Consider the following 144179-nt stretch of genomic DNA (forward strand, 5'->3'; position numbering starts at 1 on the left):
CCATAGGATGTAAATGGATTTTTAAAGTAAAATACCAAACAGATGGCACACCTGAAAGATACCGAGCAAGACTCGTAGCTAAAGGGTATTCTCAAAAATATGGAGAAGACTATGATGAGACATTTGCTCCAGTTGTCAAACATACTACAATAAGAACTTTACTTACAGTTGCAGCAATGAAACTGATGGAACTGATACATCTGGATGTAAAGACAGCATTTTTGAATGGAGATTTAACAGAAGACATTTACATGGAACAACCTCCAGGATTCAAAGATGAAAGAAACCCAAACAAAGTTTGCAAATTACAGAAAAGCATATATGGTTTAAAGCAAGCAGCTAAAGCATGGAATGACAAAATCACGGAAGTGCTTACAAATGAAAATTTTCAAAGAAGCAAAGCTGATCCATGCTTGTACACAAAAAGGCTGATGAATAGATGATTTATGTACTCGTATATGTAGACGACATTTTGATTTGTTATGAACAAGAAAGGGATAAAGAAAACATTCTAAAAGTCTTGAAGCGACATTTTGAAATCAAAGACTTGGGAAATGTGAAGTATAATTTCTTGAAGGATTATCCTACTTAAGAAATGACAGCAGACATCTTCACGAAGGCGTTGAATGCTGATAAACACCAGAGTCTAATAAAAAAAGATGGGTTTGACTGAATAAGTCCTTACTGTTGAGAAAGGGTGTTGGCATATGCAACAGAAATGGACTTATTGTTTATGTAAAAGAGGACTTTACACTAGCCTGACAGCAGATGGCGATAGTGTGAAGTTAAAAGTTTGCTGTATTGTGGGGAGGGAAGCGCTCTTGTTGATGTTAGTTTTACTTTTGCCTGTATTATACCAGCAGCACGGCTGTGTGCTTCTGAATTCTTATCTCTTGTTTACCCATAAGAAATAAATGCTGTTTACTCAAGATAACTTGCTCAGTGAAGTTCTCCTGTGTACCAGTGAATTCTCAAAAGATACACTCTGCTACAAAGTTGTCATCAAGAGAAGATAAGAATGTCCTGGACCCATTACTTTTGCCTGAGATTCACAACAAATATCTGGATAGTTAAAATCTCCTGTAATCACTATGTGTAGTTTTTTTTTTAGAACAGAATCATTTGATCTTTAAAGAGTGCTTCCATATCTTCAGTTTGTCCAGGTGGCCTTTAGTAAACATCTACAATAGTGTCCTTTCTGTTCTTCTCTCCTTGTATTCTTACTAAAACAGTTTCTGCAGAGCTACCATTCTCTAAAGCTTGGATCTCTGTGGAAATACGTTTCCCCTCATGTTAATCCTATCTAATAAGTTATAGCATTCAAGATTTGTATTCCAATCATGTGTATCATGCCACCAAGTTTCAGGGATGCCTGTGATGATTTTTGAATCCTCATAGCGTGTGTGCGTCAGTTCTCCAGCGGCAAGAGCAAGCGATCATGTCAGCACAAGAATATGGTTTGCCAGCTAGGCTTGCTCGACCTCGCTCACTTCACTTGTATTGAGAAAAGCCGCATGCGATTAGTTGCAATGTTGCCAGATATATGCAAATAACGTACTTGCGGTCACGTGACTGCTTGCTCTCGCTATCGGCATCCGAGAATCTTGACAGTGTTTGGTGCGCACGCTGTGAGGATTCATAAAGTGACGTCAGACTTTCTTCACAAGCCTGGACAACCACTTTAAGCAATGCCAAATGTGTTTTTTATTATTGGCAGGTGAGTGATTTGAATTTTTATATAAGAGTTCTAGTCCTCTTCCTCTCTGAAGAGGCAATTTGCATATTTCCCAGAGGAGCATTGCAGCTTTAAGTCTCATCTCGGTATGCTTAGCATGTCAATATCCACATGGAGAAACAATACTTCTTAGATATCGATCAGACGCCTCTCAACCAGCCAAACCAGATCTCACACTTTACACTGATGAGGGGCAGTACCCCAAAACACAGTGCCTGCAAATTGAGACTCTGGTTTGGCTTTTATCCTAAGTCATGTGACAAGTCTCATTAAAGGGTCGACTTTGACTTTTAGGATTGCTACTTCCAATAGGTGGCAGTAGAGTTCTAGTCCTCTTCCTCTCTGAAGAGACAACTTGCATATATAGTCTTTTTAAGCTATTTTTTAAATCATTTTCCTTTATTTTTTTGTCCCCTTAGGGGATTTGAATCTGCAGTGAGTTGATCACTTGTATGCTCGTCAATACTACTGAATTGTAGAATAAAATTGATATTCACATTAGCCACAAGATCTACTTTTTGGTTACTAAATTTTAGACTTAAAGTGTACATGTGATCACCAGAGTAAAATCATGGCCTTCATCCCCTGAAGGTAAAATTGCTTTTGGTGCACATTCGATCTAATATGTCCTAGAATTGTCTCCAGCACTATATGTGCAGGAACTTTCTTTCCCTGCAATTCTCAGAATGCATTGCATCTGCCTTTGTTCAGTAGGCTGGCTTCCCCAAAACTGAAAGCCTCCTCTTTGTTAAAGGGAATCTGTCACCTATTTTTTTCGAGTATCAGCTGCTGGCACCGCCATCAGGGGCTTATCTACAGCATTCTGTAGAAGAAATGAGTTATATTATAGTCACCCAGGGCCGGTCCACATCCAGTTTTGGTCTGCTGGGTGTCACGGTCCGGCGCCTCCCATCTTCTATCGGTGACGTCCTCTTTGCTTTCTGTCGTAGCTCCTGCGCAGGCGCACTGCTCTGCCCTGTTGAGCTTTTTCGTTCAAAGTGGAAAACAACTTTAAGTATTTCATAGTCAAGAAATCTTCAGAAGGGGTTTGCCACCAGCAGGTTCACAATACAGAACGGTAGGGGCTCTGGTGATGTAGGGGGCATGTGCATCGCTCTTGGCTGTTTGTATGAGACTTTTTTCTAGTAGGGCCATGAAATAATCAAGCACAGAGGGATTCTGGTAATGGTAAGAGCTTCTTTTATTGACAATACAAAAAGATTACAGAAATGTAATGTACACTTATATAAAATGAGCCAACAAGTAATGAGGATTAATAACTGCTCATAGGTATTTACACGGGTGAGTTTATATTACACCACCCCAGTATACATACCCCGGGGTTCAGTCCATAGTATGGCCTGATCTCACAATAGAGGCCAAGAATAAGTGATATCACAACACATTATTGCTACGTACCTTTTGGAAGTGGAGTAAAATTGGTCCACAAATATTCTACTGTACAACACGACAGCGGCGTGAATGTGTCCCCCGCCGTAACCCTATTGTAATGCGGCCTAAACTGCGAGCACTTGTCACCTGCTCCCCCAAATTACAACCCAAATTTGCTTGTAGAGTAGAGTTCTGATTGATTTGTTATTTAGGTAGTTTCCATGCCAGACTTTGGTTTTTAAGAAAAAAGCTTGAAATCAGTGTTGGTCTGACAGTCTTGCGTGTTTCGGCATGTGCGATACATTATCTCGGTTGTGGTACCATTATATGCAAAATTGCATCACACACAGCTGAAAATGGGTTAATAATGGTCTAATACTGATTAAAGGGGTTATCTGGGATTGGAAAGACATGGCTGCCATCTACCAAACACAGCACCACCCCTGTGGACAGGCCGTGTGTGGCATAGCAGCTCTGCAACCATCACTTCAATGGAGCTGAGTTGCAATATCGGGCATGAGCTGTAGACAGGGGTGGTGCTGTTTTTGGACAAAGAGAGACTTTTTTTTTTCTAATCTTGCATTATTGTATTGTATCATTTGTTTTGTGGTTTTTTTTGTGCCCCTCTTTAATTGTATTGCATTTTTTTCCTTAATAATTTTAGGGTAAATTCTCCAGAATTTTTTTACGCATCACAGGGAAAAAACAATATAGATTTACATAGAAAGTGCTTATTATTATTATTATTATTAATAAGATACTAAATAGTGATGAGTGAACGCCTCCGATAAGGTGTTATCCATGCTCTGGTGCTGACCCGAGTGTGTTCGACGTGCTCGATTAATATGTTCGAGTCCCCGCGGCTGTTCGACAGACACAACACATGCAAGGACTGCACTACAGACAATCCTTGCATGTGTTGTGGTTGTCGAACAGCCGTGAGACATGCAGCCGCGGCGACTTGAACATATTTTTCGAGCACGTCGGAGACACTCAGTTAGCACCCAAGCATACTCCGATAATGCCTTATCCCAGCACTCTCACTCGCTCATCACTAATACTAAGCATAAAGCCCCATGCACATTAGATAACTATCCAGCAAACAGTCAGTGGCTGACAGCGATCTCTCCTGATTCCAACATACAGAGGAATATTTGGCGGAGCGCCCCTGTGTTCTCTATGAGACAACCCACTGCCAGACTTCTATAGAGGCGGCTTATCTCCCAGAAAACAACAGGATCAGTGATTGGAAATCCAACAGCTCAAATCGTTCTCTACATCGCACACATTAAACTTCTGGCCAAGCCAGCCATTATCGGCAGGTTCAGACGACTTTAGTCTAATGTGTATGGGGCCTATAAAGCCTGTTATATGTAAGCAGGCTGTAATAATTGCTGGATGAGGGCTTCTAATCACTAAATATCTGCTGCTTGGCTTCAGATTGTGCTGGGATTTCCTGCTGTGAGAGTTGCATGCCTCAGTGTGTGGACACAGAGTTGTAGCTTCAGTGATTAGTTAAAATGGTTTTTCAGGACTATTTAATTTTGGGCCTAAGAACTAACAGGCACTACCTACCTGCCTGTTGTGCTCAGCTTCGATCTCTGCTGACACAGACCGCTCCTGCTGGTGATTCTGCGGACAACACATCGACAGGGCAGCTGACATAATGGAGATTGACAGCCGGCTCCCCACTGCCTAACTGCAGAGAGCCTGCTGTCAATTAGTGTGACATAGGTAGTCACACCGGGTCGACAGAGCAACCCAGAAGGAGAGACGTGGAGCAGCTGAATCTCCAGCAGGAGCGGTCGGTGGCTGCTCTGAGCACATGTCGGGTAGAACAGGCCAGGTTAGCAACTACCTGCCTGTTAGTTTTTAGGCCCAAAGTAAAAATAAAATAGTCCTGGACAGTCCCTTTTTGTGGAGACATTATCAGGGGTTCACCTGCCTAGGATTCCCTTCTATGACAGACTTAAGGGATTTGTTTGAGGTTCCTCCAGCAAAATCAGCTAATAATGTCTCTAATGAGTGTACTTTCACTAGATTCTAATTTCCAGACACTAAGGGGAACATTTAGGAAGACTGGTGTTTTATCCATTAGTCTTACACTGGAGTGTGCTGGGGTATATTACGCCATATATATTGAGACGCACGCTGTCCCCCCCATCTCATGCTGAGCATCACTCACTTTTGTTTCTGCCTCCTAACACTGGCTAGAAGTGTAAAAAAAATTCATCTTTACTTCTTCATCTTGTGCTGATCCCAAGTCACAACCTATATTATATAATCCAGAGCTGCATTCATAGTTCTGCTGTCTACATTATATTGCTGTACAGAGTCAGCTAGGGATGCTGGGAGATGTCAGCCTTGTAGAATTGCGACTACAGCTCTGGAATATAACAAAGATTTAGAGTTTTTCATTCTAAACTAAAATGATTGTCCCAAATAAATAACTTCTCTCCAAAAATTCTATTACAGCATTTGGACCAGCGGTACTTGCAAGTATTAACGCCATGGACTAAATGGCGCTATAATAATAAATAATAATAAAAATATTAGCCAGAGTGGACAGCCACTGACTCTTAAGGATAAGTGATAAATGTACAGTTGAGGGGCTGATTGCAGGTCCCCTGTGTGGTGAGGATGTCAGTGAGCATGTGCGACTACTGCTATCTAGAGTTCTAGTTGCACATGCTCGCTGCCCCGCCATTCAAATATGGTACTTTGGCACCCAACTCCTGTTTTTGGGGACTAGTGGACGATCTCAGCAGCCGAACCCCCAGCGATCACACATATAAAGTTTTAAAGTGAACTGTTCCCAGGACAAAGCATAATCACATTCTTAAGCCAAGTCTAACTAGCACACACATACCTTACATTGTATCTCCCAGGTTTCTACATTCTCTAAACTTGCCACCAACTTTAAAAAAAAAATCTTAAAGGGGTTTTCCACTTTGTGCGTATGTATTGGGTCTAGATCTACTGCTAGGACCCCTAGAGATCAGTTGTAAACTGTGGGGGGGAATATAGTTTTACCACCTGCAAAACGAAGCATTAGACAAGATAGAACGTGAGACACATTTGACCACTTTTGTCCTTGTCATAACAATGCACGAACATGTAGTCATTGGTTTCCCTTTGCCAATTTTTTTTTTTTTTTTGTTGCAATTTTTAAATGTAAGCACCGCTACTTATTGGAGGTATTGGTTAAAAAAGAGTTGACTTGAGATTCTCCCGAGGGCGAGGACATGTGAATGCTGGGTTGTGTTTTTTTAAGAGTTTGAATTAAGCTGGTACTGTGGTAGAGACAATACTTCCCTATGTGAAGCGCTAAAATGAGTGTATGAATTAAAAAAATTATTAGGTAAAAACCATCTGTGACATAAGTGCTCAGAATATGGCGGATGCTACATCTGGCCCAGATTTTACTGTACGGTAAATTATCGGTCTGGTTGGTGAAAAATGGTGGAGGAAAAGATGACGGACATTTTTTAATAGTTGTCGTGCAAATGCTTTTTTATTCGACAGCTATATATCCCGACTCTCATTGACCAAGCACGTATCTCGTATCAATGCAGAGAAGGTAAAAAGTCAATCTCCCATGAGAATATAAGATGGGGCCTGTTGAAATCCATCATGTCCAATTGTTATTTCCATTAATGTTTATTGTCTGGGAAGACATGTGGCGCCCCTGAGGGTTCAGTCGCCACAGAGGTACTGCACCTCCTCCTGAGGTGTGGTACCCCACCATCCAGGTAAGGTGGAGACACCTGACCACGCTCCAACACCTGCATCCCACACAACATAGTAGTTTAGCAAAGCACCCTTTGGTGGCTCCCTGCTTGGAACGCGGGTGTTTAGTTTGCACTAAAAGAGTGGGAAGAGTGTAGGATTTAGTCAGTCTGTCACAGAAGTCTGTGAGAGAAGATCCCCGGAGTGGGATGGATGAAGGAAGTGCTGCAGCCGACCTCAGTGACCTGGGTCCGCTGGCACAGGAAAGGAACATTGATAGAAAGCCTGACTCTCCATAAGAAGGAAAGGATTAGTACGGAACGTGAGGAGAAGAGAACTAAGGACTAGGGTCAGAGGAGAACCCTTCCCATGTTCTAAGCGCAAGGCCGGGGTCCGGTCCCCGAGGTTGTATGGATACTAATGGTCCTGCAGCAGACACCGGAGGAATAGAAGTTGTCACCACTTTATTCCCACACAAGACTTGAGGGCACAACAGCATCGTGAGTGAGCCGGGACTAGGTAGTAAGGAGTCCCCGAAGCAGGCTACAGCTGTCTGCCGTACAAGTAGAGTTCATAGGAACATCTGACAGGAGGAACTCCAGTGTAACTCACTACTGTGAGTACTTCACTAAAGGCGCAATAAGGGAGACGTTCAGAAAAGGCACATGTTGGCGGAGTGTTGGAAAGGAGCATTCCATCTTGCCTGGAAGTTGGCTGAGCTCCTGACCCGGAGAACATGGTACAGATACAGATACACATGGCAGCACGGTGGCTCAGTGGTTATCCCACCAAGGACAACATCTGAAAGGAGTTTGTATGTTCTCCCCTTGTTTGCGTGGGTTTCCTCCGGGCACTCCGGTTTCCTCCCACACTCCAAAGACATACTGATAGGGAATTTAGATTGTGAGCCCCATCGGGGACAGTGATGAAAATATGTGCAAACTGTAAAGCGCTGCGGAATATGTTAGCGCTATATAAAAAAATAAAGATTATTATTATTAGATGCTTTCCTTGTACCACAACAGACTGTGAGTAAAGCTTTGGAACTACATGCCCTGGTGTCCTCCACTTAATCCTGCGTCAACCTGCCTGGCACTGCTACATCCCCTGCGCCTGACACTACACCATCTACGTGTCACTTCACCTACTCTGCCCTGGGACTACAGCCCTACCTGTGGAGGGCTATAACATCATTGCTGCACCAGACCATCTGTCCCAGAGGATCTGTCTGCAGCGTCGGCTTAACATCTTCATTGTCGAACACCACAGGTGGCGTCACGGACTCATTCATTCATAAACCCTAATCATCATACGCACACTGATCATCCCCCCTTTTACAATGGGCGCCCAGGGCCATGGGCCGGGTCCCAGCTGCCGTGACATCTCCCATTGAAGCTCATTGGCCGAGTACCCCGCCAGCCCTGGGAGGGCGACCCAGACGCACACCTGCAGACTTATAAGACAGTTGGCTAGTGCAGCCAAAATCAGTGTATTGGGCCGACCTTGTTTGTTGGACATCTTAAGTTTGGCCGGACATGTCAGAAAAAAAGCGTAATTTGGCTGATATCTCCTCCGTCCTCTCTATAAATATGCATGCTTCACCAAGCCTGCCTGATTATTCAGTAGAGTATAGGTTTCTCATTTGACAGTAGGACAAAAGTTTTTTTTAGAAAATTTGCAACAATGTTGTTCCCGTCATTACTTGTAGAAGACAGTTGAGTATGTGCTTGCTTTAAGACCAACAATTTTACAGACCTTTCAGTAAGTAGCAAGTATTTCTTCACGGAGAAAACCTTGAGTCTTTCCTGTACGCCAAAATCATTGCTTTATATACTTGTATGACCTGTATCAGTTGAAGTTTGCCGATGTCTCACGTAAACCCAGTTATGCCATAAACGATGGAAGACACAAAACTGATGTTTTCAAATGAAAATACCATTTGTTTGGAAGTCTCGGACCAGCCCACCAGAAGTGGTCACCCTGGATGTCCCAAGCTCAGACATTTCTACACCAGCACCTAGAAGGTCCAGCAGAACCAATTTTCAATCAAACGTTGGCTGAATTTACCCTTAAATCATTATATTTTGATGGACAAGAGAAGTCTAACATTGATCTGGTGAAGAAAGAACATTCACCAGGAATCAAAGCTCAATCCCAACAAAACTTTCTTCCAATTATGAACATTTTGGCTTTTCTAGATGGTACACTTACGTGTATAATCAGTGATTCTGCAGTGTGTATCCCATAAGGTTATCCATTATACCCTGTACTATGAGACAGAACACAACGCGATAAAATGACCGTCGTAAAAGATCGTCTCGCGTCCATATTGATAGGATGGATGTAGGGTATGTACAGAGGGTTTATATGTTTTCTTTAGTGTATGTTTGGCAATACAAAGATCTTCAGACAGATCCTTAAGTGCAATATCAAGGAAACTACTAATATTAAGTCCTTCTGTTCGACAGACTTGTGGTCCGCCATATTGGCACATGATAACAATGCTCTACATAGAAAGTGCAGACTGGTAAAATATTGTGACTTATCTTTGGCATGTATCATTGTTCTTCTTTGTTCCTCTAGAGAACATGAGTCTTATACTAAAGACCCCCCTCCCTCCTCATTTTTTCCTGTAATTCACATTTTTATGCTCTAAGGTGCTTCCATTAATGTTTATCTTCCTTGAAGAGAGTGTCTCTGGAGCTTGCAGCAGGGGGTGCGTTAGACTCACCTGAGCATTACTAAAAGATGCGATTCTGCCACTACCACCAATTTGTATGTTAACAGTGGTAGAATAACTTGCTTTTAAGGTGAATTTTTCTTTTGGGTCAGAAGAGTCCAACTTCTCCGTACTTTCATAAAGCTCCATGATTTCGCCAGGCTCTATTGTCGGGGAATGTGAAGCTGCAAAATTCAAAGAACTCATGTTGTTGAAGAATTGGTTTGTTCCTTCATCCAGAGACTTGCATTGCCTGAATGAGGATGGAGACCTCAAATCATACTTCTTCTCTAGACTCGATGATTTCAGGGTTTTGAAGGGCCCGTACTTTGTACGTAGTTCTCGGACATCAGGCCAGTGGATGCTGGTTAACTCGTGAGCACTGATTCCAGTGGTATGGGAATTTGAATCAGAAGCCAAACATGGAGGTGATCTGCTCGAACACCAAAAATTATTTTCTTCGTTCGATGACCCAACAGGTGAATATGGTGCCCTTGGGCTAATTGAATTGTCTCCAGCGCTGCCACAGGATTTCCTGGAATGGGTAGGGAATCCAGGAGACCATGGTCGAGATGGGGGGCTTGTGCACGTCGGAGTAGAATTTCCAGATGATGAAGATGAACGCTCTAATTTACTAAAGGAAAGTGGAGTAAATGAACATGCTCTTGTCTTAGAGAAGGAAGGTACACGAGGAGATTTTGGACATACTGCGTTTTGACTTGGAGGAGGAGAAAACATTCTAGAGCGTAATGTCAGAGGGGACTGGACCCGTGAATTTGGTTCAGAAACTGTGGACGCCGGAGTTTTCCTAATGGCTGCAGGACAAGGAATTGCTATGAGGACTGGTGAACCTGGAGAAAGACAAAACAGCCTGTCTGTATTATTTCCCTTTTGGTAAACTGACGATAAAGGCTTGTGTGATCCTTCATTTGATAAAATACTTTGTGTTATTTTGGAATTTAATTGATGCGGCTCACCAACTTTTTGGTTCTCTGTCAACACCGTATTCTTAAGGGCTCTGGGTTTTAGATCACTTAGTAAAAGTCCAGAGTAAAGGGAATTTCTGTATGGTGATGGGCCAGCATTGGAGGGTTGGGACTTTATGACCGGAGTATGTGTGTCGCTGTCTGAACTTCTAGACTTTGTCATGAGGGGTCTTCTTGGAAGGGCCTGCTGAGGCTCACTGTTATTTTTAGACATTGCTACTGCTCTAGACAATTTCCTATGCAAAATGGAAGGAGATAAAAGGCCAGGGGTTGCTACAACTGTCTGCTGCTGTTTTATATTTTGGGACTTTGGCTTGGCTATGGTTTGAAATTCTTTGGCCGTCGATGCGTTTCCTTTGAATGATGATGAACGAGTAGCCATATTTAGCTTCTTTGAAGTGTTTATGTTCTTTGGGGATGGAGTAGAAAGCGAGGAGTCGAGCTGCAGACGCTGCATCACATCCATAACTGCTGAGGACACTCCCTTGGTTTTCTGGACTTTTTGTGATTCAGAGATGTTACTTTCAGGGGTGCTGGACGATGCAATGCAGTTATTTTCTGCACTTGAATGGTTGTTAGTCTCTGCACTGTTTATGGGATCATGGGAGTTTGTATCATTCAAATTACTAGATGGTTGACCTGTTTGTGGGTCACCACTTTTGGCTTCAGTTTTTTTCGCTATCTCTATATGCTCCGTCATATTTATGACAACCATTGTCTCTGGGCCTTCGTCAGAAGTTTCTACTGCCTTATTTGTAACATCAAGAGCATTTAAGTGGTTGCTGGATCCCTCAGATGTCAATAATTCTATCTGCTTTTCTTCATGGATTTCTGAAATGACTGGTGTTGATTCATCATGAAGTATATTTGGTGCCAATAAGTAGTTGACTGTTTCAGGCACATTGATCTCTAATACACTTGTTTCCCTTTCCTCACAACCATCACAGGTCACAGATGTCTCCTTATCGTCTGCTAAGCATGTCTTGGATGCACAGAAGTTGTCCGAACAGCTCTCGGATGCTGATGTTGATTGAGGAGCAGAGTCATAATTTGTGAGCAGTTCTTCTTCATGTTTACACACAGCAAAAGAAAGCTCTTGACATTCCTTTATTTCTGTAGAAGACCTTTCCTGTGTTGGTAGAACTACTTGATCAATTTCAGGTGGTTGTGGTAATGAGACTTGTTCCTTTGCAGGGTATGTAGTCATTAAAGACTCTTTCTTGAGAAGATCCAAAGCACTATCACGTATTGCAGGATGGATGACACCATTTTCTTGAACGCAATTAATATGAAGCAAAGTTTCATGAATCATCAAATGTCCGTACAGCTTGGGCTCTATATGAAGGGGAAAAAAACACGTGTGAAAACAAATATATTGACATGTAGTACAGTTGAGCAAAAAGATTTGCAGGACCCTACGTTGGTAGTCTGCTAGATCAAGGCCATGTGAATCTTCTCCTACCTACCTACATCCCTGGTGTCTGTTCTGATTAGTAGGCTTGGCATCTGGTCATGCTTGCATAATGCCGCAATGATGATGTCCTACTAATCAAAAGAGGCCCAGTGGCTGCCAGTAGGTAGAAAAAGGTTCAGTGGGCTCTGGTCTAGCGGGCACGTGTGTTTTAGAAAACGTCTAGTTTTAATAATGGAAAAGCTCAGGAGAAACATCCAATGGTGTCCCCCTTTTTGGCTTTTCCTTGGGAGAGACCTGTCAATCATGTTAAGCCAGGCAAGGATAAATCATTGGGAGCCCTCTAGTTGACATTTATTCCCGAGCCTAATACAACCCATGCCCTATATAGGATAAAGATGGGGGAAAAGGGTTCCCAACTTAAATGTGCCAGAATGGAGATCTACTCTGGTATACCAGGTGCAACCACTCTTTACAGGAAAGGCCATTTATATGGATTACTTTCCCTGAACAGGAAATGTGTAGTTGAGCACCAGTGGTGCAGAGTTAACCTCTTTTTCAAGCAAGCCCTTTTAAACTGTGATTAGTGGAAAACACAACGTTATTTCATGTAATCAAGGCACCTATCACTATTTCATGCTGCCCGTGGATATTATACTTTTGACATCCTTGCATGTGACACTCTGTATAAGTCACATCACAACCCTCTTGTTATCCCTACCTGTCACTCTTCTATCACCAGTGTTTTCCTCCATGACCTGAGGTTGGGTCTTTACTGTGGCTTTCTTCTGAACCTCCGGTATCTTGGTGCCCCCGTTCTTCTTCTGAGTCTTCATCCTGCCAATCTTCTCGCTGTACATCTTTGCGAGCAGTTGCACTTTGTTAATTATTTTCTCTGAGTTTTCAATGAGACATATATCATCCGCGTCATAGAGGATAATACTGGAAGAACAGAAAGTGGGTTTGTTCGTGTCAGTAGGCAAATTCTTTGCCTGAAAGTCCTGCTTGTTGAGATTTTCTTCCAAAGTGACGTTCTGTAGCTCCTTCACCGATTCTCTCTTCTGAGGATTTTCTCTTAGTGACTGATTTCCAGTTTCTAAATCAGATTCTTCGACAATGACCAGCTCACCACCGGGTTCCTCCATATCTTTCTTCCTCAGTTTCCCTCTTTTCAGCACTCGTTCCATTTCCTCATTGCTTGGCTTTTCCTTTTCTTTCCAGGCCTTCCGTATCTCGGCACAGGATTTGTACTCTGATTCCTGCTCCGATCCTTCTTTGATCGATTCTGCTTTGATTTTGGCTACTTCGGCAGCTTGGGATGGTGGTTTCCTTTGGCAGTTTGCTGGCTTTGACTCTGTAGCACACCCGTTTGTCTTGCATTTGCTCTTTTCTCGATCTTTTTTGACCTCTTGCTGCAGAATGTAATTGAATCTCAGGATGGAATCTTTAACCACACCCGTGGGAATGTAGGAAATGCTTTCCTCTTTGCTGAGATACGATGCTCCAGCATCTGCAGTCTCATAGTAATTTTTGATCCTTTCAATTAATAGCCGATCATCCGGGGTCAGGGTAGAATCTCTTTTCACCTTCATGTTTTTTTCTTTCTTTTCCAGAGCAATCTTCCCTGTATCTTGTAATTCAGAAACTTCCCTTCCTTCATCATTCTCTTTAGTTTTGGAAGACTCTTCCTCATCTTCACCGGGCAATACCGAGAGCTGAACCTTCTCAAGTTTAGCGTCATCCTTTCTGCAGATGACGGTGTCACCAGCTGCTTGCTTAGGCACTTCCAACTGAGTATTCTCCACAGCAGATTCTCCATTTTCTTTGTTCTGCAAGTCTTTGTTTGAAAGAACCTCATAACCATCTTGACTGGGCTCCAAATCCGCAGATTCTGAGGAAGCCAAATCCCCACTCGAGCATACTTCTGGTGTCTCACCAAGTGAGGCAGGACTTGTTCTTTCAGTCTCAACAAGATCTTCTGTGGATCTGGATTGTCTCAGTTCTCTGGTCTCAGATTCCTAGAAGAAGGAAGAATATATTATTTTTGTTTATTTGAGACAAATTGTCATTTAGATGGTTAGGTGAAGTCAATGACTGTTTAAGGCAGAGGTGTACAGCATTTTCTGATGTTGAGGGCCTCATAGACAAATTGTAGGCTGCAATAAACTTTAAAGGGGATGTGAGAACAGAAAATAGACTATTGTTTAAATCTAATTTTATGGTGAATATATTTTTAATTTTTGATAATGTTTTTGTTTTTCAGTTTTCAAAAGGATTAAACTACAAAATACCATAAATCTTGCAATTTACACACTGGTCACTAGAGTCACACTTCCTGTTCTGTACAAAAGACTTTTCAGCGGTCTCATTATCAGACAATTAAAATTATAAATTAGAAAACAATGAAAGATAACTCAGGACCCACTATTCACAACAGGTGACATCACAGCTCACCTTCTCTTTCTGTACTTTGACTGATAACACCTCTATGTACAGTAAATAACACAGGATCACCATGCACAATAGGTGATGTCACAGATCACCTCCTCCTGTACAATGACTGATAACCCTTCTATATACAGTAGATAACACAGGATCCATCATACACAACAGATGATGTCACAGCTCACCTCCTCCTTTACAATGACTGATGACCCCTCTATATACAGTAGATAACACAGGATCCATCATACACAACAGATGATGTCACAGCTCACCTCCTCCTGTACAATGACTGATAACACCTCTATATACAGTAGATAACACAGGATCCACCATTCACAATAGGTGATGTTACAGCTCACCTCCTCCTCCTGTACAATGACTGATAACCCTTCTATATACAGTAGATAACACAGGATCCATCATACACAACAGATGATGTCACAGCTCACCTCCTCATCATGTACAATGACTGATAACCCCTCTATATACAGTAGATAACACAGGATCCATCATACACAACAGATGATGTCACAGATCACCTCCTCCTGTACAATGACTGATAACCCTTCTATATACAGTAGATAACACAGGATCCATCATACACAACAGATGATGTCACAGCTCACCTCCTTCTCCTGTACATTGACTGATAACCCCTCTATATACAGTAGATAACACAGGATCCACCATTCACAATAGGTGATGTCACAGCTCACCTCCTCCTCCTGTACAATGATTGATAACACCTCTATATACAGTAGATAACACAGGATCCACCATTCACAATAGGTGATGTTACAGCTCACCTCCTCCTCCTGTACAATGACTGATAACACCTCTATATACAGTAGATAACACAGGAACCACCATTCACAATAGGTGATGTCACAGCTCACCTCCTCATCATGTACAATGACTGATAACCCTTCTATATACAGTAGATAACACAGGATCCATCATACACAACAGATGATGTCACAGCTCACCTCCTCCTGTACAATGACTGATAACACCTCCATATACAGTAGATAACACAGGATCCACCATTCACAATAGGTGATGTTACAGCTCACCTCCTCCTCCTGTACAATGACTGTTAAAACCTCTATATACAGTAGATAACACAGGATCCACCATTCACAATAGGTGATGTTACAGCTCACCTCCTCCTCCTGTATAATGACTGATAACCCCTCTATATACAGTAGATAACACAGGATCCACTAATCACAATAGGTGATGTTACAGCTCACCTCCTCCTCCTGTACAATGACTGATAACACCTCTATATACAGTAGATAACACAGGATCCACCATTCACAATAGGTGATGTTACAGCTCACCTCCTCCTCCTGTACAATGACTGATAACACCTCTATATACAGTAGATAACACAGGAACCACCATTCACAATAGGTGATGTCACAGCTCACCTCCTCATCATGTACAATGACTGATAACCCTTCTATATACAGTAGATAACACAGGATCCACCATTCACAATAGGTGATGTTACAGCTCACCTCCTCCTGTACAATGACTGATAACACCTCTATATACAGTAGATAACACAGGATCCACCTTTCACAATATGTGATGTTACAGCTCACCTCCTCCTCCTGTACAATGACTGATAACACCTCTATATACAGTAGATAAGACAGGATCCACCATTCACAATAGGTGATGTTACAGCTCATCTCCTCCTCCTGTACAATGACTGATAACCCTTCTATATACAGTAGATAACACAGGATCCACCATTCACATTATGTGATGTTACAGCTCACCTCCTCCTCCTGTACAATGACTGATAACACCTCTATATACAGTAGATAACACAGGAACCACCATTCACAATAGGTGATGTCACAGCTCACCTCCTCATCATGTACAATGACTGATAACCCTTCTATATACAGTAGATAACACAGGATCCACCATTCACAATAGGTGATGTTACAGCTCACCTCCTCCTGTACAATGACTGATAACACCTCTATATACAGTAGATAACACAGGAACCACCATTCACAATAGGTGATGTCACAGCTCACCTCCTCATCATGTACAATGACTGATAACCCTTCTATATACAGTAGATAACACAGGATCCACCATTCACAATAGGTGATGTTACAGCTCACCTCCTCCTGTACAATGACTGATAACACCTCTATATACAGTAGATAACACAGGATCCACCATTCACAATAGGTGATGTTACAGCTCACCTCCTCCTCCTGTATAATGACTGATAACCCCTCTATATACAGTAGATAACACAGGATCCACTAATCACAATAGGTGATGTTACAGCTCACCTCCTCCTGTACAATGACTGATAACACCTCTATATACAGTAGATAACAGAGGATTTACCTTTCACAATATGTGATGTTACAGCTCACCTCCTCCTCCTGTACAATGACTGATAACACCTCTATATACAGTAGATAAGACAGGATCCACCATTCACAATAGGTGATGTTACAGCTCATCTCCTCCTCCTGTACAATGACTGATAACCCTTCTATATACAGTAGATAACACAGGATCCACCATTCACATTATGTGATGTTACAGCTCACCTCCTCCTCCTGTACAATGACTGATAACACCTCTATATACAGTAGATAACACAGGAACCACCATTCACAATAGGTGATGTCACAGCTCACCTCCTCATCATGTACAATGACTGATAACCCTTCTATATACAGTAGATAACACAGGATCCACCATTCACAATAGGTGATGTTACAGCTCACCTCCTCCTGTACAATGACTGATAACACCTCTATATACAGTAGATAACACAGGAACCACCATTCACAATAGGTGATGTCACAGCTCACCTCCTCATCATGTACAATGACTGATAACCCTTCTATATACAGTAGATAACACAGGATCCACCATTCACAATAGGTGATGTTACAGCTCACCTCCTCCTGTACAATGACTGATAACACCTCTATATACAGTAGATAACACAGGATCCACCATTCACAATAGGTGATGTTACAGCTCACCTCCTCCTCCTGTATAATGACTGATAACCCCTCTATATACAGTAGATAACACAGGATCCACTAATCACAATAGGTGATGTTACAGCTCACCTCCTCATCATGTACAATGACTGATAACCCTTCTATATACAGTAGATAACACAGGATCCACCATTCACAATAGGTGATGTTACAGCTCACCTCCTCCTCCTGTATAATGACTGATAACCCCTCTATATACAGTAGATAACACAGGATCCACCATTCACAATAGGTGATGTTACAGCTCACCTCCTCCTCCTGTATAATGACTGATAACCCCTCTATATACAGTAGATAACACAGGATCCACTAATCACAATAGGTGATGTTACAGCTCACCTCCTCATCATGTACAATGACTGATAACCCTTCTATATACAGTAGATAACACAGGATCCACCATTCACAATAGGTGATGTTACAGCTCACCTCCTCCTCCTGTATAATGACTGATAACCCCTCTATATACAGTAGATAACACAGGATCCACCATTCACAATAGGTGATGTTACAGCTCACCTCCTCCTGTATAATGACTGATAACCCCTCTATATACAGTAGATAACACAGGATCCACTAATCACAATAGGTGATGTTACAGCTATCTCTTGCTCCTAATGTCCATGTGCCCAACAGTAACTATGAGTCTAATAATAAGCCTAATGATCAGTGTGAAAATTTTTAGACTTTTCTTTATTTTTAATTGTAAATATTGATATGAAAAGTAAAAATTATCAAAAAATTAATTTAGCCTACCATCTTAATTTAACCAGTGTGTCTTTTCTGATGACCAGTGTGGGCCTTGAAGACACAGCAATTTATCAATTTTTGTTTAAATCACTTCTTTCAAAGAGTCATAACTTTTTAATGTGTGTGCATAATGTTGTGCAGAACAAGATATTGAATATTATGAATATTTTGTATTGCATTGTAAAATTACTGTATATTTATTTATTATTATTATTTTTTTTTTTAAACTCATATGGTTAAACTGTGCCCCCCCGCTAACAGTGCCCCTCCATCCCCGCTCACAGTTTCAACCACACAGGGCACTGTTAACTCTTACCTGCCTCTGTTGTTCACAGCCCCTCCACTAGAGGGCGCTCACACTTATCTTCCTTGGCCGGCACTGATACATAATAGAAGATCTGCCATCTTATGAGGGCACTCTGGTCTTGATATCAGATGCTGCTAGCCTCCAACTGCCATTTCTATTTGAGCTACTGCAAGCATGTCTGGATCCTGATGGTTGGGGGCCACAGAATGGTGGGTTAGGAACCCCAGCTGTACTCTTTTTATAATCTGCTCCCTTTTACTGGCTCTACCTGTACTTACAAACATTACATTTTGCTAGTTTCATCCTCTGCCCCCTATTCACATCTTTTACAGAGATAGTAGGAGGTTCAGTCCCAGAGAGATACCTGCTCCTTTTCGTCTGGCTTTGCCCGTTCCATCGATGAAGCCATATTTTCGCCATTGAGTGGCTCGGCCCGGAGACCTCTTTGGTTCAGGAGCTCCATTATTTCATCTGTGATGGAAAGACTCCCAGAAAGAGCATCTTCTGGCAAACAGAAGGCCGAGTCATCAGCATTGTCCTCGCAGCCTTCACTTTCCCCGGTGGCCTCCAGGATACAAGACTCCAGAGTACATATGCTGTCCAAAGACTGAAGAGAAGTAGTGGATGGGAAGAGTTCGCCCTCACTGCCTGCGTGCTGGAGGTTAAAAAAGAAAGAGACACTGGACCATTACTCTATTTTCGAAATATATATATATTTTTTTACTAGAAGTAGAAAGTTAATTAGACCATTCATCTTTTTAGCAGGGCTGGGTTTGTCCAGGACTTTGATATCGATGGGCTTTTCTCAGCCCTTTGTAGATCTTGCAACAGCCAGAATTCTATCTATATATATGAAACTGAGTGTATGTATGTGTGTGTGTATCAAGCCAAGCCCACTCCACATAGCAACCAATCATTAAGCATCTTTCATTTCACCAGAGCTGTTTAAAAGATGAAAGCTGAGCTGTCATTGGTTACTATGAGCAACGGTTTTCTTTGTAGACAGTTGTGGTAACAGAGGTCTATTATTCTTATCATTTCTATGGTGTTATCGTCCTTCTGTAAAGCTGGAAATAACACAATTTATTACCGTGCCAACACAGACCACCCTCTGACACAGACTGCAGGGGGAGCCCAGGATCACACAGGATAGGATTAGATACACGGCTCAGCAGTCAGTATCACACAGGATAGGATTAGATACACAGCTCAGCAGCCAGTATCACACAGGATAGGATTACATACACAGCTCAGCAGACAGTATCACACAGGATAGGATTAGATACACAGCTCAGCAGCCAGTATCACACAGGATAGGATTAGATACACAGCTCAGCAGTCAGTATCACACAGGATAGGATTAGATACACAGCTCAGCAGTCAGTATCACACAGGATAGGATTATATACGCAGCTCAGCAGTCAGTATCACACAGGAGAGGATTAGATACACGGCTCTGCAGTCAGTATCACACAGGATAGGATTAGATACACAGCTCAGCAGACAGTAACACACAGGATAGGATTAGATACACGGCTCAGCAGTCAGTATCACACAGGATAGGATTAGATACACAGCTCAGCAGTCAGTATCACACAGGATAGGATTAGATACACGGCTCAGCAGACAGTATCACACAGGATAGGATTAGATACACGGCTCAGCAGACAGTATCACACAGAATAGGATTAAATACACGGCTCAGCAGACAGTATCACACAGGATAGGATTAGATACACGGCTCAGCAGACAGTAACACACAGGATAGGATTAGATACACGGCTCAGCAGACAGTAACACGCAGGATAGGAATAGATACACGGCTCAGCAGTCAGTATCACACAGGATAGGATTAGATACACGGCTCAGCAGACAGTATCACACAGGAGAGGATTAGATACACGGCTCAGCAGTCAGTATCACACAGGATAGGATTAGATACACAGCTTAGCAGTCAGTATCACACAGGATAGGATTAGATACACGGCTCAGCAGTCAGTATCACACAGGATAGGATTAGATACACAGCTCAGCAGTCAGTATCACACAGGATAGGATTAGATACACGGCTCAGCAGTCAGTATCACACAGGAGACGATTAGACACATGGCTCAGCAGACAGTATCACACAGGATAGGATTAGATACACAGCTCAGCAGTCAGTATCACACAGGATTGGATTAGATACACGGCTCAGCACACAGTATCACACAGAATAGGATTAGATACACGGCTCGGCAGACAGTATCACACAGGATACGATTAGATACACGGTTCCGCAAACAGTATCACACAGGATAGGATTAGATACACATCTCAACAGACAGTAACATACAGGATAGGATTAGATACACAGCTCAGCAGACAGTATCACACAGGAGAGGATTAGATACACGACTCACCAGTCAGTATCACACAGGATAGGATTAGATACACAGCTCAGCAGTCAGTAACACACATAAGATTAGAAACACGGCTCAGCAGACAGTATCACACAGGATAGGATTAGATACACGGCTCAACAGACAGTAACACACAGGATAGAATTAGATATATGTCTCAGCAGACGGTATCACACAGGATAGGATTAGATACACGGCTCAGCAGACAGTAACACACAGGATAGGATTAGATACACGGCTCAGCTGACAGTAACACACAGGATAGAATTAGATATACGGCTCAGCAGACGGTATCACACAGGATAGGATTAGATACACGGCTCAGCAGACAGTATCACACAGGATAGGATTAGATATACAGCTCAGCAGACAGTATCACACAGAAGAGGATTAGATACACAGCTCAGCAGACAGTATCACACAGGAGAGGATTAGATACACAGTTCAGCAGACAGTATCACTCAGGATAGGATTAGATACATGGCTCAGCAGTCAGTATCACACAGGATAGGATTAGATACATGGCTCAGCACACAGTATCACACAGGATAGGATTAGATATACAGCTCAGCAGACAGTATCACACAGAAGAGGATTAGATACACAGCTCAGCAGACAGTATCACACAGGATAGGATTAGATATACAGCTCAGCAGACAGTATCACACAGGAGAGGATTAGATACACAGTTCAGCAGACAGTATCACTCAGGATAGGATTAGATACATGGCTCAGCAGTCAGTATCACACAGGATAGGATTAGATACATGGCTCAGCAGTCAGTAACACACAGGATAGGATTAGATACACGGCTCAGCAGTCAGTATCACACAGGATAGGATTAGATACACGGCTCAGCAAACAGTATCACACAGGACAGGATTAGATACACGGCTCAGCAAACAGTATCACACAGGACAGGATTAGATACACAGCTCAGCAGTCAGTGTCACACAGGATAGGATTAGATACACGGCTCAGCAAACAGTATCACACAGGACAGGATTCGATACACGGCTCAGCCGACAGTAAAGGCCCCTTTACATTTAGCGATGCACCAGCGATCCCGACCATGATATCGCTATGTGTAAAGCCCCCTTAACACACAGGAGAATTAGATACACGGCTCAGTAGACAGTATCACACAGGATAGGATTAGATACACAGCTCAGCAGTCAGTATCACACAGGATAGGATTAGATACACAGCTCAGGAGTCAGTATCACACAGGAGAGGATAAGACACACGGCTCAGCAGGCAGTATCACACAGGATAGGATTAGATACACGGCTCAGCAGGCAGTATCACACAGGATAGGATTAGATACACAGCTCAGCAGACAGTATCACACAGGATGGGATTAGATACACGGCTCAGCAGACAGTATCACACAGGATAGGATTAGATACACAGCTCAGCAGTCAGTATCACACAGGAGAGGATTCAATACACAGCTCAGCAGACAGTATCACAAGGAGAAGATTAGATACACATGTGACACGTATGTGCAATATAATCGTTATAATTTGTTATAACTAACCACAGTTAGTTACTATGCCTGGGCAACGTCGGGCTCTTCAGGTAGTTCTGTATAAAGAGCACTACAGTGCCGCACACTGTGTAGTGGACATTCTTAGGTACTGCAGCTCAGATTCTATTCACTCCAATTGGAACCTAGCTGTAGTAGCTGCGAAGGGCCACTACACAGTGTGTGGCGCTGTGCTAATTCAGCTTTGTACACTTGGGTCCCAATAACAGCTGATTAGAAGAAGTTCCTGGTGTGGTGTGCACCCCCCCCAATCTGGTAAAGAGAGTGCTATTTGAAAAAGTAGCGGAAAATTGCATTGTAGAAGACTGCATATGCCAGAAAAGGATCACAGACTTCCCTATAATGCCTTGCAGCTATCACATCACATGGTAATGCACAGTCAATCAGAAAAGGACTATAATAGCCTGTATAAAAGCAGAGGCAGGGAATGCAGCAGCTATTTTGTGGTGAATCTTCATCGTGAGAATAGGTCACAGCTCAGCCATAGAGCTAGGGAGAGAAAGCCATAACACACTGAAGAAATTCTACAGTTGTGTGACAGCACAGCAGGGATTAGTGTGCGCGGAAAAGAAAACAGTATTAATACATGTATATTTAGGACGACTGGACTTTTGATTCACTGCATATCGATTGATCAATTGTTGATAAAAAAAAAAGGCCAAAGAACTTTGTTTGTTTTTTAAAGTAAGAGTTGAGTAAATGTTTCCATTTTCACGCTGGGTTTGACGTGTCTGTTTAACCCCTCTCCGTCATCTGACATACTATACCATACATGTGACCTGGGCCTGTCTGATATAGTGCATCATCACGATTGGCTGCGCACACGGGGGGGGGGGGTGCAGCCGATCGCTGCTAGGTTTCAGCTGATTCTTGCTGCTGACACCCGGGACTAGGTGCCAGGAGCGGTCACAGACCGCTCCCGGAACTTTAACCCCGCGAAACACGCGTCGGGGCTGCAATTGGACACACACTGGCAGCTATTGATGGGTATGAGCATTCCATGATAGGTGATCCTTTTATGCCCTATACACACTTGTGTTTTGTATTCTTTTCATACACTAAGGGCCCCCTTCACATCTATTGCACTTCACTTGCACTATGCACTTTTTTTGTAACACATGTTACAAGGATATTTTGATAGGTGCAACTTCTTGTAAAGGTATGCGAGCTAACCATCTCTGCTACAACAGTGTTCGTTGTCCTTCATGCATGTGCTCTGTATGTGCCTTTTTGTTTGAGTCTGTTTATTATATGTCAGCATTTTGGTAATAAAATAAATATTTTCAATTTTATACCTTCTATTTGACAGCCCCTCTGCCTTTGGATCGGAGTCCCCGTGGCATGACGCGGGGTCCCGATTGGTGCCATGGTAACCTGATGTCGTCATGATGACTTCTGGGTCACCATAGCTAAGAAACTTCCTGTCATGCACAGTGCATGATCAGGAAGTCTGTCAGTGTCAGTGCACAAAATGCAGTGCTGACAGCTTTTGTAGCATGCAGATGCTGCTTCATCTGCATGCTATAGAAGCGATCAGCCTGCAAAATAGGGACAAAGTGTAAAAGTTAAAAAAAAAGTTAATTTTTTTTTAAATAATTGTAACAATATAAAAAAACCTAAAAAATAATAATAAAAAACAATATATACTCTATCACTAAATAAATATTTGAATTAAAAAAAATCTAAAGAATAAAAGTGCACATATTTGGTATCGCCGCGTCCGTAAGGACCCGACCTATAAAACTGTCCGACTAGTTAACCCCTTTAGTGAACACCATAAAAAAACAAGGCAAAAAACAATGCTTTATCATACCGCTGAACAAAAAGTGAAATAACACGCAGTCAAAAAGACGGATAAAAATAAACATGGTACCGCTGAAAACGTCATCTTGTCCCGCAGAAAACAAGCCCCCATACAGCTCCATAACCGGAGGTTTTATTGTATAAAAGCGACAAAACATAAAAAAATGATATAAATGAGATATGCTGTAGTCGTACTGACACGAAGAATAAAACTGCTTTATCAATTTTACCACACGCGGAATGGTGTAAACGCCCCCTCCAAAAGAAATGCATGAATTGCTGTTTTTTGTTCATTCTGCCTCCCAAAAATCGGAATAGAAAGTGATCAAAAAATGTCATGTGCCCGAAAATGGTACCAATAAAAACGTCAACTAGTCCTACAAAAAACAAGACCTCACATGACTCGGTGGCCGAAATCTGGAAAAATTATAGCTCTCAAAATGTGGTGATGCAAAAACTATTTTTTGCAATAAAAAGTGTCTTTTAGTGTGTGACAGCAGCCAAACATAAAAACCCGCTATAAGGCCTCTTTCACAAGTCCTGATATTTCCGATACCGGAGATGTCAGTGTCCGTGTGTGGTATATTTGCGGCACACGTGTGGCATGTGTGTGTCGCATCAGTACCACCCGGACGGGTACCAGGGAAGAAGCGTTACAGTAAGCTCTGTTCCCCGGCACCGGGTGCTGAACACGGCTCTCATCATTCTCCCCTGCTCTGCCGATGATCAGCGTGAGCAGAGGAGAATGACGAGAGCTACATTTAAGTGATAAAAGAGACTATTAATCCCATCAACCTACCTCTGGTGCTGCTAATAACAGTGACAGCAGGAGCGGCTGATGGGGGTATTCATGGTATAAAGTTCTGTGACACACCCATGGTGTCAATATGATCACTGCACCCCTAGATGAATTCATTGAGAGGTGTAGTTCGTAAAATGGGGTCACTTATGAGGGTTCTGCAGTTCTGGCACCTCATGGGCTCTCCCAGTGGGTCATGGGACCTGCAAACCATAACAGTAAAATCTGGCGCTCCTTGCCTTTTGAGCTCTGCCATGTACCCAAACAGTGGTTCCCCCCACATATGGGGTACCTACGTACTCAGGACAAATTGCACAACAATTTTGGGATCCAGTTTCTTCTGTTACCCTTGGGAAAATAAAAAACTGGGGGAAAAAGATCATTTTTGTGGAAAATATATGATTTTTTATTTTCACGGCTCTATGTTATAAACTTCTGTGAAGCTCTTCTGGGTTCAAAGTGCTCACCTCACATCTAGATAAGTTCCTCAGGGGGTCTAGTTTCCAAAATGGGGTCACTTGTGGGGGGTTTCAACTGTTTGAGCACATTAAAGGCTCTCCAAACGCGACATGGCGTCCGATCTCAATTCCAGCCGATTTTGCGTTGAAAAAGTCAAACGGCGCTCCTTTCCTTCCAAGCTCTGCCATGCGCCCAGTAAACTAAGTGATACATCGCTGGAATCAGGGTCTCTGCCCCTACATTATGCTGCTCTCAGCTGAGGAAGCTAAAATCTGGTGACAGATTCCCTTTAACTTTGAATTTTTCTAATGGGAGATTTTGTAACTCTATCTGTTGTTTGCTTTTTTTTTAAAGCTTCTCTCAGCTGAGTTATGATCACATGAAATTTCAGTTGAACCTTAATGTGGTCTGTGTTCATAAATCAGCATAGAGCAATTCATATAATGACATAAGAGTTATAAACGCTCCCATCAGAACAAGCGCACAGGTGGATCCTCAACATTGAGCCTGTACATTTCCAAATGTTGTAAAATTTGAATGAAGCTCAATGAAAAAAAAAAAGTTTTTATAGCCCAATACACATGCATTTAATTAAAAAAATACCCACACTCATATAACATGCTCACATGCAGGACAGCAAGAAAAGAAGAGTTCTCTTTTTTGTTTTGCCAAAGTGTCAAGAAACAAAGAGCAAAATGTCAGCGTAAAAGATGAAAAATAAAGTTTATTTTTCATCTTTTATTACACAAACTTACTTTCATCTGCACCAAACCTAGAACAAATAAATAAAAGATTATTAGAACAATCTGGTCAGTTCTGCAAATCCAATGAGCAATACTTTATCAAACATTAAAGGGAATATGTCAGCAGGTTATTGCTGTGTAATCTGACCTCAGCATGATGTAGGGGAGAGACCCTGAGTCCAGCGATGTGTCACTTAGTTTACTGGGTGATAAAATCACAGTTTGCTGCAGATTGCTGAGCTGTGTATAACCCCGCCCTCGCCACTCATTGGATGATTTCTGTGTACACTGTACAGAAAGCTGCCAATCAGTGCTGGGGGGCATGTTAGGACCAGGAGGCACAAGATCCCTAGTCCTGTGATGATAATATCCTGCTGATAAAACACTGATTTTACTGACCACAGCCCAGTAAGTGATACATCGCTGGAATCAGGCTCTCTGCCCCTACATCATGTTGCTTTTAGGTTACACAGCAAAAACTTGCTGACAGATTCCCAGGTCCATCTAAAAAAGGGGTGAGGGATGACTGATTGCTTAATATAATAGCTATGCCAGACCAACTCTCAGCCACAATATTAAGATTTACAAAGTACTGAAACTGTATATTTTTTAATTATTTTATCCAACATGGAAACTTATGTAACTTTCCAAATAACTTTATTAGGAAATTTAACTTAATTCCCGTAAAAAAAAAAATTGCATTTTCCCCTATCTATTTTCTGGCTTTCAGCTGCATTGATATCAGAACGTACTCATGTGGAGTACAGATGATGGCAGTGATGGGTCAGCTCAGATCCTGTCTCCTCCGCTGAGTGTCCTGCTTACCTGAACAAGATATAGCAGCTTATCCCAGAGTAAGTGAGACACAGGAGCGGATCTGGTCATTTCACTGCCATCATCTGTACTCCACATGAGTACATTCTGATATCAGTACAGCTGAAGGCAGGAAAATAGACTGGGGAAGAGCGTGGGGGCAAAAGTCACTTTCATGCCGTTTTTTTTTTTTTTTTTTACAGTAATGAAGACAAATCCCCTAACAAATTGATTTGCAAATGTTACAGAACTGCCGGAGAAAATTATGGGAAAAAATCTAAATGAAAGTTACTTTTTAAGTGATTATATTATCAGAGATGGCACATGGAAAAATGTGACGGAGAAAAAAGCAGAATGTTTAGCAATTCTGGAAATTCTCTAATTGATGAACGTGACATATAAGGAACTCACGCAGCGGTATTAGCTTAATGATATGTTATAAAAAGAAAGAATCATACAGCCATTACGCACCGCTTTGTTCGAATGCGGCTTGGAGCTCCTTGGCCGGCTCTGTGGGAGGTAAGGTATATGTTACAACTAATATTGAGAATATTCCAAATCTTAAAATGAACTTTCACTTTTGTGAAGACGAGTAAGTTTTCCCTCCACGATGCCTGAGTGACCCGCGACTCTTACCAGAAAGCCGGCGCCCCCGGCGGTGCTGAGAGCCAGAGCTCAGGCTCTGCAGAGTGAACGACTTCTTGATCTTTCCCGGGCTGCACATGTACTGAGGCGGCTCTGAAAGAACAATATCAAGACATAAGACGACCCTCCAGGAGGACGTGGGTACGTGGATTTTTCTAGGTTTTTCTCTTTTCTTGTCTATCGTGTATGGAGGCCTTTAAAGGGGTTGTCCATTTTTCGGGACAATTTATTTATTTTTTTTAACTTTTGGGCTAAAAATAATTTTTCCCATTGGGTTCCAGTAAACATTTCACACCGTTTGCCTTCTGCAGCCTCTGTATTGTACCGTCTTTTATTGGCTGCAGAATGAGTTAACTAAGAAACCCATCAGTGAGCCCACTATGACGGTCTGATTGGATAGTTTGTAGCTCTTTTACCTGTCTGTTTCTGGGTACCTCTCGGCTGATTTATAACCATAGATCATATTAACGTGGAACATGCAGACAAAAAAAACTTAGAAATGCAAAAAAAAATTGCAACATTTTTAATGAATCCCAATTGCAAAAATTTTTTTTGCCCAAAATACATGCACTTAGGTTTTTTTCCCAAGGTGGATGCCCCCTTTAACCTGCTGTCAGGTATTTCTGATGGTGGCCTAACTCTCTTGGGAACAAAGGATGAGGCATGTTGAATTCAACGTGCCCAATCCTTCCCTCTCCTGGTATTTGATGGCAGGACAGTCCTGCAAAAATTGGTGGATTCTGTCATAAGGATCAATCATGTTCCTTTCAATATACCTTATCTTACCTCCTCCTGACATCTGGCGTGAGAGGAGAGTTAGGAGGTCCCCTATAAACTAGTGGATTCTGCCAGAATACCTTCAATAGATGATCACCATCTCGCATATATACATGCACACGCAATTCCATTGAGGATACATGTGTTTCAGTGGATAGAGGCCACACTTCTGGCAATGACTTATGTCCTTAAGAAAAATGATTGAACATGTTGAAATCCAACATATCCAATATTTATTTTCTCTTCTACATCTGCACACTCCGATCCTTTGTCCTTTATTTATTGAATTATCTGTCTATTATCTATCTGTATATTTCAGTACGAAGGATGGCTGCAATACTAGACTCAGCCAGAGAGCAAGAGTGGCGCTGTTTCTAGAAAAAAAAAAATTGAGTCAGAATTCTCCGAGGGGCTGTATAACAATCCCTGGTTACTGGATCATATTTTACTGCTTTTTTTTCCATGCGTTTCTAAGATTTTAGGAATTCTTGGCTGGAAATGACATTTTTCTCATGCTGCTCCCATGGTTGTGACCTGACCTGTGGTTTTGTTTTTGTTCCTAAAAAAAAAAATCACAATGAAACTAGAAAGGCATTGTTGTAGAGATTGTAGCCATCTGCAGCGATACCTCACATTGGCAGATTTATATCCAAAATTGCTAGGAATGAGTCACTCGGGGAGTCTACAGCTGATATAAAACGGGTTTGTAACTATTTTGTATTGATCCAGTGCATCGAAAATAAAAAATAGATCAAATTTTCAAAAAGTTTAAACAAAACAAAAAACTTTCACCCGTATTCAGGCTCGGACTGGCCCATAGGGGAACAGGGGAATCCCCCGGTGGGCCCCTGTGCAAATCAGGGCCCCCAACCTTACTATATGGTCAGTACTTGTCATAATTCACTTGAATCACTTTGTTCAGAAAAACGTAGCTCATCATTCATTACCCAAACTACCCAGTTTATTATTATGTAGCGATAGGTACATTTGTGAACCAAGGTCGTGTAATATTTGTATACAGGTGAAAAGTGGGCCCCCCCAAAGTCAATGTTACTGGAGGGCCCTTGGCATCCCAGTCTGACACTGCCCGTATTGTGTACACAACTGCTTTACCAACCAATGCGTCGCCATGGTTACAGACTGCAAACAAAAGCTGTAGTCAGCACCTGCAGTGATATGTTTTTCTCTTACATATGGAAAAGGAAGAGGAGGCCAACTAGGTGAATACATGACTGCAGATTCAGAGTAAGCACATAGGTCTGCACAGGAGCTGTATACACAAAACAGAAGGGTTTTTTGTTTTTATTTTTTTAAGTCAAAGTTCATTCACTTTAAGATACTTTGGAGGAAAAAAAAAAGGTTACAAAACTGTACATTCCCTTTAAGTCTTCATGAACCTGCGTAGTGATATGAAACTGTAAAGAAAAGATCCCTACCCGATTGTCTCCGGTTACGGGGAAACGTCCACAAATCCTCCATCCAAGGAGATTTGGGGCTGTCAGCAGTAGGTAGCACATCCATAGAGTCTGTTGCAAGAAAAGATTCAGAAGATCACATTACAGGGGTTTTCAGAAAACCATTGTCCCCCAACTGTAGTCTGGTTTTTTTTTCAGTTAGGCTTTACTCCTCCTCCCCGGGTCCAGCACAGAGTCTCCAGCACTGAGTCTCCGCCGCGGCTCCTGGTTTCTGTTTTTGTCCATCACGTCGACAGCCAATAAATGAGCTCATCGGTTGTGATGGCACTTGGCTCACTGATCGGCTGCAGTGCCGTTGACGTAACATCAGCACTGCGGACAATAAAATACACCAGGACCAGAGGCGGAGACCCAGCACTGGACCCAAGGATGGGGGGTAAAGCACACACATATATATATATATATATATATATATATATTTTTTTTTATTTAAACTGCACATGGGACAGCGGTTGTCTGAAATCGGAAAAAAACCCTTTAAAAGAGTTTTTTTAGAACTTTTATATGGGCAACGAATGTCGTCTTACTTTGGAATGTGTTTTCAAGCAGAACTTGTTTCGCCTAGAAAATAAAATAATAGTAACAATGAATTACCAGTCTGAGTTCATCACGACAAAATTTTATTTAAAAAAATCTTAGTTCCCATTGAGGGGACACGTTATTCATGTAAAGTTAATATGTTCATAAATTAACCGCTTCCAGACCGCCAACGGTAGATATACGTCAGCGCTTGCTGGGTTTTGTGCAGCGCCAATGTTTATCTACTGTCGGCGGTTTTGTGCCCCTCCGGGACCCCCACGTACCTTATAATGCGGTGATCCCGGCGCACAATGCTTCCTGCGACCCCTGACCTCATCGAGACCTGATTGGTTCAGGTCCTGATGATGTCAGCGTCACAGCAGCCAATGAGAGAGCTCGCTGGGAAAGCTTGTTGTAGCAACAGCTTTCCCAGCGATCTGACTCATAGTAATGCCACTTCTACTCTGATCTCGCACTGACAGGAGATGAGAGGAGAAACAGTGTTACTGTGTGACAAGATCGCTGCCTGGCACAGCGATCTTGTCACACAGTAACGCTGCTTCTCCTCTGATCTCCTGTCAGTGCCAGATCAGAGGAGAAACAGTGTGACAAGCGCTGCTGGCAATAGCTATGCCAGGCAGCGATCTTGTCACAAAAAAAAAATAGTAAAAAAATGTAAAAAAAGCAGGTACGCAGGTTAGGGCTTGGGTTAGGGTTAGTGCTATTGTTAGGGTTAGTGCTATGGTTAGGGTTAGTGCTATTGTTAGGGTTAATGCTATAGTTAGGGTTAAGGTTAGTGCTATAGTAAGGGTTAGTGCTATAGTTAGGGTTACTGTTAGGGTTAGTACTATAGGTAGGGTTACTGTTAGGGTTAGGGTTAGGCTAAAGTTATGGTTACTGTTATGGTTACTGTTAGGCTAAAGCTAGGGTTACTGATAGTTAGGATTACTGTTAGGGTTATTGTTAGGGTAAAGTTAGTGTTATTGTTAGACTAAAGTTGGGGTTAGTCTGAAGTTAGGCTTAGGCTGAAGTTAGGGCTAAGGTTAGGCTAAAGTTAGGGTTAGGGTTGGGGCTAAAGCTTGGGCTAGGATTGAGGCTAAAATTAGGGTTAGCGTTGGGGCTAGGGTTAGGGTTGGGATTAGGGTTTGGGGTGTGTTGGTGTTAGGTTTGTGGATAGGGTTATGGTTAGGCTTGAGATTAGGGTTAGAGGTATGTTGGGGTTAGGGTTGGAATTAGAATTGGGGGTTTCCACTGTTTAGGCACATTAGGTGCTCTGCAAATGCAACATGACACCCGCAGACCATTCCATCAAATTCTGCATTCCAGAACGTCACTACTTCCCTTCCGAGCCCCGACGTGTGCCATACAGTAGATTTCTCCCATATATGGGGTACCAGCGTATTCAGGACAAATTGGACAACAACTTTTGGGGTCCAATTTCTCCTGTTACCCTTGTGAAAATAAAAAAAATTGGGGGCAAAAAGATCATTTTTGTGGAAAAAAATGATTTTTTTATTTTTACGGCTCTACATTATAAACTTTAGTGAAACGCTTGGGGGTTCAAAGTGCTCACTGCACATCTAGATAAGTTCCTTAGGGGGTCTAGTTTCCAAAATGGGGTCACTTGTTGGGGGTTTCTACTGTTTAGGCACATCAGGGTCTCTGCAAACGCAACATGACACCCGCAGACCATTCCATCAAAGTCTGCATTCGAGAAGGTCACTACCTCCATTCCGAGCCCCGGCGTGTGTCCATACAGTAGTTTTCTCCCATATATGGGGTACCAGCGTATTTAGGACAAATTGGACAACAACTTTTTGGGTCCAATTTCTCCTGTTACATTTGTGAAAATAAAAAAATTGGGGGCTAAAAGATCATTTTTGTGGAAAAAAAATGATTTTTTTTATTTTCACGGCTCTATGTTATAAACGTCTGCGAAGCACTTCGGGGCTCAAAGTGCTCACCACACATCTAGAAAAGTTCCTCAGAGGGTCTAGTTTCCAAAATGGTGTCACTTGTGGGGGGTTTCAACTGTTTGAGCACATTAAAGGCTCTCCAAACGCGACATGGCGTCCGATCTCAATTCCAGACAATTCTGCATTGAAAAAGTCAAACGGTGCTCCTTCCTTTCTGAGTTCTGCCGTGTGCCCAAACAGTGGTTTACCCCCCGCATATGGGGTATAGGCGTACGCAGGATAAATTGCAAAAAACTTTGGGGCGAATAGATCATTTTTGTGGAAAAAATATAATTTTTTATTTTCATGGCTCTACGTTATAAACTTCTGTGAAGCACTGGGGGGTTCAAAGTGCTCACCACACATCTAGATAAGTTCCTTAGGGGGTCTAGTTTCCAAAATGGGGTCACTTGTGGGGTTTCCACTGTTTAGGCACATCAGGGGCTCTCCAAACGTGACATGGCGTCCGATATCAATTCCAGCCAATTCTGCATTGAAAAAGTCAAACGGCGCTCCTTCCTTTCTGAGCTCTACCGTGCGCCCAAACAGTGGTTTATCCCCACATATTGGATATCGGCGTATTTGGGAGAAATTGCACAAAAAATTTTGTGGTTCATTTTCTCTTTTTACACTTGTGAAAATAAAAAAATTGGTTCTGAAGTAAAATGTTTGTGAAAAAAAGTTAAATGTTTATATTTTCCTTACACATTCCATTCATTCATGTGAAGCACCTGAAGGGTTAATAAACTTCTTGAATGTGGTTTTGAGTACATTGAGGGGTGTCACTTTTGGGTATTTTCTGTCATATTGACCCTCCAAACTCACTTCAAATGTGAGGTGGTCCCTAAAAAAAATGGTTTTGTAAATTTTGTTGTAAAAATGAGAAATCGCTGGTCAACTTTTAACCCTTATAACTTCCTAACAAAAAAAAAATTTGTTTCCAAAATTGTGCTGATGTAAAGTAGACATGTGGAAATGTTATTTATTAACTATTTTGTGCGATATGACTCTCCGATTTAAGGGCGTAAAAATTAAAAGTTTTAAAATTGTGAAATCTTTGAAATTTTTTGCCAAATTTTCATTTTTTTAACAAATAAACGCAAGTCATATCAAAGAAATTTTACCACTAACATGAAGTACAATATGTCACAAGATAACAATGTCAGAACCAGCAAGATCCATTAAAGCGTTCTAGAGTTATGACCTCATAAAGGGACAGTGGTCAGAATTGAAAAAATTGGCTCGGTCACAAAGGCCTAAACAGGCTCTGGCGCGAAAGGGTTAAAGTTACTGTAAAGATTGTTGCTATGTAATCTGAGAGCAGCACGATGTAGGGGCAGAGACCCTGATTCCAGCGATATGTCAGTTACTGGGCTGTGTGTTGCTGTTTCAATAAAATCAGTGTTTTACCAGCTGGAGAGTATCACTACAGGACTAGGGATCTTGTGCCTCTTAGTCCAACCACACCCCCCCACCACTGATTGGCAGCTTTCTGCCTATCCACCGTATACACAGAAAGCAGCCAATCAGGAGTGTGGGTGGGATTATACAGGGCTCCACATTCAAATGAACAGCAAGCAGATCAGCAAGTGACACATCGCTGGATTCAGGCTTTCAGCTCCTACATCATTCTGCTCCCAGATTGCATAGCAAAATCCTGCCGACAGATTCTTTTTAAAGGAAATATGTCATCAGAAAATGATCTACAAGAGGGGGAGGAGGTGAGCTGTGATACAGTAATCTGTACAGAACAGTAAGTGTGAGTCTAGTATTGGGCCTAGTGGTGGCCAGTATAAAAAAAATGCAAGAAAACAGCAAAAAATACTAAAATAAATGAATAAACTGAACTCTTAAAAAATAAAGAATTAAAACTTTTCTTTTTTAAAGAGACTGTACCCTTGGAAATTAATTTTATAAAATGGTCAACAGTACGTGTAAGGCACCAATGTTGTCAGTCCCGGAAACAAAATGTCTTTGGGAAATCATGCCAAAATAAAAAAAGAACTGACCACAGACACAGCTGGCTGTATTCACACTGTTTTACCTTTTGAGGAATGGACGCCGGGTGGTTTTCCACAATAAGTCGCTTTATGTGATAAATCCAGAGACGTTTCTCCTCTTGGTTTCTGGCCTGAAGACGAGAGAGGTAATTATTCAGAACCACAAGGGGGCAGTCACGGTATAATAATACTCCGGACCACCCAAGATAAAAACAACACCTCCCCACTACTTTATCGCTTATCGTGAGTTTTCGGTCTGAAATCGGTGAATCTGGATAAATATGATTTTCATTGCTTCCTATTTATTCCATATTTTGGCACTAGCAAAAAAAAAAAAAAGAGCCCCATCTACTCCAAACGGGAGGTCTTACCTGAATAAGCTGCTGGTGTTTGGGGATGGTGAGGTCCGATACCCGGAAGCTCAAGCTGTCCTTAAGATGTTCAGCCAAGGCCAGGCTGCAGCACTAAAAGGAGAACAAAAATGGAGGTCTGTCCACCTTCTTAATGAATTTGGCACCTCTTTTATTCCCTCAAAACTGGCATATCGCAAGGGAGCCCTACACCAGTCTTGATAAAGAGTAACAAACCCTCTTGTCAGACAAGAACTCACTGATAGATTTTCAGTTAGCTCATTCTACAGTAGATGCTACACTGAGACTATAGACGGCAAACTGCAAAATTTTTAATGAAACCCAATTGCAAAAATGATCTTTATCTCCAATGACATGCAATAAAGGAAGTTGTAGGGATGGGATTTGCTGACAGTCCCTTTAAATACAACTTTTGCTGAGAGATGATGCTTGGATTGCACTCGTGTGGCTTTATTCGTCCGTATGGATCATGACTGTACTATGATGACATGTCTACCTCATGTTGGACATAATTGGTCCAACATCTAAGGAAAGGCGAGAGGTGGTAGGAGAGTTAGAGTGCCAGCTCTTCAGGACAGAAGGACTTACAAAGATGTGCATTTTGTATATGAACAGATCCATCCTCTTCTTGGTGATGAGCAGCATCTTGCTAAACAGGAAGAACGCTCGCTCTTTCTTGACGCGTTGAAGACGGTACGTCCCTTCCAGGATGAGCTCCCCAAACCCGCTCAGGTCTGGACCTTGCCAATTTACAAGCTTGCTCTGGATTTCCTGGAGGCAAAACAGGCACAATCATGAGACCTTTGTCGGCAAGATCCACCACTTTCATCAGGATCCGTCAACAGCCACCATGGCAAGGAATACTGGGCAAGTTAGTTTCTGTCCCATTGATATCAAATGTATAACTAGAATAAATTCTAAAGTGACAGCCGGTCGGACGATCGCTCCTCTACAGCTTTCATCTCGTTCTAGGTCTTTGGTGGGAGCCACCATTGATATCATTGACATGACGGGATTCTGTCCCCATAGGACAAGTCAGGAGAAGACTTGGATGAGAAGAAAGCCAGGTAGGAGTGATGGAAGACCTTACCGCCCCCATAGGTGCAATCACAGGACCTTTGTGATTGTGGCCACAACTTTGCTGGGCATTGCAAACTGAATGCCCAAAATTCCATAATTGTGGGACACTTGTAAGAGAGTAGACATCTCATTGGTGTATGGTCACTTTCAAATCAGGGGGCCACCTTTCACCAACTGTAGGGGGCAGCATACCTGGAGCCGTACAGCGTGCTCCTGCTTCCTCTTCATGTCATTGATGTACCAGGCCACGGCCGTCATAGTGATAATGGCTTCCTCCATCACTTCGTACCCAGGAACATTTTTATCAAAGTGTTTGGCCAGCTCCTGCCATATAACCCAGAGCAGATATCAGTATATACGTCAGACATCAGCATATTGAGCAGAGATAAATATATAGGAAGGACATTAGTATATAGGGCAGACATCATTATTTTGGGTGGAGTTTGTGTGCTTGTTGGAGTATACAATAGCTGTAGGCTTATGCGGTGGAGGGACTATCCTGAGCAGACTGTTAGAAATTGTTAAAGGGAACCTGACAGCTGATACATATGTGCTTAACTTTGAAACGCTGCAATATTTCAGAGTAAATATACATTTAAAAGCCGGCCGGGGACCAAGCCGCTCGGGTGACTAGTCCAAAAGGCCAGTCCTGGGTAGCTTCTTCTAGTCTGCTCTCCGTGAGTGACAGGCCTCTCCTTATGCGTTTGTATAGGAAGTGGAAAAGGTGGTGAGACGCTGCCCAGGACCAGCTTTTTGGACTAGTCACCCAAGCTGCTTCGTTTCCGGCCACCTTTTAAATGTGTCAGAGTAAGCATACCGGCCTGAAATGATTGAGGCAATGTCTAAATACAGTACATGCTGCCCGTGGTTCAGGCACCATTTATCACCGAACTATATAGCGTCTCAGTCCTTCCTGAGATCCTCCACGTTGTGATGATACAGATAATGGTTGCTGTATGTCCCCAGTAGTGATGAGTGCAAGTGCTCGTTACTCGAGTTTGCCCAGGGTGCTCAGGTATGCTCCGTGTATCATGGGTGCTCGAGTAACATGTTCAAGTCTACGGGGCCGTATGTTTCACGGCTGACAAACCCAGGCAATCACCACATGTTTTGTGGCTAATAGTGCTGAAACATGCGACAGCGGGAACTTGAACATGTCAATCGAGCATCCGTGATACTTGGTGCATGCCCGAGCACACTGGGCAAACTCAAGTAACGAGCACTTGCACTCATCACTAGTCCTTAGTAAAATAGTTCATTCTTCCACAATGTCTGAGGATTCTGCTGAAAGCCGACATCTGTAATAGTGGTGTCCATTGGATCAGTCTAAGATCCTATGCTTGTGTCTCACCTGTAGAAGAAGGTGGTACTTCATAATCCGCTGGACAGGTTTCAGGAGATATGTCTCTAGTGGCAGCGAGTGACACAACACCGCCTGACGCTCCCTGAAGAACTGCACGAGTTCCTCGTTTTTCATGCATTCACGGAGGACAGACACCGAGCTGATGGGAAGGAAGGTAAATAGACCGCACGAGGGGTTATTCATTAATATGCCCCAACTGGCAAATCATCCATGTGCCCCCAGGGGGTATTTGGGGTATTTTGACTGCAAATGTACTGTGAGAAATTTCTTAACGGTAAAGGAGTATTCCCGTCTCCAAGATCCTATCCCAGAATGTAGTAGGTAGAATAATAATAATAATAATAGCAAATATTTCCAATTAGAAATGTAGTATAGTTCTCCTGATTCACTATGTCACTTACCGTATGTGCAGGCATTGCAGGAGCTTAGGTATCCATGGTTATGACCACTCATATAGTGACAGATAGTTAGTGGTCGTAACCATGGATACTTTACTGCAATGACCTGCACATGGGGGAAGTGACGTAGCTTATCAGAAGAACCACACAACAGTTCTAATTGGAGGTATTTGCTATTATTATTATTATACCTTCTAAATATTGGGACGGGATCTTGGAGATGTGAATGCCCCTTTAATTCCATGAACCATGGGATACTGTAGATGTATTGTTTGCTTTATTATATATAGTGGTGTCCAATCTGTGGCTCTTCAGCTGTTGAAAAACTATAGCTATCAGTAGCTGTGGACACATGCTGGGAGTTGTAGTTTCCCAACAGCTTGAGAGTCAGAAGTTGAAGATGTATGATATAGATATACAGTAAATGCTAATGATAACATAGACATTTCACAAAGGGGGGGAAAGAATAAGCAAATAATTTCAGTAAGTTACCGTATATAATATACAGTATTACATTATATTATAGTATTCTATTATGTTGTCTTATATTTTATTGTATTCCATCACATTCTATTTTATTCTATTGCATTTTATATTATGTTAAATTATATTTAATTCTATTATACTGTACTTTATTTTATTTTTTATTTAATGTTGTCTTTTATTCTATTATTTATATTCTATTCTATTGTATATTATATGATATTATTGATGCTTTATTCTACTCTATCACATTAGGTTATATTGTTCTTTGCTCTTTTCAATTATATTGTCTTTTATTCTATTATTCTGTATTCTATAATATTACATTATATATTATTTTACATTAAAATGTATTATTTTGAGATATATATATATATATATATATATATATACACTGCTCAAAAAAATAAAGGGAACACTACAATACCACATCCTAGATATCACAGAATGAAATATTCTAGTTGCAAATCTTTATTAATTACATAGTGGAATGCATTGAGAACAATAAATCATAAAAATGATCAATGTAAATCCAAATGAATATCCCATGAGGGTCTGGATTTGGAATGATACTTAAAATCAAAGTGGAAAATTAAATTACAGATTGATTCAACTTCAGTGGAAATGCCTCATGACAAGGAAATTATGCTCAATAGTGTGTGTGGCATCCACGTGCCTGTATGACCTCCCTACTGTACAACGCCTGGGCATGGTCCTGATAAGGCGGCAGATGTTCTCCTGAGGGATCTCTTCCAAGACCTGGACTAAAGCATTCACCAACTCCTGGACAGTCTGTGGTGCAACGTGGCGATGGTGGATGGAGCGAGACATGATGGCCCAGATGTGCTCAATCGGATTCCGGTCTGGGGAACTGGCGGGCCAGTCCATAGCTTCAATGCCTTCATCTTGCAGGAACTGCTGACACACTACAGCCACATGAGGTCTGGCATTGTCCTGCATTAGGAGGAACCCAGGGCCAACCGCACCAGCATATGGTCTCACAAAGGGTCTGAGGATCTCATCTCGGTACCTAATGGCAGTCAGGCTACTTCTTGCAAGCACATGGAGGGCTGTGCGGCCCTCCAAGGAAATGCCACCCCACACTATTACTGACCCACTGCCAAACCAGTCATGCTGAAGGATGTTGCAGGCAGCAGATCGCTCTCCACGGCGTCTCCAGACTCGGTCACATCTGTCATGTGCTCAGTGTGAACCTGCTTTCATCTGTGAAAAGCACAGGGCGCCAGTGGCAAATTTGCCAATCCTCGTGTTCTGTGGCAAATGCCAAGTTTCCTGCACGGTGTTGGGCTGTGAGCACAACCCCCATCTGTGGATGTCGGGCCCTCAGACCATCCTCATGGAGTCGGTTTCTAACCGTTTGTGCAGACACATGCACATTTGTGGCCTGCTGGAGTTCATTTTGCAGGGCTCTGGCAGTGCTCCTCCTGTTTCTTCTTGCACAAAGGCTGAGGTAGCGGTCCTGCTGCTGGGTTGTTGCCCTCCTACGGCCCCCTCCATGTCGCCTGGTGTACTGGCCTGTCTCCTGGTAGCGCCTCCAGCCTCTGGACACTATGCTGACAGACACAGCAAATCTTCTTGCTACAGCTCGCACTGATGTGCCATCCTGGATGAGCAACACTACCTGAGCCAGCTGTGTGGGTTATAGAGTCCGTCTCATGCTACTACGAGTGTGAAAGCACAACCAACATTCAAAAGTGACCAAAACATCAGCCAGAAAGCATTTGTACTGAGATGTGGTCTGTGGTCCCCACCTGGAGAACCACTCCTTTATTGAGAGTGTCTTGATAATTGCCAATAATTTCCATCTGTTGTCTATTCCATTTGCACAACAGCATGTGAAATTGATTGTCAATCAGTGTTGCTTCCTAAGTGGACAGCTTAATTTCACAGAAGTTTGATTTACTTGTTGTTTAAGTGTTCCCTTTATTTTTTGAGCAGTGTATATATAAGGTGAGTGTATGCCTGTGTGTGTATGTATCAAGCCACGCCCACTCCACTTAGCCCCGCCCACTCGCGGCTGGAGAGTGGGGTTGCAGAGGGAAAGTGCGGAATGCAGGTGTAGAGTGGAGCTGCAAGGGAGACAGCGGGACACGGATGGAGAGCGGGCCTGCGGAGGGATAGAGCGGGACGGCGCGTGGAGAGTGGGGCTGTGGAGGGAGAGAGGGGGGCTGCGGAGGGAGAGCGGGGCTTCGAAGGGAGACATCGGGGCTGCTGAGGGAGAATGCGGGACGGCGGATGGAGAGCTGGGCTTCGGAAGGAGAGAGCGGGACGGCAGAGGGAGAGAGCAGGACGGCAATTAGTTACTATGCCTGGGCAATGCCGGCCTCTTCAGCTAGCATATGTATTGTATATTAGGATATTTTACTATATTACATTATATTATATATTATATTATGTATTATTATATTGTCTTCTATAATATCACTTTCCATATTATATTTTACATTCTATTGTAATATATCTTAGGATATTATATTGTATTCCATTACATTTAATTATTTGATATTAAATTATCTTATATGATAATCAGCTACCTGGGATAGTTCATACAGTACAGCGTATAGATGTCAAACTCTTCGCTCTGGAAAAAAAAAAAGTTGAAATCAGAGTAAAACCAAAGCCCCATTTGATGTGATGTTGAATGCAGCACATTGTTCTCTGTTATCAGCCTCACTCATTCTGGCAAGCAGCTGAGCAAATTGAAAATTATTTGCAGGAAATCCAAGAAAAAAAATCCCTCTCCTCAAAATCACAAGCTTGTACCATGAAAAACCTTTAATGCAGATCCCACCAATTACATCCTGTACATTGCTATTGGTTCCGACCCGAACCCCTCAAGTAATTGGGGTCACAATGTGTTTATCCCGTATGGCACATGCAGCACCTTATAGACATACGTTCTGTCTTCTGGGGTACTTGTAACCTTTTTGTGATTTAACACTCTACAAAAATGGGAAAGTGCCAGAAAACTAAAAGGCGTCTCCTTCAGTCCAAGTTTGGGTATTGGCGAAACTTAGCATGACCAGCAGGGGGCGTCTTACCCTCATGACAAAACACTCAGCAATCATGGGAGCAGATGTACAATTCTCCAGCTCTTCAAGCAGCTCACTGTAAAAGAGCAGACAATTAGTAATGGAGACCCGTCGGCCCCGGAGCGATTTATTACGGTCCCTGTCTTAGGACTAAAATACACATAGGCACTAACCCGACTTATCACCCGATCTCTCAAGTGTATTCAGGCCTTGCAGAAAAAATACAGACGACTTTATTGGCCCAATATCATGAATATGCCATCGGTATATCAGGGGTTTTTTTTACATTCGTTTATATGCCCTTTGTTAATATTTACAATGGAACCATTAAAAATGGATGCAATATGGGCGAGGTCACATTTTTTCTGCACCCATTGACTTTAATGGGCGATAATGATCCACGAAACAGATGTAGCGATTTTTTTTTTACACGCGGACCATCATTCATCTGAACTACCCCATTCACTTGTATTGGACTATGTGCTGTCCTCGTTAGGTCAGTTTAACAAATGACCAAAAATTACGCTCATCTGAACAAACCCTAATGGTATGACCACGTTCAGTATTGGGTCAGTGTTTTACATCAGTATTTGGAACAATCAGAGGAAAAGTAGAATAGAACCACGTCACCACTTCTGTATTTATCACCCACTCCTGGTTTTGGCTTACAGACAGGGTCACTAAGGCACCGAGACACTGGAGAATCCTCCGGTGGGCTCCGCCCCCAGCCTCCTTCTGTAGTTCCTGCCCTGCGAAGTGTGCACCGAGCGGTGCACCACACTCTATTCTCTGGCAGGCAGCAGCGAGTAAGCTATGCAAATGATGTGAACAGTGCAGCCGCACGGCAGCTCTTTGACATCACCTGCTGCTACTGCCGGCTTCTATGCGGTGAGATGTGCACAGCATGCCTGTGTGTGCACTGAAGACTGCATATCAGAGTGCTATCCTCCACCTCACCTGCTTCCTGTCAGAGTCAGCCTAGCTGGATGACATCATCAGCCAGTGCGCTGTCTCAGACAGAAAGCTGCCGGCGAGGAAGAGGCTGCCAGGATGTGTTGCTGCTGCGGGGAGGTGAGCTGTGCTGTGTGCCTGCGTGTGTGTATATGGTGCGGTGCTATGTGTGTGAGAGTGATGCAGTGCTGTTAGTGTGTCTGTGTGTGAGAGAGAGGACAATGGTGGGGAAGGACAATGATATTGGTGGGGGTGCAATGATGGAAGTGATGGGCAATGATGGCGGTGGGGGGAGGCAATGAAGGAGGTGATGGGCAATGATGGAGGTGATGGGCAATGATGGTGGGGTAGGCAATGATGGAGGTGATGGGCAATGATGGTGGGGTAGGCAATGATGGCGGTGATGGACAATGATGGTGGTGGGGGAGGCAATGATGGTGGTGAGAGTAGGCAATGATGGAGGTGATGAAATGCGTAATGATGGTGGTGGGGGAGGAGGCAATGATGGAGGTGATGGGCAATGATGGAGGTAATGGGCAATGATGGAGGTGGGGGGAGGCAATGATGGTGGTGAAGGGAGGCAATGATGGAGGTGATGAAATGCGTAATGATGGTGGTGTGGGGGGGAGGCAATGATGGAGGTGATGGGCAATGATGGAGGTAATAGGCAATGGTGGGGGGAGGCAATGATGGAGGCGATGGGCAATGATGGTGGTGGGGGGAGGCAATGATGGAGGTGATGGGCAATGATAGTGGTGGGGGAGGCAATGATGGAGGTGATGAAATGGACAATGATGGTGGTGGGGGAGGCAATGATGGAGGTGATGGGCAATGATGGAGGTGGGGAGGAGGCAATGATTGAGGAGGTGGAATGGGTAGTGATGGGGGTTGTGGGGGAGAATGATAGGGGTGGTGGGGGAGAAGGGAATGATGGAGGTGGTGATGAGGACAATGATGGGGTGGGGATTATACTTTATGAGGGGGCTACATTATATTCTGTGAGGGGACTGCATTATTCTCAGGGGACTACATTATATTCTGGAGGCTACATTATACTATATGAGGGGGCTACAGTATACTCTATGGTGGGCTGCATTATTCTCTCAGGGACTACATTATATTCTGGGGGCTACATCATACTATATGAGGAGGCTACAGTATACTATATGGGGGCTGCATTATATTCTATGGAAGGGCTGCATTATTCTCTCAGGGAACTACATTATATTCTGGGGGGCTACATCATACTATATGAGGGGGGCATCTTTATGCCCTATGAGGGGGCTACAGTATACTTTGTGGGGGGGCTGCATTATATTCTGTGGTGGAGCTGCATTATACTTTATGAGGGGGGCTGCATTATACCCTATGAGGGTGCTACATTATATTCTATAGTGGGGACTGCGTTATACCTTATGAGGGGGTTGCATTATAGTTTGGGGGGTGCTGCATTATATTCTATGAGAGGGGGCTGCATTATATTCTATGACAGAGGGCTGCATTATATTCTATGAGGGGGGCTACATTATTTTATGAGGGGGCTACATTATATTCTATGAGGGGGCTAGACCTCTATGATTCTACCCCAACACCTGCTACATAATTAAGACGTGTACTACCTTATATTATACACTGATATTAGCGTGTTTTATCACACAATTGGTGGTCTTGTATTTATTTCTATGTAGCTACATAGTGGGCCCCAAGAATGATTTTCTCTGGAGGGACCAAGGTGCTCCAGTCCGACGCTGCTTACAGATGCTAATGTAAAAAACTGACCAAATACTGACCGTGTGAACGTGGCCTAAGATCAACTTTGATGCCCATGGCAACCAATCAGAAGCTCACCTTTCGTTTTCTAAACTGCTCTAGAAAGATGAAAGCTGCGCTTTGATTGGTTGTTATGGGCAACACCGGTAGTGTTACTTGTAAACAGTTTTGATGAATGAGGCCCAATGTACTTAGTCAGTGGGCGATCACTATGGATTTTATCACTGCTGCCATCTAAAATCATGGCAAACAATCAGAGTCTTTCTTAAATTTTTCTGGAAAAATACAAATTCTGCACTGTGATTACTTGCTATGAATAAACAGACGTTTATTTTGAGAATTGGAACTAAACTCAGTTGGCGGCTGTCTGACAAAAACAGTGCTACATTGGTATCCCATTCTTCAATGGAACTGAGATGCAATACAGTCCTGTTTTTGGAAGAAAGCAGCCATGTTTGTATTTTAAGCCTGTTGCTAGGGACAAGTGGAGGCCCTGCCTATAGCAACCAATCAGATCCAAACTCTTATTTATTATGACCCTGTATGAGAATTAAAGAAGCAATCTGATTGGTTGCTATGGTAACTTCTCTGCTTTTCCTATAAACCTGTTTTAATAAATATCGTACATTTAATTTTGGAGGACTCCTTTAAGAAAAAAAATAAAAATAAGGCCACGCAGCTCCCACTCAGGGATTGTAGTGATCAAACCCACCTGTTAAACTCATAAATATCTTCTATGTTGCAGAATAAAGTGCTGACTTGTTCGGGCTTCAGGGGGAGTTGACCACAATCTATAATACAGCCTAAATAATCCTGTAAAGAGAAAGCATGGGAGACAGAGCATTAAGGCACAGAGATGATTGCCGTCCAATATAGCATGTCATACATTAGTAATGTGCAGGGTCAGCGCTACTGTCATGGCTGCCAATGGTGTGGCACAGCTGTGGGGGTGCAGAGGTTGTGATTAGTGATGAGCGAGCGTGCTTGGATAAGGTGTTATCTGAGCACGCTCGAGTGCTAATAGAGAGTCCCCGCGGCTGCATGTCTCATGGATGTTTGACAGCCACACCACATGCGGGGATTGCCTGTTTGTTAGGCTAACAGACGCGAGACATGCAGCCGCGGGGACTCGAACATAGTATTCGAGCACGCCGAGGATAGTTCATTAGCACCCGAGCATGCTCGGATCAGTGGCATACCGTCAATAGTAGCAGACCACGCAGCTGCTATGGGGCCTGGACAGGTGAGGGGGCCCAGATCCGGATGGGTGAGGGGGCCCGCGATGGCCGCTGCGGTTTGGCAGCTGTGCGTGCTGACACAGTAGTACTATCTCCTTTAATTAAATGTAAGCGCCGGCCGCTGTATACCCCCTTGAAGCTCCCCTTTCCTTGTTTCCTGGTCAGCAGTTGGCTGAAGTCTCTGGCTGGATTTGCATAAGAACGCCACGCCTCCTGGCAGCCAGAGAGCAAGTGCATTGCAGGAAGCAGAAAACATTCATGAGCCTCTCTCACTCAGGGAGAGGGACACACACACAAGACGGTGAGCCCGGCTGGGGGTGGATTTTTTTTGTTAAATGTGTCCCCTCACTGTGCTGGCAGCCTGGCACTTTACATTTACAATGGCTCTGGCTGCACTTTGTACCTTAGGGAGGGGGGCCCGGCTGCACGCACTGTGGAGGGTGGAGGGGGCCCTGCATGCACTGTATAAAACTAATTGTTTGACCTATAACATGCATGCCTGGAGTTAAGAGCACCTGTTGATTTATTTTTAATCTTTTTTTTTTTGGGGGGGCCCATTCAGACTTTTGCAATGGGGCCCTATGATTTCTATGTACGCCCCTGGCTTGGATAACACCTTATCTGAGCACGTTCGCTAATCAATAGTTGTGATCAGACCTATCAGATGCATGGGTTGTGATCGCCCCCAGGGCCTGGAGCCTAAGGACCCAAAAAGTCCCTTTGGCCTACATTAAAAGACCAATAGTATTAAAGACTTTCAACAATTAGGGTCTCTGTTGGAGCTCTTGCATTGGGGCCCATGAGCTTCAATTTACACCACTGAAACTTATGCCATACTTTCTGTGTGGGCGAGAAGACAGTCAGTCTGTGGGCACGACATGGAGAGAACACTTTGGTCATCAGCAATTCTTTCCCTTATCTGCTTCAGGGCTTTAAGGGTCCAAAATACACTCTTGACAACTGACCCTGCAGGGCCATTATCAAATATGAGCATTTCGATTTGCACTACCCAGTCTAGTCCACCAAGTTGGTCTTTACTTCTGTTTCTGGCAACCTCAGCTAGACATACTGGAAAGCTTTGGTTCACACTAGTTGATCACGTCACAAGGTCTGGAGAAAAGCCTCCACAAAGTCATGACATTGTATAAAAAGCGCAAAAGGAGCCAAGGATGTCGGGCGTGGAAGAGAAGATAGACCAGGGCTGGTCGAACAGAATTATTGATCTCTAGCCAATATCCATCCATTAGTATCTCAGGTGAAGTGTTCTCTCCACGTCATTGGTAAAAAGAAAGATGGCCAATTACAGTGCCTAGCTTTCTCTGGCAGTCCCATAAAGAATGAATGGATGTGCACAAAGGGTAAAAGTTTGCTGTTCTGGTGATCAGTGAAGGTCTCAGCTATCAGACGACTACCAATCTATAGTGTCTCCTAATGTAGTAGATAAGTATTTGTTCCTGAAATACCTCTTGAAAGCGGGGACATTTATGGTCTATTGATAAGGTATCACATAAATGTCTGATAGATGAAAATGTCATTGTTTCATGGGAGCTCAGGACTAGAAGTCACTCATGCACTGGTACCTGCCACACGGAACTCCGTTTTCGAGATAGATTCATTTATTGATATTTATGGCTTATCCTATCAATATACCATATCTGTTACCTTCAAACAACTCTTTAGCCACGGGGAGATCTCACTAAATAACAGCCTTATATATATAGGCTTCCTGAAAATTTGTGACTTAAGGTCCCCATACACAATAGATAGCTCTTGTTCGAATGAAGGTTCAGCCGAATGATCTATCTTTCTGGACACCTCCACACACAGGAGCACTTTCTTTGCCAAACGCACCTGTTCTTTGGCATCATCTTGTCTTGCTTACAACAAAATGATTAGGAATCCAAAATGAGACATTCTGGATCTTTATCTCCCTCAACATCACATGTCGAGATAGTGCCAGGAGGCCTCCATGCGTATTAGACTGACAGGTGAGCCCCCCAATTTTAAAGGGTTTGATCGGCAAAGAAAGCATTAGACACTAGGGTTAACCCAAGACAGATTTTTTTAGATTTTGAGTAGAGTAGGCTTGAAATGTTGAAAGATATGGAAAAAAAACAATTTTTTTTCTGTACCTCCAAGAATATCTGATCCCATGTCTAGAACACGCTCAGTGGTCTTGAACTTTTCCCGAGTACCCTCAGCGGAACCCGCTATTACTTTTCATCAAGGACAGATGTTTTTTTTTTTATTTCCTGTACTGTCTCTTATTGAAGTAGTCTAGTCGACAGCTGATATATTAGTAGTCATACTCCTGTATGTACATATCCCAGTCAGCAAATTGAGACTTGGTTGCTTCCCAAAACGAGTTGTTTGGTTTTTCCAACCTAATCCAGACCATTTCTTCTATGCTAAATACGTGCATACAGCATACATGGCATCTTTGTGTAGAAGCGAGTGAATCATGCACTTATCTACCCAACCATACTTGAAGGCAGACATTCCAACATTATTGCTGATTTCCCGGTTTGGAAAGCGAGTGTTGAATGAGTACTCATCAGACAGATAAGCTGACAAAGGGAAACCATCCAGATGACATCAACATCCAATAAGTGAAATATCGTTTCTACTTTATCCCTAAATCTGCAACCCTCTTCACATGGCTTTATTCAAATACTTTCTTCTGGCCCTGAATAATTACTGTATATGTTGTATAAAATGCAGCAGAGGGTGCAGTAAAACAGAAAAGCTTGGGTAAGGCCTCTTTCACACATCAGGTTTTCGCCGTCAGGCGCGATCCGGCGCTTTTGACAGAAACCGGATCCGGCGAAATGCAATGCCGGATCCGTTTTCCCCCCCATTGACTTGCATTTGCGCCGGATCGCGCCGGATGGCCATGCGTTTCATCCGGTTTTCGCCGGATCCGGCAATGTGTCGCGATCCGGCGTCTGGAAAAAACGGTGACTGTAACGTTTTTTGTCTCCGTCGAAAAAGCCGGACACGCCGGATCCGGCGCGTCCGGCTTTTTCACACAATGAAAGCCGATGAGCGCCGCAATGCGCCGGATCCGGCAAAAGCCGGATCCGTCGGCCGGATCCGGTTTTTTGGTCTGAGCATGCTCAGTAGCTCTGCCCACAAGACATATATAAAAGCAAGACAGTGGGACCCACAGCCACACCCAACATGCCACCCAAGACAGCAACCAGGCGCAGGAGAAGGCAGGAGACCACTGCAGCACCATCCGCACCACCACCACCCCAAATGGAGCAGCAAATAGAACATGCTGAGGAGGGGAGGCCAGCAGCAGATGAGAGACGGTAATTATCAAATCCCCCATTCCTCCAAACTAGGGCTATTGAATATCAAGATATTCATTGGCCCTTTGTTTCTCTTTATTCAACAGCCGCTCAAGAGATGCAGCAGCAGCAGCAGCAGCAGCACTGGCTTCACTGGCAGCAGCTGTAACACCACCCACAGCCATGGAGTCTGGCCAGCAAGAGGACAGCACATCTTCTGGGAGCCCTCCCTCGCATCGTCAGCGTTTGACGGTAAGTTTTTATTTCCAAAATCCATCTTCTCTGTAATATATGTCTATTCATTGCCTTTTATTTCAAAACAGGAATCACAAGATGAAGAGGAGCTCCCAGAAGAAGAAGGAAGGGGTGGACAGACACTTGGAGTGGGCTCACAATTCGTAAGTTTTTTGCATCAAACGCAGAAACACAACATCACACTACACACAACACATAGAAAACAATGTTCTGCAGACCACACACAGCAAACAAATGCCTACATCCAAAGACATAACTTTTTTTGTTTTCTTCTCTAGTCTTCCCAATCTGGTGCTTGGCCAAGAGGTCCTCGCAGTGCCTCCCAGGGTCGTCGGCGACAGCAACGCGGCGGTCACCAGCGTGTAAGTATAAATATTTTTGCTTTGTTTTTTTGCACTTTTTATTTCATTTCTTTTGTGGAGGCTAATTATGTTATTTTTGTCTTTTTCTTTAACAGCCTTCACAGCGTGCTCCCGACTCTGACGGTGAGGATGGAGGGATTGATGTGGACCGCCTCATCGATCTCGTCAGAGAAAGGGAGCCGCTCTGGAATATGGCTGACCGCCGCCACGCTGACCTGATTGTTACCCGACGACTCTGGGAGGAAATCTGTTCTCTCCTTGTGGGCCGCTGGGAGGACCTCGAAGCTCGGGCCCAGATTAAAGAGCGTAAGTATATACAGTACCGGTTGCTTGATGTAAACCAGTGTTTCCCGAACTCCAGTCCTCGTGGTCCCCACGGATCATGTGTTCAGGATTTCTATTTACTATAGAAATCATGAAAACATGACCCCTGGGGACCATGAGGACTGGAGTTTGGGAAACACTGATGTTGTATACTAACCACTCCTTTCTTGTTTCAGGGAACAGAATTGTGAATCGGTGGCGGTCTGTGAGGGATCGTTTCAAGAAGGAGTTCAATAAAGAGATGCGGGCCCCGAGTGGATCTGGAGGACGCAGGAGCAAGTACAAGTACGCAGAAGCCCTGTCGTTCCTCCGGGAAACAATGGTCACCAGAAGGTAAATATTACACACCACATGTGAAAAAAAATGTTATATGTAAAAAATTTTTTCAGCCAGGGCCATACCATGTCAGTATTTTTTTACACTTCGACCGCCCCGGTACATCTGCACCTTCCCAGCCTTCCCACACATTCGACCCATCTGTCCCATCCACCAGCACAGGAGCATCGTGGCCGCCTACATTACATGAAGCTGCTGGTGAGGAGATCGCTTTCCCTTTACCCCACCCTTCTGCCCCTGCCACCTCTAGTACACCTGCGGGTACTGGGCGGCAGCGGCAGAGGGGTCAGGAAAAGACTTATGCGCCAGAGTTCTTGCATCTGAATGCATCTTTCCAGAACTGTCTCAAAGTCTTGTCAGAGCAAATATCCGCAGGCTATCAGCAGATCAACTCCAGCATTCTGGAGGTGAAGACACTTCTGCAAACCATGCATTCAGAAGCAAGATCTTCGCCAAACCACACCTTTTTCAGGTCTGTTGTGGAGCGCATGGAAACGCTCTCTCCTGCCCAGCAGATGCATGTAATGCATTCATGCCACGCTGCTCTCCAGCAAGTTACCTCCCAACCTCCTCCTCCTCCCACCACAGTAGTTCCTCCACCTGCACCCCCTCCAGCCACTTTCCATCCTCCCCCTCCTATTACATCTACACCCCCTCCAGCCACTTTCCATCCTCCCCCTCCTATTACATCTACACCCCCTCCAGCCACTTTCCATCCTCCCCCTCCTATTACATACCATCCACCTCCAGCCACTTTCCATCCTCCCCCTCCTATTACATACCATCCACCTCCCCAGCACCATCCACCTCCCCAGCACCATCCACCTCCCCAGCACCATCCACCTCCCCAGCACCATCCACCTCCCCAGCACCAGCAACCTCCCCAGCACCAGCAACCTCCCCAGCACCAGCAACCTCACCAGTACCAGCAACCTCCACAGTACCTGCAAACTCCCCAGTACCAGCAACCTCCCCAGTACCAGACATCTCCCCACTTCCAGCAACCTGCCCCGTACCAGACATCTCCCCACTTCCAGCAACCTGCCCCGTACCAGACATCTCCCCACTTCCAGCAACCTGCCCCGTACCAGACATCTCCCCACTTCCAGCAACCTGCCCCGTATCAAACTCCTTCCCCATACAACTTGCCATCAACATCATCTGCTCCTACAGTCCCTGCCCAACCCTCCACTCCACCACCCACCACCTCTTCTGCTTCCCACATGTCCACCCATTCTGTAGTTTTTTCCACACCTTCACCTCTAACTGTTCCTTCCCCACCACGATCCCAGTCCTCTCTCCACACTCCCAGTGTCGAAGTGTCCCGCAGCCCCTACAGCAGTATTTCCACCACACACTACACAGAATTATAATGTGTGTATTTAAATAAAAATGACCAGTTTTATGGTTTCAGTTTTATAGTTTCAAAGTTTTATTAAACAAGTTTATTAAAATTTTAAAAAAGTTTACTAAAAAAAACATTTTTCAATAAAAGTTAAATTATTTTACACTGGTTGTCTGTCATTTCTTTCTGCGGCGAAAAAGGTTAAATACAGGGTATTTAAAAGGTGAAATGGTATTCAAAACTAGGTATATAACTGTGGGTAAATTTTAGCTTTTTGCCACAGTTGTGTTCCTGGTTGTGTTTGAAGCAAAGTATTTCACCTAAAAAGTTGTGTTTATTGTTGGTGATTTCCTAACAATGTACACAACTTTTGTTAAAAGGTGAAATACTTTGCATAAAACACAACCAGGTACACACCTGTGGCCTAAAGCTAAAAATAGAGACCATGACAAGATAGCCAACTTTGGTTGGCAAAGGTATATACTGTTGGTCCAGAAGGTACACAAGTTTGGTTAGGGCACAAATCTTTCACACTCTGTCATCCTGCCAGTGTACTCTGCCTTGAGGTGACATAAAGTATAGTGCAAAATTGTCCCTCATTACTGAAACCGTCACAGAACTTCTAGTGGTAATGTCATGGTAATCTTGCAAGGTGGTTTCTTCAGAGGTGTCCTCAATGGAAATGGGTTCCTTGCAGATAACAAAATTGTGGAGTACCACGCACGCTTTGATCACCTCGTCCACAGTTTCTGTCTTGAGGTTGATCGCAGTCAATAGGACCCGCCATTTGGCTGTCAGAATACCAAAGGTACATTCAACCATTCTTCTTGCTCTTGTGAGGCGGTAATTAAAAATGCGTTTTGGTCTTGTCAATCCTCTGCTAGAGTACGGTTTCAAAAGGTGTTCTGACAGCTGGAAGGCTTCATCCCCTACACAGACAAATGGCATAGGTGGACCAGATGTTTGCGGCAGCGGTCTAGGTGGTGGGAACTGGAAGGTGTTTCCATACAGTTTACGCCCCATGGCAGACAGTTTGAAAACTTGAGAGTCATTGGAGCGGCCATAGGCCCCAATATCAACCGCAATAAATTTGTATTCCGCGTCAGCGATGGCCATGAGGACAATTGAAAAATATTTCTTGTAATTGAAATATTCCGATCCCGATCCAGCTGGCTTTACAATGCGGATATGTTTCCCGTCCACAGCGCCCAAGCAGTTTGGAAACTGACATATCTGTTGAAACTTGTCAGCAATTTCAATCCACCTCTCTGTTGTGGGCTCTGGTAAAAACTCTTCAGCTAAGGAGTCCCACAGTGCACGGCATGTGTACTTCACAATTCCAGATATGGTGGAAATCCCGAGTCTGTACTGGAAATGCAGTGACGAAAGGGATTCTCCAGTTGCAAGAAATCTGTGGGGAATTAAAAAACAATAAATTAGTTTTAAATCACAGCATTACATACCAAAACTGACCTATAACACTTGGAGATACAAATTACCACCAACAAGATTGCAGTGAAAGTGTGCTCTGATGCGATCACATCCAATAAATGTGGCTTACCTTAAAGTCACCATCAGACGCTCTGCGGGTGAAACAGAGAAGCGGCAATAGGTGTCCGCTTTTCTTATGAGGTGTGCAATGCGCTCCACCAAGTAATCAAAATTCTCCATTTTCATCCTAACATATCCAAAAAATTTATCCGGGTTTCGTCGAAGGTCCATGCATAGTGTAGAATAGACCCCACGCGTCATTCTCTTGGCTGTGATGGGGTGGATCCACAAACGTCGTCTACGATGCCTGATGCGCTGCTGTCTCGCTCTCTCCTTCTCCAGAACAATCACCCTCAAACGATTCGCCTCCGCTGTAAAATCCGCCAAATTCTTCAAAATATTTCCAATCACAACATCCATCTTCGCCAGTAACTTGCTCTTCTCTCCAACCTGCACTTTCTCCTCTACAACCTGTCAAAGAAGGGCTGTAGGAACACGCTATATATAGTTTTCCAGTAGCCAATCCCGTTCGGAAGGCCACAAGGGTCAATTTTAAAAACCGGATCCGGCGTAATCCGTCGAAAAAACGGATAGAAAAACGGATGAACCGGATGAGACGGATCCGGTTTTGTCTGTCCAGAAAAAGACGGATCCGGCAGAAAACCGGATCCGTCACATCCGGTTTTCAGAAACATTTGCCGGATCCGGCGTTCCGGCACGACGCCGGATCGCGCCTGACGCCGAAAACCTGAAGTGTGAAAGTAGCCTTAGACTCCTGTATTGGAGAGCTCAATGCCAAGCAGCAACTGCAAAAGCAGATACAATTTTGGGTTTCCTAAAAAGACCAGTAAAAATCTTTGGTACTGTTTATAATGTATCTTACGAAGCCTTGATTCTGGAGTGTATTTTTGCCCTATTCTTTAATAAGGATAGAATGTAGGGATGTAGGGACATCATATTCACAAATATGCAGTTAAACATCGATGACATGTCACTTGCTATAATTACGGTATGTATTGTTTATATGGTGTAAATGTCGTTCTGAATCTGTCTTTCTTGTGCTATATATATATATATATATATATATATATATATATATATATACATATATATATATATGTCTAATCTTGTTATCAAGTGGGTGTGGACATCAAGAGGTTTCCAAATAAGATTTTTACCATGCCCACTTGTCTAAAGAGACTAGATTTCCATACAAGGAAGAGGAGGCCTTAACTCAGGAACAGAAAGGAGCAGGAACAAAAGAAAAACAACGCTGGATTTAGGAGAACAGCAGCAATTACGCCAGGTAAAAAAAATGACACAAAGTGCAAGTGATGGGCCCTATTTAAAGGGGTTGTCCAGGCATTTGATAAAAGTCTGAAGTCAGTCTATATGATTGCAGACTTCTGACTCCATACAGCGTACTCACTACAGGTTCTCAGGATTCTTTGGTATTGCCGGCGAGAGCGGGCAATCGCGTGACTGTAAATATGTGATCTGCATACTTGTGGCCACATTCATTCGAATTGAGCGTGGACGAAAATGTCTATTCGGAATGTGGCCGGAAGCATGCAAATTGTATACAAATTGGTTGCCCTCCCAGGGCTGTGGGGTACTCGGTACCGGGCCGGTCTCTCTCAGAGGGAGTGTCACAGCAGCGGTGACCCGGTCCGTGGCCCTGGACGCCCATGTAAAAGGGTTAAAGTGATGGAATAAAGTTTTTGAGTGGAAGATTCATGACGCCACCTGCGGTGTTCGGCAAAGGAGGTGTTAAGCCGACGAAGCAAGCAGATCCTCTGGGACAGATGGTGTGGTGCAGCAATGATGTTGTAGCCCTCCACAGGTAGGACTGTTGGTCCCAGGGCAGTGTAGATATTTGTTGGGGAAGAGGGTGCAGGGTTAGGCACCGGGATGTAGCAGTGCCGGAGAGTTTGTAGGAAGAAGGCAAGGACACAACAGGGTGCAGTTTCTTTACCTTTACTTTGGCTTGGCAAATGCAGTCCAGGGTCCCGATTACAGATGGCACAGGAGCTAATTAGCCGGGAAGCAACTCAGGAATCTCTCTATGCAGATAGGTTGTGTAGTCTCCTTCCTAGCGCTTACTTGAGGTACATGCAGTACTGTGTTACACTGAAGTTCCTCCTTCTTGTTCCCTCTCAGATCTACCTCGTATGGCAGACAGCTGTAGCCTTTTACCTCTTCTCTTGGCTCACCCGTTGCTGTTGTGCCTCCGAGTCTTAGGTGGGAATAGAGCATTTACAGCTTCCTATTCCTCTGGTTTCTGTTGCAGGACCTTCAGTATCCATACAACCTTGGAGACCAGGCTCCACATCATGCGCACCAGCTGGAAACGAGCTCTCAACTCCGCTCAGTCTCCCAGCTTCTCTCTCCATGTCTACACACTTCGGCCTCCTCACACTAACTCCTCATTTCCCTTCCTGGCCCTCAGAGTGCACTCCTCCCCCAATTCTTGTTCAGTGCTCCTTCTGCTGGCCTGGAGTGGAAACTGTGTTGCATGTTATGGTTAACTGCCAGAGAGACCCTTCATTGCTTCCAAGCCTGACATCACCCTCCCTGGAGGAAGGCAATGCCAGTGTCGCGATCATACTCCTGGGGGCACCACTCATGCCTTCATGTGGCTGCTTGGCTTGCTGGCAATGCTGGTGAATCCTGGCAGAATGCGCACCGCATGCTCTACGGATTCAGATGTCTGCAGTCCCTTGGATTGACAGCAGACTTTTATCATAGGAATGGACAACCCTTTGAAATGTAGGTCAAAATAAGATGCTGCTTAGGGCTTTTCTTCACTTTCACCTAGTAGGTAAACCTCAATTCCTCTGCGTCCTTTTTACCGTGTTGAGATTGAAGCTGAACCCCACATACAGAATTGTATTTGCTTTTGCAGCTGCTGCTTGGCATTGAGTGGACGTTTTGTTTTAATAGTAGCCTCAAACTAGGACTCATTCATTCTACAGTCACAGTCTAAGAGTGGGCTCACATGTACAACTGTCCAGTCCTGAATAACATATGCACCACGGCCCTATAATGCTCCCGACCCATGTACAAATAGAGGGCAAAATGGTACACAGGCGATTATAAATTTGGTGCCGGAAATTCTGCAGGCCATTACCTGACCGTTTGCAGGGATGACCCTTTTTTACAACCCTTAAAAAAAATAGTCATCTGGGCCCCTGATCCTCTTGGCTAGGCACATCTGCTGTACACATGAGCCTGCAAAATGAATGATGCTCTACTAATTATGTGAGCGGCCATGGAAAGGAGCAATTAGGATCCAGACCTGGGACAAGTCAGTATGGCCACCATTACTGAACCCAGCTGTCCCGGGCCTCTGAAAGGGTATTCCAGGTGGCATTATAGAGTCAGTCATTGTTTAGCTCCAGCCTAATGGTGGTCATAGTGGTGATTTTTACTTTTGGTTTAAAAAAAAGCTCTTTGCAGATTTGCAAACTTTTTTTTTTTTTTTTTTTAGAAATTAAACGAATCTGCTGTTATCTATTAAGATCTTCAGAAAGTTGGGAAGTCCAAGATGTTACAAGATGGACATTAGCAATGTTCTTTCCAAACTGCTGATAAGATTTTGCAATTTTCTGCAGTCTCTTTGGTAATTGAGGAGCAGATTCCCTGTGGATTTACGCAGGAAACTTTGCTTACAAATAGGGCATTTCTCCCTAACCGGATGAGAGGTCAGGAACTCTACTCTGGAATCTCATAGGAGGCCTCTCCAGCAAGAGGGAGACCATGGGTGACAACTGCAGGCCAAGAATGGAGGAGATACATGGAGAAAGGAAGGGAAAGAGGTAGTAAAGGAAGCATCACTATGCAAGAAAATGATCGGAAAATGGGAGCCTTTTTAAGACTATCTATCACGCTCATATTTAATGCTGCTACAGCTTTCTATCTTTTGGATGCCACCGTACCTCACTGTACATTCAGCGATGCCCTGATCTCTAGGACACTCATGATCCTGAAAAGGAAGGGCAACTGTTGTTCATAGCCGTCATGCCTGCGTTTATAAAGAAAGCCACGGTGCTAATCTTCCACTCGTTTTGGTGTCTTAAGGCACTTATACACATTTGATAAAAGGTGGACGAAACTGCTGATTCCTGTCATCCGCCCACCAAATGGACACATTGTAAAAAAAAATTTATAACAAGCAGTATACGTTTCTTTGTAGTGGTCATTTGAATAGGAAATCTTACCCATACAGTAAAACAAATGGCATGCAGATGTATACCTGCCAGATGGAAGCCAAAACAACTTACTTTTGGCCTGTGCCTGGTGAATGTCAGTCTATGTTTCTGTACATGTCGAGAAAAATTGTACCATTGTGTACTTGTCATTATGTGTGTGGGGAATAAATAAGGGTCGGGCTTGTTGAATTTCAGCAACCGATCCTTTTTGTTCTTCCTGCGGAAAAACTGTCACCCGAGGTCCCTAGGCAAGGTTAAGGCCCCCATACACAATAGATTACTGTTGGCAGAACCTAACTACTGTATATTGACCCATTTGGCCAACAGCCTAATGTGTATGGGAGCTTCTCTACTCTTTTTCAACAGATAATATGGGAAGATAAAGATCACACATGTCCAATTTTGGACTGCCGGACTCTTCCCGGGAGATAAATGGCCGCTAGAGGAGTCTTCTGGCCAAATGATCAGCTGAAGCATCACCGGGCAGCTATATAAAGTCTACGGCGGGATTTACTCAGCCTTCCCCACATGCACCCGATGAGCTGTCATCAATTCTTCCTACTTTGTGTGCCAGCTTCCACTCTACTTTTATCATAGTTTCCATGAATTGTGGGCATGAAGGAGATGGGTGCTTGGGAGCACGAGATTGTCATCAGAAGAAATTGTAGTATGAGCGGTTTCCATTTTTGGAGCCTTTTGGGGTGGCATTCCTATAGTAAAACAACATCCCAGTCATCAATAGATTTACAACCCCTCTTCCCAAGTTGACTATAGAATTACATGGATATTAGTAGAGCGAATTCTTTGCTACTTTATGGCTCAGATTCAACGACATTGTTATTGTAAATGGCTCGTTCACATGAACATGTAGACAACTTCATCATCCGCAAGAAGAAAAAAACCCAGTGTAAAAACATTTATTGTATACAGATATTTCCTGTGCATCTGCCGTCACTCGCCGGATTGCTTCCTATTCTAGTTTAAATAGATTTTTTTAAATGTTTTTCTTCTCAACATCGCTCGGTTTGTCCATATGAACGACCTCATAAGTGTGAGGAGCACAGGCCAATGAAGCATTGCCCGGTGGGAATCGTAACCTCTTACAATGTGACTCTCCCACTGCTAAGAGCAGGAAGAGCAGTGAAGAAAGTCTCCATATTACGTTATTGTGGCCTGCTCTCCCTCACACAATGACCTCTGCCCAGTGGGAATGTATCAGAGAGACGCTGGGTCTCAGCAGTCTCTGGAATTCCAGGAATATCATTGGCCACCAGTTTATTCTGCTCTAGTAACTACACATCCATCATTGGGCAGATGTCGAACTTTAAACCATTGACTGCAACCTTCTGGTAAGGGCTCCCACCATCAGAGATCAGAAAAGAATATACAATATACAATATATCTCACTCTTTAACTATTTTTATTAGGAGGTTCATAACTTTTTCGGAACAAGAATTAATGGAAAAATATGGTGGTATCATATTTTTTTTTAATGATTCTTAGTTGAATTACAGGGATTAAGATGAATAAAAGCTATCCAATTCTGCAAATTAGCTTTGGTTATAGTCTTTCGCAACACACTCAATCACCTAAATTGTAGAAGCCTAGAGTAAATGATTGAGGTTGGCAAAAGTTCCACCATAGGGTAAAATATAGGTATAGCAATGTCAACAATCATGTCTACTGGTATTTTGCCTGAGATCATGGGGTATGTTTTTTTCAATTTTATGCTTCTGAAGAAGTTGTTAGGAACGTCAAGGAGGAAAGAAGAACCCATTAATTTACTCAATAAAAGAAAAAAAATTTGGACCAAAATGAGTTTTCCCCAAACATGATTATAATCGTATATGAAATGCTATAGAAGTCTTATCAATGGGAGTCTAAGCGTTCAATGTTCCTCCTTGCCCGAGGATGGAAAGTTATAACTATTAATGATGACTAGTTGTAAAGCACATGCACATTAGAGAAAAGTTGGACAAATCCTGTTTTTGGTGGGACCATCAAACATCTATTGTTTATAGGCCTTCTCTGACAGATGATGTTGAGGAAAAGTACTATGGGGCATGGTGAACTTCACCACCCAAATCCTTTTGTTCTCCAGTGGGATAAGCGAAGGTTGTCAGCCAGCCCAGGGGCTTTTTTTCCTTCTCCTTATTGGGAATGAATTCATGCTTGGCTCAAGGGAGAGTATGTTTTTTATGGGGGCGGTAGAGAAATAGCTGTTGGACAAACAAGCGTTCAGTCAACAAATATCTAAGGTATGTGGACACCTTTATGGAGTGAGAGTACTAAGTGGTCTTTACAAGTCAACAAGTCATGTACTCCTTCATTCCATAGTGTTTGGAAATGACTCGCTGCTTCAAGTATACGGTCAACATAAGCATGGGTGTAACATGAACCATAGCAAAACTTGCACTGGAGCTTTGCCCTATCATGACCACCTTTGTCAGTAAGTTCTAAATATTAAAAATCTCATTGCTATTTTGGTGTCACTAGTGCACAGGGATAATGCACTATAATGTCACCGTTCATCAATAAAGCACACAGTGATGTCATAGTACAGGAATAAACCACACAGCGATGTCACAGTACAGGGATAAACCACACAGCGATGTCACAGTACGGGATAAACCACACAGCGATGTCACAGTACTGGAATAAACCACACAGCGATGTCACAGTACAGGAATAAACCACACAGTGGTGTCATAGTACAGGAATAAACCACACAGTGATGTCACAGTACAGGAATAGACCACACAGCAATGTCACAATACAGGGATAAACCACACAGCGATGTCACAGTACAGGAATAAACCACACAGCGATGTCACAGTACAGGAATAAACCACACAGCGATGTCATAGTACAGGAGTAAACCACACAGTGATGTCACAGTACAGGAATAAACCACACAGCGATGTCACAGTACAGGAATAAAGCACACAGTGATCTCACAGTACAGGAATAACGCACACAGTGATGTCATAGTACATGAATAAACCACACAGCGATATCACAGAACAGGAATAAAGCAAACAGTGATGTCACAGCACAGGGATAGACCACACAATAATTTCACTGCTATAATAATGCTTACACGGATGTTAGAGAACAGGAATAATGGTCAAAATAATATCAAAGTAGAGAAATAGTGCACACAGCGATGTCACAGTAAAGGAACCATGCTCGCAGTGATGTCACAGTGCAAGAATAAAGCACACAGTGATGTGACAGTACAGGAATAAGCCACACAATAATTTCACTGCTATAATAATGCTTACACTGATGCCTCTACCTTGTGCCAGTCATTACACTGGCTACCCATCCACTCCAGAATCCAGTACAAACTTATTGCCCTCACCCACAAAGCACTCCATGGCTCAGCACCACCCTACATCTCCTCCCTTATTTCAGTATACCACCCTACCCGTGCCCTCCGTTCTGCTGATGACCTGAGGGTAGCATCCTCAATAATCAGAACCTCCCACTCCCGTCTCCAAGACTATACACGTGCTGCGCCAATTCTTTGGAACGCACTTCCCAGGTCAATACGATTAGTCCCCAATCCCTACAATTTTAAGTGTGCCCTAAAAACGCATTTATTCAGACTGGCCTACCGCCTCAACACATTAACCTGACTATCCCTGTGTGGCACAGTCAAACGTTTTACTACATCCAGGTTCCCCGCATCATGTTCCCACATGCTTTATGCATCTGTTAGCCCTCTGTGTCTGTACTGTTACACACTTAACATTATGGCTGGTCCAAACAATAAAGGCAACTGTTACCACCCACCTTTCGTGTCTCCCCTTTTTTCTGTTCTCGACCCTCTCCAATCCGGTTTCCGCTCTTTACACTCCACTGAAACTGCCCTCACTAAAGTCTCTAATGATCTGCTAACAGCTAAATCAAATGGTCATTACTCCATGCTAATTCTCTTGGATCTCTCTGCAGCATTCGACACTGTGGATCATCAGCTCCTCCTCACTATGCTCCATTCCATTGGCCTCAAGGACACCGTTCTCTCCTGGTTCTCCTCCTACCGACCGCTCCTTTACTGTTTCTTTTGCCGGTTCCTCCTCCTCTCACCTTCCCCTTACTGTTGGGGTTCCTCAAGGATCGGTTCTAGGCCCCCTCCTCTTCTCCTTGTACACTGCCCCTATTGGTCAAACAATCAGTAGATTTGGTTTCCAGTACCATCTCTATGCTGATGACACCCAATTATACGCTTCTTCTCCTAACATCACGCCAGCCTTTCTAGAAAACACTGGCGATTGTCTAAACGCTGTGTCTAATATCATGTCCTCACTATATCTGAAACTGAACCTGTCAAAGACTGAACTCCTTGTGTTTCCTCCCGCTACTAATGTACCTACACCCGACATTGCCATTTCCGTGTGTGGTTCCACTATTACTCCCCAGCACCATGCCCGCTGTCTTGGGGTCATACTTGATTCCGAGCTTTCCTTTGCCCCCCACATTCGATCACTGGCTCGCTCTTGTCATCTGCACCTCAAAAACATTTCTAGAATTCGACCTTTTCTTACTTTTGACTCTGCAAAAACTCTTACTGTTTCTCTTATTCATTCTCGTCTCGACTATTGTAACTCTCTTCTAATCGGTCTCCCTCTTACAAAACTCTCCCCTCTCCAATCTGTCTTGAATGCTGCAGCCAGGATCATATTCCTCACCAATCGTTACACCGATGCCTCTACCTTGTGCCAGTCATTACACTGGCTACCCATCCACTCCAGAATTCAGTATAAACTTATTACCCTCACCCACAAAGCCCTCCATGGCTCAGCACCACCCTACATCTCCTCCCTTGTTTCAGTATACCACCCTACCCGCGCCCTCCGTTCTGCTGATGACCTGAGGTTAGTATCCTCAATAGTCAGAACCTCCCACTCCCGTCTCCAAGACTTTACACGTGCCGCGCCAATTCTTTGGAATGCACTTCCCAGGTCAATACGATTAGTCCCCAATCCCCACAATTTTAAGCGTGTCCTGAAAACGCATTTATTCAGACTGGCCTATCGCCTCAACACATTAACCTAACCTATCCCTGTGTGGCAGAGCCAAAAGTTTTACCATAACCAGGTTCCCAGCATCATGTTCCCACATGCTTTATGCCTCCATTAGCCCTCTGTGTCTGTACTGTTACACACTTAACATTATGGCTGGTCCATACAATCAGGGCAACTGTTACCACCCACCTTTCGTGTCTACCTCTTTCCTCATAGACTGTAAGCTTGCGAGCAGGGCCCTCATTCCTCTTGGTATTTGTTATAATCTACTGTATGTGATTATTGTTATGCTGTAATGTCTATTGTCTGTACAAATCCCCTCTGAAATGTAAAGTGCTGCGGAATATGTCGGCGCTATAGAAATAAAATTATTATTATTATTAAACGGATGTTAGAAAACAGAAATGCTGTCAAGGTAGAAAAATGGTGCACACAGCGATGTCACAGTACAGGAATAATGCTCACAGTGATGTCACAGTACAGGAATAAATTACAAAGTAATGTCACAGTATAATAATGTTTTCTGTACTGTTATAGTACAGAGATAAATCTCACAGTGATGTCGCAGAACAGAGAAAAAGCTCAGAGTGATGTCACACTACAGAACTAAAGCACACAGTAATGTCACAGTACTATAATAATGCTTACAGTGACAGTGATGCCACATTACAGGTATAAAGGTCAAAGCAATGTAAAGTACACAAATAGTGCACACAGCTATGTTGTAGTATATGAATAATGCTGACATTGATGTCACAATACAGTAATATTGCTCATAGTGATGTCCCAGTAATACCATAATATTTAGAGGGATGTCACAATACAGGAATAATGGTCAGAATAATGTCTATGTAGAGAAATAGTGCACATAGCGATGTCACAGTACAGGAATAATGCTCACTGTGATGTCACAGCACAGGAGTAATGCTCACTGTGTGTCACAGTACTATAATACTTATAGTGATGTCAAAGTGTAGGAAGAATGGTCACAGTAATGTCAACCTAGTGCTCAAAATGATGTTACAGGATGGGAATAATGCTCATAGTGATATCACAGCACAGTGACGAAGCTCACAGTGATGTCAGAGTAACAGACTAATGCTCACAGTAATGTCACAATACAAGAATAATGGTCACAGTGATTTCATAGTACAGAAATAGCACGAAATAGCACTCACTGTGATGTCACAAAACAGGGATAATGCTCACAGTGATGTCACAGCATGGCAGTAATGTTCACAGTGATGTTAGTACTCGCGGAGACTCTTCACTTATCCCAGAAGGCACTGGGAATATGCAAATGATCTCCTCAAGACTCTTCCCCTGGTTTTCCGATTTCCTCTTTTCAGCTGCAACGGCCAAAACCCAGTGATCGTTGAGCTCGCGGAGACTCTTCACTTATCCCAGAAGGCACTGGGAATATGCAAATGATCTCCTCAAGACTCTTCCCCTGGTTTTCCGATTTCCTCTTTTCAGCTGCAACGGCCAAAACCCAGTGATCATTGAGCTCGCGGAGACTCTTCACTTATCCCAGAAGGCACTGGGAATATGCAAATGATCTCCTCAAGACTCTTCCCCTGGTTTTCCGATTTCCTCTTTTCAGCTGCAACGGCCAAAACCCAGTGATCGTTGAGCTCGCGGAGACTCTTCACTTATCCCAGAAGGCACTGGGAATATGCAAATGATCTCCTCAAGACTCTTCCCCTGGTTTTCTGATTTCCTCTTTTCAGCTGCAACGGCCAAAACCCAGTGATCGTTGAGCTCGCGGAGACTCTTCACTTATCCCAGAAGGCACTGGGAATATGCAAATGATCTCCTCAAGACTCTTCCCCTGGTTCCTATCTTCAAAAAGGGGAAGAAGGTGGACCCAGGTAACTATAGGCCGGTGAGTCTGACTTCTATACCAGGAAAGATCTTTGAACAAATTATTAAACAACATGTATGTCAATACCTGGATAAGAATGACGTGATTAAACAGAGTCAGCATGGGTTTGTAACTAATAAGTCATGTCAGACTAACTTAATTTCCTTCTATGACGGTATCACTGATTGGGTGGATCAAGGAAATGCTGTAGATATAGTATATCTTGACTTCAGCAAAGCATTTGACAAAGTCTCTCATACAATCCTTATTGAAAAAATGATTAAGTATGGAATGGACAAGGCAACTGTTAGGTGGATTCATAACTGGCTTAGTGATCGGACCCAAAGAGTGGTCGTAAATGGCTGCACATCCAGTTGGAAGAATGTCTCAAGTGGGGTACCACAGGGCTCTGTCCTGGGCCCTGTATTGTTCAACATCTTTATCAACGATTTAGATGAAGGAATTGAGGGTAAACTGATTAAATTTGCTGATGACACAAAGCTAGGAGGGATAGCTAATACTAGAGAAGAGAGAGAGAGGATTCAAAAAGATTTAAATAAACTGGAGAAGTGGGCAGCAACTAACAGAATGGTTTTTAACAGGGAGAAATGCAAAGTACTACATCTGGGCAATAAAAATGGAAAAAGCATATATAGAATGGGAGGAATAGGGCTAAGTGACAGCACATGTGAAAAAGACTTGGGTATACTAATAGATCACAGACTGAATATGAGTCAACAGTGTGATGCAGCAGCAAAAAAGGCAAATGCAATTCTAGGATGTATTAACAGAAGCATACAGTCTAGATCACGTGAAGTCATTATTTCCCTCTACTCCTCTTTGGTCAGACCTCATCTGGAATATTGTGTCCAATTTTGGGCACCACATTTTAAAAAAGACATCAACAAACTGGAGCAAGTTCAGAAAAGAGCGACCAGAATGGTGACCGGTCTGCAAACCCTGTCTTATGAGGAAAGGTTGCACGATTTGGGAATGTTTAGTTTGCAAAAGAGAAGACTGAGAGGAGACTTAATAGCTGTCTACAAATATCTAAAGGGCTGTCACATTGTAGAAGGATCAACTTTATTCTCATTTGCACAAGGAAAGACTAGAAGCAATGGGATGAAACTGAATGGGAGGAGACACAGATTAGATATTAGAAAAAAGTTTTTGACAGTTAGAGTGATCAATGAGTGGAACAGGCTGCCACGAGAAGTGGTGAGTTCTCCTTCAATGGAAGTCTTCAAACAGAGGCTGGACAGACATCTGACTGGGATGATTTAGCGAATCCTTCTTTGAGCAGGGGGTTGGACCAGATGGCCCAGGAGGTCCCTTCCAACTCTACAATTCTATGATTCTGATTCTAGAATTATGCACACATGATGTCACTAAACAGGGAAAATGCTCACAGTGATGTTACATAACGGATAGTGCTTGTGATGTCACAAAACGGATAATGCTCACAGTGATGTCACAGCACGGGCATAATGCTCGCATTGATGTCACAGCACGGGCATAATGCTCACAGTGATGTTATTTCTACACACATGATGTCCCAAAACAGGGATAATGCTCACAGTGACGTCAGAGTAACAGACGAATGCAAAGAGTAATGTCACAGTACAAGAATAATGTCACTGTGATGTCAAAGTACAGAAATAGCACTCAATGTGATGTCACAACAAAGGGATAATGTTCACAATGATGTCACAGCATGGGTATAATGCTCACAGTGATATTAGTACTAGAATATTGCACAAATGATGTCATAAAACAGGGATAATGCTCACAGTGATGTCAGAGTAACAGAATCATGCTTACAGTAATGTCAAAGTACAAGAATAATGGTCACTGTGATGTCAAAGTACAGAAATAGCACTCACTATGATGTTACAGCAAAGGGATAATGATCACAGTGATGTCACAGCACGAGTATAATGCTCACAGTGATGTTAGTACTAGAATATTGCACAAATAATGTTATAAAACAGGGATAATGCTCACAGTGATGTCAGAGTAACAGAATAATGCTTACAGTAATGTCACAGTACGAGAATAATGCTCACAGTGATATCACAGTACAGAAATAGCACTCACAATGATGTCACAACACAGGAATAGTGCTCACAGTGATATCACAGTAAGGGCATAATGCTCACAGTGATGTTATGGCACTAGAATATTGCACAATTATGTCACAACACAGGGATGATGCTCACAGTGATGTAACAGCACAGGAATGATCCAATGATCCAAAACAATGCTGTTGAGAAGTTGTAATGTAGTAGACTTTATGTGTCTGTGGATACGGCAGCACGGTGGCTCAGTGCTCAGCAAAGACAATATATGCAAGGAGTTTGTATGTTCTCCCGGTGTTTGCGTGGGTTTCCTCCGGGTACTCCAGTTTCCTCCCACACTCCAAAGACATACTGATAGGGAATTTAGATTGTGAGCCCCATCGGGAACAGCAATGATAATGTATGTAAAGTGCTGTGGAATAAGATAGTGCTATATAAGCAAAGCATAATAATTAAAAAATAATAAATAATATTGGCCCTTCTATTTGTTGGGCCACTTAGCAGCTGCTCTGCCTACTACATTAGTAATTACTCTCATGTCCAAGGCTACTGAAGGATCTACCATGCTTGTTTCTGAGCTGTTGAAGAATTGTGGATCACCTCCCCATCTACCTCAGTGGTAAGGTTGGGAATACCCCTGTAAGGGTGGTTTCACATTAGCGCTTTTTAAGCGCACGCACGGCCGGGGGTAGCTCCGCCCCCGAGCCGGCTCTCTGCCCGGCGTGCCCGCCCCTTGCTTGTAGCGCCGCCTCCTAGCGCACAGCGGCGCCTGCGATCGGCGCACCCTATCTTTAGCATAGGGTGCGCAGATCGTGCGCAGGCCGTGCGCTAGTTGCGCTTTGACCTGCGCTGCGCACTTTTGACGGTGCGCCGTGCGCGCCAAAATCAAACTTTTCGGATTTTGGCGCGCACGGCGCACCGTCAAAAGTGCGCAGCGCAGGTCAAAGCGCAACTAGCGCACGGCCTGCGCACGATCTGCGCACCCTATGCTAAAGATAGGGTGCGCCGATCGCAGGGGCCGCTGTGCGCTAGGAGGCGGCGCTACAAGCATGGGGCGGGCACACCGGGCAGAGAGCCGGCTCGGGGGCGGAGCTACCCCCGGCCGTGCGTGCGCTTAAAAAGCGCTAATGTGAAACCACCCTAAGCTATTGTGTCAGTTGTATCCATCTTTACGATCCCAACCCTAGGAGACTGGACTGATAGCATTGCAATTGAGGATATTTCCTCAAAAACTGGTACACCATCTGCTGATTATGTCTGAAAGTTGAAAAATTCTTTCCTTTAATGATACACCAGCGAATAGTTGGGTGCAGAACATCCCCAAATTCCCAGCATTAAAAGACGGCACCGCTCTCTATCACAGAAATGCCAGTTATGCGGAATATGATGCAACAGCTGCCTCTGAGCTAATAATAAAAAGAGTGTGGCATGGACAGCTGGGCGGACATCCGTCTTTTTCATGTCAGGTCCTTGATGAAAATGTAAAAGTTGCTTTCTCGGACCCTCTGCCCACACTTATCACCAGATTGTTGCTTTGATCATTGAGGTGTAAATCCTTATTTCTAAGCCCTAATGAAATCCAAATAAGTTTACTACAGTTTCACTTCAATAATTGCAGCAATATTCATGTCTGCTTACATGTTGAGGGACATAAATGGTAGATTTGAGACGTGCAGAAAAAATAGGAAAAGCCCAGAAGATACAAGCCATAAGCAGTGGTCCTCTCACCTCTACGATGCTCTTTAGGTCTCGGACATAGGCCTGCTCAGTTTCCAGAATTTCTAGCACCACTCTGTCCACGTGGGAAAGCTTGGCCTTAGGATCCTTTGCTTTGCGCAAAATTGGAGACCAGGTACAGCCAAGAAAGGCTCGTTCATTAGACAGCACCTTGTGTTCACTCTCCAACTGGGCCACAGGCGTAAGGTCGAGACTGATATCGCTGCCATTTTGTTGTGGATAGGAAGGGCTGCAATACTGGGAGGATCCCAGGGTCCCACTACTACCAAATGAGCTGTGACTGTCTTGAAGGGAGGCCGAAGAGGTGGAAGAGCTGAGACTGACTGGACGGTCGCTGTCCGAACACACAGTATTAACGGAGGTACAGCTGCCAGACATCCCGGCTGCTATTCCACTCAAAGAACTGACAGATGAAGGCCTTGGGGCACCTAGAAAAAAGAGAACATGATAAATTTGTTTTAGATTTTGGATCTGTGGTGGCACATTCACCATAACCGGTACGCCATGTTCATAGATCCTGCCTGATAGTCATCATATGGTCTGAGGCTTATGGCCACATCTCTCTACATAATTTATTAAGTTGTGGAAAAGACTATTCAAATCTTTGTGACAAGACCATGGGCAGAATCTGTAACTAAGCTGTAGTCACAGATCCTAGCTAAAAAGCAGTAAATCCAACATTACCCTACTAAAAAACTCAACATTACCCAAAAAAGTTCAAAACTGTCAAACTAAGCCCCGTATATTAGCACATTGAAAGAAAAAAGGATGGCACTCACCATTACCAAAAGTAGAAGTCTTTATTTCATGGATAAAAATGCATGGGCTCGGAAGCAATGCAAAGAGTCCGTATTTTTATCCATGAAATAAAGACTTCTACTTTTGGTAATGGTGAGTGCCATCCTTTTTTCTTTCATTGTGCTATTGGATTTTGTTATATTTCTTCAGGATTGAGCACCCGTTCCTTGGGGTATGTCGTGTTCATATAGTGTGTGACGGGACTCTTTAGATTTGTTTAAGAGACCACGGTGGTGCAGCGGTGCCGAATCTGTTTCTCTTCTTTGGACTTTATTAAGCCCCATATATTACTGAACTAAACCCAACATCCCAAACTAATCCATTATTACCAAACAAACCCCATTATTACCCAACCAAACCCAACATTACTCAACTAAACCCCAAAATACCAAAATAAATATAACTTTACCCAAATAAACCCAACATTACCCAACCGAATTCAACATATTGAAACTGAACCCAACTGTCACGGGTTTACCAGAAGATTGCAGCGTCTGATTACTCCTAATTCTGCACGGATTAGAAGCACTTCACCGTCATAGTAAATGGTGCAGGTGTCTGTTAGCAGTGCAGGGGTTAATCTTTTTAGCTTGAGTGTTGCTGAAGCCTTCCAGCTTTGATGGTCTCAGCTGTTCAGTATTGGACACTTCCCTATCCTATATATACTCGCTTCTAGCAATCAGGATTGCCAGTGTTAGGTTAATTTGAACTTGCTCAATGGTCCTCCTCAGCCACCCACACAGACAGACATACATTAGACCTGGTCTTCACCCATCTCTGCTCTCTATCTAACTTCACCACCTCCCCTCTCCCTCTATCCGACCACCATCTACTCACTTTCTTATCCCTTTCCTCCTCACCTGTCACCCCTGTCCAGCAACATGTGCACCCTTTCAGAAACCTCGCACATCTAGATACCCACATGCTCTCTGACTCTATTCTACCACTGACATCCATATTCTCACTCCACGACACAGAAAGTGCCACTGCTTTCTACTATGCCATCAGCTATTAACGCAGTCGCACCTCTTGTTCATGGCAGAGTGTGACGTATCAACAGAGAACCCTGGCACAATAACATCACTAAAAAGTGTCCAGGGCTGCAGAGCGGCGTTGGAAGAAAACAAATTCACAAGACAACTTCACTGCATTCATAAAGGCAACACTCGCTTTCAAAGCTGCACTCACCTCTGCTAAACAGGCCTACTTCACTACCCTCGTACCTTCCCTATCCTACAACCCCAAACCATTATTCAAAACTTGTAACTCCCTCCCCAACTCACCACTGCCCCCTCCAACCTCCCTCATCTCTGCTGAGGACTTTTCCATACACTTCAAAAATAAGATCGACCAAACAAGGCAAGTCTTTATAGTTCAACCACCACAACCCCTTTGTATATCAGACCAATGCCCAAGTCTCATAACCTCACTCTCGAACATCACTGAAGGGGAGCTTAATTGTCTCCTCTCCAAATTGCACCTCACCACCTGTGCCCTCGACCCCATACCATCCCACCTCCTCCCCAACCTCACAACCACTCTTATCCAATCCCTAACCCACCTCATCAACCTATCACTAACTTCTGGTACCTTCCCTTCTGCTTTCAAACATGTCACAATCACGCCTATCCTTAAAAAGCCAACCCTTGACCCAACCGCTATGTCCAGCTATCGCCCAATATTGCTGCTCCCATTCGCTTCCAAACTACTGGAGCAGCACGTCGACGCTGAACTTTCCTCCCACCTCTCATCTAACTTGCTGTTTGACAATCTACAATCTGGTTTCCGCCCCTATCACTCCACTGAGACAGCCCTGACCAAAATTACTAACGACCTACTTACAGCCAAAGCTAACAGACAACACTCTATACTCCTCCTTCTAGACCTGTCCTCTGCTTTCGACACAGTTGACCACTGCCTCCTACTACAGATCCTCTCTTCCTTTGGCATCAAAGACCTCGCCCTATCCTGGATCTCCTCATACCTTTCCAACCGCACATTCAGCGTCTCCCACTCCCACACTACCTCCTCATCCCACCCTCTCTCTGTTGAAGTCCCCCAAGGTTCTGTTCTAGGACCCCTACTCTTCTCAATCTATACACTTGGCCTGGGGCAACTCATAAAGTCCCATGGATTCCAGTACCACGTGTATGCTGACGACACTTAGATTTACCTTTCTGGCCCAGATGTCACCTCTCTGCTGTCCAGAATCCCGGAGTGTCTATTAGCCACATCCTCCTTCCTCTCCTCTGACGTCCTCAAACTCAATGTGGACACATCTGAACTCATCTTTCCTCCATCTCTAACAAATCTTCCTTACCTGACCTATCTATCACAATTAACGACATCACGCTTTCCCCTGTACCGGAAGCCCGTGGCCTTGGAATAACCCTTGACTCTGACCTGTTCTTAAAGCCGCACATCCAAGCTCCTTCCACCTCCTGTCGCCTCCAGCTCAAAAATATTTCCAGAATCTGTCCTTTCCTCAACCCTCAATTTAGTAAAATGCTTGTGCATGCCCTGATCATCTCCCGCCTCGACTACTGCAACATCCTTTTCTGTGGCCTCCCTGCTAACACCCTCGCACCTCTCCAGTCCATCCTTAACTCTGCTGCCTGACTAATTCATCTCTCTCCTCGCTACTCCTCCACTTCTCCCCTCTGCAAATCTCTTCACTGACTCCCATTCCCTCAGCGTATCCAGTTCAAATTACTAATATTGACCTACAAGGCTATTTATAACCTGTCTCCTACATATATCTCTGAACTAATCTCCCGATATCTTCCCTCACATAATCTCCGGTCCTCGCAAGATCTCCTTCTCTCCTCCACACTTATTCACTCTGCACCCAACTGCCTCCAAGACTTCTCCCGAATATCCCCCCCATCCTCTGGAATTCTTTGCCCCAACACGTTCGACTATCAACCACATTCGGATCCTTCAGTCGGAACCTGAAAACCCATCTCTTCAGGAAAGCTTACAGCCTGCAATGACCCCGCTGCCGGAGCTACCGCCTCACCATCACCACAGCTGCTGCAATCCCCCAACCTGCTGTCTCCTTCCCCACCATCCAGTAGAATGTAAGCCCGCGAGGGCAGGGTCCTCTCCCATCTGTATCAGTCTGTGATTGTTAGTTTGTTTACTATAAGTGATATCTGTAATTTGTATGTAACCCCTTCTCATGTGCAGCACCATGGAATCAATGGTGCTATATAAATAATAATAATTCTGCCTCGATTCAGGAGCATGGAGAAGCTTATTGTTTTAGGAGGTGGTTGGAGTGTTGCTCTAAAGACTGTTGGTTGAAGTTTTTGTCTGTATGCTTACCCTCATCCTCTCCCATTTATTTTTCTTTTCCTTCACTCCCTAGTGTTCCGCTCTGTTGTCTGTGAGTGCATATTTGTGTGATTGGCATTTTCCTTTTATCAATGTACTTATTCCCTTGTTAGTCTGGGTTGTGTATTCTTACACGCTACTATTCATTTTCCTGGTTGGGAGAGGGGACAGTTTAAGGCTGAACTAGGAGCTCAGCAAGGTACGTGGCCCCAGCATCTTCACCATTAGTTAGAAGTAATCTGGAGAGCAGGGATAGCTAGGGTGCCCCCTAAATTTAGGGCTAGGAAAGGAGCACCTAGCTCGCGATATCTGAGCCGCGACATCAATATTGCCCAATCAAAGCCAACATTATTCAGCTAAACTCAACATTTCCGAAATAAATCTATCATGACTCTACTAAATACAACATTATCAAACCAAACTCCACATTAGCCAATTAAAACCAATATAATACTCAACTAAACTGAAACCAACATTACCCAACAAAACCCAACATTACTCAGCTAAAGCCATAATTATCCTACTAAACCCAACATTAGTTTCAACAAATTACCAAGACAAAAGTGCATATTTAAATAGAAATATTCATAATATAATGGTTATAAATCACTCTATCGCTGCACAAATGGACAATACAAAGGGACTATCGGAAATTAAATATTAAATGACAAAACAAAAACCGAAAAAACGTCCAATAAACAATTAAATAGTTTATTTAGAAAAATGAAAGATGATAAAGGGAGGGGTGGGAACAAAATACCAAAAAGAGGGGCTACACTGGGGATCAATTGCACTAATATATTGCACAATAATAAATATGAGTATAAAAGTGGCTACATATTATCCATAAAAAGTGTATATATATATATATATGTAATAAGCCACAAATTAATAATCCAGTCAATAGGATATAAATATTCCCATATAAGTGCATATACAAATAAAAAAGTAAAGTGCAAATGCAGGACAGTACTTGAATAAGTTCAGAAACACGGAACAAGGGGTATAAATAAAGTGCAGGTGCATGAATACATGTAAGTAACACCAAGATGTAAGTTTCAGCTACTAAAAATCATTCGTCCAGAAGGCAAAATTTATAGCATACAATATGTTTCAAAATATACGCCACAGGAAGAGAGAAATATATAATGGCGGTGGGTTTTTTAATAGTTATGCCCACTAATCAGAATATAAGGTGAAGGTAAATATTCTAATAACAAGTGTGATTGCCATATCTGCCCAAAATATAAAGTAAAAGTACATGCACTGCAGGGGCCGAAGGCAGACGCCAAAACGTGCGTGAGGGTTAGGCTCATCCTGGGGATCGCACACACACGGACATAAGGTAATACTTGTGGACACCTTATAATCATTTTGCCAGCAGCGCATGTACTTTTACCTTATATTTTGGGCAGATATGGCAATCACACTTGTTATTAGAATATGTACCTTCACCTTATATTCTGATTAGTGGGCATAAGTATTAAAAAACCCACCGCCATTATATACTTCTCTCTCCCTGTGGCGTATAGTTTGAAACACATTATATGCTATATATTTTGCCTTCTGGACGAATGATTTTTAGTAGCTGCAACTTACATCTTGGTGTTACTTACATGTATTTATGCACCTGCACTTTATTTATACCCCCTTGTTCTGTGTTTCTGAACTTATTCAAGTACTGTCCTGCATTTGCACTTTACTTTTTTATTTGTATATGCACTTATATGGGAATATTTATATCCTATTAATTGGATTATTAATTTGTGGCTTGTTACATATATATACACTTTTTATGGATAATATGTAGCCACTTTTATACTCATATTTATTATTGTGCAATATATTAGCGCAATTGATCCCCAGTGTAGCCCCTCTTTTTGGTATTTTGTTCCCACCCCTCCCTTTATCATCTTTGATTTTTCTAAATAAACTATTTAATTGATTATTGGACTTTTTTTCGGTTTTAGTTTCGTCGTTTATTAAACCCAACACTACAAAACTAATCCCAATATAACCCAACTAAACCCAACATTATCAAAATAAATCTAAAATTACCAAACATTACCCAACAAAATCCAACATTACCCACCTAAAGCCAACATTATCCTACTAAATGCAACATTACCCTGCCAAATGATGACTCAACTAAACCCAGCATTATCAAAGTAAATCTAATATTACCCAACTAAACCCAACATTATCCAACCAAACTCAGTATTAGCAAATTAAACCCAACGTTATCAAACCAAACTTAGCATTACCAAACTAAACACAATATATTGCCCAAATAAACTAAACCTAACATTACCCAACGATATCTAGCATTACTCAACTAAATCCAACATTATCCTACTGAACCCAAAATTACCCAACTAAATTCAACATGACCCAACTAAACTCAACATTATCAAAATAATTCTAATATTACCCAACTAAACTTAGCATTAACAAACTAGTTTCAACATAATCCAAACAAGCTAAATTAACAGGCTAAAGTTCTCGTCAGTTGTATAAAAAATCAAAAGAGAAATCATTTGCATGACATAAGATTAATCTAAAGAATTAAACATGCATCTGTAAATTATTTGTGTTCTTCAGAATGACCAATCTTTTAAGGAACTTGCCAGGAAATTCGAGGTAATACGTGTTTCCCAACGAATAGACCTTGCCACCAAAACTACCCACATTGGATCTCTATGCTCTATGAGGTTCAGTGTGGTCACAAATTATGCTGCTTTTATATTAGAGACATTTTGGAAAAATGTACCCTTCGCATTTTACACTGGAACTTCTCTAAGGTACGTGAGGGGGTAGAAAGGACACTTCAGAAAATTGAACGTGTCTTCTAGGGTTTTCCTTTAAGAACCTACCTTGTTCACCTGTTCGCTTTCTGCTTCCTTTCAGGACTCCTTCCGGCATGTTGAAAAGATGGGGGTCTCCCCGTCCTGTGGTAAAAAAGAGTGCCATAAAAGTAAAGTCAAATTTAGATTTCGCTTTATCTCTAATTCGTAGCATTTGAAGGAAAATAAAATAAAATACATATTAATATAAAATACAAAAATGGTTGAAGTACTATTTATATGAGCCTGTACCTATGATACATTGTATCTGTAATAAAAAGAAATTAATAAAATGTGGCTTTTCTTCGATGTAGAGTCTCAAGTTTTGGTACATACTGTGTAAGGGAGTGCCATTGATCTGATCCCTGCTCACGCCTAGATCCTATTGGTCAGTGATATATAAAGATAAATTATGTATCTGGTCTACCAAATTACATTTCTACTTAGCCGATGAGGAGCTAAGGCTGCATTTAACAACCTGTGGTCTAATCCTCCAGCCCAACGGTATTATTACTCCTGGTTTATATTCACCAAATCTGCAATTAAAGTGAACCCACCAACCTCACATATGACTGTGCTGAAAAGGGTAAAAAATGGGAACAAGGCATGCAGTAATTTATTACAACCTAATTCAATGACAGCAAGAATAGCAAATAGCCGTGCATCCTAAAAATCATGTGCCGCAAACCAAAAAAGCGGTTTGTGAAAAGTTCACTTTTTGCATGTTCGCTCTTGTGTTAGTGTGCAGATAAAGAAGACCAATAGCACACTGCAATATGTCTTCGAGCAGGGTTAGACCATTCTGGGCAACCCTTTCTATATGTCCTTTAGTCAATTAGATGGACCCTCTGGAAGGGAACCTCTTCTGTTAGCCAAAGCAAAAACATGTCAATAGCCCCCTTCACCGAAAACAGGTGATCGGTAGAAGTATCAGTGTTGGGACCACAGCGATCATCTGATTGTCATTTGGAAAAGAGGTTGTAAAGGTGTTGAAAGAGTGTCCTTTAAGAAAAATGTGGACAATGTGGAAGGATATGGTAACCCTTGAATGGTAGATAAAGCCCAGGATTCGGCAGCGGTCACGACTCAATGTACGGAGTTGTGGTTTTCCGTTTCATACGTTCCTTACATTGGGCTTCTGAAGCAGATATCATCTTATTAGCATGGGTATTGGTTGCCAGACCCCATGCAATCTCATATTGATGGCCTATCCCATGGATAGATAATTAATATGCGAGTCCCGAACAACCACTTAACCCATCACCAAAAAAGGGAGATAAATTTGCTGGAAGTTCGTTTTTTATTGTGGTTGCACAAGTTGAATTTGTGCCTTGAGCTTGATGCCCGAGATTGTCTAAAAGTGGCCATATCTGTGAGCCTAACTCTACTTTAGCCAACAGATCTTCCTCTTCTTCCCAAGTCTTTCTGAGATATTTTAGGTATTTGTAACATCTGGCTAGTTCAAAGGATGAAATCCAACATGGTCAATTCTTCTTTGACCAGACAGCTCCAATCTGAAGTGAGCCACGGGACCACGTTAGGTAGTCCACCACAATTATTCAGTTTGGCCAACATGTGTTTAAGATGTATTGCGATCTTTAGGCCTCTGTGCCATTAAAAAGAGGAATGGAATTATAAATGTCATGTGATAGTTAGGAGCCTTGTTAGTGATTTTTTATCAGGGTCTATGAAATCTCACATTAAATTTGGAACCATCTTCGTTAAACAGGAGGCCCTGGGGGAAGGCAGCAATATTATTATTATTATTATTATTATTATTATTATTATTTATTGTTATAGCGCCATTTATTCCATGGCGCTTTACATGTGAGGGGGGTATACATAAAAACAAGTACAATAATCTTAAACAATACAAGTCATAACTGGTACAGGAGGAGAGAGGACCCTGCCCGCGAAGGCTCACAATCTACAGCGGGATGGGTGATAATACAGTAGGCGAGGGTAGAGCTGGTCGTGCAGCGGTTTGGTCGATCAGTGGTTACTGCAGGTTATAGGCTTGTCGGAAGAGGTGGGTCTTCAGGCTCTTTTTGAAGGTTTCGATGGTAGGCGAGAGTCTGATATGTTGTGGTAGAGAGTTCCAGAGTAGGGGTGATGCGCGAGAGAAATCTTGTATGCGATTGTGGGAAGAGGAGATAAGAGGGGAGTAGAGAAGGAGATCTTGTGAGGATCGGAGGTTGCGTGCAGGAAAGTACCGGGAGACGAGGTCACAGATGTATGGAGGAGACAAGTTGTGGATGGCTTTGTATGTCATGGTTAGGGTTTTGTAATGGAGTCTCTGGGCAATTGGGAGCCAGTGAAGGGATTGACAGAGGGGAGAAGCTGGGGAATAGCGGGGGGACAGGTGGATTAGTCGGGCAGCAGAGTTTAGAATAGATTGGAGGGGTGCGAGAGTGTTTGAGGGGAGGCCACAGAGCATGAGGTTGCAGTAGTCAAGGCGAGAGATGATGAGGGCATGGACTAGGGTTTTTGCAGATTCTTGGGTGAGGAATGAACGGATGCGTGAAATATTTTTGAGTTGAAGTCGGCAGGAAGTGGAAAGGGTTTGGATATGTGGTTTGAAGGAGAGATCAGCATCAAGGATTACTCCGAGGCAGCGAGCTTGTGGGACTGGGGAGAGTGGGCAGTCATTTACTGTAATTGATAGGTTCGTAGGGGGGGTCACGTGAGATGGGGGAAAGATGATGAATTCTGTTTTGTCCAATATTGAGCAATATTGAGAAGAGGGAGTCCAGAGTCCCTGTGAAAATGGAGCTGTAGTGCGCATGTGTGACCATCACTCCTATATACAGTTAAGGCTAATTTCACATTAGTGTTTTTGCGCAGCGCATCGTGCGCAATAGAAATGCATGCAAAAACGCATTATGCGTTTTTGCATGCGTTTGCGTTTTTATGCGCATTCGTTCTCTAGAGGTTAAAACCAGTGTCTACACATTTTTACGCCAAAACCGCATGCGCACAAAAAGCAGACGAACGCATGTTCCCATAGACTGTAATGCGTTATTCTGTTGCATTCCGTGCGCAAGCGTTTTTTTTTTACACCTTTTGGCGGACCCAAAAATGCAATAGGTTGCGTCTGGTGCGCCTAGGCGCACACCTTGAAAAAACGCATGCGCATGAAAACGCATACGAACGCGTGCAAACGCAAGACCATGCGCACGCCATGTTAAACATAGGTACGCATGCGCATAGACGCGCACGATGCGCTGCACAAAAAAACGCTAATGTGAAACCAGCCTAATAGAGCAATTGTTGCACATGCTCACTATTCTTCAATCTACACAGGGGACATTGGGCAGTAGTGAGCATGTGCAAACTCAATTTATCTATTTTATAAGCCATATTTTGTTGCATGCCACAAATTTCCTGTATTCCAGCTCCATGGAACAAGTTACGTATTTTATAAGACATTTTTGTATGTGGAGAAAAAAACACCTCTTCTGTTACTGGGAATCAGTTCAATGAAAAATGACCGCCCAGTATAGCTGTCCCTGCCTCAGATATGGCAATCCTACTTATACAGATTGATTATGACTAACTTTAACAAATAAAATATTTACAGATATTCTTCATCTTAACTGGCAATGAGGTTATGACTCATCGATGGGGGCGCTGTTCCATTGATGTCTAAAGAATTGATGCCTTAAGTAGTGGTGAAAAATGGTACTGCAAGTAGTAATAATAGGTAACAAGGCACGCCAAAATTTAAAAAAAAACACAATCCCAAATATATCAATGTCCTAAATAATTAAAACTTCCCCAAGGGTGGCCAATTTAAAGTTGCCTCTGCTTGCATTTCAGAAGAACGCCAACTTTTCTGCCATTCTTGCCGCAGTTGGACCCAAGTAGTCTTGTCCATTTAGTCCTATTCCTTTTTGATCACTAGCGATCAGTTTTGAGAGAACCTTTTAGCAAGCGTTTGACTTCTCTGTAGCACCACCACTGGGGAAGAGAAGAATTACATAGCACCTATCGATAATAATGGACTCTCAGGTCCTCCACAGAGAGAGACGCTTTTTGTAGCATCTTTCTACTCTACTTGATAGATTAGGGTCCGGATCTGGCAAGCCCCTTCTACTTACTAGCCCCCTATACCATAAAGAGCCATTGATGATCTCCGATCCCAGTGAGTGTGGAAGAAATATCCCAGTTCTGAGTCCTGGGCAACATATCAGACGACGCCTGAGGTTGTGCTTGTGTTTCATCCCAGCTTGGAGCGTTTCGCCATCTTAATTGCTTCCTTCACATGTGATTCTGATATAATTTGACTCTGATGAAAAGCTTAATCTGTCTTCAAGTTCATTCCGGATGATGTACGAGGAGTTTCCACTTCTGAACATAGAAAGATTTGGATTCTCTACCGAGCGTTGGCTTTACAATCCAGCTTATGCCTACTGTTCTCTGCCCTGAGGATCAGATCTGTAATATGATGTGGGGGAAGCTCAAATGTAACATATAGGGTACAAAACATTAAAGGGAATGTTCTCACATCTACCATCCAATAATCCCGACAGCTCACCACTGAAAGAGCCAGAGACGACAGACTTAATAGACCTCCTGCTCACATGCAATGGATCCATAATATGGTGCCCATAGTCTGCCATGGGCCCATATTGTACCTCCTAGTGCCTCCTATGGAGCTTTGTTGTTTCAGTAGAGAATATGGTGCATTATAGAACACAGTGACCTGACAGTACACCATATGGCACAATATAATAAACACGGCACTCATCCAATCAGGGGTTTGTGGTGCCCAAGTAGGGTATCCAGTCCGCAGTATATAGTGTTGAAAAAACGTGGCACTTAAGGAGCAGTATGGCATGAGAAAAAAGGTTCCATTTATTGTGCATCCAAAAAATAACGTTAAACAATTTCGGTCCTAGTAGGGACCTTTGTTAGAACCAAATGAAATCATGGTGAAAGACGTGTACAAAAACCATAGAGGATAAAAAAAAAAGGAAAAATATATCAGACAATGCAATACAATAACATAATACTTAAACAATAATTCTGTGCCTTTTGATTCCATGTTCACAGGTAGCATTTTGGGCTCTTCATCCCACCGAGACGACTTCCACGGCAACCACCTCTCTTTTGATCGCTTATGACATAATATACTCTCTTCAAATTGTACTGAATTATTATTTAAATATTATGTTATTGTATTGCATTGTCTGATGTATTTTTCCTTTTTTTTACCCTCTATGGTTTTTGCACACATCTTTCACCATGATTTCATTTAGTTCTGACGATGGACCCTACCGAGACCAAAAACGTTTAACGTTATTTTTTGGATGCACAATAAATGGAACCTTTTTTCTCATGCTATACTGCTCCTTGTGTGCCAAGTTTTTTCAACACAATACACCATATGTCAGTATACCGACATTACTGTGTACTGCCATATGGTGTACTGACAGTCCTGTGTACTGCCATGTGGTGTGCTGCCATATAGTTAGTGACAGTCCTGTGCACTGCCATTTGGTGTGCTGTCAGATCTGTGTGCTGCAGTATGGTACAATGTTATGTTGGTATACTATACACTATATGGCAGCACACAATATGACAGTACAATGGACCATCAGTACACTATATGGCAGTACACAAACATGACAGCACGCCATATGGCAGTATACAGGACTGTCAGTACACTATATGGCAATATACAGACATGACAGTACACCATATTGCAATATGTGAACCCAGGGGCACCAGATGTAGACATATGAGGACCTGCCAGCACACCATACTACTGCACACTATACTGTTGCTCACGTACTTAACAATACACAGTATAGCAGTATGTAAATCTGCCACCACGTTATATCAAAGTACCCAGACCTGATAGGACACCATAATGCAGCACATGAACCTCACAGTTCACAATATGGTAGTACACTAAAGGCTAGGATAAAAGACCTTTCAATACAACATTTGGCAGTACACCAAAATGTTAGTACACCATATGGCATTATGGAAAACCGACAGCACACCGTATCTCAACACACGGCTCAGACAGTGCATCATATGGCAGAAGATCGGCCTGACAACTCAACAAATAGCGGCACTTGAACCTGACTGCACTACATATGACAGTATACAGACCTTGTAGCACACCCTTGTGTTTAACATAGACAGTACTACAGATGTGTAGGGACTCCATGTCCTGCCATAGAGAACCTATTCCCTGCCATAGAGGACCCATGCCCCACCATAGAGGACCTATGCCTCGCCATAGAGGACCCATGCCCCGCCATAGAGGACCCATGCCCCGCCATAGAGGACCCATGCCCCGCCATAGAGGACCCATGCCTCGCCATAGAGGACCCATGCACATCCATAGAAGACCCATGCGTGGCCATAGAGGACCCATGCCCCACCATAGAGGATCCATGCCCTGCCATAGAGGACCCATGCTCCGCTACAGAAGACCCATGCCCCACCATAGAAGACCCATGCCCCACCATAGAGGACCCATGCGCGGCCATAGAGGACCCATGCCCCCCCATTGAGGACCTATGCCCGGCCATAAAGAACCCATGTCCCACCTTAGAGGACCCATGCCCTGCCATAGAGGACTCAAGCACCGCTATAGAGGACCTATGCCCCGCCATAGAGGACCCATGCCTTGCTATAGAGGACCCATGCCCCCCCATAGAGAACCCATGTCTATGGCTTTGCACAAGCTCCAACCAGACGTAGCCAATAACTATAATCTGTTGTGCACGTAAAAAGTTCCTACATACAAATAAGCAATTTCAAAGTATAGACAAAAAATTCAGAAAATGTGGATTCTTCAATGTCATTGGAGGAGGTACAAAAATAGGGAACTTAAAACATAACATTAAATGGTAAATATTAAAATACATAGATACAACAAACATAGAGATCAGAATCCACAAGGTACAGTAGCAGCAAGAACCTAAATCTGCTAAGTCAGGGGTCTATCATAAACTACCAATACCAGTACCACTGGCAGTGCAGTAAAATAGACCTAGTGAGAGATAAGAAGCCTGAAAACATGCCAGTACCACTGACATTCTGCCCCAACATTACAATAGAGATCCATATAATAAAAACTGGAACATTCTCACCCAGTAAAGTTAGATGATAGTGTGGCGCCCCTGAGGCTCAGTCGCCACAGAGGTACTGCACCTTCTCCTAAGGTGTAGTGCCCCACCACCTAGGTAAGTTGGGAACTCCTTTCCACACTCCAACACCTGCACCCCACACAGGATAGTTCAGAAAAGGACCACATTGCGGCTCCATGTTTAGAGGGTAGTAGAGCACCTTTCGTGGGTTCTTGCTTCGTAACACGAGATGTGCTGGGAGGTGGGTGGAGTTGAGATATATAAAAGGTTGGGAAGGTTTAGAATTACAGGTCAGTCTGACAGGAGGTCAGCCTGGGAGTGAGTCTGGACAGTCAGTCAGGAGAGTCTGAGGACGGGTCCGAGAGGAAGGAGATCCCTAGAAGAGGGAGAGAGGAAGGAGTGCTGCAGCTGCCTCAGTGATCTGAGCCAGCTGGCACGGGAAAGGAACAGAAGGAGAAAGACGTAGAACTGCAACCTAAGCTTCCATAAGAGAGAGAAGGAACAGTACGGAACGAAGCAGTAGGAGAACAGAGAGGAGTTGTGGGTTGGAAGAGGAACCCTGCCTATAGGTTCTCAGCGCAAGGCCGGGGCCCGGTCCCCGAGGTTGTATGGACACTTATGGTTCTGCAGCAGACAACGGTGGAGTAGTTGGCTGTAAATGCATTACTCCTATCCAAGACTTGGGGCACAACAGCAACTGAATAGAGAGCCAGGACTCCAGAGAAGGGAGTCCCCGAGAGTGGCTACAGCTGTCTGTCATACAAGTAGAGTTGTTAGGAACATCTGACAGGAGGAACTTCAGAGTACCACGGTACTGGAGCTCTTCACACTAAAAGGCGCAATAGAGGAGTCGTTCGGGAGAGGTACATGTTCGCGGAGTGTTGGAGAGGAGAATCCTGACTTGCCCGGGAGGTTGGTTGATTCTCTACCCGGCACGGAGGCAGGCACCAGTGTGTACCACGAACTGTGAGTAAAGCTTTGGAACTGCAAGCCCTGGTGTCTTCCATTCATTTGTGCGCCAACACCATCAGCACTGCTACATCTGGGTACCAACATTCCTCACACTGCCTGCGCCTATTCACTGCCCTGGGGTTACAGCTTCACCTGTGGGGAGCTACACCATCTATGCTGCAACAACATCAGCCCCAGAGGATCTGCATGCAGCGTTGGCTTAACATCTTGCTTGCCAAACACCACAGGTGGCGTCACGAACTATCACATAAACTGTATCTCAAACCACCATTGATTTGGGTGCCCAGGGCCACGGACCGGGTCACCGCCGCTGTGACACATTCCCCCTGACACCGGCCCGGTACCGAGTACCCCACAGCCCTGGGAGGGCTACCCAATAGGACCGCCGATATTTGTTGAAAGAACCTCTTATGGAGCTGATGGTACTAGGCCATAAACATAAGCATCAATGCCAAGAGTAGGAATCATTATGCCATTCCAAAAAGGCACCACCCCCAACGCGTTTCACCCCACCAGGACTCATCAGGGGATATGGCCAGGACAGGATGGCTCCACCATGCCAGGTATAATTCATGGGAGGCTCTTGATTTAGGTTCTTGCTGCTACCTTGGGGGTTCTGATCTCTATGCGTGTTGTGCCTATGTATTTTAATATTTACCATTAAATGTTATGTTTTAAGTTCCCTATTTTGCTACCTTCTCTAAAAAGTTTCTATAAACAGAACAGTGATTGTTCTGCCCTGCAATGCTGCCCAGCGGGCTATAGCTGGGATTTATGGTTGGGCACGATGTCCGATGTGTGGCATTAGGACGTGCCTTGGCATAACCCCAGTGCACGACTAGGAGAAAAGCTTTATGTCCATAAAGTTGAACTCCAGAAAAACCTTCATAGACTGCTCACATTTTATAATGATTACACTTGCCAATCACTGAAAATGTCTTTACCGACAATGACCCGGGGTAACTAATATCATCCCAGATCCGTCGTCAGCTCATCACTACATGTAAAATGCCCTCATTCCTGTGAATGGTAGAATGCAGAGTCTGTGGCTCGTATTTCTGGGCCACGGGCCAGCTCATTGTAGATGCTGTCTGGCAAATCTTCATACATTTATTTGGACACTGTATAGCAAAATTATTTGGACACTGTGTGGCAGTTTTTCACTTTTATTTGTACATTGTATGATTCTTTTATTTGGACACTGTATGGCACTTTTTTGCGTGCACTGTAAGGTACTATTATTTCACGTTATATGGCACTTTTATTTAGACCCTATATGGCATTGTTATTTGGACATTGACATTATTATTATTATTTTGACACTGTATAGCACTTTTATTTGGGCAGTGTATAACATTATTTGGGCACTGTATTACACTGTTATTTGGAGTCTCTATGGTACTTTTATTTGTACATTGATTGTATGGCACTGGTATTTGGACACTTTATGGCACTTTTTGGGGGCATTGAATGGCACTGTTATTTGGATATTGCATTGCATTATCATTTGGACACTATTGCACTGTTATTTGAGCACTGTATAGCAAAGTTATTTGAACACTATATAGCAAACTTATTTGGACACTGTAGGGCAATGTTATTTGGACATTGTATGGCACTTTCATTTGGACACTTTATGGCACTTTTATTTGGACACTGTATAGTACTGTTATTTGGACACTGTATGGCACTTTTATTTGGACTCTATATAGAACTGTTATTTGGACACTATATGACACTTTTATTTGGACTTTGTGTGACATTTTTATTCGGATACTGTAAGGCACTTTAATTTGGAAACTGTATGTCACTTTTATTTGGACTCTGTATGGCACTTTTATTTGGACTCTGTATTGCACTTTTATTCGGACACTGTATGGCACTTTTATTTGGACACTGTATGGGTCTTTTATTTGGACACTGTATGGCACTTTTATTTGGCACTTTTACTCAGACACTATATGGCACTGTTATTTGGCCTCTGTATGGCACTGTTAATCGGACACTGCATGGCACTGTTATTTGGCCTCTGTATGGCACTGTCATTCGGACACTGCATGGCACTGTTATTTGGACTCTGCACCTTGCGGTGATTTTATGTACACAGTACTATGTGCATACAAAATAACTATGCCAATAGTTTATGTATACTGGGCGTGCAGGGCCGCGTCATCCCTCATACTTCTGTACTCACAATGAATTAGATAACTTGAGGCAGCACATTTTAAGGTATTAATAGTTAATTTCTGAATGACAGTTTAGCAGTGAGCCCTGTGCTGGCCATCCAGATGAGGAGAGGGTTAACCATCCTCAGGGGGCTCAGTAGGGGAAGGAGACAAGAGTTTGGATGTTGGTGCAGGGAGGAGGGGGCTGTGTACAGGAATGCTGCAGTAATCTCACAATGTCCCCACAGCTGGAGCAGAGGAGACAACCACAGCAGCAAGAAGATCCTTACAAGACAGAATAGACCGCAAGCTTCTGTGCCATGCGCTCCGTGCTCATCCTACGCACATATGTGATTATAGCACTTTGTCTATCATGGAGGATAGTAGAAATGCTGCATCAGTCTCCTCTTAGAACATCTGGGATAAAAGATTATATTTTGGGTTGTCTATATATGTTTAATTTCAGTGCCTTGTGTTATATAACCAACAGTGATATGAGGATGAGATAAATAATACTGAAATCCCCTCAAAATACAATATACAGCAATCATATATAATGTAGTGATTAATGTTGATCTCAGCCTGCAATACCTTATGCTGATAGTACTATATAATATACCGTACACTATACACTGGTATCACTTCTAATATACTGTACAATGCTGATATTACATAATATACACTGGTATCACTTATAATACACTTTACAATGCTGATATTACATAATATACACTGATATAACATATAATATACTGTACATTGCTGATATTACATAATATACACTGGCATCACTTATAATATACTGTACAATGCTGATATTACATAATATACACTGGTATCACTTATAATACACTGTACAATGCTGATATTACATAATATACACTGGTATCACTTATAATACACTGTACAATGCTGATATTACATAATATACACTGGTATCACTTATAATACACTGTACAATGCTGATATTACATAATATACACTGATATAACATATAATATACTGTACATTGCTGATATTACATAATATACACTGGCATCACTTATAATATACTGTACAATGCTGATATTACATAATATACACTGGTATCACTTATAATACACTGTACAATGCTGATATTACATAATATACACTGGTATCACTTATAATACACTGTACAATGCTGATATTACATAATATACACTGGTATCACTTATAATACACTGTACAATGCTGATATTACATAATATACACTGATATAACATATAATATACTGTACATTGCTGATATTACATAATATACACTGGCATCACTTATAATATACTGTACAATGCTGATATTACATAATAAACACTGGTATCACTTATAATACACTGTACAATGCTGATATTACATAATATACACTGGTATCACTTATAATACACTGTACAATGCTGATATTACATAATATACACTGGTATCACTTATAATACACTGTACAATGCTGATATTACATAATATACACTGATAAAACATAATATACTGTACATTGCTGATATTACATAATATACACTGGCATCACTTATAATATACTGTACAATGCTGATATTACATAATATACACTGATATTGCATACAATACACTGTACAATGCTGAAATTATATAATATACACTGGTATCACTTATAATATACTGTACAATATTGATATTACATAATATACACTGGTATCACATATAATTTACTGTACAAAACTGATATTATATAATATACACTAATATCACATATAATATACTGTACAATACTGATATTATATAATATACACTAATATCACATATAATATACTCTACAATACTGATATTATATAATATACACTGATATAACATATAATACATTGCACAATACTGATACTATATAATATACACTGATATCGCATATAATATGCTGTACAATACTGATATTGTATAATATACACTGATATCACATATAATATACTGTACAATACTGATACTATATAACATACAATGATATCACATATAATATACTGCACAATACAGATACTATATAATATACACTGATATCACATATAATATGCTGTACAATACTGATATTATATAATATACACTGATACCACTTATAATATACTGTACAATACTGATACTATATAATATACACTGATATCATTTATAACATTCTGTACACTACTGATATTATATAATGTATACTGATATCACATATATACTGTATATATATATATATATATATATATATATATATATACACAGTTGTGCTCAAAAGTTTATATATTCAGGCAGAGTTTTTGCTTTCTTGTCCTTTTTTCATAGAATATGAATGATACTACCAAAACTTTTTCTTCACTCATGGTTAGTGGTTGGGTGAAGCCATTTATTGTCAAACTACTGTGTTCTCTCTTTTTAAATCATAATGACAACCCAAACATTCAAATGACCCTGATTAAAACTTCACATACCCCATTTCTTAATACCGTGTATTGCCCCCTCTGTCAAGGGGTCCTTCTCCGATACCACATAATCAACAGAGCGAGGGAAGCGTGAACAATCCCAAGACCTTTATTATAGGCAAAACTAAAAGGTCCATAAACAATCCACAACACTGAGGATACAATAGTCCAGAACACGAATGCAGTTTAGTAACAGGATGAATGTCCAAGGAGATGAGAGCCCAATAATCTAGCAGACAGAGGATGAAATGGGTCCATATGCTTCCCCTTCTTTCTGACGTGCTGTTCTCACACGATCATCACCACACAGGCTCTGACTTGAACAGCTCCTGCCCACCCCAGCCCCCTCCTTATGTCCAGGGGTAGTCAGACAGGTTGGTGCGGTTTTCAGGCCTCCCAGACCTGACTACAGGGGGTTCATCAAGAGGACATCGGAAGGTGAATATAACCCGATTTTTTAATTTTAATTCTATTTTTTACAAGGATATGGTACCCAGAGCACGGAGGACAGTGTCCTCTCCTCCGGACCGTGGGTACCATCCGCAAATGTTCTGCTTACTTTTCGCATGGTGGGCATAGCCACATGCGGGAAGTAAGCAGAACAATGAATTCCTATGTGGGCGGAATTGCTGCGATTCCACAAAATAATGAGCATGCTGCGTATTTTTCCGCAATGCGATTCCGCCGCAGGAAAATCTGCAGCATTAGCACAGCGTTGCGGAATCCCATAGGATTGCATGGGATGCTGTTTTTTTGCGTTTTCGCGGAAAAATCGCGCGTTAAAAACCGCGAAAAAACCGCGACGTGTGAACGCAGTCTAAAAGTCAGCACTAAATTAAAAGTTCCATATCTCTGGACCCTTATGGCAGATTCATATTTTTAAATTACCATACATTAGCTAAAAATAGCTGATATGCACTTTAAGACCCCCATACACATTAGATGAAAGTTGACCAGCTGATCATCTGATGTATGTGGAGCCTCATAACTCTCCCTCAACAGATGATGTCAAGGTGATTGAAGGACCGGAGTGTTAAAATTTTAACTCCTATCCTTTTGTTTTCAGGGTAACGAAGCCACAATGAGAGGAATCTGGCAGCAGCTTTCTCTTCTTTGCTCATTGAACAATTCACAAGCCTAGCGGTTCTGTGCTGTCTAGGTAGAAATAGATGTTTGTGGAGTAGAATGGTCATCCGTCAACTGTCTCGTGTATGGCTGGCTTTAGATAGCTGTTGGGCAAATGACCAAACACTCAACAGATTTTTCTTCAAAATCCTGTTCCCCCCAGCACAAAAGCTACAACGAATGGGATACGTATTTTCAGTGGGGAGACAGGACCAAGGTGCTGCGAAATATCTTTTGCAACAGCTTATCCCCAAGAGAACGAGAGGATGATTTATTGAATGATGACCAGGATTTAGATACCCTTAGGAGAGGTCATTAATATCATATTGGTGGGTTCCTGGGTCCGGTACCCAGCACACCTACCAATCAGCTGATTACAGCTCCTTTTGCTGCTGGAAGCTCCCACACACTTCAATAGAAGCTATCTTCAATACCTGAGCGGCACAGTGTTCAGGTCTGTGCTTTTCCGGCTCTCTACATTTTGTACTAGTTCCCGCCAGAGGTGAAAACAGCTGATCAGCTGGGGTGCCAGGTGTCGAACTCCCACCAATCTTATTACTTATCCTAGGGACAAGTCGTGGATAACCCTATTAATGTGTATGAGATTCTTTAGTAAATGTGCCCCAATGAGCCCAGTATGCTGAATGTTCAAAGGAAGGCATCAGGAACATTGGATACCAGAGAAGGGGGAAGGAAAATTTTGGCACGCTCTACTTCTCATATCCACTTCCTCAATGTTAACTAAGTCCCTATGACTCCATTTAGCTTTATCCCCTTATTGTTCTCATCCCATCAATCGGATCCTTTGGATCAATATGGATTTCCATCCAAACAATAGATTTTGCTCTTAGAAGTCAGTTTCCTTCTGCAGAGGGAGTAAACAAGTAGGATAATTAATGGTTGCATGTAGATATCAAAGAAGGACATTCTAGAGGGCGACGAGACATGAAAAAGCCTGTTACATGGATGGTGGCCCACCCCCAGGACTACTGTGTCCATGGAGAATTCAAAAGCCAATTATGTTTGTAACCAGGCTAATGAAACTAAGTCAAACATTGACTTCAATAAGGACTTTGGTAGATGCTGGTCATCTTGGAAGCCTTGCAGATACCTCCTGGCCTCACAGCCACTGATTGTGTTTGTACTGTAAAGGGAAGTAAAGTTAATATTTCCTGGGAAAGTAGGGAGACTGAAATCACTCAGCCATGGTTCAGTAAGAGAAATAATTTGTGTTCCTCTTCTCCCCAACATCTGGTCATTAGAGGAGCCTAGAAGGCAGATCTTTTCAGAGTTCTTCTCATGTGTTTTCTGTAAACATTCTCCTAATCTCCCTCTTCCTCTCATCCAGCTTCTGTAGTAAGGTCCTCTAATGATCTCCTCTCTGCTCCTCACACCCTTTTCCTCCTCATTGGAAAATTATTGCCCCATGATTAAAGGCCTCCATGCATATTAAGCTAAATTTGGTCAAACCTGCCAATATTGACAATCTAATGTGCATGGGGGTGGGGGGCTCCTGACTATTCTCTGACAGATTATGTCGGGGGAGAGAAGGATATAGCACGTTGGATTTCCAATAGCCAATCTATTTGTTCTCTGGAATATAAGTTATCACCAGAGGAGTTTTGACAGTGACTCTCGTATAGGTGAATAGGGGGAGACAGCTGCCGGACAAACAACCAACAGTGATCTAATGTGTATGAAGGACTTAAAGTGAATCAATCAGTAACATCAACCCCTCCATACTGCATATATAGGCAGGTCTTTAAAATGTAAATCCATCGACACCTTTATATCATCTATCTGTTGCTGCATTGCCGAGTAAGTAGCATTTTAAATCACATGGAAATTATCAATTAAGTGATCTGGATATAGCATTCTCTTGACTCCCTCCTCCTGCCTTACTATCTTGATTGATAGCTTACTGTCTGATTTCCTTGCCTGGCTCCTGACATCACATTGACAGTGAGCTATCAATCAAGCTAAAGATGCTGGTGCTGGCCGGGGAAACATAGGATGGCAGTTGCTTGGGAAGTGCTTTGTCACACCAAGAGCTGTTGTGAGTTCATTTTCCCCTTCACCATTGAGGTCTGATGAACTCCCTCTTCTGGTGAAGGAAGGTAGTGAGGCTGATTACCAAGCATCTGGGCAGGATGATGATGACTGGGTGACGGGAATTGCTGACTGGATATAAGGCAGCCGACGCCCTTCTGCCTTGCTGGTGATCTCTCTGAGGGATTCTAGGAGACCAGTCTGATTCCTGCTCCTCAAAAGCTAAGTTTTCTGCTCTGTTTTTTGCATTTGTGTTTTGTTTTTGTTTTTCCTTGTTTTTCTGGATTTCTGCCATTCCCCGCTGGGGTGAGCTGAATTCCTTTTTGCTCTGTCTTCAGAAAATACCTGAGTACTGATATAGTCTTTTTGAAGCCTAGCGTCTTCAGGGCTTTTTTCCCTATCAGCTGTTGGCTCTTGTTTTGATAGGGTTTTGGCGGATTACAGACAGCAGCTTTTCTATCCTGTCCTTTGTAGTTAGCTTGGGCCCCATCATTTGCTCAGCCTATCTTTCTATCTGTGTGAGTGTTTTTTCATCTTGCTTCACCGTCATTATATGTTGGGGGCTGCCTATTGCTTTGGGGTCTGCTCTGGGGCAGTTTAGATTTCCCTTTCTGTCTTTAGGCTATGTAGTTCTCCGGCTGTGATCGAGGGGTCTAGGGCACCGTAGGAACCCCCCACGGCTACTGCTAGTTGTTGTTGATAGGTTCAGGGGTCTGTAATCCGATAGCTGCCAACTTTTCTGGTTTTCTGGACTTAGCTAGTATTTCTGTTTTTGCCTCCTACGGTGACTCATTCATAACAGAATCACCAGCCTTACCGAAGATCCTAGGGTACTCAATAGCAGGAAAGAATTGTGTAAAAAAAAAAAAAAAAAGTGTGTATATTTTTTCCTCTATATCTCTGAGGCCGTAGGGGGAATTTTTTTCTCTCTCAATGGAGATAAAGCAATTGTCTGATCGTGTGGAGCAGCTCGCTGCGGAAGTGCGGGGAATTTCCGCCTACCTTGCTCATTCACATGCTGCTGAACCAAAGATCCCTACTCCTGATGTGTTTTTTGGGGATCGGTCTAAATTTTTGAATTTCAAAAATAATTGTAAATTATTTTTTGCCTTGAAGCCTAACTCGTCAGGAAGCTTCGCGCAGCAGGTTAAAAGTGTCATCTCTTTGCTGCGCGGCGATCCCCAGGATTGGGCGTTTTCTTTGAAACCAGATGATCCTATTCTGACTAATGTGAATGCATTTTTTCAAGCCTTGGGGTTGTTGTATGACGAACCTAATGCTATTGATCAGGCTGAAAAGGCCCTGTTGGCATTGAGCCAGGGTCGAGATTCTGCAGAATTGTACTGTCAAAAATTCCGAAAGTGGGCGGTCCTTACTACCTGGAATGATAATGCCTTGGCAGCTCTCTTTCGGAAGGGTTTGTCAGAAGCCGTAAAAGATACTATGGTGGGATTTCCTGTTCCCTCTGGTCTTGACGATTCTATGTCATTAGCCATTCAGGTTGATCGGCGTTTACGTGAACGCAGGACTGCACGAGAGGTGTTGCCACCTGGTGAACAAGTGTCTGATACTATGCAATGTGATAGAGTTTTGTCCAGGGAGCAACGTCAGGAGTTCAGAAGGCGTAATAAGCTGTGTTTTTTTTTGTGGAGATGCCTCGCATATTATTTCTGTCTGTCCTAAACGAGAGAAACGTTTTGCACACACGTTTTCTGTGGGTGGTGTTCAACCTAAGTTTCTTCTGGCAATTACTCTGATCTGCTCCCTGTCCACATTTTCCGCCAAGGCTTTTGTGGATTCGGGAGCAGCCCTGAACCTAATGGACTTGGATTTTGCTAAACGTTGTGGATTTCCGATGACACCTCTGCGGACGCCTATCCCTTTGAGGGGGATTGATGCTACTCCTTTGGCGAAAAATAAACCTCAGTTTTGGACCCAGGTGGTAATGCGGGTCGCCCCAGACCATAAAGAAAATTGCAGATTTTTGGTGTTGCATAATTTGCATGATACCATTGTTCTGGGGTTTCCCTGGTTGCAAATTCATAATCCAGTTTTGGATTGGAAATCTGTGTCTGTGGTGAGTTGGGGTTGTCGGTGTGCCCTTAGTGAGGCTCCGGTTTTTTCCACCTCACCTCAGTCGCATGATGTTCCTCACTATTTGGCGGATTTTTATGATGTATTTAGTGAGAATGAGTCTGCGTCTTTGCCTCCTCATAGGAGTTATGACTGTGCAATTGAACTGAGCCCGGGGTGTAAATTTCCCAAGGGTCGGCTCTTCAATTTATCTGTACCCGAGCACGAGGCTATGCGATCCTATATTAAGGAGGCGTTGGAGAAGGGTCATATTAGGCCATCCTCTTCACCCTTAGGTGCTGGGTTTTTTTTCGTGGCCAAAAAGGATGGTCATTAAGGCCTTGTATTGATTATCGTGCCCTCAACAAAATTACTATTAAATATCAGTATCCGTTACCCCTGATTTCGGATTTATTCTCCAGAGTTAAAGGTGCTTGCTGGTTTACCAAGCTTGACCTCAGGGGGGCGTATAATCTTATCCGCATTAAGCATGGGGATGAATGGAAGACGGCGTTTAATACTCCGGAGGGACATTTTGAGTACCTGGTGATGCCTTTTGGGCTCACTAATGCCCCTTCTGTCTTCCAGTGCTTCATGAACGATATATTCCGAGACTTTGTGGATAAATTTTTGATTATCTATCTGGATGATATTTTGATCTTCTCCAAGGATTGGGATTCTCATGTGGAACATGTTCGGACTGTGTTCCGGATCTTGAGGGAGAATTCCCTGTATGTCAAAGGATCGAAATGCCTTTTTGGGGTACAGAGGATTTCTTTTTTGGGATTTATTTTGTCTCAGTCAACTATTGAAATGGACCCGGCCAAGGTACAGGCCATTTATGATTGGGTTCAGCCCACTTCTTTGAAGGCCCTCCAGAAGTTTTTGGGTTTTGCTAATTTTTATCGGAAATTTATAGCAAAATTTTCTAGTATTGCCAAGCCATTGACTGATCTGACTAAGAAGGGTGCTGATGTGTTGAATTGGTCTCCGGAGGCTGTTTCTTCCTTTCAGGAGCTGAAGCAAAGATTCACTTCTGTCCCGGTTTTGCGGCAACCTGATGTCTCACTCCCGTTTCAGGTAGAGGTGGACGCTTCTGAGATTGGTGCAGGAGCTGTTTTGTCCCAAAAGGATCCTGTAACATCTAAAATGAATCCCTGTGCTTTCTTTTCCCGAAAGTTCTCTCCATCTGAACGTAACTATGATGTGGGGAATCGGGAACTCTTAGCCATGAAATGGGCATTTGAGGAGTGGAGACATTGGTTGGAGGGAGCTAAACATCAAGTCGTGGTCCTCACTGACCACAAGAATTTGATTTACCTGGAGTCGGCCAAACGCTTGAACCCTAGACAGGCTAGGTGGGCCTTGTTTTTTACACGTTTTGATTTTGTGGTCTCTTTTCTTCCTGGCACTAAGAATGTCAAGGCTGACGCTCTCTCTAGGAGCTTCTTTGCTGATTCTCCTGTGGTGACCAAGCCTGCTACCATCTTAGGCGAAGGGGTAGTTATTTCTGCCATCTCGCCCGATTTGAGACATGCTCTGGAAGTGTTCCAGGAGGACAAACCTGAGCGTTGTCCCAGTGGGAAGTTGTATGTTCCTGACCAGTGGAAGAAGAGAGTGATGTCTGAAGTTCATTGCTCTGCATTGGCTGGTCATCCAGGTATTTTTGGTACTAGAGATCTGGTGAGTCGGTCTTTTTGGTGGCCCGCCTTGTCTCGTGATGTCAGGAATTTTGTGCAGTCCTGTGGGACTTGCTCCCGGTCTAAACCTTGTTCTCGCTCTAGTGGGTTGTTGATGCCTTTGCCGGTCCCCAGGAGGCCATGGACCCATATTTCAATGGATTTCATGTCTGATATGCCTGTCTCTCAGAGAATGACTGTTATTTGGGTGATTTGTGATAGGTTCTCTAAGATGGTTCATCTTGTAAAACTCCCTAAGTTGCCATCTTCCTCTGAGTTGATGCCCCTGTTTTTGCAACAGGTGGTTCGCTTACACGGGATTCCTGAGAACATTGTATCTGACAGAGGAGTTCAGTTTGTGTCTAGATTTTGGAGGACTTTCTGTTCCAAGCTGGGAATTCAGTTGTCCTTCTCCTCTGCTTTTCACCCTCAGACCAATGGGCAGACGGAGAGAACAAACCAGACCTTGGAGTCGTATTTGAGATGTTTTATTTCCGCTGATCAGGATGATTGGGTTTCATTTTTGCCCTTGGCCTAATTTGCTTTAAATAATAGAGCTAGTTCTGCCACTTTGATGTCACCTTTTTTTTGTAACTTTCGGTTTCATCCTCGATTTTCTTCAGGGCAGGTGGAGCCTTCTGCCTGCCCAGGTGTTGACACTGTGGTGGAGAGAATGCACCAGATCTGGGACCAAGTGGTGGATAAGTTATCTCTCTCCCAGGAAAAGGCCCAGCGGTTTTCCAACCGACATAGGACCATTGGTCCCCAGTTTAAGGTTGGTGATATGGTTTGGTTATCATCAAAAAATATCGCTATGAAGGTGGCTTCTCCTAAGTTTAAGCCTAGATTTATTGGACCTTACAAGATTTTGGAGATTATTAATCCGGTCTCTTTTCGTTTGGCTCTTCCTGTCACATTTAAAATTCATAATGTGTTTCATAAGTCCTTGTTGAAGAGGTTTGTTGAACCAGTAGTTCCTAGGGTGGCACCTCCGGACCCTGTATTGATTGAAGGTAACATGGAATTTGAGGTAGAGAAGATACTGGATTCCCGTCTGGCTAGACGGAGACTCCAGTATTTGGTTAAGTGGAAGGGTTATGGTCAGGAGGATAATTCCTGGGTCTCTGCTTCTGATATTCATGCCAAAAGATTAGTGCGTGCCTTTCATCGGGCTCACACTGATCGCCCTGGTGGCGTGGATGAGGGTTCGGTGACCCCTCCTCAAGGGGGAGATACTGTTGTGAGTTCATTTTCCCCTTCACCATTGAGGTCTGATGAACTCCCTCTTCTGGTGAAGGAAGGTAGTGAGGCTGATTACCAAGCATCTGGGCAGGATGATGATGACTGGGTGACGGGAATTGCTGACTGGATATAAGGCAGCCGACGCCCTTCTGCCTTGCTGGTGATCTCTCTGAGGGATTCTAGGAGACCAGTCTGATTCCTGCTCCTCAAAAGCTAAGTTTTCTGCTCTGTTTTTTGCATTTGTGTTTTGTTTTTGTTTTTCCTTGTTTTTCTGGATTTCTGCCATTCCCCGCTGGGGTGAGCTAAATTCCTTTTTGCTCTGTCTTCAGAAAATACCTGAGTACTGATATAGTCTTTTTGAAGCCTAGCGTCTTCAGGGCTTTTTTCCCTATCAGCTGTTGGCTCTTGTTTTGATAGGGTTTTGGCGGATTACAGACAGCAGCTTTTCTATCCTGTCCTTTGTAGTTAGCTTGGGCCCCATCGTTTGCTCAGCCTATCTTTCTATCTGTGTGAGTGTTTTTTCATCTTGCTTCACCGTCATTATATGTGGGGGGCTGCCTATTGCTTTGGGGTCTGCTCTGGGGCAGTTTAGATTTCCCTTTCTGTCTTTAGGCTATGTAGTTCTCCGGCTGTGATCGAGGGGTCTAGGGCACCGTAGGAACCCCCCACGGCTACTGCTAGTTGTTGTTGATAGGTTCAGGGGTCTGTAACCCGAAGCTGCCAACTTCTCTGGTTTTCTGGACTTAGCTAGTATTTCTGTTTTTGCCTCCTATGGTGACTCATTCATAACAAAGAGCACTTAATGACACATTTACATATGTATAAAAATATAATTACCTGGGAATACCGTAACAGATAGAACATATAAAAATGTCAATGGATTTACATTTCAGAGACCTACATGTCTCCATATGTGGTTTTGGTGGGTTGATCTTTTTGACAGATTCTAATTAAGAAGAAAATTGCGTTGAGCAAAAAGATTTGCAGGATCACTGGCAACGATAGTAGTCGGTGGTTGCCGGACTAGAGCCTTGTGAACCTTGTCCTAACTGCCAACATCCCTGGCACCTATTCTGTCTAGTAGGTCTAGCGCGACGTCATTGTTACAGGGCACGACACAAGCACGACGTCAGTCTGGGTCTACTAATCAGTAGAAGCTACGGGGATGCCGGCAGGTAAGAGGTTTGCAGGGCTTTGGTCTGGCAGCCATGAACTAGGATCCAGTGAATTAACTTTAATTTAACAATGTGCTTTCTAGATTGGAAAACCCCTTTGACATTATTGCTCCTCTGTGATGACATCATCCATGTATAACAGTCCGCAGTTTCCAAGATAATTACATATATTGAACTCACACATGCTGTTGATGCTTGGGATATAGATACACTGGCCCATTAGGGCCTTCCTACAATACTTAATATGCACACCCTTATCTCCAGTTATTAACCAGTCTGACTTGTTAACCATTTAGGCAACTTGAAAAAGGGTTCAATCACTCATAATGAAGGGTGGTATGCACTAAAGATGAAAGTGAAGATTACATTTCATAAGAGCCTTTTGGGTCTGCAATGGGGGTCCATAAAGAGGCCTATCTCTACCTCAAGTTGGTCCCTTCCCACTTTCCAGTGGGCACTGTAAACTTGCTCTGGATTCTCCAAGAAAGAAGCGAACTGGGCTATATTCCCCCACAGCCAGCCCCACATATTATTCAAAAATACTACAGTAACTTAGGTCTTTGCTCCATCTACATCAAGTTTTTTGTATACTCTGAGAGAACAGTTTTGTTTTTTATTGTTTGCCTTTGAGAATTCTAAGAAATGAAAGCTATGAAGGAGGGAGCAGCTCTACACAGAGGTCGTGTACGAAGATGAATAATCTGATTGTCATCACCATAAACTCTGCAAATAAACAATAATACGAATGTTATAGGAGTACCGTGGACATCTGCAGCCCAGGACATCCCCGTACAGACCAACAGGGATGGAGGCATCCCTGACATTTACAGGACAATGAGCTCTTTGTGGAGAGGAGATATTAAAAAAACAGAAAAAAATACACTAATTGTAATTGGAGTGATCTAAACAAGGAAGGGCCGAGTCACCCATGACCAGGTCTGATTAGAAGAATTTGGATTTAGAAAAAATGATTTAACCTATTAGGGTCCATCCATGTTTGTCACAAATTGTCAAGCGTGAATCCTATACAACACCAGTCCTTATGAACCTGTAATTGCTCTGTGTTCCATATTGTGCCTCTGTGAGGCTCCGTATTCTCCCCTAGAAGTAGTTGGGGGAGGGTTTCCAATGGGGTCTTAGATTTTAGGAACCCTTATGTGTAAGCTTTCTACTCATCAGTTAAGATTTGTGACCTAGTACCTGTTCTATCCCAATTTTGAACCTTTGCCCATCTTCTACGTCTCCATCTCATCCACTGGCTTGTCCCATGCTTACCACTTTCTTGGACATGGCCTTTTGGAATGCTATGGTGCCAACTGCACCACCAATTGGTGACTACATGGAGGACTTTGGAATTCAACCGTGAAAGGCCAAACTGGGACCAAGGGGGAAAAAATATGGAAATTACGGATACTCCACACTCTAGTCTAGTCAACTCCAAACTAATTTTAGGTTTGAAGATCCATTATTTCAGTGAGAGAAGTTAATATGGGAGCTTTAGGTTAGAGGTCTACACAATACCATGCTGTTAGTGTGATGGCTAGAATATACATTATGGAGGATGTGGGAGGAAATTGGCATTCAACGGGATGGAAATAATGATCTGAAACTCACCAAAAGTAGCCACTGCCAGATATCTTCATCCCATTGTGAGAGGACGTAAATTCTGAGGAGGATGAAGAGCCCAGTAGCTCAGAAGCTGGAAAGATATCAAAATGTTAGATGGTCAAAAAGTAGAGGTTAATTGGTAAGACATGGAAATGGATGTAATGAATGTCAGTAAACTAATAAAGCACATGTTGGACTGACACTTCCTAGTAGATTTCTTTCTACGATTGGGTCCCTAAGAGCTGATCTTGGGGACTATGAGTGCAATAGGGTGTTGGTGGTGTCCATGGTCATGTCCATGGTACAATTTCTAGACCAAAAAAGAGCCCATAAAGGCAAACTGATGATGATTTTTTTAATGAAAACCACCTACAAAAATTATTTAAGGTGAAAAAAGAAAAATGGCCCCAAAAGTGGACAACCTGACGGAAGTCTATGGGGTAAAATGACTCCTTTGGCATAGTACCAGGATGGCTCTACTATTACCCCATAGGCCCAGGCCACCATTACCTACATGTGCTCTACTATTTTAATGTCATTTTGTGAAATAGCATGGCATAGACATTAAAGGGGTTGCAATTTTTTTCCTACTTAAATGCATGCTACTGTGTTTGCTTAAACACTTTGTACCTTTTGCCTTTTCTACAATTGGGTCCTTAAGAGCTCATCTTTGGGGTGTAGGGATTTGTACTCATTTAGGTGCAGCAGAAGGAAAATCAGGAGGCGTGTGGGTTTATTTTCTCCATAAACCCTGCAGCACAAACACAAAATCAACAGCCTTCAGATCCGGCAAACAATACAAAACAGTTCTTAACCGGGCTCTATGTTCCCGGAGGCTCGGTCTGGAGCCACACACACAGGAGGCCTACTATCTCCCAAGTTACAGACCACTCTGTAGTGTCCAGCCTGGACACATGGAAATCTGTCCAACCCTGACAGACTCCCAAACACTCACTGCCATGTGCCAAACACACCTCCATTAGGTAGGCTGTAAACACACCCACAGGTGAGGTATGTGGCACATGGGCTGGTCACATGATCGTGATATCACTGCAGGTCCTCAACCACCTGCAGGTCCTGCAGGGAAAAAGGCGTACAGTGAGCTCCCTCACCCAGATGTGAGGTATATGGGTAGCCAGACCCTCCCATCTCTCATAGCTACCATGTGCACTAAAGACGAAATACTCCAGGTTGCATCGCAGGGAGCAGCCATCTCTGCGACACATACCTCCATTGATTATACGGCCACCAACCTCCTTACATACCTCCCCCTAATGCTTAAATCCGTGGGGCTTGGCACCTTCCATTACCCGAACAGAGACCCTACTCAGTCGCCTTTGATAGTACATCCGTCTGTCAAAATCGGGCCCAGTCAGTGAACCTTTTTGGAACAATGTAACATCTGACTCCGTCATCTCCTCTGATAAAGTTGCCCCTTTGTCAACAACCCCCACCCACAGCGGTCAGTACAGTATGGCGATTCCCTTGCCCCCATACCTACTGTCTGGTCTGACTCTTTGTCACCACGTCCGCTACAGGGTCTCCCGCCTAAGCCACTCAGCATTAAGCTAACAGAGGAGTCACTACTTCTAACTCCCCTATCCTTTAGGCAACCCCCTCATTTCTCCAGACCTCGGGTTGAAAGTGGCCACCATCTTCTTTGCATTTCCTACAGCTGTCTATTGATCTGCACCCTCTCAAGTCTTAGCTGCTCTACCTCTCTTAGGTACGCCACGCAATATTCCAGGAGTATTTGCAGATTTTTAAGGCTGTTTCTTGATCCGACCATGAAGAATGGGACCATTCCATCTTCAGCAGTTATCTGGGCTTCGGCATCAACCGGGATCCTCGCACTCGCCACACCGGACTTATTCACAATTTCCAGCATCACTTTTCCAAGTCTTCCAATGACTTTCCTCACCAGATTAGTAGGCACTTGAACAATGTCTTCCACAAAGCCCAGCCGACTTTAAGCTTTCCTTACATGCTCCAGACGTCAAGCGGCTTCCTTATTCCTCCACAGGATCATCTATTTCGAGCAGAAACAGTGTAGGTGCATGTCACTCAGGATAGCCACCCTCTTCACTGTGACTTCCCTAATCAACAGCATCAGCAACTGCTGAGTCTCTGACGCCCAGTTCACACTACACGCTTCTACCGCCTTTCTAAATGCATTATGCACAGCCTGACTGAAACAAGCTTCTCTCACGTCCTCAGATGCCTCTACCACGTACTTGAAGAGCGAAGTCTCATCCTCTTCATGGACGGACGGCTCCTGCTTTACAGTGGACAATTCCCTCAAGTCATCTGCCATCATTGGGTGATTGTCTGGTTCAGCTTTTAGCGCAAGCTCTCCCTGGACTTCACACTCTTTAAGACCCCTCACCAAGATGGACATTTGCAGCTCCGCCTCCTTACCACTCTGGCACTGCCGTTGTAAGTCTGCGACCACCATCTTCTCCTGTAGAAGTCCTCGTAATGCTTTTCTGAGCACCTCCATGTCTTCCAATATGGCCTTGTTCACGGTTTGACACGTTGACAGATGATCTCTGAGCTCAGAGACTTCATTCTCCCACTCATCCACTCTGTGTTCAGCCGCTTGTCTCAGGACCTTCTCTCACTCGACATGGTCTCTCACTGTTTCTTTAAACACCTCCATTTCGTGATCCTGTTCCATTTTGGCTAGCACGTGTCACACCATAAGTTCTTTAATTATATCTTCAGATGGGGTAGCTTGCCCACCCACTCTCTGCCTCTCCAGAGCTCTACCTGCTCCTTCATCAGCAGGTTCAGCTTTCTCTTGGGTTTCTGCTGGGCTCTCTGAAGATTCAATGTCCTCGTTCCCAGACTCCACTTCCCCAGCTTTGGGTTCTCTGGAGGTCTCACCACCTACTGTCCTGTTGTCACACGCCTCAGTACAGTTTCCTTCCCCTTCCAGAGTTTTGGCGCACTTGTCATCTTCCGCCACATCAGAGGTGAATGAACCACCAGTCTGCTCTCCATGACCTTTGTGGGTTTTCCCTCCACCTGCGCTCTCTGCTGATGGATCTCTACCGTCACAATGTGTCAGTTTTAGTTTCAGCACATCACCGGCTACCTCTGTGCTGGGGTTCGTCAGCGGTAATGTGACCTCCATATCTAGGACATTAAGTTTGATTGAACCTGACCCTGCCTCTTCTTCCCCCCTCTTCTCAGAGAGTGTAGCCTGTCCTGCCTTTCTGCAGCCACCGTGTCCCCAGCAACGAGAGTAAGACTTGCCATTTTTACTCGAGTCCTTCTTACCGCACTTTCTTTCTCTTGCATTATTGTCACAGTCTGAATTGGAGTCACCACCACTCACTCTGTCAACCTGGGAACAAGTCCCCACTTAACCAGATGTCAGACCCCTTTCCTGGAGCTACCCCGTTTTCAACGGTCCCACATTTGGTCACCCCAGCTAAGCCCCAGAGTTGGTCAGACCCACACTTCTGTCCGGTCACCCCTAACTCCGGACTATCGACCTTAGGGGGAGCTACCTCCTCTTCTTTATTAGACCTTATATACATTATTTCTACAGAGACCTCTCCCTTTATCCAGCAGTCCCACAGTACTTCCAAGCCTCGACCTATTATCACAGGATACCGCAAGTCCGGGACAACACCTCCCTCGTTGTACATGGAAACCTCAGCCACAACAATGTAGTGGCAGGCTATCAGACGTCCTTTAATGTCCTTGTAGGGAAGTGGACTGACCTATGGACCTGTCTGAAGGAGAACACTGAATGTAAGATGGGCAGTAAATATACTTGACGTGAAATTGTATCTATGTATGGGGAAACAGCTAGAATTAGGAAGAGATGGTGTAGGACCGGGTTTTGGCCACTAGGGGGAGACAAAGAACAGCAGGAAAAGTAGACGGTGCAGTACTGAGGTTTGGCCACTAGAGGGAGACAAAAGAAAGCAGGGAAAGGACTTAACAGCAGCTAATGCTTAAGAAACCGCATAGTCATGGTGGGTGGGGTTACAGGGACTGAGAGGGGATTTCCAGGAGGGGAGATAAAAGGAGGGAGAGTCCCAGGGGCAGGGCAGACACCCAGGAGGAGACAGAAGAGAGAAGAGCTCAGGAGAAGACTGAGGGACGAGCTCAGAAAGGAGGGGAGAGAGGCGGAGACTCGGAGAGGGGGTTTGTTGTGAATTCACTTTCTGGCCTACCTCTGGTTTTTAGTGAAGGTAAGAGCTGGTTATATTGACAGAGGGGTCGCAAGTTCTCTTTCCGGGTTCCCTCTGGTGGTTACAGGAGGCAATGGAGCTGATCTAATTAACAGAGGTCTGCCACCTGATAATGAGGAGGACGATTGGACATCTGGAGTTTCTGATTGGATTTAAGACAGCCGACTCCCTCTATCCCTGCTGGTGATTTTTTCCTGCCTCCTGAGTTCTTAGTCCCTGCATGCTCAAGCTAAATGTTCTTTTGCTATTCTTCACATTGTCCCTGATTAGATTGGCCTCTCTTTGCTTTGCTTTCAGAATATACCAGAGTGCTGATATAGTGGGCGAAGTCTAGTGACTTAAGTGTTTTTTCTATCAGACGTGTTGGGAATTTTTTGCAGGTTTTTTTGCGTGATTCCAGACAGTGTCTTTCCTTTCCTGTCCTGTCTAGTTAGTTTGAGCCCCATCGTTTTCTCAGCCTATTTTCCTACCTGCGTTTGTGTTTTCATCTTGTCTCACCGACAATATATGTTTGGGGGCTATCTATTGCTTTGGGGTCTGCTCTGGGGCAGTTTAGATTTCCCCTTTCTTGCTTTAGGGTTATTTAGTTCTCTGGCTGTGTCGAGGCGTCTAGAATCATCATAGGTACGCTCCACGGCTACTGCTAGTTGTGTGGATAGGATCAGGGGTCTGCAATCCGCTTAGTTACCAACCTCTCTGGTTTTCTGTGGCTTAGCTTGGTCTTGCTTTCCTCCTCGGTGACCCAATCATAACAGGGGTTGCCCTGAGAAGACAGCTGCAGGTCAGGAAGACTCTGACCAGAGAGGGCCTGGGTACCGAACGGCTGGGCACCGAAGGAGCAGTAAGTGTCGCAGTGGGCAGACTTGATCGGGGGAAACGCTGTGGCCGTGGGCCTAACAGCAGCCACGGTGGAAGAACCCAGGGTCTTTGCCAAACAGGAGCAGGAGGTGACAGGTACCCAGGTCTAGGAGCAGGAGCTGTTGTGGTTGCGGTGGATGTCAAGAGGACACCCAATAAAGTTTTGGACCTAATTGAAAGGATTCCTGTGTCTGCCTCCAGTCTGTTCCACAGCCGAAAGGGACTACCCCCCAGTCACCACACGTACCTACATCCTCGCACATGCCACTTACTTTTGTCGCAGGCGACCTAGAGTGTTCCGGAGGAGCTCTTAGTAAGGACACCCCACTCCCTGGATCTATCATACGTTCTCCATCCTGCCAGATGGGACATAGTCATGACGCCTCATTGGCCGAGCAATCCACACTATAAAGTAGACCTGCATAGCATATACTTCGCTGTTCTCGGCTACAGTCCAATGGCGCATTCGCCGCCACCCCTTTTCTGGACACCACCCTTATTTGGGTCACCGCCCCCTTTTGGGAATCCACCTACTTTAGGGTAACCGCCCCTTTTGGGACTCCACCCCTTTTTTGCCATCATCCCTGTTTGGGTCACCATTCCCTTTTGGGACTCCACCCCCTTTCGGGCTATCATCCCTCCTTGGGGTGCACGCTGTTTCTTCCCCATGGTACTCTCATGTCCCTCACCGCCTGCGCACAGCAGTCTATCCGCCCCAACAGTTCCTCACAGTGAGGCTCTGCACCGCTCTGTCCGGCTCCGCAAGGCTCTGCACAGCCAGGCTCTGCAAGGTTCTGCATCTCTCTGCATGGCTTCGAACCGCTATGCACGGTTCTGAACGGCTCCACAAGGCTTTGCCCCTCTCTGCATGGCTCCACAAGGCTCTGCACCTCTCTGCACGGCTCTGCACGGCTCTGCAAACTTTGTGTACGCGCCGATCCACAGCAGACCACCCAGAGTTCGTGGGCCCCACCGATCCACAACAAATCTTTGCAACCTCCCCAAGTTACCGCCAGAAGCTTTTAATCTTCATGGCCCCGCTGAGCCACCACCAGATACTTGCTGTACTCCTCCCAGGTACCTCCTGGACCGATGTCCTCATTCTCCACCAATTGTAGGGATACGTACTCACTTAGGTGTGGCAGGAGGAAAAACGGTAGGCGTGCTTCCTTAAAAGTGTCCGTGTGGGTTTATTTTCTCCATAAACCCAGCAGCACAAACACAAAATCAACAGCCTTCAGATATGGCAAACAACACCAAACAGTCTTTAACCAGGCTCTCTGTTCCCTCAGGCCTGAGGGCACATAGGCTGGACAATGTCCAGCCCGGAGGCTCGGTCTGGAGCCACACACACAGGAGGCCTACTACCTCCCAAGTCACAAACCATTCTGTAGTGTCCAGCCTGGACACATGGAAATATGTCCACCTTGACAGACTCCCAAACACTCACTGCCATGTGCCAAACACACCTCCATTAGGTAGGATGTAACACACTCACAGGTGAGGTATGTGGCACATGGGTTGGTCACATGATTGTGACATCACTGCTGGTCCTTAACCACCTGCAGGTCCTGCATGGAAAAAGGGGTACAGTGAGCACCCTCATCCAGAGGTGAGGTATGTGGGTAGACAGACCCACCGATCTCTCAGAGCTACCCGCAATCCGCCTCCAGGTGTTCTAAATGACAATTTAGTGCTTACGTGCACTAAAGACAAAATACTCTGGGTTGTATTGCAGGGAGATGCCATATCTGCGACACATACCTCCCATTTATTACACGGCCACCAGCCTCCTTACAGGGGCTACAACTGCAGTAGAGTGTTGGTGGTGTACATGGGCATGTCCATATAAATGAGCAGGACACATGTATGTGGCACCGTCTAGTGCTGGCTTCTGAAGGAGTAAGCTGAGGATCTATCAGTGAGCTCATTCTGTTGTTCCAATAAGAGATTTTGCAATTGATTTATCTTTTTTTCTGAGCTCCTCTTAGCTTATTTAGGACTACAGACAAAAATAAAAATGAACGTGCTGGTGAAATAAGCTCCAATCAAAATCAAACGGTGCACAATTTCAAACATTGTAAAACTGATTTTTTTTTTGTCTCAAATACATGCATTTAAGCGAAAAAAAATATCCCCAAGCAAAATCTGTGAACAGTTGTCATGCAGGACACCAGTATCCAATGGTACACCAAGAGGTATTAGATGGTGGGCAGGGTGGAGAGAATAGAGACACCCAGGACCAACTTTGGAAACCTTTGAGTTTGGCTCTGACCCTAACACTTCTACACAATTTTTAAGCCCCTCCATCATGATGATTGTGAGATAATTGAGATTGATACACTGCCATACACCGTTGTATGTGAAACCCTATTTTCTACATATTGGCTGCAGATAAGAGGTAGGTTTGGGGCGGCCAATACATTTATAAGAATTTCTGCGCTGCGTTCTTCTATGGTTGGAAGACCGCTGGCAACAAGCCATTATTGTGGCTCTATAAAGGTTCGCCAGTCCCCCATACACAGGACATTTACATTTTAAATTTCCACTGTTAATTAGCCCACCATACCCTTTTCAGCAGGACCTCTCCTAATTCTTGCTCATACCCTGCCTACCCCTCCATCTCCCGCTTTCCATATATACGGGAATTTCACAAAAAGCGACAGCCCGGTGCCAATAAAGCCTGGCTTCCCGGGATTCATTAACACAATTACTTTTCATTTCCTCATATTGGTGATGGGAGTGTAATCTCATAACAGACTCACACCCAGAGTCAGAAAATTACTGGGGCTGTCGACACCAAAAGTAAGAATGGTCTTCGTAGACTATTGTGCGCTCGACAATTCAGGCCTCTTTCACCGGCATCCTCTCATTGAAAGAAGAGAAATGAATATCAACGTCTAAATAAAATCTGTCCAGCATTAGACTCAGTAACTGGGCCATCTTGGGTATTCACAACTTGTAGACTACTTGGTTCTTTACCATATTCCAGACATGCCGGTTCTACCATACTACACCGGACCATCCTGACAGGGATTTCCTTAAAATCACTATGGCCTCTTCAAATGTAAGCATGAGAGGGTAGAAGGATTGTTGAGATGGATTGGTTGCAGTCGTGTAAATTGAAGATTCAATATTTCACTGCTTTGGACCTCATTTGCCACCCAGATGATGATGTCAGCATGAAATCAGCTGTATACGCACCATTTGTGTAAATCCAGAATGATGTCCTCACTGTACAACCAAACAAAAACAACCTCAGTATTCCATATTGCATAAATGTCCAATGGAACCATCATAACCCGATGGTAAATGTCACCTCTGCAGTCCTGCTATTCACCATTTGTATTAGTCTGCAGTGATGACATCACTGTACAACTAAAAAATGTCATAAATAATCCGCATTCCATAAATGTTTAGTGGGACCATTATAAACCAATGGTGATTGCTACCTCTGCAGTCTTTCTATACACATTTATATTAGTCTGCAATGATGACATCATTGTAGAACATAAAAAGGTTACTAATGCTCTGCATCCCATAAACTTCCAATGGAACCATCAGAACCTGATATTAATTGTAACCTCTGCAGTCATTCTATTCACCATTTGTATCAGCCTGCAGTGATGATATCATTGTACAACTAAAAAAAAGATCAATGCATTGCATCCCATAAATGTTTCGAAGGATAAATTACACACCAATGGTGGTTGGTTGAAATGGTGAAACATTATAATGGTGAATAGTAAAGTTATAATTGGGAAACATTATAAACCATAGGTGATTGTTACCTATGCAGTCTTTCTATACACATTTGAATTAGTCTGGAATAATGACATCATTGTAGAACAAAAAAAATAATCAGTTCTTCACATCCCATAAATGTCCAATGCAACCATCACAACCCGAAAGTAATTGTAATCTCTGCAGTCCTGTTATTCACCATTTATATTAGTCTGCAGTCTACAAACCCCAAAAATTTCATCATTACTAGGCATCCCATAAATATCCAATGGAACCATCACACCACGATATCAATTTGTATCAGTCTGGAGTCATGATGTCATTGTTCAACCAAAAATACAAAAATATCATCAATACTCCGCATCCCATAAATGTCCTATTGAACAATCACAACCCAATATTAATTGTAACCGCTGCAGTCCTTCTATTCACCATTTGTATCAGTTTGGAGTGATGATGTCATTGTGCAACTAAATAAAAGTCATCAGTATTCCGCATCCCATAAATATCTTATGAAATCATCACAACCACATAATTGTAACCTCTGCAGACTTTCTACATTCCAATTGTATGAGTCTGCTCTGATGACATCATTATAAAACAAAAATAACATCATCCAAACTCTGCATTCCATAAATGTCCAATTAAAACATCACAACTCAATAGAAATAGTAATGTCAGTGGTCTTTCTATACTCCATTTGTATCAGTCTTCAGTGATTACATCATTGTACAACTAAAAAAAAGTCATCCATACTCCATATCCCACAAATGTCCTATGGAACCATCACAACCCATTAGTAATTGCAATCTCTGCAGTCCTGCTGTTTACCATTTGTATTAGTCATCAACACTCCGCATCCCATAAATGTCCTGTGGAACAGTCACGGTGCAACCTGTGCAGACGCACAGGGGCCCAAAAGATAAAGGGTCCCATTTCTACCTCAAAAGCAGGTGCAATTTGGCATTTTTAGGAGCTCTTGGGCTGAAAAAGGCTCAAATATTGTTCTTGCACATCGGCCCTTTTGTTTGTGTCCGCCAGTGATCACGACCCAATATTAACTGAAACTTCTGCAGTCCTGCTATTCACCATTTGCATTAGTCATAAATATTCTGCATCTCATAAGTTTCCTATGGAACCATCACAACCCGTTAGTAATTGCAACCTCTGCAGTCCTGCTATTCACCATTTGTATTAGTCATACCATGAATGTCCAATGGAACCATCACATCTCGATATTAATTGTAACCTCTGCAGTCCTACCATTCACCATTTGTATTAGTCATCAATACAGTGCATCCCATAAATGTGCACAACCCAGTAGTGATTGCAACCTCTACAGTCACTGATGTTAACTGGGAGTAAATCTAATATTGCTATAAGGGTGGGAGATCTGGTAAACTGAGGTAGCAAATGAACATCTCAGGGAAAAAAAAATTAATTCCAGGCCTGACGGGCTTCATTTATGCAGATATACAGGGAACTGACATGCAACCAACAACCTAAATTAATTATTTGATGACAACTTATACAGCATTGTCACCATCAGGCATTATTCTTTGTAGGTTATCTTGAAGTTAAAGCGTTAAAAGGTCTGCTTAGGTCATCAAGGGCTGAATTCCCAAATCAAAGGATTTTGCTGGTGTTCGGAATTCTTATCCCTTTAATTTCCAGACTGTTCAGCTCAGGTTTCAGGGCAATACTCTGGGGGAAAATATAAGGAGGGTCCGAAAACAAAGTCAAAATTAGAACTTCTCATGGTAGTGACTGTTTTCGACTGTTGGCACAGCCCAAGTTCGAGCATTCAGCATCCCCACAGGGATAAATCTATCCTGTCCTTTTTTACTGGAATCGAATATAAACAGGGTTTGGAAGTCAAAATGCGTTTAGTGGACTTACTGTTCACACATGGGTTTTCGGAGCAGTGGTGTGGCATTCTTCTATCGCAAGTGCCCCATGTTGAGCAAAATAAATAATATGTTTCAGAACTTTTTTAATAGTTGTTCTACATCCATCCTATATTCCTGCATTTATATTGCTCAAGATTTCATTACTTGCTACAAATATTCTACATGAAACATGCACAATAATGTTAACATTGTGCAACTTACAAGCCGAAGAAAAACAAAAAGAAAACCCATGACGATACAAAATGTGTTTACGCCAACGCACAAGAAGGGAGGTGCGTCTCCTGTGCACGTGATGCAGCGTGTTTCGCACAAAAGGACATTTTGGTGCACGCTGCGGTGTGCATTACACACTCGCTTTAAAATCTTGCTCTCTGACCCTTCCAAATATGGAAACAATCAGTTTCCAAAATATCTGACATGTTTCCAAAAATACTTTTGGGATCAGATATCGTAAAACGCTTTCTACATAATATGAGCTGGTGTGAGAGGCCTCAGAGCTCCAACAAAAAGCATGTTTTCTCACAGTCAATACGCTCTGATGCATTCATGGACAACTAAGATAGAGTATATATAGTATACATAGTCAGTTCATGGACTGCATGTATGTCACAACCTTGGGGTACCATTGGACCTTGCCGTCAAAAGAACATACTGGCAGTGGTCAAGAATGTGGCTACTTTGGGCACTCATAGTCCATCCTTCCACCCCACATAGATAATAACGTCCTTGCATTTTACTTTTAGCTAGAGATTTTAGTTATCCTTGTTCAGAGTTCCCAGTAGAGCACCAATTAGATGTATGTAAGAAAGATTCCTCTATCATGAAACTCCAACCAGGACTATAGACTGTCGAAGAGCATAGAAGGTCTTCATTCACACTATTCTGTAAACCCCCTTGAAATTGTGGCTGAGAATGAGTCATATCTCAAATGAAGTTTGGATATAGTTCTGTCAGTTAATTATTTTGGCAGATCCAATTTATTTCCATGACCCACCATTGGTGAACATCTTTCCCCATCAGCGAAAGTGACACCAAATGAATGGTCAACCATGTAACATGTAGCCTGGGACAACGCCATCAGAATGAGAGCTGTTCTCTGTTAAGATGACTCTCCCCTCCTTCTTTTCGAGTAGAAGGTCATCTTATAAAAGATCCACGAGACAAACCCCTTTCACTACAAAGTGATCCGAAGGTCTAAGTGAATGACAACTTCTCTGCACTCTCTTGTGTTATCATTTTCTTCTGTCTCCTTCACTACCCAAGATTGAGAAGAAATGAAAATCTTAAATCATTGGTTGATATATGGCTTCTCTACAAGTAATATCCATGGAGGATAGGGTAGAGAACTTCCTTTATCATCTAAGTGGTGGAAAGGAAGCATCTTAGGATCGTCTAAATTTCCTAACATTCAGTGAGAATACCACTGCTGGTTCCATATGTCCTATAAGTAATATTAGCAACCAAAGTTTAAGCTTTGAGCTTCTCAACTCCGGGCAAATATTCAGTTGACTACCCGAGACCTGGATCTAGATACCCTGACCAATGTAGAGTGGCTTGTAGAGACACTCCTTGACACCCAAGCTTGGAGGCACATGCTCCGTCTATACAATTCAAAAAGGATATGGTTGGACTATATGGCATATGGAGGCTCACTTAAGATGGACCATTTCAATATTCTTCTTTTTAGGATTGCTTGAGGACCCTACCCCTTCATCCCCAACCTCATGTCTCTGATTATATCCAGGTACCCATATGTTTTAGGGTGATGACCACATAGTAATGGAGATTTAGTGACTTTGATCAGGACTGGCAATATTTGTGTGTCTAACTTTTACATAATAGGACCCTCATATTTGAGTTGGAGAAAAATGGGACATTAAATATGTGGTATGTGAAAGTTCAGCGCTGGGACTATTTATCCAAATCTACTTATAGATTGAGGATGGGGAGGGGGGCGCTCTAATTGTTTCCTACAATCCTCTAATTACAGGGCTCATTTTAATCATTAGAAGACTAAGGAACATGATAAAACACATCACAAGGCAGCAATAATGATAGCAGAATTTCTCAGAAATCCTTCACATAATTGCTCCCTGTCCTTTTTCTGCTTGATCATTGCATAGCCGCTCTTTTCACTTGACCCAAATCGTTATTACTGGAGCAGAAGATCAGTCTACTTTGAGATGACCCCTGACCGTCTCTAGGAGAAGTCATTTCTAACCATATTTGGATCTGCAAGATGTTTAAGGGGTCGTACGGGATTAGAAAAACATGGCAGCTCGCTTTCACCCCAAAACAGCACCACCCCTGACCACAGGCTGTATGTGGTATTGCAGCTTTTCCCCAATCACTTCAAAGGAGCTGAACTGTGCAATCTGTGGATACATGAGGCACTGTTTTGGGGAGAAAAAAAATCTCATATATTTTCTCTGATTCTGTTCACTCCCTTTAATGGCAAGAACTTTATAGAGGTTGTCCCATAAACACCATAATCCACCAATTTACGGGTAAGATGATGATTAATGGGGTTCTGAACACTTGGACACCCACTGATGCCAAGAAAGGGGGTCCTACAGTTCACTGTGTGAATAAACAGTAATGAGCATGTGCGACCACTAAAGGAGTGGTGGTCGCACATGCTCACTACTGCTTCATTTACACAATAGACTTTAGATTCTCTTTTTGGGGTCAATGAGGCTCTTAGAAGCCGGTCCTTCGGGGATCATACGATTATCATCTCTCCCAAGGATAATTAATAAATCCTGTTCATGGAACAGCCCTTTTAATTATTATTTTTAGTACTGGGAAAGCAAAACATTACATGGAGTCCACTGAAATCAATGCGTTTCCACTTTTTAACCCCCTGGTATCTGCTAATAGACGAGAAGACTCAAATTAATTCTTCATGGTATATTCAAATGACACTAATCATTTATAATTTCCAAAAATCCAAATATTGCATCTTCCTAGAAGTCTGTGTGAAAATGCATATTGGGAATACCCAACCCCCACCCCTGCGGCCCAGATCATCCAGATCAGCACTCGGGAAACAAATTGCAGCACAGACCATATAACATAGTTAGAGCACCACATGTGTGCAGTTATATGGCCCATTTTGACATAAAAATATACAACCCCTTTAATCCCCCAGGAGGTGATTGACATCTCCAGTAATCTCCAGAACGTTGCCCGTTACACTGAATTACTTGCAAAAAGCGTGACCCGTCAATATACATCAAATCCAGTGACATGATTTATTTTTTACGTTTCATTCTGAAAAGAGATATGAATTCATTTCATGTCCTCATATTAGTCTGTAAACTCTGCTACATGACTGCTTAAGTGTCAGATATAATGACCAGAGACTAATAGTTCCACACTGGAAAGTGCTATTACAAAAGCTTAAACAGCAACATTAGTTTATAAACTAAAAAAAAAAAAAATATGGGATGGGATCTACTTTCTGGGATCCACTTTCTGGTATTTACTCTATGGGATACACTATCTGTGACCTACTGCATGGAATCTGCTCAATATGGCATCCACTCAATGGTATCTACTCTATGAGACACACTGTCTGGGAACTGCTGCATGGAATTTGCAATATGGGTTCCACTCTGTGGATCCTACTCTGCGGAATCTACTCCATTGGATCTATTTGGTGGGATACACTCTATGTTTCCTACCCTATGGGATCCACTCAATGGTATTTAATTGATGGGATCCACTCAACAGTAGCTGCTCTATGGTACCTACTTCATGGGATCCACTCCAAGTTATCTACTCTATGGGATCCACTCAATGGGATCCATCAGATGATATCCACTACATGTTATCTGCTTCATGGTGTCTATTTCATGAGATCAGCTATATGTTATCTACTCTATCCCAACATATAATGAACACAGCGTAAGCTAAATAGCAACATTAGTCTGTAAAAACGAAAGAGATATTTAGGTATTTACTATCTGGGGTCCACTTCATGTCATCTACTCTATGATATCCACTGTATGGAATCTACTATAAGAAATCTCCTATAAGTTATACACTCTGTGGTTCTTAATTTATAGGATCCAATCTATGGGATATACTCCGTGAAATCCACTCTATGGTATCTACTTTATGAGATCCACTCTATAGCAGCTACTTTATGGTACTTACTCCATGAGATCTAGTCTGTTATCTACTCTATGGTATCTAGTCCACGGGATCAACTGCGTGGTATCTACTTTTTTGGCATCTATCCTATGGGATCTATGCTATGGCATCTACTCTACTTTAGGACATGTACTTTATGGGATCCACTCGATGACACATACTCAGTGCTATCTACTATAGGGATCCAGTCGATGACATCTACTTATGGGATCCAATCTATAGCATCTACTCCATGGGACTGGCTTGGCCGGATGTGGAAGACTTTGTTCTTTCCCTATACCACTATTGTTGGGACTGTTTTGCCCACCAACACTACAACGAGAAATTACATCTATGGCCTAAAATGTAGGGCCTTTCCCCATCATTAGGGTCATGCTGAGCAGTTACAAAGCGTCTAAAATCTCTCTCGCCATGGAGGAGTGTTTTGACGTCTCCACATCTGAGCGTTGGACAATTTCCATTACATCACTAAATCTGACCTGCAGACTCAGGATGGGATGGAATTGTTGGCAGCCCAAATGATTCAATGGATTCCATTGTCATGTAATGGACAGCGCTATCATATAATAAAAAGCAGATTTGCCCAATGTCAGGAGGTGAAACTTTCACTCGGTTACCATTTCGCTTATTGGAAACTTCTGTCATACACAATAAAATCAGAAAATTCACTGGCATCATTCTCTGTAGCACCATCATACATGTGAAACCAATTTTACCTACAAGAACGCAGAGCTGGTCACCAGGCAAAATTATTATAAATTATAAAAGAATGCAAAACATATGAAGAAGGCGGTGTTCATTGTAAGCCAACGGTCAAGGAAACAGGTTCAATGAAAAGCAGAAGGTGGACTACCAAGTGTAGCCAAAATCTATTGGGATGGTATAGCTTGAGATATCCTCTCATCAAACCCCTGGTCATGTTTACCTACTGGGGGTCCAACGTTGGACTGGCTCACAAGAAGATCCTCCAGTTGGCTATGGCCATGGTCAAGAAAGAAAGAGACATACATCCAAGTGATTGCCCCTAAATTCACTTCCGAATGGGGCTGTCCACTCAATTTTATCTCCACCTGACATCATCATGCACACTAGATGTTTGGCTGATCTGGACAACTGATATATATAGGGGTCTTAAAGGACAATGTTGTTTCAGTCCCTGGGTCCACCAGAGGGTTGTCGAATGTTGTGATGAGCCATTCCAACCTTCCATGATATGTACACAGTGGGTAAAATTAATTCTGATGATCCTCAGGTCTACACGTTGGATGTGAGCACTTTCTTAGATTTCACCAGGGTGACAAGCCTTGTGGGGAGTTGTATTCTGCTACTTCCAAACAGCTATGCTATGGGAAGACACATGGCCAATGTAAGGGAGGGACTTCATGTGCCAAAGGTTACATGCCTACCGGCACCAAACCTTCAATAAAAACAATACACAATCTATGCACTAAAATGTACACTGGACTGCTGCTATGGGCATGTGGTATACATCAAATGTCAGCTGTGCTCACCAATGGTGCACATGACTTTTCAATGTGAATTCTTAGCATGTCTTGAAGGCAGCAAGCACTACTATGCAATGTACACATTTGGATCAGATGGTGCAGACCCTGGCAGTTAACCAGTCCACATAACAGGATTTAATATTTCCTGTGAAGCCAGAAAGATTGTAGACATGGTCCACCAAGTATGTATATTGCAGAACTGTACCCATATGTATGGTTATAGGTTGTGGAGCCAGTTAATCTTCTCCTGGTTCTGTTTAGCACCCTCTCACACTGGTCAACTGCAATGGAGAAACATTGATCAGGCCAACATCAACATTGCAATCTCAACCTACGGTAGAGATATGGAACATTCCATGGATATATGTGAGGCTACACCATGTACCTACCTGATGACACATTAAATTGGCAGCTGTCCTCTTGTATTGTCTATTTATCTGACACATCACAAAATACTAGCACCCCTGGAGTGCTCTGTCACACATAATGTAACACTGTTGGTCATACTAAAACAGTCTAGTTTATTAAAGGGTTGGAGTCGGACCTGACTCACAGATCAATGGTTTACTCACTTAACAACTATGTAAATGACTACCTTCCAAAGCGTAAATCTTCTTGCAGTGGATAAGCTACAAGCCCTTTTTCGGAATATGTGGCCTTTTAGTTGTTAAAAGTTCTTCAAAAAAGGAAATTGCTGGAACTTTTTAAGTTTCTTCAACTGGTAGAAAAGGAATTTGAGAACTGACCCTCAAAGGGATTGTTTGGAAAGGCAAGATGGCTATTTGCCCTTGGATAAATGTGGCCTAAACATGTATCTTGCTAACATGGAACTGATGTGCGCACTGATGTTTGGACCATGAGTCAAGGATTAGAAATAAGCAGTACATCGGAGGGGTCTGGAAAACAGACCTTAGCCGAAAAGTGAAAAACATGATGTTTATTGTATGAAACGACCAACAAGTATAAGGGAGGTAAATCTTCTCATCTTAACGTCTTACGTTTGCTGAAAACACAATATTTACACACATGTTCGTCTAACAAAGAGCTTAGGCCTTGACCGATTCAGAGGATTAGTGTATATCTGATGAACAGCTGTATTTACTGAGACAATATATCTTGAATAGCAAAGAAGGACAAATGATCAAGACCTTCTACACGCTGAGGACCATAAGACTTCACCAATTTTCCAGAATGAGCTCAGACCAAATTGGTAAAGCAATGAAGGACCTTATCAATGTGGTGGCCTCAAAGTCATTGAATGGATTCTACGGACTAATGACACTCACAATAGGAAGTCATCTGCATGTTAGAATGCTGGAAAGTTAAGTAATCTTACACAGATTTGGGACGGTATCGGTACACTTAGTTTCTGTCCTTCTATAACAATACACTATATTGACTGGCACTGAATTAGCATGAAAACATTAAGGTCTCAATCCAAAATCTTACTTTTCATCACAATTGTTCCATTGTCTGTCCATTCAGCTTCACCTGTTTATTCTCAAAATCTCACGAGTACTAAGAATATCATAGGTCAGGAGGACAATGATGAATCTCACGACTTGAAGAACATTTTCAAAGGGGTTCTGCCTCAATAATGGACACTTGGGGGGGGGCGTGTAGGGTGTAGAATAAAGAATGAGACCCTCCAAAAACCTAACCAAATACAACCCTACTTGAACATAGCTGACTCAGTGGGAATGATTGACCAATTTATCTCTGTAGGCTCTCAGGTCTTGTGAGATAGGACACAATGAGAGGAGACAATGTCGCATAAGGTTATACTAACAAGCTATGTATAACCCTATATCTTTTGTGGTGTTGTCACCCCCAATTGTAAGAAGAGATCCCAGGTCTGCATTTCAGCCAGTTTTAAGAGTCTCGTGCTCCCCACCTCTTTACTAGCTCAGCCCCCCATACTCCTATTGTTCTATGTTAGAGTGGTCTTACCTTATGTGTGCAACTCTCTGTGCCCCAGTTTGACGTTTACCGGTCAGACAAATGCCATCTGGTAGTCCCCCCTAAAAATAAAATAAAAATCACATCCTTATCCACATGAAGTGATGAAGTCCCTTTTTCTAAGTTGGAGGTTTGGCACTAAATCCTGAGGATGGTGCCCACATCCAAGTTTAAGGATAAAGTCAGATTCATTGACAGGGGTGCCCGTCTCCTTGAAGTCACAGGGGACTGGTGGGGTCTATGGAGAGAGAAAGAAGCTGGACAATCCAGAGGAAATAAGGGGCCAGGGCTGTGTAATCAGCCAGGGAGGGGAGGGAGAGAGAGAATGGGAGCAGGGGGAGGGAGGCACAGCTGAGAGGGGGAGACTGGGCTGGAGCAGTAACAAAACTCTCAAAAGTTTCCTGCTTCTCTTAACCTCTCCATTGCCAGACAGGAAGCCATGTTTGCTGGTACCGGTGCCCACCTACCTCTACGAAGGTACCTACCTCATTAGAAGCCACTGTGCACCAGATACTTTCCCAGTTTAGCAGGCACCAGATAACTAATTGCAACTTTTTTTTATACATATACTGTATGGCAGCTAATTATATATCTTTTTCTTTTAGACACTCATCAGTTTAGCAAATTTTCCAACACTGTCATGTTCTTTGTTCTGGAGCACACAACTCCCCAGCCTCACAGCTAGCCGGGGGGGGGGGGGGGGGGGGGCTGGTGTGCTCCAGATGATTGACAGTTCATAGTAGTGACTTGGCTGGTCCAAATTTTGCACCCTTCATTCCGGCTAGTAAAAGCAACTTTAGAGGACTGGTGAAATGATCCAGCCCGCTTCAAAGAAGCGCTTACAAGCTGAATAGCAAAGAGCTTACAAGCACGCAGGGACGGACATACTATTGGTGAAACCTAGGAACCCCATGGGGCCACTTCAACCTCCAAAGCAGGTAAAATTGTGCATTATGATGAGCCATTGGGCTGCAAGGGCCCATTATTGTTCCTGCACAGGGGCCTCTTCTGTCTGTGTCCGTCAGTGCAAGAAGTTGATCCTTGCCTAGGAAACCGGCCACTGCTTATAGACTGCAGAGGTGGCTGTTAATCTAGACATTGAGCAATAAACTATGGAATGAATCATCCCTCCATTCTTGAGAAAAAAGGGGATTTGAAAAATTGCAAAGTTGCACTTTCCAATTTTACCCATGAGATAAGAAAAAACTCAAAAGGGGGAAAATGTCCATAGAGACATAGCTAGGCTGACATATGCCCAGGATGCAGGTAGATGGGCATGAACAAGCCACATAGTATTTAGGGTAGCTATATTAGGACCAACATCCATATGGCCACCAATACCCCAGGTGAGAGGTAGACCTAACTAAAACTGAGCCCGCTACAAACAGGAGGTGCCCATGAAGCACAAGGATAGGTCTATACATTAGGGAATCTATAAGACCCCCTGTCGCGGAGTTTCCCTTTAATCATGATCAGAACATTTCTTATGCGCACAGATGTCCTATAATGGGAACGCTGTCATGGAAATTCATTCCAGACATCACATTCGAAGATTCACGTTGACCCATAACGGAAATGTCTGAACGATTTTATAGTGACAAAAATGATTAATATCATCAAGCACTGGGGACACAACTAAATAGTTGGACATGACAATGGCTTTGCTAGAGTTCTCATATATAGTGCTGGTACCTATAGGGTCCACCGCAGAATGAGAGCATGACATTGTGAGACAGTGGAGGTCCCAGTAATGAGGTCTCCGACGATCACACTTCTCTGACATGCTTAACCGATGTGCCGTAAAGTAGGAGACCTCCTTAAAACATCCCCTATTATATAATAGCTGTCTACAAATATCTAAAGGGCTGTCACATTGTAGAAGGATCAAATTATTCTCATTTGCACAAGGAAAGACTAGAAGCAATGGGATGAAACTGAATGGGAGGAGACACAGATTAGATATTAGAAAAAACTTTTTGACAGTTAGAGTGATCAATGAGTGGAACAGGCTGCCACGAGAAGTGGTGAGTTCTCCTTCAATGGAAGTCTTCAAACAGAGGCTGGACAGACATCTGAGTGGGATGATTTAGCGAATCCTGCTTTGAACAGGGGGTTGGACCAGATGGCCCAGGAGGTCCCTTCCAACTCTACCATTCTATGATTCTATGATTCTATAATGCATTATATGGATTACATATCTGCTGGTTAATCCCACCAATATTACCAGAAAGAAGCCCCCAAAGTGATTTTTTTTAACATTATTTAGAACAGTTGCCTTCCCCTTGATGTTCCCCAACTATTGCAAAGCTACAACTCCCATCATACCCCGCAGTCATGTTGGGAATCGCAATGTTGAAACAGCAAGAGAGCGACATTTTTTCAAGCATATGGTGCTGCTGATTTGGGGGAAAGAAAAGTTACACTAGATCATAAATTTCAGTAAGAATGGGGTAATACTTTGTTTTTCCTGCGGAGGTGCTATAGGGAAATTGATTGCTTATTGACAGGTTTCCTCCACCATTTCAGCTGATCACTGAGAGTCCCAGAAACATAACAACTCACAGTCTAAATATTGTAGGAGACCCTACTAACAAAAAGAAATAACCCCCGTAATGAAATGTTATATCATATTTTAACTTGTCCACCATTTTCAATATTTCTGTTGCCTGTCAGTGAATTGAAAACACTTTGTTTATATCCAGAGGCTAAAAAAACCTGTACAGATTTGTTCTTCTCACAGCTGAGGCTTTGCTCCAATTGCATCCAATGTAGCTAATCCTGAGTAAGGCTTAAAGGTAATATCACTACACAGTATGTAATCGCTCATAAGTTTGATGTTTTTGGAGTCATCGCTCCCCACGTTTTTTCCAAAGGGAAACAATGACGTTGAATTGTGAGCCCTGTCCTGGACTTATGGCTGATACATTGCAGCAAACTCCTCAGATGAGTAATTTATGCTTATTATATTTTTAGTTCATAGAAACTTAGCTGGAATATATATAATAGTACAATAGTAGAAAATGCTCAACTTAAGAGTATTAAAAAGGACCTGTCACTTGCCTTAAATATGTAATTTATTTTACCTGGTGTAAATGCTGCTGTTCTCTTGAATCCGGCGATGTTTTTATTTTGTTTCTGCGCCTCTCTGTTCCTGAGATATGGGCTTTTCTTATTTGTATATAAATCTTGCATTTTTATCCAAGTGGGAGGCTTCTTGAGCACCACGCCCACTTGGCTAACAAGACTAGATTTATATACAAAGAAGAAAGGGCCATATCTCAGGAACGGAGAGGCGCACAAACAAAATAAAAACATCGCCGGATTCAGGAGAACAGCGACATTTACACTGGTTGAAAAAAATTACATATTTATGACACATGATAGGTAACCCTTTAAACGGAAGCAATAAAGCCTTGTACTTCCAAAGTCCCATGGGTGAACGCGTGACCACTGCTCTGTTCAATCTAGGGATAGGGTACCCTGTTTTCATCATTTGTGGAATCCCCAAAAATCATCCATTTACAGTCATATGTTAAAGTTTGGGCACCCTATTAATGTTAACCTTTTTTCTTTATAACAATTTTGGTTTTTGCAACAGCTATTTCAGTTTCATATATCTAATAACTGATGGACTCAGTTATATTTCTGGATTCAAATGAGGTTTATTGTACTAACAGAAAATGTGCAATCTGCATTTAAACAAAATTTGACCGGTGCAAAAGTATGGGCACCTCAATATAAAAGTGACATTAATATTTCGTAGATCCTCCTTTTGCAAAAATAACAGCCTCTAGTCACTTCCTGTAGCTACTAATGAGTTCCTGGATCCTGGATGAAGGTATTTGTGACCATTCCTGTTCACAAAACAATTCCAGTTCAGTTAAGTTTGATGGTCGCCGAGCATGGACAGCCCGCTTCAAATCATCGCACAGATGTTCAATAATATTCAGGTCTGGGGACTGGGATGGCCATTCCAGAACATTGTAATTGTTCCTCTGCATGACTGCCTGAGTAGATTTGGAGCGGTGTTTTGGATCATTGTCTTGCTGAAATATCCATCCCCTGCGTAATGTCAACTTCGTCACTGATTCTTGCACATTATTGTCAAGAATCTGCTGATACTGAGTTGAATCCATGCGACCCTCAACTTTAACAAGATTCCCGGTGCCGGCATTGGTCACACAGCCCCAAAGCATGATGGAACCTCCACCAAATTTTACTGTGGGCAGCAAGTGTTTTTCTTGGAATGCTGTGTTTTTTAGCCTCCATGCATAACGCCTTTTTGTATGACCAAACAACTCCATCTTTGTTTCATCAGTCCACAGGACCTTCTTCCAAAATGTAACTGGCTTGTCCAAATGTGCTTTTGCATACCTCAGGCGACTCTGTTTGTGGCGTGCTTGCAGAAACGGCTTCTTTCGCATCACTCTCCCATACAGCTTCTCCTTGTGCAAAGTGCGCTGTATTGTTGACCGATGCACAGTGACACCATCTGCAGCAAGATGATGCTGCAGGTCTTTGGAGGTGGTCTGTGGATTGTCCTTGACTGTTCTCACCATTCTTCTTCTCTGCCTTTCTGATATTTTTCTTGGCCTGACACTTCTGGGCTTAACAAGAACTGTACCTGTGTTCTTCCATTTCCTTACTATGTTCCTCACAGTGGAAACAGACAGGTTAAATCTCTGAGACAACTTTTTGTATTCTTCCCCTGAAAAGCTATGTTGAATAATCTTTGTTTTCAGATCATTTGAGAGTTGTTTTGAGGAGCCCATGATGCCACTCTTCATAGGAGAATGAAATAGGAGAACTACTTGCAAGTGGCCACCTTAAATACCTTTTCTCATGATTTGATACACCTGGCTATGAAGTTCAAAGCTCAATGAGGTTACAAAACCAATTTAGTGCTTCAGGAAGTCAGTAAAAAGTAGTTAGGAGTGTTCAAATCAAGAAAATGATAAGGGTGCCCATACTTTTGCACCGGTCAAATTTTTTTAAAATGCAGATTGCACATTTTCTGTTAGTACAATAAACCTCATTTGAATCCAGAAATATAACTGAGTCCATCAGTTATTAGATATATGAAACTGAAATAGCTGTTGCAAAAACCAAAATTTTTTTAAAGAAAAAAGGTTAACATTAATAGGGGTGCCCAAACTTTAACATATGACTGTATCATTTATCGAGAAGAATAAACCTGTTTACAGCAGCTCAATGTTTTCATTCACTGACAGCAATCAGAAGTTTTGAGAAATAAATACAAAGCTTTTATCAAAGTTGCTGATGTACATAAAACTGAAGATTTCCCTGAATATGTCCACTTCACTCTCCCTTTACCTAGAATTTTTTTTTTCATGGTATCCGACTGGACGCCATGTTCAATGTCTCTGCACTTCGTCCATTACTATGGTCAGAGTATGATGGCGGCTGGTAAGTGTGCGCTTACCGCTTCCCTCATCAGCAGCCGGACTTCATCCTCTGCCGTCTCGTCTTCTGCGTCTTTCCTGTCTCTTTGATGAATCTTATGTAAACTTGTCCATTGTGTGGAAAATAATGACACAAGCCACACAGTAAATAGTTTTCTTCCATTCATTTCTCCGGGATCCTCCGCCGGACAACATCTGTCCCAGGAGGTCCATATAGATTATTTACTTTTGGTTTTCTTGTCTGTCCTTCTACAAATCCAGTTTCCAGCTGTTGTTCTGTCTGGAAAGGACATAGAGCATTGTTCATCCTGACCCTCCTGGTTTATGAATCGAACAGCGGGATGGCAGAAAAGAACGGCACATAATTTTGCACATTTGCACCAGCCAGCCGTATCAACATTCATCTCATTGTGACAATGGGATATACTTGGCAGAAAGCGAACAGTCAGTTATTGGAGCCGAAAGCAGGAAAAACGGGCAAACGAAAGGGCGAGTGTACGATGTCCAAAACAAACTATGTCAGGGGGGCTTCGTAGCTCCACACTGGCTTAAGTACCGATGCAAACCATTTTCCTCCCCCAAAGGCACCTAAGATGGCCACATGAGCATCAGAACTGGACCCCAGAGCAATGCAAGAAAGTGGCCTGGTCTAATCAATCATGTTTTCCATCATGAGGTGCGTCACTTACCTGGGGACAAGGTGGCACCGGGATGAGCTATGGTAGAAGACAATCTGGTGGGGAAAGTGTGATGGGGCAATGTTCTGCTGGAAACCTCCAATCCTGGCATCATGTTTAAGTGACATGTGCCACCTACCTGACACTATAGACCAAGCACCCCCATAATGGAAGCAGTATTCCCTAATGGTGCCTTATTCAGCAGGAGAATGGTTGGTCAGGATTGCTCTGAGGAATATAAGAAAGCCCAAGTGGATGACTTGTCTCCATATTCCCCATATCTCAGTATGATCAAACATCCATGGCATGTGCTGGAAACACAAGTCCGATCCATGAAAAAACAAACAGGACTAATCGGATTTGCAGTTACCATCTTAGTGCAGATTTCAGAGGAACCTTCAGAGGTCTGGTGGAGTCCATGCCCGATGGGTCAGAGCTGCTTTGGTCGCCAAGGGGGGCTATGCAATATTAGGCTAAGGCTGATCATGTCTTAGATAGTTAGGAATACAAGAGAAAGGCAAGGAAGGGACGTATTGTGGTAGGGGGCCGGATTGGGGGGTGGTCCACTGCTTACCACGACCAGACGATGGAAAGACGAGACGGAGGCAGAATTCAGTTGTAACAGATCCGGGATTATTGGCCGTCCTCCTGACGACCTTAGCCATGCACCGCAGTTCCTTTACAGCTCTCCGTTTCCAGGCCCAGGTACCTTTCACCTTTCCTTTAGTCGTGATGATGTCCCTCGCGGATCTTTCACTGGGGCTGTCCTAGACCAATCTACCGCCAGCGCTTCACCTGCCTGAGGTCGTCGTCCAATCGGTACCCCCGGGGCCTCGTCTGTCCTGCAGTACGTTGTGTCAGGGCTACCCACCTAACTGTCTTCTTCTGTTAGTCCCCTGGTCGAGCTCTTCACCGTTCTCCGTCTTCTGTCCTGAGTCTTCCTCTGCTGACCTCCTCCCGGGACTAGCCTAGCCTCTGGAACCCCAACCAGTCCTATTTATCCCCTCTCACACTGTGAATTTCCCTCCTGGGTTCCTATCTCCCCACCCCCCATGACTAAGCAGTTTCTATAGCCGTAAGCTGATGTTAAGTCCTGAACTACACTCCCCCCAGCCATCTTGTGGTCAAATTTCGGTACTGCACTCCCTTATCCTAAGGTGTGGTACCCCACCATACAGGTAAGTTGGGGGCTCCTGACCATGCTCCAACATTCGCACCCCACACAATAGAGTAGTTCAGCACAACCACATTGCGGCTCCTTGCTTAGAGAGAAGCAGAGCACCTTTGGTGGTTCCCTGCTTGGAACGCTAGTCGTGCTGGGAGGCAGGTGGAGTTCAGAATATATATATGAGCGGGATGGTTTAGGATGACAGGTCAGTCTGACAGGAGGTCAGTGAGGAAGGAAGCCACTCGGGAGGAGTGGGGATCCCTGGAAGAAGGAATGGAGGAAGGAGTGCTGCAGCTGCCTCAGTGACCTGAGCCAGCTGGCACGGGAAAAGAGAAGGAGAAGGACGTTGACCTGAAGCCTGAGCTTCCATAGAAGGGAAAAGACAAGTACGGAACGTAGGAGTAAAAGGGAACATAGAGCAACGGAACCCACAGATAGGAATGGCCCAATTGACCTCCGCCGGCAGCCCCAGGCTGCAGTGCTGCCAGCCGACGTCCCCAAGGAACCAGTGACAGCGCCGGCTGAGTCACCAACGGCAGCAGAAGAGCCATCGGAGATGGCGGATATGCCATCCCCGAAGGCAGTAGACGTTTCCATGGCCCTTTCAATTACCCCGACCAGTCCCTATCTCTCCCTGTGGGAGGCAGAGTATATGCGACTAGCAAGTAACCAGCAGGATGAAGACACTCAAGTATTACATCTGGTAGCAGTACCCCATCAACAACTTCCAGAACCCCAGGAGGGGACCAGCACTAAAATTTGCACTAACTCTCGTGACCCAGGAGGGTTTATTTGCACCGTTGTGCCTTTTGTTCTATTTTTTATGACCATTATGGTTAGTTTTTGTTTTCCCAGTGTTGCCCTGTGTTGTTGGCAGCCTTCCTAGTGAACTAGTGATCATGAACTTGGAGTGATCCAAAAACTTTTACTTGTAAATAGTTGCACCTCTTTAGGTGCCCTCTCTTGGTTTTACATATGGACACTTTGCGAAGATTACGTCTACCTCATTGGAGCATGACTCCAATCAAAGGACACTGCAAGAGATCCCGGCTGGGAGCAGTGTCCAGCACTTACAAGAATTATTGTTGAACGTTTTAAGTATTTGATAATGTGTCTTATGGTAGCTTTTATATAGAATTAGGAATGTTTTGATACAGAGATGAGAGATTTGAATAAAGAATTGAAAATGTTTATGATGAACCAGGTATCACAGTTGTTACTTGAGAGAAGGTAGAAAGTGTGCACTAGAGAGTGAAAAAAAAAGTGTACTAGAGATGGAAAGATGAAGAGTACTGAAGTGATAGTGAGTAACAGATAATAGCACATTAAATTAAGTATGGAAAAATTGCACTTTTTGACTTAGAATTTTAGGTAGTTAATTAATAACTGTTTGCAACGTTCAAGAATGAGTGCCTCTCACATTCGGAAGTTTAGTATAAAAAATGTTTATTCAGCATTGAAAAATTTGTATGTTCCTGTACTGTCAACTTTGTTTACCTTGCAGCCCGCGGACGTGCTGTGTTTAACGGGGGGGTATGTGGCGCCCCTGAGGCTCGGTCACCACAGAGGTACTGCACCTTATCCTAAGGTGTGGTACCCCACCATCCAGGTAAGTTGGGGGCTCCTGACCATGCTCCAACACTCGCACCCCACACAACAGAGTAGTTCAGCACAACCACATTGCGGCTCCTTGCTTAGAGAGAAGCAGAGCACCTTTGGTGGTTCCCTGCTTGGAACACTAGACATGCTGGGAGGTGGGTGGAGTTCAGAAAATATATATGAGCGGGATGGTTTAGGATGACAGGTCAGTCTGACAGGAGGTCTTTGAGGAAGGAAGCCACTCGGGAGGAGTGGGGATCCCTGGAAGAAGGGATGGAGGAAGGAGTGCTGCAGCTGCCTCAGTGACCTGAGTCAGCTGGCACGGGAAAAGAGAAGGAGAAGGATGTTGACCTGAAGTCTGAACTTCCATAGAAGGGAAAAGACAAATACGGAACGTAGGAGTAAAAGGGAACATAGAGGACGTGGGCTAGAGGATGAACCCTGCCTAGAAGTTCTAAGGGCAAGGCCGGGGCCCGGTCCCTGAGGTTGTATGAACACTAATGGTTCTGCAGCAGACACCGGTGGAGTAGTGGGCTGTAAATGCACTACTCCTATCTAAGACTTGAGGGCACAACAGCAATACGGATAGAGAGCCGGGACTTAGGAGTATAGAGTCCCCGAAGCAGGCTACAGCTGTCTGCCGTGCAAGTAGAGTTCTTGGGAACATCTGTCAGGAGGAACTCCAGTGTAACACGGTACTGGAGATCTTCACACTTAAAGGCGCTATAGAGTAGACGTTCAGGAAAGGCACATAAGTTGGTGTAGTGTGGAAGGGAGCTTTCCATCTTGCCTGGAGGTTGACTGAGTCCCTGACCCGGAGGACACGGCACGGAAGCGGTCACTACAGACTGTGAGTAAAGCTTTGGAACTACATGCCCTGGTGTCCTCCATTCCTTCCTGCGTCCGTCCGCCTGGCACTGCTACATCCCCTGTGCCAGACACTGCACCACCTAAGTGTCTCCACATCTACACTGCCCTGGGACAACAGCCCTGCCTGTGGAGGGCTATACCATCATTGCTGCACCACACCATCTGTCCCGGAGGATTTGCATGCAACGTCGGCTTAACACCTCCCTTGCCGAACACCACAGGTGGTGTCACAAACTATTCATTTAACTACATTTCACCATTCACATCTTCCTATTACTTAGGCGCCCAGGGCCACGGTCCGGGTCACCGCCGCTGTGACACATCCCACTGACACCGGCCCGGTACCGAGTACCCCACAGCCCTGGGAGGGCGACCCATATACGTATTTCATGGGCATGGCTGACTGTAATAACTTGATTATATCACTTAGTTCTGAAGTGAGGTAAAGGGATTCTGATCATGGATGACAGACAGGGTGGGCTAGATTAGGCATGGTGGGGCCGCTGTGCAAAAAAGTTGATAAGGACATCACCTGGCCCTGAATGATTACCCCATATAAGCGATGTGGCCAAGGGCTAACTGAGCCAGTGGCCCAAAAGGAGTTGAAGGCTTATTTGTACCCACCCAAACAATAGATTGGAAGTGTGCACTTGGTGGGAGTCCCTAAGGTCTCAGAAGTGGTGGGAACCCTTGCCCAGAGGTGCATCTATAGTGGGTGAGGGAATTGCAGTCACACCCAGGATCTAGAGTGTAAGGGGCCACGAAAAAGACCCTTTGGCCCATTAGAGAAATCCAACCCTAAAGACCTGCAATGGGGGCCATGATAGAGATTTTGCTTTGGGGCACATTACGCTGCTGCTTATGCCCTTCCTATTATCCGGTGCCAATAGTAGGATGAGGCTTAGATGCAGCAAAGTCAGCATTGAAAGTATTGTAATATTTTATCAGCCATCCAAAAGGAAATGAAAGTAAAAGAGATCCATCTCTAAGGTCCCTGGATTGTGCTAGACTTGACTTACAAGTTTGCTGGTATGTTTTTCAGATGATATTTTCCATCAAAGTGCTGCTGTTACTTCCTTGTACAGCTAGTTTGTATTAACCCTATAGGCAACCTAGGCCTGTTGTCTATGGCGACAAATTTTATGAGGCATGAAGTGTTATGCCCTCAAAATGTTAAAAAATAAATACATGTAGCTATAAATGATATAGCAGAAAATAGAAAAGTATCAGCTGCACCTGGGCCATGGTGCCACATAAAAAAAAGCCAGTACTAGAAATGGCGCATCGCAGGTGGGGCCTCTATTACAGTCTATGAGCTTCAATCAAAGGGGGTTCTCTGGTTTTGGAAAACCCCTGTTCTTGGCAGCAGTTTTTTTTTTTTCAAATCAAGCAAACATGAAAATGTACTTTTCTCACCCTTCCTGGGTCCAGCACTGAGTCTCTGCCTCAGCTACTGATGTCTGTTACTGTCTGCAGCGCTGACGTCACATCAACAGCGCTGTAGTCAATCAGTGAGATCAGCGGCTGTGCCTGAAGTGACTGATGAATTTACTGACTGACTGCAGCGCTGTCAATGTGGCTTCAGAGCTGCAGATAAAATCGGACATTAGGAGCGATGGTGAAGACTCAGTCCTGGACTGTGGAAGGGGTAGGAAAGCACAATATATATATATATATATATACACTCACTGGCCACTTTATTAGGTACACCATGCTAGTAAGGGGTTGGACCCCCTTTTGCCTTCAGAACTGCCTCAATTCTTCGTGGCAGAGATTCAACAAGGTGCTGGAAGCATTCCTCAGAGATTTTGGACCATATTGACATGATGGCATCACACAGTTGGCGCAGATTTGTCGGCTGCACATCCCTGATGCGAATCTCCCGTTCCACCACATCCCAAAGATGCTCTATTGGATTGAGATCTGGTGACTGAGGAGGCCATTTGAGTACAGTAAACTCATTGTCATGTTCAAGAAACCAATCTGAGATGATTCGAGCTTTATGACATGGCGCATTATCCTGCTGAAAGTAGCCATCAGATGTTGGGTACATTGTGGTCATAAAGGGATGGACATGGTCAGCAACAATACTCAGGTAGGCTGTGGCGTTGCAACGATGCTCAATTGGTACCAAGGGGCCCAAAGAGTGCCCAGAAAAAATTCCCCACACCATAACACCACCACCACCAGCCTGAACCGTTGATACAAGGCAGGATGGATCCATGCTTTCATGTTGTTTACGCCAAATTCTGACCCTACCATCCGAATGTCGCAGCAGAAATCGAGACTCATCAGACCAGGCAACGTTTTTCCAATCTTCTACTGTCCAATTTCGATGAGCTTGTGCAAATTGTAGCCTCAGTTTCCTGTTCTTAGCTGAGAGGAGTGGTACCCAGTGTGGTCTTCTGCTGCTGTAGCCCATCTGCCTCAAAGTTCGACGCACTGTGCGTTCAGAGATGCTCTTCTGCCTACCTTGGTTGTAACGGGTGGCAATTTGAGTCACTGTTGCCTTTCTATCAGCTCGAACCAGTCTGCCCATTCTCCTCTGACCTCTGGCATCAACATGGCATTTCCGGCCACAGAACTGCCGCTCACTGGATTTTTTTTCTTTTTCGGACCATTCTCTGTAAACCCTAGAGATGGTTGTGCGTGAAAATCCCAGTAGATCAGCAGTTTCTGAAATTCTCAGACCAGCCCTTCTGGCACCAACAATCATGCCACGTTCAAAGGCACTCAAATCACCTTTCTTCCCCATACTGATGCTCGGTTTGAACTGCAGGAGATTGTCTTGACCATGTCTACATGCCTAAATGCACTGAGTTGCCGCCATGTGATTGGCTGATTAGAAATTAAGTCTTAACACACAGTTGGACAGGTGTACCTAATAAAGTGGCCAGTGAGTGTATATATATATATATATATAGTCTTGTAATGACCACTGTGTCCGCTAGGGGGCGCCGTGTGGATGTCCCAAGAGAGAGGATGAGTGGCAGAATATGGAAGGACCGTTATGTATCTCAAGGTGGGTGGCCTTGAGATGGAGACTTATGTATGTGTGTGGATCAGCAATGACATTGCTGAGGTGCTGCTTTAATATGTCAGGGAGAAGTCTCCAGGTAACTAGAGAGATGGGCGGCCCTGGTTACCTACAAACCCACCCAGGGGGTGTGTTTAAAGAACACTGTTGTAAAGAGTGTGTAAATGCTTGAAGGACCTGTGATGAGGTCAGAGTCATATGAGCGAGGCTATGAACCATATAATGTGGCCAGGGTAGGTCACATGGGGTGAATGCTGGGACCCGATTGGTCCAGAGTGGAAGGTCCCGCTGAGATGGAGCTTCCTGGCTAACAGCCTGTGAAGTGGCTGTGGTGATATGGCTAAACGCATGTCTGAGAGTTCCCAGGGGAGGGAATGAACGTCTGCAGTAAGCTGAAGCAGTCATGAGGAGACCCAGACGTGGGTGAGATAAATGAGGCTAAGAGAGCCTGTATGCTGGACATTGTACAACCTGTGTGAACACAGGGTTTACAGAGTGAAGCTATAATGGACGCTCTGCTGTTTATATGCTGTTGCATATTGCTTTGGTTTATGATGATGAATAAACCTCATGGACTTTACTGCTTTATGAAAACCCGTGCTGGATCTGATTTTGTGGCGGCTAAGCGAGAATCCCCTAACTGCATGACAGCGCTACCTCACAATATATATATATATATATATTTTTTTTTTTTTTTACAGCAAACCTCATCTGGGGAACATGGTGTTACGTGTTACAGAACCACTCAGCACCCAGAATATGTTGTGCAGTTATATGTATGTATAATAGGTTCTATGTGAGATGCATGTCCCTAATGCATCAGCTCACAGGCTGCGCCCCTGGGCAGAGGAGACACGATATTCTCCTTTTGTCCGCCCTCCCCCCACCTTTGTAATTCCCACAGTAAACATCGGCAGGCTCCGGCCACCTGCGGCTTTTGTAATGCATGTCTGGCCTGCCGCTTTTCTATTGGCCTGCCCTCTGTATCTGTGTGATATATTCTGTGTCCTGTGAGTAAAGTGTTGTCAGACTGGAAATACGTGGAGAAGCAGTGATCTTTTATATGCGCCCATGTAACCAAGGAATTCCAGCCAGCGTCATTCATTCAGACTCCAGCCAACGCAGAGCGGACCTCCGAAAACATGGGGTGGTACTGAAAGAGGTACCTCAGCTTGGGTAGACCCCGTTACACTGGTGTCAGACAGAGGGATTTGATACCCCTTCTACAGGAGAAAAGGAATGAATGGAAAATAACTACCAGAAGTTAAAGAGGACTACATTAAAAGATCTGGTGGAAGCCCGAGGGTTGATCGCCAGCAACAAAACAAAAGCGGATTTGATAGCAGCCATCATGGAACACGACAGTGCAGCGCCCCCCAATGTGAATGTGGAGGAGACCAAATTCCAGAGGGAGGTAAAGAACAGACTGGCGTTCTATGGCCTAAACCCTGCAGTAGAGATCATACGAGAGGTGATGGCTGATGTGCGTACTGATCTGAAGGAAAAGATGGCCGAGCGGACCAGGATAGAGCTAGCCAAGATGGAGATGGCAGAGCGGACCAAAGTGGAGCTGGCCAAGATGGAGATGGCAGAGTGGAGATAGGAGAGTCAGCGAGCAGGGGGAGTTCTGGCCTTCGACCAGGTACCTTCAACAGTAAGCCACAAAAAGATCCAGTATAATGCCTTCCGACAGTTGGGGGAGGCAGAGGAAGACATTGATGGCTTTCTGCAGGACTTTGAGCGGCAGTGTGCCCTTCATCAAGTGAAGCCGGAGGAACGGGTTCAGATTCTGGCCAGCAAGCTGACAGGCCGGGCAGCGGACGCCTATCGCACGGTACCTGATGAGGACTATATGGACTATGAGCGGATCAAAGAAGTGATCTTGGCCTGGTATGCGCTGACACCAGAGGCCTACCGCCAAAAGTTCCGCGGACTTATAAAACGCATAACCGATACCCACGCTGAATGGGCCTGTAAATTACGGCGGTCACTGCTACAGTGGGTACAAGGGAGCCAAGCAACCACTAAGGAGGACGTCCTCCAGCTCTTCCTGTTCGAACGATTCTTTAATGGACTAATCTCCGAGACACAGGAATGGCTTTGGGACAGGCAGCCAACGACTGTTGAGGAAGCCGCTCGTCTGGCCAATGAACATCATGATGCCAGGAGGCCGCAGTTGTCCTGATCAAGGGTGGTCACTAGGGGCCCGCCCATGGACTTGGAGGGCCCCAAACCACCGAAGATTGTAGGGGGACCAGCTAGAAACCCGGCCAACCACAGTCCCCCTGGGGCGTGATGCCACACCTGTCGTCAGCTGGGCCACCTGCAAAGACAATGCCCCAGCCGGACTCAGCATACCCAGTGGCCAAAGGTGGGAACAGCTACCTTCAGCCGGGCTGCTGTACACTGCTACCAAGGCGAAGCTGACCCGGCATTGGGGGCTAACCAAGGGGTGGAAGAGATGGAGGAAGTGCTGCATGAAGTAGACCCCGTGCAGGCAGCCCGGGAAGATAATCGACAACAGCATCGACAGGTCGTGTGGGTTAATGGGAAACGTATGCAGGGACTAAGAGATTCCGGGGCAACTTTGACCATTGTGAAGCCTCATCTCGTCCGGGACCAAGAGAAGATGGACCGGACAGTGGCAGTCCGTGTAGCAGGGGGAGCTATACATCGACTACCCACTGCCATGATTCACCTGAACTGGGGAGTCAGGGATGGCCTTGTTGAGGTCGGCTTGATGGAGGATTTGCCTGCAGACGTCTTGCTGGGAAATGACTTGGGGCCCATGTTGTCTGCATTCTCGGTGGCCTCTCTGGCTGAGACCTATCCTGTGACCACCCGGAGACAAGCTCGAGCTGCGGAGGCGGAATCACACTCAGAGGAGGCCCAGGTAAGACATCCCAGCCCTGCATGTATTCCCATAGCCAGACACATTTCTTGGGCCACCCCAGATGAATTTAAGAGGGAGTTACTTGAGGATCCTTCATTAGAGGGATATCGTGGGAAGGCACAGGAGGGAAGAGGAGTACTGGAAGGGGAACAGTTTGTATGGAAGCAGGGACTCCTCTACCGGATCACAGAGCAGCATCACACAGGGACGAGCCCCACTATAAAACAACAGCTGGTAGTTCCCAAGAAGTATAGGCAGCAGTTACTGTGAATCTCTCATGATATACCCTTGGCCGGGCACTTCGGCGTCAGTCGCACCAGGCATCGTCTGACACAAACCTTCTTTTGGCCGTTGGTAACTTATGATGTTCGTCAGTACAGCCAGACCTGTGACAGTTGTCAGCGCATTGGCAAGATGGGGGATCGATGCAAGGCCAAATTACGCCCCCTCCCCATTGTGGAGGAACCATTTAACCGAGTAGCGGTCGATCTGATAGGGCCGTTAGCCAAAACCAGTCCGTCTGGGAAAAAGTATATATTGACAGTGGTAGATTATGCCACACGGTATCCAGAGGCGGTTGCGTTACCTAACATACTGGCAGAGACGGTGGCGGCCGCCCTACTCCAGGTTTTCTCACGGGTTGGATTTCCCCGGGAGATTATCTCGGACCAGGGTACCCAGCTTACAGCAGAGGTGACCAACCAACTGTGGAAGCTGTGCGGCGTAAAGTCCATTAGAAGCGCCCCGTACCACCCGCAAACCAATGGGTTGTGTGAACGCTTTAACGGGACATTAAAACAGCTCATTGGGACTTTTACCAGGACCTACAGGGACTGGGAGAAATTCTTGCCACACCTCCTGTTTGCCTATCGGGAGGTGACCCAAGAATCCACTGGGTTCTCCCCATTCGAGCTGGTTTACGGGAGACGGGTAAGGGGACCCCTAGAATTAGTGCTGGAACACTAGGAAGGGGAGGGCCTCATAGAAGGGGTACCTATTGTACCCTATGTGCTGGAATTCCGGGACCGCCTACAGGAGCTGACCCAGGTTGTACGTGAGAACCTTCAGGCGACACAGCGGCGCCAGCTCGTATGGTACGATCGGATGGCCAGAGAGCGCACTTTGGAAATAGGACAGAAGGTCCTGGTGTTAGAGCCCACTAAGCAGAATAAGTTTCAAGCTGCATGGCATGGGCCCTACCAGGTAGTGGGGAAAATAGCCGACACAACCAATAATGTCGCCGATTGTGACGACCCCAGGGTTCCACGTGAATATGCTGAAGCCCTACCGGGAGCGCCCTGAAGAGGTAGTGGCCATCTGTGCACCTGAAGCAGAGGATTTAGCCAGACTTCCCTTGTTGGATGTCTTAGGGGAAAGGACTCAGTCTAAAACATGGGACCAGGTACACTTGGGTGAAGACCTAGGCCCCCGGGAGAGACAGCAGGCGGAGGCGTTGTTGAGGCTGCGACAGAGGATGTTTTCAGAGAGACCGGGGTACACTCGCCTGGCACAACACAAGGTTGAGACCCAGGATCAGACCCCCCTTCGACAAAACCCCTTCCGCGTCCCTGAGTCTGTACGAGAGGGGATGTGACAAGAGATACAAGAGATGTTGCGTTTAGGGGTCATTGAAGAGTCAGATAGTCCCTGGGCATCCTCCGTAGTGTTAGTGCCCAACAAGGATGGGGCTACACGATTTTGTGTAGACTATCGTAAGCTCAATGAGAAAACAGTGACGGACGCATACTCCATGCCGCGTGTGGATGAGTTGTTAGACCGGCTGGTGGGGGCAAAGTATTTGACCACCATCGATCTATGCAAAGGCTTCTGGCAGATTCCCCTTAGTCCTGACGCTATTCCCAAGTCGGCATTTGTCACCCCGTTCGGCTTATTCCAGTTTCGAGTTATGACATTCGGGATGAAGAATGCCCTGGCGACCTTCCAAAGGCTGGCTGACCGGTTTCTGGATGGTCTCCAGGACTATGCTTGTGCCTACCTGGACGACATCGCCATCTACAGTGCGACATGGGAAGAGCATCTAAATCACTTAGAGACAGTATTGGACAGGATCCACCAGGCCGGAATCACCCTGAACCCAAACAAGTGTCACGTGGGCAAAGCAGAGGTTCAGTATTTAGGGCATTGGGTGGGAAGTGGGAAACAGCGACCAGAACCAGCCAAGATTGAGGCCATAGCCAAATGGCCCATCCCACACACTAAAACCCAGGTCATGGCGTTTCTAGGGACAGTGGGGTATTACTGGAAATTCGTTCCCAATTACAGCAGCGTAGCCAAGCCCCTCACTGATTTGACCCATAAGAACCAACCCCGCCAGGTAACCTGGACCTCAGAGTGTGAGGAAGCCTTCCGCCAACTAAAGGACGCCCTCACCAATACCCCTGTATTGGCCGCACCCTATCCAACTAAGCGTTTCCTTGTTCACACAGACGCTTCTATGTTGGGATTGGGGGCAGTACTGAGCCAAGTCGGGCCGGACGGCCAAGAACACCCGGTAGCTTACCTGAGCCGGAAACTACTGCCCCGTGAAGTAAGCTATGCGGCCATCGAGAAGGAGTGCCTGGCGGTAGTATGGGCACTCAAGAAGTTGCAACCATATTTGTATGGACGACAGATTTCCCTCCTAACGGACCATAATCCCCTAGTCTGACTTAATCGGGTCTCCGGAGACAACGCCAGATTGCTGCGGTGGAGTTTAGCCCTACAACCTCTGGACTTCACCATCCACCACAGACCCGGCAAACAAAATGGTAACGCCGATGGACTAAGTCGACAAACGGAACTTGTACCAACCCCATAAACTTCGGTCATCCCCAAACCGATCCGTTGAGGATCAGACTGTGTATGCCGATCGCGTCGCTGAAAAGGGGAGCCATGTTGCGTGTTACAGAACTACTCAGCACCCAGAATATGTTGTGCAGTTATATGTATGTATAATAGGTTCCATGTGAGATGCATGTCCCTAATGCATCAGCCCACAGGCTGCGCCGCTGGTCGGAGGGGACACGATACTCTCCTTTTGTATGCCCTCCCTCCCCCCACCTTTGTAATACCCACAGTAAACATCGGCAGGCTCAGGCCACCTGCGGCTTTTGTAATGTATGTCTGGCCTGCCGCTTTTCTACTGGCCGGCCCTCTGTATCTGTGTGATATATTCTGTGTCCTGTGAGTAAAGTGTTGTCCGACTGGAAATACATGGAGAAGCAGTGATCTTTTATATGCGCCCATGTAACCAAGGAATTCCAGCCAGCGTCATTCATTCAGACTCCAGCCAACGCAGAGCGGACCTCCGAAAACACGGGGTGGTACTGAAAGAGGTACCCCAGCTTGGGTAGACCCCGTTACACATGGGTTTTTCAAAACTGGAAAATACATATTGATAAACCCTCTCTACAGAGTAGGGGCAACGAGCCTACATAAAAGCCCACCTAGATGAGGGGATAATTATCGGCCCGTGTGAACATGCTGACAATCACAAAGTCAACAAGCACAACATCACCCTGTGTAATCGGAGCATGTGCTGCCCACAACAAAATGCTGCATTAACCATCATTCATTTCTCATCAGTTTTATCTGACCCTAATATAATTTTTTTTTTGGAAACCAGCAGCATGGAGGCTAGCTGCTGCTTTTCTCAAATCTTATTATTTTATTGCTATCATGCTCATGCCTTGTATGGAAACTGATTGATACACAGGCGATCAATGTAAATATCTATTAATAATGTAAAAATATTAGTAAGGTAATAAATAAATCACGTCACCCATAATTGGGGCACATGGGATATATTATGACATTTTAGTATTATTCTATTATGTTGTATTTTTTTGTATGGCCGTCTGGTGGGCATATGTGTGTCGGCAGACAGTTCTCAGGCTGCGTACATCTTGCGACCGACAGGAACTATTATGCCTAGACCTCCCCGTCTCTTTGTGTGCAGACAGTCCCTACAACATCTGGATGGGAGACGCAATACTATGGTAGAAAATTAGCAAATACTTTTATTTTATATTTGACATTGGTCGCTTTATCATTTCACTTCTCTACTCACATTCAAAGCTTCAAAATTATCCAGACTGGCAAATTTTAAATGACGCACCCAGAAAAGCCAACTCTTTCATTTCTACGTCAATATATCTGTATGAGGATTTATTTTCTGCTGGGAGAGGTATAGTTTACCTACTACTTTGGAATATATAAGGTACTATTTAATATAATTTTCTTTTTAAAGGGACTTATCATCATATTTTTAAATATGGAAGTAGTGGTATAGCTGCGTAGACACTTGTTCCTCAAGAAAAAATGACACATTTTTTGTTGAAATATGATGTGCCAATCATGAGAAATCTAGAGTAGAAGCCATATGCAAATCAGACAGGACGCGCACTGGGGGCGTCTTACACTTTTTCTAAGTTTATTAAGGCTGACTTTCTTTAGACATCTATCCTCAATTTCTCATAACTGGCACATCGGATCTCTACGAAAAAAGTATCATTTTTATTTGGGGGAAAACGCCTATACAGTCATACCATTACTTCATTATGTAATATCTTACTGACATGTTCCCTTTAAGTATGAAAATACAGAAGTGGCTGGGTATTGTAGCCTGTTCTGACCAAAAACATATGCAAAACATTCTAAAAATACCTATAGTAAGAGACATTTGTACGAGTCATGCTTCTATCTACTTAGACATCCAAGATAGATGCAACTGTACCAAAATCCCAGCTGTGACCAAAAGACTTGTCCATAGGTGCCTTCTTGAGGACCACACCCACTTGTCTATAAGGGCTAGATTTATGTACAAGAAAGAGAGATATCTCAGGAACAGAGAGGCGCAGAAACAAAAGAAAAACATTGGTGGATTCAGGAGAACAAGCGACATTTACATCAATTAAAGAAATACATATTATTGGTAAGTGACCGGTTCTCTTTAAAGGGGTTGTACAGTACTTTTTTTTTTTTCATAACACAGCATGGCCAAAAATAAGACAAATATATTTGCCTCTGATCCTCTTCTATATTGCTGCCTTTCCACTTCAGTCACATGGACATGTCACCTGTGCAATCAATCTCCGGCATGATGTTCACCGCTGCAGTCGATCAGATGATGTCACCACTGGAAGAGAAGGTTGGGGACCTGGCAGCGGTGCGGACAAGAATTGGCAGATAAGTAAATATATATTTTTTGGCAGTATTGGGGAATTATAGAAAAAAAAATCACTGAACAACCTCCTTAAATACTTTCTGGATCTGCATAAGAACTTGAGCTCTTTTGTGGGTTTTGTCACACCTGGTGCCATAAACATAGATTAATACATCCTTGCGAGCGGGCTGTCTCGCATTGTTAACACCTCATTTGGACCCAGCCGAGCGCTCAGCTCCTCATTCAGCCGCCATGGACGGATGGATCACCTTACAGATTTCTAAAATAGAAGCAAAAACTTGCAGCACAATTGCTGGGGATCCGACTGCAGATGTTGCTGACCGCGAAGTCCGCCGGTGACACGAGTACTGTTTGATGTCGTCTCACTCCAGGCTCAGATGTTTGTCTTGTCAGCAGAATAAGCTTCATTTTCTCCCAGATGTCGTCACTTTTGCGTCCTGGGAAAGATCTGTAAGGACGCATCCAAATTCTGCTTTAATCTAAACCTGACATCCAGGCCGGGGAAGTGATCTGGGGCGAACATGTCATTTGCAGAAATCCCACAAAGTCAGTAAAAAGTTTGTAGCCTATAAAATTTCCTGTCTGCGATGCCAGACACCGGGCCTGTAAATAGTAGAGTCGGAGCGGTTATACGTCTTGAGACGGGGATGGTTGTACTTCTTGCGTAGTGGGGGTCATTCACTGCACAAACTAGCGTAAAATTACCAACACTGTAATAAGCAGAAAAAAAGGGAATATTAAGTGTCAGTCAAAGTTCCTACTTTCGGGCAGGAGTAACATAAACTCCACCCTTATTGGCTTTGCCCGGATCGGACTTTAAGAATTTAGATAGCCCTGGAAAATTTGGGGCTGTTTGCATCTGTGTTATTTTGAAAAAAAGATGGAGCAGCTTGTTGGACTCAACCAATCAGATTACAGCACCTATTCCGCTGAGGTTGTCTTAAAACTGATTACAGCAACCTGATTGGTTAATATGTGCAAAGCAGGGGAGGGACAGCGCTATAGTGGTCACAGGTAGTAGTTGCACTGGATCCATAATGTCTGGTGGGGAGGCTTTAAATCCCTACTGTCAGATAGGAAAACACCAAAGCCACATAGTGAGTGGCGGGCCTGTTACAGATTTTACGTTGGGGCCAAGAAATTATTGGTTACATCTCTGGGGCATAAGGTCTTTTTTTGCAAGATGAATGGTGGCCAAACTTATCAACAATGGAATTGGCATTTTGGAATGCCCAGAAATGTTCATATATGAGTGGGGTTTGTCAGGTTCTACACCTTTTTGGCCCAGGACACCATAAATTTGTTGGAACTGTTTTTGAAAAATCAGAACAATCCTGGACTGTTGGCATGAATGGCTTTGACCTCTTCATTCAGGTAGTTGATAAGGATCAGCAAATGATGGCAAATCGTAGTGATACTTCATTACTTAATGATTGCTTATTGGCCTGTTGTCTTAGATCAAGTGCAGGATCTGTTCTTAACAGAACATGGTCTACGACTTGGACTATAAACAATGAAGACTTTCAGGAAGAGATTCTTCTACCATGTAATCATCATGGAATCTTTGGAGACAAAGATTTTGCCGAGATCTTTAATCAAGAACAACTTTGGTGATGAATACAGAAGAACAAGTAAGATCCCTTCTGAGGAACTTTGGCAACCAAGACTGGAACAGAAGATTTTCATACCTTTACCATCTTCTGGGGACAGGGTTGCCTAAGAATCCTACAAGGACACTTGGAAGTGCTTAAAGAGGCCATGAACCCAATCAACAAGCCCTCCAAGAGACCACCCAGAAGGATTTTCCAAGGCCAAGCAGAAATGACCAGCGAGAAGTAGCTTCTTCCTTCCTCAAGGACTCTGCCAACACATCCAGCCTGCAGAATCCCAAATTAGCATCCATGCATCTGTCTATATATATATTTTTTTAATCAGATATTTTTTATTCAACAAATAGAGCAAATACAACTTACGCCAATAAGCATACAATTAGGCATTTATAAAATTTTTGGTTTCTATATCACCCCAATCACTCACTCCCTCCAAAACTACCCCACTCCCTCATTAGACATTAATAACATTGTCCAACGCCCTTTGGGAACCAAAAAAAAAAATAAATTGCAGTATAAACACCCCCCTGTACTATATAGCTGGATCAGGGCACACACCCAAAAACCTTTATACACCTCCATACATTCCAAACTATCCAAACACTTATGCCATCTGCAACCAAGATGACCAAATTTGTACAAACTTATCAGATGCATTCCTTCTCCGATATACAGTTGTGGCCAAAAGTATTGACACCCCTGCAATTCTGTCAGATAATACTCAGTTTCTTCCTGAAAATGATTGCAATCACAAATTCTTTGGTATTATTATCTTCATTTAATTTGTCTTAAATGAAAAAACACAAAAGAGAAAGAAACAAAAAGCAAAACATCGATCATTTCACACAAAACTCCAAAAATGGGCCAGACAAAAGTATTGGCACCTTCAGCCTAATACTTGGTTGCACAACCTTTAGCCAAAATAACTGCGACCAACCACTTCCGTTAACCATCAATGAGTTTCTTACAATGCTCTGCTGGAATTTTAGACCATTCTTCTTTGGCAAACTGCTCCAGGTCCCTGATATTAGAAGGGTGCCTTCTCCAAACTGCCATTTTTAGAGCTCTCCACAGGTGTTCTATGGGATTCAGGTCTGGACTCATTGCTGGCCACCTTAGAAGTCTCCAGTGCTTTCTCTCAAACCATTTTCTAGTGCTTTTTGAAGTGTGTTTTGGGTCATTGTCCTGCTGGAAGACCCATGACCTCTGAGGGAGACCCAGCTTTCTCACACTGGGCCCTACATTATGCTGCAAGATTTGTTGGTAGTCTTCTGACTTCATAATGCCATGCACACGGTCAAGCAGTCCAGTGCCAGAGGCAGCAAAGCAACCCCAAAACATCAGGGAACCTCCGCCATGTTTGACTGTAGGGACTGTGTTCTTTTCTTTGAATGCCTCTTTTTTTCTCCTGTAAACTCTATGTTGATGCCTTTGCCCAAAAAGCTCTACTTTTGTCTCATCTGACCAGAGAACATTCTTCCAAAACGTTTTAGGCTTTTTCAAGTAAGTTTTGGCAAACTCCAGCCTGGCTTTTTTATGTCTCGGGTTAAGAAGTGGGGTCTTCCTGGGTCTCCTACCATACAGTCCCTATTCATTCAGACGCCGACGGATAGTACGGGTTGACACTGTTGTACCCTCGGACTGCAGGGCAGCTTGAACTTGTTTGGATGTTAGTCGAGGTTCTTTATCCAACATCCGCACAATCTTGCCAATTTTTCTTTACCATCCACATCTAGGGAGTATAGCCACAGTGCCATGGGCTTTAAACTTCTTGATGACACTGCGCACGGTAGACACAGGAACATTCAGGTCTTTGGAGATGGACTTGTTGCCTTGAGATTGCTCATGCTTCCTCACAATTTGGTTTCTCAAGTCCTCAGACAGTTCTTTGGTCTTCTTTCTTTTCTCCATGCTCAATGTGGTACACACAAGGACACAGGACAGAGGTTGAGTCAACTTTAATCCATGTCAACTGGCTGCAAGTGTGATTTAGTTATTGCCAACACCTGTTAGGTGCCACAGGTAAGTTACAGGTGCTGTTAATTACACAAATTAGAGAAGCATCACATGATTTTTCGAACAGTGCCAATACTTTTGTCCACCCTCTTTTTTATGTTTGGTGTGGAATTATATCCAATTTGGCTTTAGGACAATTCTTTTTGTGTTTTTTCATTTAAGACAAATTAAATGAAGATAATAATACCAAAGAATTTGTGTTTGCAATCATTTTCAGGAAGAAACTGAGTATTATCTGACAGAATTGCAGGGGTGTCAATACTTTTGGCCACAACTGTATGCCCTCTTCCAAAGACACTATATAATCCACTTGACGAATATATTCTGCTCTAGAGGGTGGTTCAGGCCTCACCCAACATCTGGCGATTAATTTCCTGGCCAAGAACAGCAGCCTGGCCACCGCCACCTTCTTTGAAATAGTAGTTACAATTTCATCAACGTATTCCAACACGCAAACCAACGGAGTCCTAGGCACTATGCATCCATACCTTCTCTCAATCATACAAATCACCACAATCCAAAAAGCCTGCAACCGCGGACATTCCCACAATATATGCAAAATACCCGCATCCTCGTTCAAGCATCTCGGACATTCAGAAGTGCTTCTCACACCAACCTTATATAAAAACTCAGGTGATCTGTAAGCTCTATGAACGGTAAATAATTGTGACATATGACCAGGCTCGCTAAGTGACAATTTTGGAATATATTCTAAAATAGACTCCCAAACTTGATCTTCCAATACTCCCAATTCTTGCTCCCATCTATCCCTTGCCCGAATAGGGTGTCGCATTAAAATGGATTAAAATGGAGTGGAGCAGGTCCTCATAGATCGTAGAGATAACCCTTTTCGTGGTCCCTTCTATACAAATATAGTCTAATAAAATATCTTTCTAAACCATAAGCCCACTAATCCTCCACTAAGCATGTTGAATCCTTAAATAAGAAAAAACGTCCGTATCTGGCACCTGAAATTCCTCTTGTAAGGATTCAAATGACCTCAACTCATGATTCACCAATAATTGCGATAGATAATATATCCCTTTCTGCGACCAAGATTTTTGCTTCCCCAACTTATGAAATTCACCCAAATTTTCGTTCAACCAAACAGGAGTATATATAGTCAGTTCAGAAATCCCTCTAATCTTTTTTTATCCTAGACCATGTTTTTTGCACAAGACCCAGAGTGGGGAACCTCTTGCCCAACCGCCCAAAACTCCCATCTTCCAACCCCTGCAACAAAGGAACCCTCCGAACCACATATGTAAGGACAGCCTGCACTCAACTCCCCCGTCAACTGATCCCCAACCTCTATTTTGTTGGCCTTGGGATGCCAGGAAGTACAGCCAAGGATTTGGCAAAGCCACACCCCCCCTCCATCTTTAGGCCACTGCAAGATTTCTAATTTAATTCTGGGTTGACGTCCACCCCAAACCAAATCTCGAAATATGTCTTTGGAACAAACCCCACAGGAGCCAGACCGGTGAGTTATGGAGCACATACAGGAGTTTCGGCATAAGTATCTTTTAAGTATAATTTTAGACAAGTTCGTCCTACCCACCACCAAGAGATGTAGCTTGCAACAAGCCTGGGCTTTAGCTTTAAATTTTCCCAGAAGCGGAAGCATATTTAACCTAAAATATTCCTTGATCGCTAAGTCCATATGTTACTTGGTCTGATCAGATGCCACTACACCAATGACAGCAGCTTATTCCTTGGTTGGTAGGGGATCCGCCAACAGCTCTGACATGTCACCTTTAGTAAGTGCTTGTATTACTTTTGAAATAACAATACTGCAGCATTTTTTATCATATTTCTGCCTTGTGCCGTCCCTCTGTTATTCCACCTGAATATTTTTTTATTTTATTTTTATTTAGATGCTCCCAGATTTGCACTTAAAAATATGTTCCATTGGCAAATAAAATAAATTAGTTTAAAGAAGGCACTGGGTGAGTCTCACCAACGAGGTAGGTGGAGATGGATATTCTGTCCATAGGTAAATGACCTTTAGAGGTTTCTCATATTTATCTTTTTACAGATGTTTTCCAGCTGGATAACATCAGGTACAGCTGAGCAGAGGACACCGCTGGTAGAGACTCCTCTGTCTTGTCAAGTTTTCTCATACTCAACTCATCACATCCACAGAAAGCCTTCTGAATTGGTCGTTACTCCTACTTTCCATGTACAGAATTTGTTATGTGTCATGGGAAAAAGTGTAAGGGGTGAGGTAACATAAAACAGTCCCCAATAGTTTTTGTTTACTCACCCTGCAGTCATGACATCATCCATGGAATCGCTGCAACAAATCACTAGTCTCAGCAGTCGAATATGCAAATTTCATCCTGGAGTCCAGTGATTGGCTGCAGAGGTGGATGTTTGTGACATCATCAATGCAGGACATGTAAATATTGAGCAGCAGGGGCCACATAAGGGCTGACCCTGGATCTACAGGGGCAGTCGCTTCACTAGTGCCAAAGATTCGGGAGAAGTGGGAATTCTGTCCAGGTGAACGCAACTTTGATCTGTATTGGCATCAGTATGGTACCAATACATTTTTGATCCTATGTAGTAGGGCGGCTGTAAGCCTACAAAGCGGCAGCATACCAGCGCAGGTAGCCCAATGAGGTCACTGCATTGTGCATCGTGTGCTGCCCAGTTTCTGTATAGGAGTTATTCCAGCCATTATGATATATCACCTATGTACGTTCTAGAACGCAGGACCCCAATCGTAAGTTTCTCCCCACCGGTGCCGATGTCACAATATGACGGTCTTCAGTAATGAAGGGGGTCCTCAGACTGTCCCTGGAACTGGGACTCTAATTATACTTATCCCATGGGTACACTTGAAGGTAGAGAGGCCTGAGTCTTCAACCTTATTATGCTCCTGTTAAACTGTGATCTGTCTCCTTCCACACCCCATGAGACATGGGACAGAAATGAAAAGTAAACAAGATGCAAAGCCAAACTGGGGATAGCAGAAAACCTCCATCATACAATAGCACTAACCAATAACAGGGAGGAGGAACTAAATGGTAAAAGGGACCAGGAGATAAACACACAAGAATTACAGCAAACCACAGAACACTACTACAACAACTCTACTCCAACCACTTAGCTTTAGCACACAGCACAGGAAGACAAATCTTTTACCAGCAGGACAAGAAGGTCTTACCAGTTTTTAAAGGAAAAAGAAATGACCAGATCAGAAACAGCTGAAATAGATCTGCATGTTTCTGACCAGCATA

General features: G+C 43.7%; 1 protein-coding gene and 1 long non-coding RNA gene across 2 annotated transcripts; one reads left to right on the forward strand and one right to left on the reverse strand.

The window, feature by feature from the left end:
• Positions 1 to 2912: 2912 nt before the first annotated feature.
• On the reverse strand, positions 2913 to 116732 carry PLEKHG2 (pleckstrin homology and RhoGEF domain containing G2). The gene is made up of 20 exons (XM_073549017.1): positions 116448 to 116732; positions 98121 to 98205; positions 74510 to 74584; positions 67494 to 67930; positions 44651 to 44751; positions 41227 to 41293; positions 40720 to 40766; positions 37272 to 37422; positions 36113 to 36244; positions 35429 to 35611; positions 34841 to 34933; positions 34514 to 34600; positions 30523 to 30556; positions 29957 to 30046; positions 27735 to 27836; positions 27570 to 27608; positions 26298 to 26314; positions 18895 to 19185; positions 12694 to 13990; positions 2913 to 11896 (listed from the first exon to the last, which is right to left on the reverse strand). The coding sequence occupies exons 3-20, from the start codon at positions 74556 to 74558 to the stop codon at positions 9477 to 9479; spliced, it is 5637 nt and encodes a 1878-aa protein (XP_073405118.1). The 5' UTR covers positions 74559 to 74584; positions 98121 to 98205; positions 116448 to 116732; the 3' UTR covers positions 2913 to 9476.
• Positions 22741 to 57517, forward strand: LOC141051899 (uncharacterized). Its single transcript, XR_012220709.1, has 3 exons — positions 22741 to 22849; positions 27302 to 27617; positions 56073 to 57517. It is a non-coding gene; the product is annotated as an uncharacterized lncRNA (long non-coding RNA).
• Positions 116733 to 144179: the final 27447 nt, after the last annotated feature.

This window comes from Dendrobates tinctorius, unplaced genomic scaffold (assembly GCF_039654945.1).
Source record: "Dendrobates tinctorius isolate UK_male_01 unplaced genomic scaffold, ASM3965494v1 ptg000158l, whole genome shotgun sequence".
In the NCBI taxonomy this organism is placed as follows: Eukaryota; Metazoa; Chordata; class Amphibia; order Anura; family Dendrobatidae; genus Dendrobates; species Dendrobates tinctorius.

Bases quoted from the DNA above. Each gene is read 5' to 3' on its own strand.
- PLEKHG2 (XM_073549017.1), bottom strand. From the start codon at position 74,558: ATGCCGGAAGGAGTCCTGAAAGGAAGCAGAAAGCGAACAGGTGAACAA. The intron at 13,991-18,894 runs GTATCTCTCTGG...TCCTTCTTCTAG, and splicing joins AGCCAGACGAAAAGGAGCAG to GAATCTGAGACCAGAGAACT. The intron at 11,897-12,693 runs GTAGGGATAACA...CCCTTCATATAG, and splicing joins TGGTGATAGAAGAGTGACAG to AGCCCAAGCTGTACGGACAT.